The following is a 102,367-nucleotide window of genomic DNA, read 5'->3' as shown; positions in this document are numbered from 1 at the left end:
AAGTGACTCTGAGGAAGAATATTTAAGAACCGTTTATAAGAAGGTTTTGTTAATACGCAATAAAAAGTTTTATAAAAGAAGAAGAAGCATTTGTGTGGTGATCTGAAGAGGACAACGACCAGTCCTGACAGAATGCCTTCTGCTCTGCGCCTCTTCACTATAAGGAAAGAAGAAGCCAAAATGGAGGGAGCTGTGGCGCCAGTTGGGCAAGGAGAAACCCCAGCGCTCCAGCTAACATTACAGGACTTATGGCAACAGAACTTACAGTTGAAAAGTCAAGTCGACGTACTATCAGCAGCATTGGGAGAACATAGAGCCATGTTGCAAGCGACGCAGGGAGATAGAGCGAGTAAAACATTTACTGTACGTCTGCGTAGCTTCAAGGGAGAAAGCTCTGAATACATGGCTTTCAAGACAGAAATTTCTTACATAATAGGGATAAAGAATTTCAATCTGAGCAAGAGAAGGTTGCTTATGTGATTAATTTCTTGGAAGGGAGGGCTAAGGACTGTGTTATACCCCTAATATCTAGGAGGGATGCCGCCCTAGGAAATCTACAAATTTTTCTGCAGTATCTAGACACGATTTTCTTAGACCCTGCACATGAAACAACCACAGCTAGGCAGCTGTTGAGAATGAGACAAGGAAAGGACACTGGGGGAGTTTATTGGTCCAACTTTAGTTTGCTGGTGCAGAAATTAAAATGGGATCTGAATTCCCCAACAGTTGCAGCCCTTTTTAGGGAAGGACTGAATAATGAGATTTTAGACCAATTGGCCCAAATGCCAGAACCTAGTTCCTTGGACTCTCTGGTCCGAACGTGCCTGCAATTGAGGAGGAGGAAGAGGGGCTTAGGGAAGGGGTGATGTCAGGGAAGAGTTAGAGTTAGAAGATTCCAGTTTCCCAGAGGGAGAAAGCATTCCCCAAGGGGGAAAGGAGAGCAGTGAATTGAAGAGAAGAGAGCAAGAGGAACAACAGGGAGGGACCGGCTGTTCCCAGGAAAGGCAAGGGTTCAGTTCTAGCTCAGATTCAGAGGACGGGAGATACAAGCCAGCTCTAGCCAGGAGGTTAGAAAAAAGAGTGGGAAAGCGAAGGGAAGGGCGCCTTCGCCATTTTGAGAGTGGCTGGTCATGGAAAAGCAGAGCTCAGAAGGTATCTGAAAGAAGTGACTCTGAGGAAGAATAGTTAAGAACCGTTTATAAGAAGGTTTTGTTAATACGCAATAAAAAGTTTTATAAAAGAACAAGAAGCATTTGTGTGGTGATCTGAAGAGGACAACGACCAGTTCTGACATTGAGTTTAGGACATCTGACCATGAGGGTGAGATTTAGAAGGAGGCAGATGGGGCTCGTCAACCTGGGAAGGTAGCCCATCAATTAATAATAATAATAATAATAATAATAATAATAATAAATTTATTTATATTCTGCCTTCCCCAGCCGAAGCCAGGCTCAGAGCGGCCAACAACAAAAAAAGTAGCACAACATTCTAAAATCCATTCATTCTAAAATCAGTTCAAATCAAATTAATGGCAACCATTGGGCTAGAGTTCTGTGAGGATTGCCAAAGGAGGGGGTCAGACTGTGCCTTGGCCAAAGGCCTGGTGGAACAGCTCTGTCTTGCAGGCCTTGCGGAAAGATGTCAAGTCCCCCAGGGCCCTAGTCTCTTGTGACAGAGCGTTCCACCAGATCGGAGCCACAGCTGAAAAGGCTCTGGTTGAGGCCAGCCTAGCCTCCCTGTGACATAGCAGGAGAGCCGGTCCCGTAGGTACGAGGGTCCTAGGCAGCTCCACATAGAGTGAGTTACAATAATAAAATCTGGAGGTGACCGTCACAGTGGCTAGGTCAGGGCGAGAGAGGTAAGGAGCCAACTGCTTAGCTTGGTGGAGATGAAAAAATGCTGCCTTTGTTATAGCTAGAAGATATAGATATAGCTATATCTAGAAGGTGACAGCAGTCACGAAATTAAAAGACGCCTGCTTCTTGGGAGAAGGGCAATGACAGGCCTAGACAGCATCTTGAGAAGTAGAGACGTAACCTTGCCAACAAAGGTTTGTATAGTTCAAGCTATGGTTTTCCCAGTAGTGGTGTATGGAAGTGAGAGCTGGACCATAAAGAAGGCTGATCGCCGAAGAAGTGATGCTTTTGAATTATGGTGCTGGAGGAGACTCTTGAGAGTCCCATGGACTGCAAGAAGATCAAACCTCTCCATTCTGAAGGAAACCAGCCCTGAGTGCTCACTGGAAGGACAGATCCTGAAGCTGAGGCTCCAATACTTTGGCCACCTCATGAGAAGAGAAGACTCCCTGGAAAAGACCCTGATGTTGGGAAAGATGGAGGGCACAAGGAGAAGGGAGCGACAGAGGACGAGATGGTTGGACAGTGTTCTCGAAGCTACCAGCATGAGTTTGACCAAACTGCGGGAGGCAGTGGAAGACAGGAGTGCCTGGCGTTCTCTGGTCCATGGGGTCACGAAGAGTCGGAAACGACTAAACAACAACAAAATATCTAGAAGGAACACTGATCCTCAACCTCCCCTGCCTTGCGGGTTATCTTCGGGAGAAGAAAAGACTAAGGAGTAAACCCTACACAAATTGAGAGTGGAGTCCCTAAGACGGTTGGATGGCACCTTGTACGCCTCCTTCCATCAACTCCTGCAGCCAAGCTGGTGCCAAAGTATTGCTCTGCTTTCCTTTGGACCACATCAGCGAGACCAAGAGAGTGGTCTTATCATCTAGGCAACCCAGGACCTCCAGACGCGCTTGTGCCTTAGGGAGCTGCCTAACACAGCTATTTCATCATCATCATCATCATCATCAAACCTTTTATTGGCATCACATACAAACATCCAAAACAAATCAATACAGAATCACCACTTCCCCAGTGGCACAAAACATTTGCTAAAAGAAAGGAGGCAGAGCAGTTTATCGTCACATCTCTTGGTCTCCAGGGAGATCAGACGTCGGCAGTCTATTTCGACGACAAAAAAACCAAATAGAGATATTTAGCCACTAACTTGGTGAGCTCCTGATCATTCCCCAGTAAAATGTATGACCTCCGACTCTGGTTTCCATTTGGGGATACTGTACAGAGTTGATCTAGAAATTGCTGACGGAGATCAGCATATAGTTTACAATTGAGAACCATATGTGTAAGGCTTTCCACCAGGTGGTCTTCAGATGGGCAAGTTCTTTCTCCTTCCACCCTGCCTGAGAACCTTCCCCACAGGAGGTCTGATGGATTTGAATTAAACCTGGCCAGCGAAAATGCCCTTCTTTCTTGAGGGTTAAGCAGAAATTCAAGGTAATTGTGGTTAGTTTCATGCGCTTAAGAAAGTTGAAAATAAAGAGGGGAGCATGTTTTCTCTGCTGCTACTGTAAGTTCCTGCCGTTCAATATCCCACAACCTAGTTTTTATTATAGCCTTTGCAGATGGTAGGGACATCGATTGCAAAAGTTCCACTGACAGCCCAAGTTGCTGTACCTTCTTGTTAAACTGTTGTAGCCCTGGGGAAAGAAAGGGGTCTAACAAAACTTTGTTGAGGAGACGATCTTTATCTGATGTAAGGCAGATGTTTAACCAGCATAGGAAAAATCTCGTCCAGGCGACAGTCTCTACCTTGTGTTGACCTCCCTCTAGGCACAAGGCTGCATAGGGTACACAATGTGGGACAGTAAAAATCTTGAAGAGGAAAGCTGCCTGCCCTCGTTCTACCAAATGGGTAAACCCTGGCAGCCAGGCTGGAATACCATAGAGCAACTGAGCTATAATTTTGGCGTTGAAGACCTTAAGGGCAGAAGGGATATTCGAATTACCTCGTTATGAAAAAGCACATTATGGCCTGCATAGACATCTTACTGGCATTCACCGAACGCAGCTATTTGACTTCACTCCGTTGTCTCTTGAGACAGGCACATGCCAATAACAGTTGGTGCAGAAGTCCTCAAAAGTGACAAGGCCACAAAACAGTGCTTCTGGTTTCTCTGCTGAAAGGCCTGTGCACTTTTAGAGGTCCAGTGAAACACCAGTTACCCAATTTCCCCTAGGTGGATTAGTTATACCAAAATGAACAGAGCATTGAAAGGTTTATTGTGGCAATAGTATAATAATGCACTCGAGTGTCTTTCGCTTTTTTTTATTTAGGAAAGATTGAAATTGCAAAACATCACCGATTTGTCACCGTGAGAGGACTGACCAGCACAGGAAATCAAAGGGCCAATTAGGGATGAGATATCTGTGGCTTTTCAGATGGGCACCGTGCCACTTTTCAGACGGACTCTCAACTCCCTTTGGCTCCTGCCATGCTGTCAGGGATGATGGACACTGCCGTGTAACAACAACTAGACGGCCCATCCTTGCCTAATTAAATGCGTAGTTCCCCATTGGGATGTACTTAATAGGAATAAATAGATATTATGAATGGGTGGGAAATCTTGCTCTCAAATCAAACAGAGGACAGACAGGAGACAAGACTCATACATTTCCCCTGCTACTGTCATCTTCGCCTTGCACTTCCCTCTGTCAGGATTCCCATGTTTTTCAATGAAACAGCATAGTACCGAGGACAGAATTCCTTTTTCCGAGAACCTCAGCTCCCAGCAAATTTTTTTTTAAAAGATATTTATTAAGTTTCCAATTTTATACAAACAAAAAGAAAAAAGCAAAAAGAAAGAAAAACACATACAGTTCTCAATACTTAATTTTCAATGACATATTTCCCTGACCTCCTCATACCTCCCCTTCTTGTATTCCAATTCAAATTATTTACTCAGCAAATCCTTATCTCAAAACATTACAGCTGAAAACCCCTTAATTTCAATCCAACATCATTCAACGTTCTTTAATTTTACAATGTTTCTGTAAATAGTCCTTAAATTTCTTCCAATCTTCTTCCGCCGACTCTTCTCCCTGGTCACGGATTCTGCCAGTCATTTCTGCCAATCCCATACAGTCGATCATCTTCATCTGCCATTCTTCCAGAGTGGGTAAATCTTGCGTCTTCCAATACTTTGCAATAAGGATTCTTGCTGCTGTTGTAGCATACATAAAAAACGTTCTGTCCTTCTTTAACACCAATTGGCCGACCATGCCCAAGAGAAAGGCCTCTGGTTTCTTCAGGAAGGTATATTTAAATACCTTTTTCAATTCATTATATATCATTTCCCAGAAAGCTCCCAGCAAATTTCTAGTGGTTAAGCTGTGATCTTGCGCTCCAAACTCTGAGCAATGCCTGTTGAAATTTCAGAAGCCTGATGGGTGGCTGAGTAAGAAAGAATAGTGGTTAATAGCAGAGCTTCATGGCTTGCATAGTTCTATTACCGAGAGAATTGGAATAAACAATGCAAATTTTCTCAAGTTGCATGCGTAAGTTACAGAAGTGTCATTTGAACCTGATTAATGGGCTTGCTCCATTCCCTCCACATTTTCTCTGGAATCGGCTGCAAATCACACCAGAAATGCTCCTGGGTATTAGCTGTCTCTTCAGTACCAGGAGCTCACTTACATATGGGCTGTTTGTAGAACCAGGACGCCTGGATTTCTGGTTACGCATCCCCTCTGGGTTCTTTCGTGGTATGAGAGGTGGGAGGTGTTGTAGCTAGGCTGTCTAGAGGAGACTCGCTCGTCGTAATCGCTGGGTAGTCACTTCCTCGGGTCTCTGAATCGGGTCCCAAGGGCTTGGCGTGAGGGAATGCAGCAGGGATGCTACTAGGCCGGGGCAAGTAGCTTGGAGAGTGGATCTTCAGGAAAGTAAACGGTGATGTGGCTCCAAGGAGGTCTTCTCTTACACTCGGCTTCATCGTGCTGGATGCTGGAACGCTTGGAGCCTTCATTGCCAACATGTCTGTTTGCCTCCTGGGGATTTTTGCCATTGTGTGGAGCCATCGGCTGGGCTGTGAAGAAAATGCAGGAACTGTGAACACGCTGGACTGAAACATTTATGGTGAGAGTTGTCAACCAATAGAAGCCAACTTACTCAAACCAACTGGCTCATCAAATCAAGAGTTTGCATATTACCAGTTGGCAACAGCATGGTGCTGATAACATCCAAGGTTGTAGGCTCAAGCCTCATTGGGGAAAGTTACATATTCCTGCATTGCAGGGGTTGGACATAATAATAATAATAATAATAATAATAATAATAATAATAATAATAATAATTTTTATTTATACCCCGCCCTCCCCAGCCAAGGCTGGGCTCAGGGCGGCTAACAAGCAATAATAAAAACAAGTTGAGTGAATACAACTTAAAATACAACATTAAAATATTGAAACATTAAAATATTAAAATGTAGCCTCATCGCAGGAGGAGAAAGGAAAAGAAAAAAGAAAGAGAGGGAGGGAGGGAATCAAATTGGCTCCAAGCCAAAGGCCAGACGGAACAACTCTGTCTTACAGGCCCTGCGGAAAGAAATCAGATCCCTCAGGGCCCCGGTCTCATGAGGCAGAGCGTTCCACCAGGCCGGGGCCAATGTTGAAAAGGCCCTGGCTCTGGTTGAAGCTAATCTAGCTTCCTTAGGGCCTGGGAGCTCTAGGGGGTTGCTATTTATGGACCTTGAGGCTCTCCATGGGGCAGACCGGGAGAGGTGATGATGATCCTCAGGGTCCCCCCAAACTCTACAATTCTATGATTCCAACCTCAGTACAGATGCTTGTTGAAAGCAAACGAGCTGAGGAAATGGAGGTGTGAAATTGAAAAGTCTCCAGCACAAGTGTTGCCTCTGCCATGAACTCCCTTAGATGGACTTAGGCAAGCTACTCATCTCTCAGCCTTAGGCTCCATTTGCAACATGGGCGGTAATGTTGATCTGCCTTACAAATAGAATTGCCAAATATTGTAATACAGTGGTACCTCAGGTTAAGTACTTAATTCGTTCCGGAGGTCCGTTCTTAACCTGAAACTGTTCTTAACCTGAAGCACCACTTTAGCTAATGGGGCCTCCTGCTGCCACTGGAGCACAATTTCTGTTCTCATCCTGAAGCAAAGTTCTTAACCCGAGGTAATATTTCTGGGTTAGCGGAGTCTGTAACCTGAAGCGTATGTAACCCGAGGTACCACTGTATACGACTTAAAATTGTTACTCATTGAAGGAGGGAAAAGCCATCTTTAATATATATATTTAATTCTGCATGGCAGTAAACACACCAGAAGTAAAATGGCCTCTTAAGTAAGACATTTAATAGTCTCCCTGATTATTAAGTTTCCTTTAACCCTGCAGCCCTTTGTCCACCCTTCTCATACACTGGGATTTGGGGCTGTTGGGACGAAAATGCTCTCTGCCTGTTCTGCTAAGGTATTCTGGAATACAGATAGAATCTAGCTATCCCAGCTTGCATACCCCGAGTATATAACACATTTCTCAGGTGTACGGATCCAGGCCACTCTTGCAGCTAGGAGCAAAGGATAAGGATCTGCTCCAAAGCATCGCTGCGGTTTGAAAGAATTCGTTGCTGAGTATTGTCACCTCAAGAGCTTTTCAGCACATTTTTAGTGCGCTGTATTCAACCTAACTTCCCACAAGGTGGCACTGTGTTTCTGAGAATACGCTACAATTTTAAGACCTGGGAAAATGCAGTACAGTGGTACTTCGGGTTAAATACTTAATTCGTTCCAGAGGTCCGTACTTAACCTGAAACTGTTCTTAACCTGAAGCACCACTTTACTAATGGGCCTTCTGCGGCTGCTGCTGCGCCGGAGCCCGATTTCTGTTCTTATCCTGAAGCAAAGTTCTTAACCTGAAGCACTATTTCTGGGGTAGTGGAGTGTGTAACCTGAAGCATATGTAACCTGAGGTACCACTGTACAGCCATACCTCGCATTACGTTTGCTTCACGTTGCGGCTTGTCAGGTTATGAACATGGCAAACCTGGAAGTGTTTACTTCCAGGTTCGCCGCATGCGCAGAAGCGATCTGCGCACTTCGCGCATGCGCAGTAGTAACACTCTACTTACTGACTTTTCGAGGTCCAAACAGCACCCCAAAACAGATTGCGTTCGTAAGTAGAGGTACCACTGTACTTCTCGCTCCAGCACTGCCTTCAATACTGTTCTATTTTTTTCCCCAAATGCTTTTTATTAAATTTTCAAAAACAAATTTAAATAATACATAAACTCTTACATTCAACATTTTAGTATTTTCTTATTTACCCTGCACTATATCGCGCTCGGACTTCCTTCCTTCCTTGCTTCGGCTTTCATAAATTAACATCCACTCTTACGGATTCTTATTTACACTCCACCCACATCACAAGAATTATGTTAAACCTGCTAAAGTTTTTAAACTTCTACAATTATTCCATATATGCACTACAAATTTACTCCATTCTTCCCTTCAATACTGTTCTAAAACACACTGTGTGATTTGCGGCTAGGCAAATGTCATCAGCAATTGCTGGATGCAGCACAACACTGAGAAGCTGTAGGCATTACAGATGCAGGAAAACAGCCCTCATCATGCTTATCTGCCTTGTCTGAAATACTTTTTAAGTATCTCGTACCTACGGGACCAGGAACGCGGGTGGCACTGTGGGTTAAACCACAGAGCCTAGGGCTTGCCGATCACAAAGTCGGCGGTTTGAATCCCCGCGATGGGGTGAGCTCCCATTGCTCAGTCCCTGCTCCTGCCAACCTAGCAGTTCGAAAGCACGTCAAAGTGCAAGTAGATAAATAGGTACTGCTCCAGCGGGAAGGTAAACGGCGTTTCCGTGTGCTGCTCTGGTTCACCAGAAGCGGCTTAGTCATGCTGGCCACATGACCCGGAAACTGTACGCCGGCTCCCTCGGCCAGTAAAGCGAGATGAGCGCCGCAACCCCAGAGTCGGACACGACTGGACCTAATGGTCAGGGGTCCCTTTACTTACGGGACCACCTCTTACTTACGGGACCATGCCCCACGGAGGACCTTATGGTCCGCAAATAATAACGTCTTGGAGGTCCCAAGCCTCAAGGAGATTAGACTGGCCTCGACCAGGGCAGGGCCTTTTCGGCTGTGGCCCCGGCCTGGTGAAACGCTCTGTCACAAGAGACCAGGGCCCTGCAGGATTTGACATCTTTCCGCAGGGCCTGCAAGATAGAGCTGTTCCGCCAGGCCTTTGGTCAGGGTTCGGTCTGACTCCCCCTTCCCTTTCATAAGAACTTACATGAAAATGACCTCCCAGTTTCTCTCACAGGCCCATATAAATTCAGCAGAAACAGTTGGGCCTGGTGAGCATTGCAGGACCCCAACCCTAATTTGCGGGTTGCCATCTGATTGGATTTTATTCTGATCCAGATCTGATTTTAGGATGTATTTTAATTGCTTGCTCAATTTTATGCTAATGTGTTAATACATTTGATGTTAGCCGCTCTGAGCCCGGTTTTGGCCAGGGATGGCGGGGTATAAATAAAAATTATTATTATTATTATTATTATTATTATTATTATTATTATTGACCTCTCAGCAGGGCTTGCTCCCAAGGCTTGCATGTTCCCCACTGGGAAGATATTAAAAGTCTTACTTCGGATCTGCTAAAATACGCCTAGCCATGTGTAACATTTGAATTTGGAACACATGACACCCCCCCAAAAAAAAATCCTGGGAAATTTAGTTTTCCCCTCACAGAACCCTTGACAAACTACAGTTCCCAGATTCTTGGTGGGGGAGTCAATACTGTAGCTTCACAGTAGTACCTCGAGTTAAGTACTTAATTCGTTCTGGAGGTCTGTTCTTAACCTGAAACTGTTCTTAACCTGAAGCACCACTTTAGCTAATGGGGCCTCCTGCTGCTGCCGCGCCACCGGAGCACGATTTCTGTTCTCATCCTGAAGCAAAGTTCTTAACCCGAGGTACTATTTCTGGGTTAGCGGAGTCTGTAACCTGAAGCGTATGTAACCTGAAGCGTATGTAACCTGAGGTACCACTGTAAATGGATGGTGTGTATCCAGCCATTGTGTGCTCAAATTGCTTTTATCCCTCCACAGGGCAGCAGTGGCTACTTTTTTGTTTTTCAGGTTGAAAATTTTCCCAGGTTTGCCTTGTTTCCAGGTAGCTGTGAGGGCCCCAGCACCTGTCCTCAGTGCTTCATTATTATGTATGCCATCACAATTTTATATCCTGTGCATCACATTATAAATCACAACACAGTTCTAAGCCCCGTTATGTCCTATTGGTAATTTTCAGTGTAGGTGAAATAATATATCAGGAGCCTTGTATTAAAATAAAATAAAAAGTCACCTGTTTAGGAATCTTACAGGCGTAGTTACGAGAACTGACTTAAAAACAGGAAGCTGGACTCAAATCTCAAATTGCTTGATTTTTCCCAACCAGAAGCAAGGGCAGCTGAGCAAATATTAAAACAGTGAGGAAGGAATGGATGTTGCTGTGAAACACACAGGGAGTATTCAGCAAAGTTTTACTCGCAGAAGACCCACTGAAATCAGCAGAGCTTGCTTAGTGATGTTCATTCGCTTCAGTGGGTCTACTTTGAGTAAAACTTAGTTGAACGCTGCCTCCGCAGGGGGCTGTTCTGGTGGCAGGGACATTATTTTCTCACTTTCTTTTTTATTTTTTTCCTTACTATTAAAGATTTTCGTGATTTACAAATTTTCTCACTTTCTGACACCCCCTTCTCTCTAATTCCTTCTTCCTCCTCACCCAGGAGGCTAGCAAGGGAGGGACAGATCCTGCTCAACGCATGACCCCTTTTTAAAGTAGGCCAAACAGCAACGTGCCGCATTAAGCCCTCGGGTTGCCCATCCCTGGGCGAGACAAAAACAAGTTTACAGGTAAATTACCAGTCTCGGGAACGTGCAGCGACTTGCCCGGTAGCCTAGGCCACCGCTGCTGTCACTGCTGTCTGCAAAAGGCAGTCGAGCTCCACTCTGTAGGGGAGAAACAGAGGAACAGAAAAGTCAGGATTCATGCCGCCTTCTCCCGATGGATCTGGCATGACGTCTAAAATCTGCAAAACAAGGTATTAGTCCTCATTTTCCCTCCCGTGAGTTTTGGAAAGAAACATCAGTGCTCTCAGATTGCCATAGCTGTCAACTTTCAGATTTGGAAATAACGGATCAGCAGCCTCGAAAATAAGGGATCAGCAGCCTCACCTGTCCCGGGGACAGTCTACGGGATATCTAACAATCCAGGATAGCAGCGGGAAACGGCACTGGAATCAGGGAATTTCCCGCAAAAAAAGGAAAGGTTTACAGCTATGCAGATTGCTGCCCCAAGCAGGTGAACAGTATATACTGTATTTTTTGCTCTATAAGACTCACTTTTTCCCTCCTAAGAAGTAAGGGGAAATGTGTGTGCGTCTTATGGAGCGAATGCAGGCTGCGCAGCTATCTCAGAAGCCAGAACAGCAAGAGGGATCTCTGCTTTCACTGTGCAGCGATCCCTCTTGCTGTTCTGGCTTCTGAGATTCAGAATATTTTTTCCTCTTGTTTTCCTCCTCCAAAAACTAGGTGCGTCTTTTGGTCTGGTGCGTCTTATAGAGCGAAAAATGCGGGTATTTAATGAACATCGGCTTCAACTCTAAGATAGCAGCAGACTTTTAATTTTTAGGAAAGGGCTAGGCAGCTTTTCTGGGGGGAGTTTGGAGATTAGCAAACACTTACGCAAAGCTGTTGCGGCAGGATCACCTGTGGGAAAGTGGAAGAAAGGGAAACATAAAATACTGGTCAACCTTATTTCCCTTTTCTGTCCTGCTAATACTGCCTCCATTTTCGGTGTCTGCACCCCAAGGGGGTATTTGCACCTTCCACTTCCTAAACAGACCGAAATGCTGCTTTATTTCCCCACCGCCGCTTGTATTTTGTGCGTAATTTATTATTTCATGTATTTATGCATCGTTTCCACCTCTCTCAGAGTGAGGGAGGTACAAGATATAGCCAAAACAGTTAAAACCCAAACAGAAAACAGTAATTGGGGGGAAAGACAGACAGGTTTATCGGTAAAACTGTTCTGTATGTATGATCTGAGCAGTGTCTCGGAATACATTGCAAAATTCCAATTTGCTTTCATTCCAAACTAGCAGCGATTGGTGTAAGAGATTCATTATACCTGCTGCGGGAAAGGTTTGTAGCTGTTGACTCTTGAGACACGTTGAAGGACAAGGGAAGGAAAAGTTATTTTCATATGTCCATGTTTAAACGGAGGTCTTTTGAGGGCCCTAGGCTGCTGACATAAAAAAATCTATATATTTAGCTTTTATTTATTTCTTAAATTTGCATTCCCGCCCTTCATCCGAAGACCTCAAGGCAGTTTGCAGCAGAAAAATGCAAGTTAAAAACAAGAAATACATAATAAAAACAAGAACAAAACTAGCTAACAACTTCCCAAGGCAAGACTCTCTGGGGAGAGTATTCCACAAACTGAGAGCCACTGCAAAAAAGAGGTAGTTTTTGGCAAAACGTAAGGGGGCAATAAGGAAACAAGAGGGGGAGGAACTTTAGAAAAGACGGGGGGAAATTCGTGGGCTATTTGAAATGTTATTGTACACATATAGGTTCACTAGCAGGATTAACTTAAACCAAACAGTTAAAATTAATGTTAAAAGCTAACTAGGGAGTAATTATTAATCAGAGTAATGAAGGAGATGCAGTGTTATAAATTAAAAAAAATAAGAAACTGCAAAAGGAGTGGGGAGTCAAATAACAATAACAATAACAATAACAATAACAATAACAATAATAATAATTTATTATTTTTACCCCGCCACTCTGGGCGGCTTCCAACAAAGATTTAAAACACATTATTTATTATTATTATTATTATTATTATTATTATTAATAATAATAATAATAATAATAATAATATACCACTCTATATCCAGTATATAATCAAAACAACAACCCAATAATGCCCCCCCCAAAAAAACCCAATCCACGTTATATTTTTGTGGAAAATATTGGATTGTATCTATGTCAAAATATTGTGTGAAAATAGAATAATAAAATTCATTTAAAAAACAAAAGAGGTAGTTTTACCTCTTAATATGACAGTATCTATCAGCTAACAAAATATATGTCTTTTACCAAATCACATTCTTTTATTTGCTTACATTTGCAGGTGGGAGGGGAATATGTGTGTGTGTGTGTGTGAACATTTTGGCCCAATAAGCATGAAAACAAGTTGCAATACTTATCAAATGCCCCCAAATTAACAAGTGTCTACAACCTGAAGCCCCTTTTCAGCATGAGGTCCTGGCCAAATGGCGCCCCCCTCCGCCCTGTGTTTAAACATACAGATGTTTCTATGCACTAGGCGCACATGTAAAAATAATGCCTTTGTGATTATCTGCAGAGTTTTTTTTGCAACACACACACTCTATTTCTGCACTTGTTTTCAGAGTGGCAGTGGTTTTAATTCATATTTCCTTACACAGCAGGTCACAGTGGTGCTTTAAAGTCCCTTTAAAAGCAGCTAGAGGCTGCCTTCAGAAGGGAAGCAATATTTTACATAGTTTAAAGCTCTGGAGTTAATGGGCTATACATCATTTCGCTGCTTTATTGCTGAAGGGTGGCAGTCCTCCTGAATGACAATGCATAGCTGTCAACTCTCCCTTATTTGGCGGGAAACTCCCTTATCCCAGCGCTGTGTCCTGCTGCTGTCCCTTATTGATGATGTCCCTTAAATTTCCCGGGTTTCAAAGGAAGCAGCTCCTCTCCCTCCCTCCCTGACGGCCAGGGAGGAGGGAGGCTCCAACTGTGTTGCTTCGCTGCGTTGCTCACCCAGTAAGGAGTCTAAGAACGACTGGGGGGTGGAGCTTGCATGCCTTGTGCCGATCAAATCAGCCATGTTGCCTGGGGACTCGTCTTTGCTCAGCGCTTCCCAGCTGAGAGGTGACGGTGGTTTCCCTTGCTGCATCCCTTTTGCCGGGTTGCTGCGCTGTGGGAACCACCGCTTGAGGCTTTGTTTGGCTGCTGGCTGGGCTTTCTGCCTTTGGCTGGGAGGGGCTCAGAAGTCGAACCTACCTGTGCCCTGAAAATCCCTTATTTTGGCTGCTGATCCCTTATTTTTGAGGCTGTTGGTCCCTTATTTTCAAATCTGTAAGTTGACAGCTATGGACAATAGTCTGGCCAGTATGGGAGGCGGAAAAAGCTTGAATGGATCAAAGAAAGATAAAATTTTTGCTATCCAGTTTATCTTGTGTACAATTAGGATATTATAAGAGGCGCTATTTCCCTTGATGAAGTGTAATTATACTTGAAACATGTTTCACAACATCTCTTTTGATGTTGACCTCCATGTTTCGTTAAGGGAGTTAAAATGCATATGCATTAATGTTAATTAAAAGTTAATTTAATTGTGATTTAAAATTTAATTTTAATGTATTTAATTGCTCGATCGATTAATTTTAATTAAAATTTCAATTCTAATTAAAGTGTGTATTAATTTTAACACAACAGTAGCTGCTGCTGAACTTTGCACTTACCAGTTTTGCATAGTGAGCCCCGTGGTTTGAAACGGGATAGGTTGCCACAATCTGCCCAAGAAATAGAAACAGAATATATGCAAGATGTCAATATGTGGTGATCATTAGGGACAGTGCTATTTTTCTAGAAAAAAGAGGGGCCAGAATAGAGTTCCAGCTGGAAAAAAGCTCTGATTAGGGGCATCCATCCTGCCGAAGGGATTTTGGAATATCTTATGCACCTGGAAAGAGATGGCTGAGCCATTTTTTTTTTACCAATTAAATGTAAGGAGATAAGGCTCTTTGATGCGTCTTTTAATCCATTTAATCTGGATCTACCCTTTTTCAGAGAAGTTCAGTAAGCAAAAACAAAAAACCTGTAGCTAATTTTTCATTTCCAAAGGAAGACCCCTTTCTTTGCAAATACAGTCGTACTTTGAAAGTCAAACAGAATCCGTTCCAGAAGCCTGTTAAACTTCCAAAATGTTCGGAAACCCGAACACAGCTTCTGATTGGCTGCAGGAAGCTCCTGCAGCCAATCGGAAGCCGCAGAAGGCCCGTCAGACGTTCGGCTTCTGAAAATCGTTCGAAAACTGGAACACTGATATCCGGGTTTCGATCATTCGAGAGCCAATTTGTTCAGGAGCCAAGGCGTTTGAGATCCGAGGTGTGACTGTATACATTATCATCTTATTAATCATCTAATTAATCATCTAATTAATAACAGCATAGCCTGCTTTCCTGTTAAGGACTTTTAACGATTTCCTACCAACACCGGCCCTACCGTTAGACAGTGTGAAGCAGAACCCACAGTCAGTAAATGCTGGAGGAGGTGGACACATGTACCTTGCGGTCTGCCCTACACCCCCTAAGTGAGTCTGCTGCCCTCAGGAAGATGCTGTCCTGTTGTCAAGAGGACAATAAAATAATCAGTGAGGTTTATTGACAGGTCAATAAAAAAAATCAGTATGGCGTGAGCAAATTTTTATTCTGAAAGTGAGGCTCGGAGAAAAAAAGTTTCAGCACCACTGGCATAACGTCCAATCACCCATCTCAGAGTCCTACTTGCAAGTAAGCATACTACAGGCTTTGAATCGGTAAAGGTAAAAGTAAAGGACCCCTGGATGGTTAAGTCCTGTCAAAGGCGACTATGGGGTTGCGGCGCTCATCTTGCTTTCAGGCCGAGGAGGGAGCTGGCGTTTGTCCACAGACAGCTTTCCGGGTCATGTGGCCAGCAGGATTAAACTGCTTCTGGCGCAACGGAACACCGTGACGGAAACCAGAGCACATGGAAATGCCGTTTGCCTTCCCGCCGCAGCGGTACCTATTTATCTGCTTGTACTGGTGTGCTTTCGAACTGCTGGGTTGGCAGGAGCAGGGACAGAGCAACAGGAGCTCACCCCGTCGCGGGGATTCGAACAACCAACCTTCCGATCGACAAGCATAAGAGGCTCAATGGTTTACCAAGGATCAGCAAACTTTTTCAGCAGGGGGCCGGTCCATTGTCCCTCAGACCTTGTGGGGGGCCGGACTATATTTTGGAAAGGAAAAAAATGAATGCATTCCTATGCCCCACAAAAAAAAACCCTTTTAAATAAAAGGACACATTCTACTCATGTAAAAATACGCTGATTCCCGGACTGTCCGTGGGCCGGATTTAGAAGGCGATTGGTCCAGATCCGGCTCCCGGGCCTTAGTTTGCCTACCCAAAGTTTAGACCACAGTGCCACCCGCTTCCCCTTGCTTGATCATTAGGACATATAGGAATCGCAGAGGAAGCTGCCACGTAGCTCAGGTATTGTCTACACTGAATAATAGCAGCTCTCCCGGGTTCTGACTGGACAGGCGTCTCTCCAAGCCCTAATCAGAGATGCTGAGGACTGAAGCACTGGGGAATACTTACCGCAGGAGAAAGAATAATTCCAATTAGAAAATGCAGGTCCATGCGCTTCATCATTGCAAGGACCTGTCAACGAAAGAGCAAAGCGGTATTTTGCCACTTCATTGGCTCCCAGTACGTTTCCAAGCACAATTCAAAGTGTTGGTGCTGACCTTTAAAGCCCTAAATAGCCTTGGTCCTGTATACCTGAAGGAGCGTCTCCGCCCCCATCATTCAGCCCAGACACTGAGGTCCAGCGCCGAGGGCCTTCTGGCGGTTCCCTCGCTGCGAGAAGTGAGGTTACAGGGAACCAGGCGGAGGGCCTTCTCGGTAGTGGCCCCTGCCCTGTGGAACGCCCTCCCAGCAGATGTCAAGGCAGTAAACAACTACAGTCATACCTCGGGTTAAATGTGCTTCAGGTTGAGCGTTTCCAGGTTACGCTCTGCGGCGACCCGGAAGTAACGGAGCGCGTTACTTCTGTGTTTCACGGCTCGTGCATGCGCAGACGCTCAAAATGACGTCACGCGCATGTACGGAAGTGGCGAATCGCGACCCGCGGGTTGAGTTTGCTTCAGGATGCGAACAGGGCTCCGGAACGGATCCCGTTTGCATCCAGAGGTACCACTACTGTATTTTATTTTTAATAGACAACTGAAGGCGGCCCTGTTTAGGGAAGTTTTTAATGTGTGACGCTGTATTGTTTTTAATATTTGGTTGGAAACCGCCCATAGTGGCTGGGAAAACCCAGCCAGATGGGCGGGGTATAAATAATAAATTATTATTATAAATTTTTATACCAAAGAAGCTGTTCATTGGGCTCAGGATTCTGGGTCTACGGTTAAGGGGAGAGTTGAGCTCTTTCTGTTGCCCCCTGTTCAATATCACCAAGTGAAATATTTGTAGGAGGGGAGCGTATCTGGGTGGCACACTTTCTACCTGGGAGAGTGTTATGTACTGAAGTTCTCACCCTGGGCCAGCAGGGGGATACTGTAGATAGTTTTCACTCAGGTCCACATATGCAAATAAGGGATTGAAAGTGACGTTCACTGATTCGATAGTTACAGAAAGTGGTTACTGTTGCGTTCTAGTGGAGCTCTATATAAGCAGGCTGGCTGAACCCTTCAGTTCAGTTCTGTTCTGGCCTGTGAATAAACAAGAGCTGCTTGAAGAATCGCTGTGTCGTCTGATATGTCCACCCACAACTTAATAGAGAGCATTCGGCTATTTGCCCCTCCACAGACACACACGCAGACAGAACTGATGTAGCCTATTTGTTTATTTTGTGACACAAGGAAATCTTGAACAAAAACTGATTTTTTTTAAAAAAAGGAAGAAGTGGTGTAGCCTGGCAATAATGGCTGTTCACTGTTCCTGTTCCTAGAAGGAACTTGGCACTTGGGGTTTTAAACCTACCAAAAACATCTATTTAATATTTGCCAGTGCTTGTAAACTTGCTTGCTTGTTGGACGGTCGAACCAGTCAGGCAAAGCGGTGGTTTTAACGGAGGGTTGAATGCTTTATGGGTAGAATAGCAAGGTATCGATACATGACTTAACTTCGCTGTGGGCCGACGTTGGGTAAACAATAATGTCTACTATATAATCATAATCAGACTGTTTTGCCTGAGTTAGCCACAAAAGAAGAGCAATTGCCTGTGGAGGAACCAGGAAATAGGACCTGAGAACCCGGGGAAAGAGTCCTGGGTTCCCAGAAACTGGTATTCAAAAGTGTTGCTGCCTTTGGCCTTCCAGGAAGGAACTACCGTATTTTTCGCTCTATAAGACGCACCAGACCACAAGACGCACCTAGTTTTTGGAGGAGGAAAACAAGAAAAAAAATATTTTGAATCTCAGAAGCCAGAACACCAAGAGGGATTGCTGCACAGTGAAAGCAGCAATCCCTCTTGCTGTTCTGGCTTCTGGGATAGCTGTGTAGCCTGCATTCGCTCCATAAGACGCACACACATTTCCCCTTACTTTTTAGGAGGGAAAAAATGACTCTTATAGAGCAAAAAATACGGTAATTTGTGCAATTTCTATACTTCTAACATACAATGCACCACCAAGTTTCTCAACATCACTCCCCTTTGTGGCCCACCTTACTAAGAGACATTTCCAACCATGTTTTTAGATGGAGCAGAATATGGGGCAGTGCCCAAATCTTTAACCCTTTAATCTCCTGGGACAGATATTACCAATCTCTTGGTGACAGTTCTGTTCACCCAGCAGCATTCTGACAGACGAAACCGTGCAAAAGAATCCACTTTATTACAGTCGGGCTGCACAATAAATAAAGTTGGTGTCATTTTAGCAGTCAAGACCGCTCAGTAGCAGCCCCCCACCCCAGGAAAACCACTAAATATAAGTACTTAATTTTTAAATCCCCTGTTGTTTTGTGAATGTTACAGGAGGCAATAGGGACGCGGGTGGCGCTGTGGGTTAAACTATGGAGCCTAGGACTTGCCGATCAGAAGGTTGGTGGTTCGAATCACCGCAACGGGGTGAGCTCCCGTTGCTCGGTCCCTGCTCCTGCCAACCTAGCAGTTCGAAAGCACGTCAAAGTGTAAGTAGATAAATAGGTATCGCTCCGGCGGGAAGGTAAACTGTGTTTCTGTGTGCTGCTCTGGTTCGCCAGAAGCGGCTTAGTCATGCTGGCCACATGACCCGGAAGCTGTACGCCAGCTCCCTCGGCCAATAAAGTGAGATGAGCGCCGCAACCCCAGAGTCGGGCACGACTGGACTTAATGGTCAGGGGTCCCTTTACCTTTACAGGAGGCAATGGAATCTAGGAGAGTGACTCTCTCTCTGTATTATAACTTTGATTCCCCCAGCCCCTTTTACTACTGCAACTTTTGACAGATGCTTTGTCACATCTTGTTTAAAACATGATAGGTTCATGACCGAAGGCCGCATAAAATGGCTTTGGAGACTAAAACCAGATTATGGGTCACCTGCTGCCATTCCTAGGACCAAGCATCTTGATATGGTCAATAAAAGGTAAAGGATCCCTGACAGTTAAGTCCAGTCGCAGACAACTCTTGGGTTGTGGTGTTCATCTCGCTTTACAGGCCAAGGGAGCCTGCGTTTGTCTGCAGACAGTTTTTCCAGGTCATGTGGCCAGCATGACTAAGCCGCTTCTGGTGCAATGGAACATCGAAACTAGAGCAGCGCACGGAAACGCCGTTTGCCTTCCCGCCAGAGCGGTACCTATTTATCTACTTGCACTGGCGTGCTTTCGAACTGCTAGGTTGGCAGGAGCTGGGACTGAGCAATGGGAGCTCACTCTGTCGTGGGGATTCGAACCGCCGACCTTCTGATCGGCAAGCCCAAGAGGCTCAGAGAGCCAGTGTGGTGTAGTGGTTAAGAGTGGTGGATTTGTAATCTGGTGAACTGGGTTCGCTTCCCCGCTCCTCCACATGCAGCTGCTGGGTGACCTTCTTTGAAGTCTGTCAGCCCCACTCACTTCACAGAGTGTTTGTTGTGGGGGAGGAAGGGAAAGGAGATTGTGAGCCGCTTTGAGACTCCTTCGGGTAGTGATAAAGCGGGATATCAAATCCAAACTCTTCTTCTTCTTCAGTGGTTTAGAACACAGTGCCACCCTTGTCCCTAATATGGTCAACAGGTCTCCCCAATTGCCTGTGTTCACCATGCCTGACAATGATGTACCCTGAGGTGTCAAGGGACTTCTGGAAATGTGGAATTAATTTATTCAGGGCAGGGGTCTTTCCCAACATGGAGCTACCCGTTCCGCCTGCAGTGAAGGTGAGCAGAAGCAATGCTGGTTGGAGGCCTGCCAGCAGTAGTCCATGAAAAGCACCCAACTGGGGCATCCTAGTTTCCATGCCAGCTGCACTTCCGTGACTTGAAGCATTGGGACCAATTGCTACACCAGCTCCAAGTTGGCACAGCCCAGAGCAGTCTTTTGCCTGCTTCTCCACCTTACTCCCTGGGAGGAACCAGATGTGACTGCGACTTTGCCGCCCCGTCACCCTCCTGACCAGGGCTTGGATTGCGCAGTTGTTTTTCATTTTCTCACCCTGCCCATTTCACCAGAGAGACCCAAGGCAGTAGTCAAAACAGATTAAAACAAGCATAACCTGTACCTAATTGGTTTTAGAGGTTTGGGTATTAAGACCGTGTCTGGACTGATTCTTGGCTGGGAGGTTTTTTTAATGTAACCTGCGCAGGATGAAGGTTATAATATAAATGTTAAAAAGTAAAGGTAAAGGGAACCCTGACAGTTAAGTCCAGTCGCGAACGACTCTGGGGTTGTGGCGCTCATCTCACTTTACTGGCCGAGGGAGCCGTTTGTCCGCAGACGGTTTTTCCGGGTCATGTGGTCAGCATGACTAAGCCGCTTCTGGCAAAACCAGAGCAGCGCATGGAAACGCCATTTACCTTCCCACTGGAAGGTAAACCGCTGGAGCGGTACCTATTTATCTACTTGCACTTTGACGTGCTTTCGAACTGCTAGGTTGGCAGGAGGTGGGACTGAGCAATGGGAGCTCACCCCGTTGCAGGTATTCAAACCACTGACCTTCCGACCAGCAAGCCCTAGGCTCAGTGGTTTAGACCACAGTGCTACCCGCGTCCCGTAATATAAATGTTAGTGATAAGTAAATAAAAACCCAGTGAATATCCAGGGGAATACGTTAACATACATACATGCATCCATCCATGCATAATTTTATTTGTATGCTGCCTTTCCACACTTCAAACCATGCTCAAGGTGGCTTACATTAAAAATCCATAACTACTGCATAATAAAAGGGACGCGGGTGGTGCTGTGGGTTAAACCACAGAGCCTAGGACTTGCCGATCAGAAGGTCGGCGGTTCGAATCCCCGCGACGGGGTGAGCTCCCGTTGCTCGGTCCCAGCTCCTGCCCACCCAGCAGTTCAAAAGCACATCAAGTGCAAGTAGATAAATAGGTACTGCTCCGGTGGGAAGGTAAATGGCGTTTCCCTGCGCTGCTCTGGTTCGCCAGAAGCGGCTTTGTCATGCTGGCCACGTGACCCGGAAGCTGTACGCCGGCTCCCTCAGCCAATAAAGCGAGATGAGCGCCACAACCCCAGAGTCGGACACGACTGGACCTAATGGTCAGGGGTCCCTTTACCTTTACGGCATAATAAAAGTAGTCATAGATAATAAATGAAATGTTAAAAAATACAAAACTATACCGAACAATTTCCATATAAATCACAGCAAAATCTAAAATAAAGATACAAAAAAAGGAAAAAAAACCACCAACAGCAGCAACACCCCCCCCCAACAAAATTCGTGCAAACAATTGATATAACACTACTGACATACAGTGGTACCTCAGGTTACATACACTTCAGGTTACAGACTCCACTAACCCATAAATAGTGCTTCAGGTTAAGAACTTTGCTTCAGGATGAGAACAGAAATCGTGTTTCTGCGGCGCGGCAGCAGCAGGAGGCCCCATTAGCTAAATTGGTGCTTCAGGTTAAGAACAGTTTCAGGTTAAGTACGGACCTCCGGAACGAATTAAGTACTTAACCTGAGGTACCACTGTACACACATAGAACCACAGAGCTGAACGGGACTGTGAGGGTCATGTAGTCCAACCCCCTTCAATGTAGGAATATTTTGTCCAACCTGGGGCTCAAACCCACAACCCTGAGATTAAGAGTCTCATGCTCTACCAACTGAGCCACTCCAGTTTCACATCTTTGCCAGGAAACGACTCAGTATCAAATGTTCAAGATCCAGGTGTGTGTAGACAGAAATATAGAAGCTAAATCAGATCATCGGTCCAATTTAGCTCCTTCTGGTCTGCACTGACTGACATGTTAGAAACTTAGCTTTGAGTTCTGTAAGATGCAGTACTGGAGATAGAAAACACAAGGCTCTCTTTCTAGTGTGCAAGCAAAATCTAGTGCAATAACCGAATCTGTGCTTACCAAGTGCGTCTCTTCCACGGACCCTCAGTAAGGCAGAGCTCTCTTCCCAAAAACTGTCCTCAAAGAGATCCACAACATGTTTTCGCCAAAACTCTTGAATTATATTGTTGTTGCACAGTTGCAGCTATTACTGTTGGGCGGGGGCAACGGGGTGGGGGAACGGGACCCAGCCAATGCGAAGGGCACCTTTAAGCGCTTAAAAATAGCCAAACAACTACCCTAAGTCTAACCACAGTATTCCTCATGTAAGGTAGTGTATAATTATCTCCCTGTTTGTTAGAGGTGCACTTTCTTATGTCTGCAGATCAGGATCAAACTGAAGCCCTTCTGTGCTGTAGGGAAATCAGCAAGGACTCAAAACATATGAAATCCTAGGCTGCTGTCCTAATGCAGACTCACCTGCTCGTAGCTAGACTCCATGGCATAGCCGTCAACTTACAGATTTGAAAATAAGGGACCAGCAGCCCTGAAAATAAGGGACCAGCAGCCAAAATAAGGGACCTGCAGCCTCACCTGTTCCAGGCACTCCAGTCTTCCTGTCCTCCTGCAGTCTGGTCAGACTCATGCTGGGTAGCTTCGAGAACACTGTCCAACCAACTTTGTAACCAGAGGTTCAACTGAATAGAATCTGAATCACGTGCACCACAAGGCCTATGCTGCCTCAGCTTAAGATGGCTCCCCGGCCTGGCTTTGCACTGCAAAGTTTGCAGCAGCACGTGCAACAAAATGCCGTCCAGCATTTAAAAACCCCCTCAGCTTGCATTAACTAGCCACACACAAGGCATGCAAGCTCCACCCCCCAGTTGTTCTTAGATTTCTTTTTGGGTGAGCAACACAGCCAAGCAACACAGTTGGAGCCTCCCTCCTCCCTGGCCGGCAGGGAGGGAGGGAGAGGAGCTGCTTCCTTTGAAATTTAAGGGACATCATTTAAGGGACATTTAAGGGACATCTATCAATAAGGGACAGCAGCAGGACATGGCGCTGGAATAAGGGACTGTACCTTCAAATAAGGGACACTTGACAGCTATGACTCCATGGTTTGCTGCATAAAAAGATGAATACTAATCTGAGTCCTCCTATTCAGCGTTCCAGTCTTCCTCTCATTCTGTCCTTAGGATATTCTAACGTTTTAGGAGCCATTATTATTTCCCAACTAGCACTTATTGTCTATGACTCCTGCGGGCTCACTCTCCATTGGCCTGGTCATGTTGTTTTTATTCCTGCTTTGCCTTTATGCCTCCTTTGGTTTTAAAATACATATTGCTTGTCTGCGTGCATCCGGATTCTCCTAAGCAAGAGGATACCACCCTCTCTCTATATTTTTGGTCAGTGCCCCATTTTGGCTCCAGTCCTGTCAGCACTGAGATCACTGTTGGAGAAAGTGACAAAAACTCACCTGCGACAAAATGCTGCAGTGCAGTTGTCGCCCCGAAGCTCTGGGGAGCAGCAGGATGACAAAGGCAGCTGTGATGCATAGATCACTTCTGCTTATTCTCCAAGCCTATCAGCAATGCTTTATTTCCATGTTCTCTCCCCGTTTTCCATTCCCCCACCCTCCTCAATCAATCAATCAATCAATCAGCATTCCATGCTCTTTGCCTATGCTCAGTCCACTTCTTGTTGGGCTGTTGCAGAAGCTGCCCCTTTGGTTCTTTTACCCAAAATATTTTTTTGTACTTCTGCAAACCTTCAAGTTGTCCCCAAGCCTGCTGGGACTTGAGACCATCCTCTTGCTTATGGAGCAGCACTTGGAGAATGCTATGAGATATATATACCGTATTTTTTGCACCATAACACTCACTTTTTTCCTCCTAAAAAGTAAGGGGAAATGTCTGTGCGTGTTATGGAGGGAATGCCTACGGGTGGTATGCCTACGGATTTTCCTCCTCTAAAAACTACGTGCGTGTTATGGTCGGGTGCGTGTTATAGAGCGAAAAATACGGTATATATATATATATATATATTGTGTGTGTGTGACGTGTCTCAGCCTATGATTATTTATTTGCAAAGTATTTGATAATTATACTTCTTCCTGGGTGTGCTTTTCTGTCATGGGTAAAGTTTTAATTGTCTAAAATTACCTTCTTCTTTCTATGCCCAGGTAGGGTGGACAATTTTCTAGAAATGGGTGGATTTCATATTTGAATCATTGGATTGGGAAAAAAAGAGGTGTGCCCCCATCGCTACCCCATGATTAAATTTGAAACTCTCTTTTTCAGACGTATTAAAATCTTTGTGTCCTACGAGTGGTTTTGATAACGTTTCAACACCTCCCTCTTTGAGCTTGTCTTCACTGGAGTTAGTTTACCTTGGGCCAAGTTTACATTGGGCCAAACTCGCTGGGGTATTGTGTTGATGCAATTAAAATGTGCATTGTTTAAAAATGTAAACAGCAGCCACTGGAGCAGGACAGCAAATGGACCACTGGGAGGGGAAGCTACACGCACACACTCCCCACTGCAATCCAAAAACTCCCCCCTCCAGCTACTATTTACATTGGGAGGGAAGGCCCTGTTGGCACAAGAGAAATTCCACCAGTCATAAATGCTGGGAACTGACGTGATTGCACCCATGTGCATGCCTGCTTACCATGAAGAATAATACCTCTCTTCTTTCCGTTGGTGTTTACTCATTGCCACTATCACTTTTACCTGTGGCCATGCCCTCTTCTGCCATTGGCCAGAGATCCCTTTCTTAAGATTTGAAGTGAGGAGAAAGGTTACGGTTCGCCTCTCCCGAGGTTGATACATTAACTTCCTGGTCTCCTAACAGCAGGGTTTGCTGAGTCAGAGAGGTAAGCCACACCTGTGACTTTAGCTATGAAGGGAGTGCTTTGACAGAGGCGTCCTTGTCGGCTCAAAGCATCCTCCGAACCTAGTTGTTGTTTTGTTCACATGTACGGATAGAGAGATGGGTAAAAGGGCTGCTTAGCTCCGGATGCTGAGTTTCCATCCGAGGGCAGCCAAGTCCTTGATTTATTTGTTTCCTCCGTGAGCTCTCTGTTTACTTTTGAAGTCCTTGCAGGAAGTCGGAGCTAAAATAGGTGCAGCTATTTGGGAGTGTGTAATTGCCATGTGGACAGCCTACATTCCTGCTGTGTCTCTTGGGTGGAGAAAAGGTTCTGCTTCTCCTTGGGCCACCGAGGTGTTTGTCCTGGCCAGGCGAGGAGAGTGACTTTTCCTGTCTCCCGGGGGGTCAGTCTTGGCACCACAGGTCTCCTCTGTTCATGCTCAGGAGCATTCTGCAGCCATGCTGAAGCAGATCCTGGCAGACATGTACGTGGACCCGGAGCTCCTGGCAGAACTGAGCGAGGAGCAGAAGCAGATCTTGTTCTTCAAGATGAGGCAGGAGCAGATCAGAAGATGGAAGGAAAGAGAAGTCGCGGTCACTTCGCCGCAGCCAGCAGTGAAGAAAGGTCAGTGAACAAGCAGCTCTGGTGGTGCCTGGGCATTTGGGATCTAGTGGAAAGAAAATGAGCTGTTGCTGTTGTTATTTGCATTTATTATTGAGATTTCTGTTGTGCCCTTCAAGCATGTTTTCAGGGCAAATGAGAATACAACACAATAAACGGTGAAGCTTTGGGGTAGGGTATAAGAAAGTACTTCCCTACAGATGGAAGTTAATACCAAGTATTATACAGTGGTACCTCAGGTTAAGTACTTAATTCGTTCCGGGGGTCCGTTCTTAACCTGAAACTGTTCTTAACCTGAAGCACCACTTTAGCTAATGGGGCCTCCTGCTGCCACCATGTCGCCGCAGCATGATTTCTGTTCTTATCCTGAAGCAAAGTTCTTAACCCAAGGTACTATTTCTGGGTTAACAGAGTCTGTAACCTGAAGCGTATGTAACCTGAAGCGTATGTAACCCGAGGTACCACTGTATGTAAGTCTTTAGATCACTAATAATAATAAGAAGCCTATTATGCAGGTCAGTAGTACTATTACAGTGGTACCTCGGTTTACATATGCTTCAGGTTACAGATGCTTCAGGTTACATACGCTTCAGGTTACAGACTCCGCTAACCCAGAAATAGTACCTCGGGTTAAGAACTTTGCTTCAGGATGAGAACAGAAATCGTGCTCTGGCAGCACAGCGGCAGCGGGAGGCCCCATTAGCTAAAGTGGTGCTTCAGGTTAAGAGCAGTTTCAGGTTAAGAACGGACCTCCGGAACGAATTAAGTTCTTAACCCGAGGTACCACTGTATTCCTAAATTGGAGGGGGGAGAAGTCTGTGTGGATGGAGGGGGGAAGGAAGGCAGAGAGAGAGAGAGAGAGAGAGAGAGAGAGAGAGAGAGCGCTACAGTTACCTGAGGCCACCTGGTGACATCATTGCAGAGGTGAGATTTGAGGTGAGGACTTTGTTTCAAACAGCAGCTGTCTCTCCCTCTCACCTCAGTCACTATGCTTCACAAGCTACATTAAATACTAGAGCATCAGGCTGTTCAGTAAATTTACTTTGAAGTGGTTCAGGTAGGTCATATTAGTGTATTTTTCATCTTTGTTGGAAGCCGCCCAGAGTGGCTGGGGAAACCCAGCCAGATGGGTGGGGTACAAATAATAAATTATTATTATTATTATTATTGGTCCAATTCCTAGTAGATCACCCATAGGGAGAAAATCCTCAGCTGTCGCACACAGCTCTCCTCTCTCATGGAAATGAAGTAACTCTACCTTTCCCCCTTTGTAATAATAAAAATATATTATTTATACCCCGTTCATCTGGCTGGGTTTCCCCAGCCACTCAGGCAGGCTTCCAACAGAATATTAAAATACAATAGTCTATTAAACATTAAAAGCTTCCCTAAAGAGGGCTGCCTTCAGATGTCTTCTAAAAGTCTGGTAGTTATTTTTCTCTTTGACATCTGGTGGGAGGGTGTTCCACAGGGCGGGTGCCACCACCGAGAAGGCCCTCTGCCTGGTTCCCTGTAACCTCACTTCTCGCAGGGAGGGAACCGCCAGAAGGCCCTCGGAGCTGGACCTCAGTGTCTGGGCTGAACGATGGGGATGGAGACACACCTTCAGGCATACTGGACTGAGGCCATTTAGGGCTTTAAAGGTCAGCACCAACACTTTGAATTGCGCTCAGAAACGTACTGGGAGCCAATGTAGGTCTTTCAAGACTGGTGTTATGTGGTCTCGGCAGCCTCTCCCAGTCACCAGTCTAGCTGTCTCTATATTATTTGTTAAATTTCTATACCTCTCTTCTCCGAAGATCACAGGGTGGTTGACAAAATAAAAACACAAAAAACGCATAACATAATAACAAACAAAAGCAATACCCACACACACAGTTTAAAAGGCCAGACTGTTTAATTAGCCAAAGGCCTGTTTGAAGAAGAATGTTTTCACCAGGTGCCTAAAGGTATGCTACAAAGGCATCAGACCAGCCTCCCTAGAGAGAGCGTTCCACAAATGGGGAACCACCACGAAAAAGGCCCCGCTCTCATGTTGCCACTCTCCAAGCCTCTCATGGAGGAGGCACACAAAGAAGGACTTCAGATGTCCAGGTTGGTTCATATAGAGATAGGCACTCCTTGAGGTATTGCAGTCCTGACCCATTTATGGCTTTATAGGTCGGCACCAGCACTTTGAACTGGGCCTGGAAACAAATGGAAGCCCTTGCAGTCGTACCACCACCACCTGGCAATTAATATCTACTCTGAGTAAAACTACCACCCTTGGTTTCTCAGTGGAGCTATCTTGCCCTTCAGTTCTGAAGAACTACCAGGGTGGCTTACAGTGAATGGAATCCAAGTAACAGGAGTACAATTGTGTTCATGTCAAAGCGTCAGATCAATAACAGTAATCAGGGTGTGTTTCATTTCCCAGTGATGAAATCAACCATACCATAGGCTCTCGTGCAACGGGCGAGACGGCACTTTTTCTTCTCACACCGTTGGATCCGCTCTCACTTAGATAAATTGCCCCCACCTCACTGCACAACCCTTTACCCGAAATATTATTTTCCTTTCCTCTTAAAATTCTAACCCAGAGTATCCTGCAGGGGACCTTTGTGAGGGGATATTTAGTACAGTGGCACCTCGGGTTACATATGCTTCAGGTTACAGACTCTGCTAACCCAGAAATAGTACCTCGGGTTAAGAACTTTGCTTCAGGATGAGAACAGAAATCGCGCGGCAGTGGCAGCGGGAGGCCCCATTAGCTAAAGTGGTGCTTCAGGTTAAGAACAGTTTCAGGTTAAGAACGGACCTCCAGAACGAATTAAGTACTTAACCCGAGGTACCACTGTAAGTTGGAGTCTCAGACAGGTTTTCTTTAAATAAACAATAAAGATTTACTTAAGGCAATATAGTATATAACACAAATGGATTAAACTTAGGTTACTTCAGGAATGGAATGCGATTTCACTTTAATTCGCTCTCAGTTGTTTTTGGCATTATAGGTTTGGTTCCTTTGTACAGGGGTACTTTCAGTTATCCACCCCCTTTAACAATCCTGCTCCTGAGGTACTTTAAGTAATAGACCTAAGGGCTCTCCACACCCCCCTCCCTTCACTGGGTTTTGGGAGTTTCTTCTTTTGCTTGGAAGAATCTTTCCCCTCCAGACTAGATTTGAGTCCCAAGTAGGCTGTTCCTTTCCAGCTCCTACTTCTCCTGGCTCAACCTCTGCCTCCCAGTAAAATTCCGGTCTATTCCTCCTACAGGACACCACACACTGTCCTTCACAATACAGTGGTACCTCTGGATGCAAACGGGATCCGTTCCGGAGCCCCGTTCATATCCTGAAGCAAACGCTACCTGTGTCTGCGCGTCTACAGGTCATGATTCGCCGCTTCCGCGCATGCGTGTGACATCATTTTGAGCATCTGCGCATGCGTGAGCGGCGAAACCCAGAAGTAACCCATTCCGTTACTTCCGGGTCGCCGTGGAGCACAACCCGAAAATGCTCAACCCGAAGCTACTTCAACCCGTGGTATGACTGTACACTCAGAGTGGAAGCTGTTTTTTTTCTTTCCAGAACCAACTTTTTCTCACGTTCACTCTTTCTCCCTCAACCTGTCTCCTGACCTGTCTCCCTACCTATCTCCCCAACATCTATTCCAACCCACTTCAACCAACTCTCCTCTCACTCTCTCTCTCCTGGAACCACGGCCAATCAGAGACTGCCATTCACTAACCATTTCCTGGCAGGGAAAGAAAGAAAAAAACGAAACACTTTTTGATCCAACCGGTCCAGCAAAACCAACTTTTTCGTCACATCTCGTTCTCCACTTGGCTAGCTTCCTTGTGGTAACTGCAAACCTGCAAACTACCACATTCAAACAAACGTGGGCCATTTTGTGTACATTGCTGGGCTGCTTCCAGATGGGAGATTACTGTGGAAACTGTTTGCATGAAACACACAACGTCATAATCAGCCACTCCGAAGTAAACCTGGTGTGTTCTGGTCAAAGGAACTGAGATAACTAAGGAGCTGGAGAGTCGCATACCCGCAATTTATAGAATAAGATCACTGGTGCATCTAACCTAGGGTTGTCTGTTCTGCCAGCCCATCTCAGAAGACAGGTCTTTCCCAGGCCTGTTAAATGAAATTTTTAACTGGCTGCTAGGGGCCAGTTAGGATGCGGGTGGCGCTGTGGGTTAAACCACAGAGCCTAGGACTTAGAATCATAGAGTTGGAAGAGACCACAAGGGCCATCGAGTCCAACCCCCTGCCAAGCAGGAAACACCATCAGAGCACTCCTGACATATGGTTGTCAAGCCTCTGCTTAAAGACCTCCAAAGAAGGAGACTCCACCACACTCCTTGGCAGCAAATTCCACTGTCGAACAGCTCTTACTGTCAGGAAGTTCTTCCTAATGTTTAGGTGGAATCTTCTTTCTTGTAGTTTGGATCCATTGCTCTGTGTCCGCTTCTCTGGAGCAGCAGAAAACAACCTTTCTCCCTCCTCTATGTGACATCCTTTTATATATTTGAACATGGCTATCATATCACCCCTTAGCCTCCTCTTCTCCTCTTCTGACTTGCTGATCAGAAGGTTGGCAGTTCGAATCCCCACGACGGGGTGAGCTCCCGTTGCTCAGTTCCTGCTCCTGCCCACCTAGCAGTTCGAAAGAACGTCTAAGTGCAAGTAGATAAATAGGTACCGCTCCGGCGGGAAGGTAAACGGTGTTTCCATGCGCTGCTCTGGTTCGCCAGAAGCGGCTTAGTCATGCTGGCCACATGACCCGGAAGCTGTATACCAGCTCCCTTGGCCAATAAAGCGAGATGAGTGCCGCAACCCCAGAGTCGGTCACGACTGGACCTAATGGTCAGGGGTCCCTTTACCTTTAGGTACTGAAAATGGGCTCTCATTATGCCAGCCATGCATTCTGCCAATGAGCTTTGAAAACACACACTCCAACATGGGTTGTGCTGGGATGAGGTCTGTGCAGTAAGGACTGGACTGGGCAGTGTGTTGGCCTAGTCAACATACTGTGTATCATTGCCCTGGCTGGGAGGTCCTTGGATCATGTGCCCCTTCTCATCCTACTGAACCTTGTTTTTTGTTTTGCAGTCCATGGGAAATCCGTTCAGTGGAAGCTGGGAGCAGACGGTGACGTCTGGGTGTGGGTGATGGGCGAGCATTCTATGGACAAACCATATGACCAGCTTTGCAGTGACCTTCTTGCTGAAAAAGTGAAGCACCAGTCACTTCAAGAAGCAGGGGCAATGAGGTTGGTATGGCTTTCCAAACATGCAGAACAATACTCAAAAATCTGGCCCAACCTGTCGGGCCAGCTGGTTTTTCCTGACAGACGAAGGGATCAGGCACTGACTAGTACAAACTGGGAACCTCTCCGTTCAGATGAAAGATTCTCCAAACCATGTTCGCCTTTTAAAGACGTGCCTTTGTCAGTTTATACTGTGTGAGTGTGAAATCCAGTTCCAAATGCACTTTCCTTGACTACCCAAAATATTAATAGCGTTAAAAGGTTTTTTTGGGGGGGGGAGGAGCAAGGATCCCCTCAACTCCTGGGTGCTAGATGCTCCCCATAATTCCTGGATTTTGTAAAAGTTAGAATTAATGGAGGTTTGATTAAACTGTGCCAAACTCTGCTGGATCCAGTTTATGCTGGCATAGCTAGTTGCGTGTGGGTCATTGGAGGAACAAAGCTAATAATGGTCTCACCATTAACCCATCAAGAAAGTCATTAGGAAGGGGAAGACTATATTGGACAAGGAGGGTAGGTCCTGTCCTGTAGCTATGTATTAGTAGGTGGTGACAAAAGGGTTTTAAACAGGGGTCAGCAAACTTTTTCAGCAGGGGGCCGGTCCACTGTCCCTCAGACCTTGTGGGGGGCCGGACTATATTTTGAAAAAAATAATAATGAACAAATTCCTATGCCCTACAAATAACCCAGAGATGCGTTTTAAATGAGAGGACACATTCTACTCATGTAAAAACACGCTGATTCCCAACCGTCCGCAGGCCAGATTGAGAAGTCGATTGGGCCGGATCTGGCCCCCGGGCCTTAGTTTGCCTACCATGGTTTTAAGAGTGTAGGATTTCCTTTTGGATTATGTAACTGAACAGAAAAAAATGTCAGTTTTGCAAGCAGGAGTGGGGAGCCAGAGTATGAGGCAAGGGTGTCTGTTTTATGCAGCAGAGAGGGTCAGACATGATGTCTGGGGTCTCTTGAAATCTGAGGTTGGAAGGAACAAGACCCTCTTGGGATGTGGACGCTCTGCACACACTCCATCAAGGCACAGGTATATATATATATAGATGTGCCAAGAAACCATATGTCATAAAGACACCACAGTTTCCGCTGTGCCTCATTGTCCCCAAAGGGAACACAGACCCTGGCAACCTTGCCTGGTACCCCTGATACCTCTGCACCGCTTGGAGACTGGGGTAGAGTTTAACAAAAGAAATAACAGGGAAATGGTGTAGTTCTGAGTATGGCTGTCAGTTTCAAGACCTTTATTTCCACTAGCGAAACCCAGAATGGCCATCCTGCATGTCATAGGAACATAGGAACCTGGCAAACCAGACCAGCTTAATGCTGTCTGCATCGACTGGTAACAGCGCACTAGGGTTTCAGGCAGGGATCACTCCCAACTCTACCTGGAGATGCCAGGGTTTGAAACAGGCACCTTCTACATGCAGAGTGAATGCTTGTCCCCTGAGCTACAGCCTCCCTGCCACTGACGCTGGCTGGAAGGCAGTAACTTGCCTCTGGCCCTTTCCTGAGATGCGCTGCAACTTTGTAAGTTGGCGAACACATCCATCCAATGGTCCCCATTTACTAAGGCCAGTTCTGATTTTCTGGTACTTGACCCTTTATTTATTTGTTTGCTGAAGACTTCCTGGCTGGTTTTTTAGAGAGCCCTACACTCTTAAAAGGGACACGGGTGACCCTGTGTTGTAAACCACTGAGCCTTGAGCTTGCCGATCGGAAGGTTGGCGGTTCGAATCCCCGCGATGGGGTGAGCTCCTGTTCCTCGGTCCCAGCTCCTGCCAACCTAGCAGTTCGAAAGCACATCAAAGTGCAAGTAGATAATAGGTACCGCTCCGGCGGGAAGGTAAATGGCGTTTCTGTGTGCTGCTCTGGTTCACCAGAAGTGGCTTAGTCCTGCTGGCCACATGACCCAGAAGCTGCACGCCGGCTCCCTCAGCCAGTAAAGCAAGATGAGCGCTGCAACTCCAGAGTCGTCCGCGACTGGACCTAACGGTCAGGGGTGCCTTTACCTTTACCTTACACTCATAAAAGGGATGCGGGTGGTGCTGTGGTGTAAACCACTGAGCCTTGGGCTTGCCGACTGGAAGGTCGGAAGTTCAAATCCCCGCAACGGGGTGAGCTCCCGTTGCTCTGTCCCAACTCCTGCCAACCTAGCAGTTCGAAAGCACATCAAAGTGCAAGTAGATAAATAGGTACCATTCCAGCAGGAAGGAAAATAGTGTTTCCGTGCGCTGCTCTGGTTTCACCAGAAGCAGCTTAGTCATGCTGGCCACATGACCCGGAAAAACTCTCTGCGGACAAACGTCGGTTCCCTCAGCCAGTAAAGCGAGATGAGCACCGCAACCCCAGAGTCGTTCGCGACTGAACTTAACTGTCAGGGGTCCTTTACTTTACTTTACACTCAAAATGAAATGTTTAAAACCCTGGTGCACTGCTGTGCCTTCAGGGCAATTTCTTGAAAGCAGGGAGGGAGCCTTTTAAAAATGTTGCTAACATGACTTGGTAAGTTGTCCATCTTCAGGTTACTGCTTTCTCCCTACGCCTCTAGGGTTTGAATGTTAGGAATGCGCATGATGGGGGTGTTGAGGGTGGGAGTGCATGTGTTTCACCTCGTCCACATGTACACACTGCATGCTAATGTGTGTTCAGTGTGAGACAATGTGCCTTTTTGGGGGGGTACTGTACACATGGCATCGTCTCCCTGTCATCCCTGCCCATCCAATTTGTTAATCTAAAGCTCATTCTATTTTTTCGTTTCATTTCCCAAAATCCTCTTTTGGTCCATTTACAGAAGAAACCTAGTGGAAGGCTTCACAGAACATTCTGCCTCGTCACCTCTGCATTTTCCATCAGACACCCAGTTTGGGTCAGAATCGCAAGGAGGCAGTAAAAACCTCGCAAACTGGGATGTGTACAAAGCGGTGAAAAAAGAACCAGTTCCTGAAAATGCCAGAAATCAAGAATATGCCCAGGTAATTTTCTGGTCTTATGTTACTACTCAAATGTTAAGATGAAGGTTCAGCTGAAATTGAGAGATACACTGTCAGTTGGATGGTGCCTTCATGAAACCAAAGCTTAAGAGGCCAAACTACACATGAATAGAAATATATGAGCTCAGATCTTGTCATATTTTTGGAAGACTTTAAAGCTGCCATGAGGAGCATCAAACTGGATCAGAGCTTATAACCCTGGGGTAGAGGGGAGGGTTAACCCTTTCCCAGTTTCAGCTATTCTGCTTCAAATCCTCTCATTAAAGTCTTTTTTTAAAAAAATAGAAGGCGAGTGGGCCGGATCCGGCCCCCGGGCTTTAGTTTGCCTACCCATGAGTTAGACACTAAGAAAAACTGATGGTGAATTTTTGGGGCCTGCCTTGCCATGGTTTCTGTTTGCTCGTTTTTATGCCCAATGAGTACTGTTACCAAGAAATTGGAATGGGGGCGAGATACCTCATCCCCAAGCCTTGCCTCTCCACACTACGAGGCAAAGACAAAGACCTGCTGTACATTGCCAAATGTAGCAATTCACTAATTGTACTGGCTCAATGGGAAAACTTTAGAATATAAAATCACTCCAGTGACGGATTTACAGTGGTACCTCGGGTTACAGACACTTCAGGTTACAGACTCCGCTAACTCAGAAATAGCACCTCGCGTTAAGAACTTTGCTTCAGGATGAGAACGGAAATCACGTGTTGAATAGTGGGTAGACATGGCAGATGACACAGCGATTTCTCCAAAGCAGCTCTTTATTTTGTAAGCTGGAACAGAAACTGAACAGCAAACAGCTCAGCCGGCCTGCTTTTATAGGCAGCCAGCTATCAACATTGTAGCAACAACAACCCAGGGTTTCCCGCCTAAAATAACTGACGTGGACCTGAGTGGAAACTATCTACAGTATCCCCCTGCTGGCCCAGGGTGAGAACTTCAGTACATAACACCACGCAACAGCGGCAGTGGGAGGCCCCATTAGCTAAAGTGGTACCTCAGGTTAAGAACAGCTTCAGGTTAAGAATGGACCTCCAGAATAAATTAAGCTCTTAACCCAAGGTACCACTGTACACCATTCCAACATTGTTCTACTCAGAAGGAAAATGGCTAGCAGGGGAGGAGCTTGGGACATGGGTAAAAGGTAAAGCGTTCATTAGGTCCAGTCGTGGCCGACTCTAGGGTTGCGGCACTTATCTCGCTTTACTGGCTGAGGGAGCCGGTGTACAGCTTCCGGGTCATGTGGCCAGCATGACTAAGCCAGAGCAGGTGAACCAGAGCAGCGCACGGAAACACTGTTTACCTTCCCACTGGAGCGGTACCTATTTATCTACTTGCACTTTGATGTGCTTTCGAACTGCTAGGTTGGCAGGAGCAGGGACTGAGCAACGGGAGCTCACCCTGTTGTGGGGATTCGGACCACTGACCTTCTGATCAGCAAGTCCTGGGCTCTGTGGTTTACCCCACAGCGCCACCCGCGTCCCAGGACATGGGTAGGGGCATTCATAATCGCGAAGTGTTGTTGTTTTTTAGTGCAATCCCTGAAGTGAGTGGGTGATAATCACTGGCATCCTGGCACCTGAGTGCCAGACAGGTTGTCATTCCAAGAACAATCCAAACCCAACCTCAGTGGATTGGGGTCTCAGTCAAGACAAAGGGTGTGTTTAACTTGGCTGGGGAAACAGGAAAATGTAAATACTTTCCTTTGTTTCACCTGAAGATTAGAATCTGGAGGTCATGTGAGGGAAAGGGCAAGCCTGGCTGGTGCTCAGGTATCTGTCAGAAGACCCCTCCCAGTTTATGACATAGTTATGACAATTTCCGCCCTCCCTTCCCCACAGGTGGGCGGGGTTTGCGGCACCGAGTAGGGGCTCACCTGGGCAGGTGCCTCCCACCTATTTGGGCCAACCTTTGACCCACCCTCGGCCAGGGAGGACAATGGACGGCTGGCCGGGATTGGGGCAAAGGCCAAAGAAAAGAGGCTGACCCCTTTGTCCAAGCCTCTTTTGGTTTCCCTGGCCAAGGGCGGGTCAAAGGCCGGCCCAAACAGGTGGGAGGCACCTGCCCAGGTGAGCCCCTGCTCAGTGCCACAAACCCCACCTACCTGTGGGGAAGGGAGGGCAGAAATTGGGGAAATTGTAAGAAAGGGGGGCATCCTTTGTTCGGGGCTTCTCTTGTGCTTCTTCCATGTGGTAGTTGGAAGTCTTGTTGCAACAATAAAGATCAGGCCTACTGGCCTCTGTCTTGCTTTGATCTCTTGGCCTAAGTCTCTTGCTTGTGATCCCTGGCCTGTGCTGTAAATAAAAATTGCCCTTTTCCCTTATGGGGTATCCAAGAGCCCATATAGAGTCCTTACAAAGGTTCCCTATTGGTAGGAGAAAATAACAGAGGCCAACCAGAGAATACAGTGGTGCCTCGCAAGATGAAATTAATTTGTTCTGCGAGTTTTTTCGTCTTGCGAATTTTTCGTTTTGCGTAGCAGGGTTTCCCTGGGTATTAACGGTTTTAAGAAAAAGGAAACAAACTTGCAAGACGTTTTCATCTTGCGAAGCAAGCCCATAGGGAAATTCGTCTTGCAAAGCAACTAAAAAAACGCAAAACTCTTTCGTCTTGCGAGTTTTTCGTCTTGCGAGGCATTCGTCTTGCGAGGTACCACTGTATTGAGAAGCAAAGCAGCTAGTAAGCTTGATCTTACTGATCTGTTGCAACAGGGTGCTCCCCTCACACGCAGGAGAGGAGGAGGAACCCAGAAAAATAGCACGCAAGGCCTTATAAAGACTTTTGAAATTCCCAACCTGTAGATCAAGACCACCCCCAGAAACATCATACATATATCACAGAAGGGGTGTAACCTAAGACCACCCCTCAGATACATCACACCTACATCACAGAAAAGGCGGTCTAAAACAGAAATTTGAATGTTGTTTTTTCTGCTGTTGTTGTTTATCTCCTGTCTAGCAGGTTACTTGATTGGATTTCCTGGGGAGCCTGGCCAATCTTTTGTAATGATAAATACTTAGTTCCTGGGCCAGGTCACAGCAAAGGCAAAGGCAAAGGTACCCCTGCCCGTACGGGCCAGTCTTGACAGACTCTAGGGTTGTGCGCCCATCTCACTCAAGAGGCCGGGGGCCAGCGCCGTCCGCAGACACTTCCGGGTCACGTGGCCAGCGTGACATCGCTGCTCTGGCGAGGCAGAGCCACACACGGAAACGCCATTTACCTTCCCGCTAGTAAGCGGTCCCTATTTATCTACTTGCACCCGGGGGTGCTTTCGAACTGCTAGGTTGGCAGGCGCTGGGACCGAACAACGGGAGCGCACCCCGCCGCGGGGATTCGAACCGCCAACCTTTCGATCGGCAAGCCCTAGGCGCTGAGGCTTTTACCCACAGCGCCACCCGTGTCCCCACAGGCTCACACCCTATTCATATCTTAAATGTGCCCTTAAGACAGGATTTGTGAAGGAAAAGACAATGGGGAGGTTTCCCACTTTGACCTTGCAGAGAAAACATTTGCTCAGTTTAGGAATCAAAATGGTTCCAGGTCGGTCTTCCTGTGCTGATCTATGTACGTGCTTGGTTGGTACGCTCATGAACGTCACCATATATCAAAGACTTCAAAATTCCTATTCCCAAGGACTCCCAGTACGAACGCAACTGTGAATGAAGTTGGATTCACTGTAATATTTCTTGCTTGAGAACAAGTAATTTACTCCCTGCCGAGTTTTCTCTTAAAAGTTTTGAGAGCTGAACGAGTCTGTCTCTGTGTTAATATGTAATGGGAAGGAATGTTTGTTAAGCAGGTTGGTCACCAGGCAGGAGGATGGGAGCTCTCCTTACTGCATTGACAGAGGTGCTTAAATCAGAATTTGGAGGTCAAATGTGGTAACGAGTCACTGGCCCTTCTTCTGCGCATTGGGTTAAAAAAGGCAGTTGGCGTCATTAAACACACTTCCAGATCTTCACTTACACAATTAGCTCTGGGAAATGGGACTCGCTCACCACATTAGTACTTTGGTCTACAACCTAGCCGTGACTATGGAGCTGCTATGTTCTTTGCAACATTAAATATTCCTAGATGCAGGAGAGCATTTTTCTATGACTAAGTTCTGCGCTTTGCTGTCTTTGTGGAAGGGTGATTTTGTGGGATAACCAGTCTTGTATCACCAACGTGCTTAAGTCCAAGGAATGCATGAAGGGGTTAATGCCATAGAGTAAGCTGTCCTGCCAGGCTTAGCTATGTCATTTCCCCTTACCTTGGAAGGAAATGGGTAATCAAGCCTTTGATCACCCCTAGTCTACAGAAATGTGAGACACCCCATCAGTCTTGGCATTTTGCCTGCTCTTGTTTAGACAAGAATTCCCCTGAATTTGAACTTCCTTGTCCTAGTTGAACTGTTTTAATGGTTATACCTTTTAACTGGGGTGGGTTATTTTGGTATATTTTCATTATGTGTGGTTTTTAAGATTGATTTTATACTTGTAAACTGCTTAAAAGCCATTTTGCTAAAAGCCATTTTGGTACATTAATTCATAATACAGTGATACCTCAGGCTACAGACGCTTCAGGTTACACGTTTTCTGGTTGCGCACCACGCCAAACCCGGAAGTACCGGAACAGGTTACTTCCGGGTTTCGGCGCTCGCGCATGCGCAGACACGCTAAATCGTGCTTTGCGCATGCGCAGAAGCACCAAATCGCTACCTGCATGTATGCAGACGTGGCGCTGCGGGTTGCGAACGTTGCAGGTTGCGAACGTGCCTCCCGCATGGATCACATTCGCAACCCAAGGTTCCACTGTAACTTGGGTGAGGTATTCTAGACTGAGCAATAGTGACTGGCTGAAAATCTCCCTGTGAGCTTCACAAGCGAGTGAGGATTTGAACCCAGATCTCCCTCATTTTACACTCTCTCCATTCTGTTACACCGCTGTGAAGCAAAATATGTATCTCCTCTCTGGGCCTGAAAATTCAAGAATTCTGATCTTGACTGTGGGTGATTCTTCAACCTGCATGTTTTGGAACACAATTAGATTCGAGGTTTGGAGTCAGGGTGTGAAAAGCTTACAATCCTGTTTTTCTGTTTGGCTGGGTTTTAGGCTCCCACCAGTAAGCCAAGAGGTATAGAACAGATGCTGGCAGACTCTATCAATCATTCAAGGAAGTACGGCTTGCGGCAGGTAAGGAAACAGTGTGGGTTTATGGAAGCAACTGCATTTTGCCTGTATTCTCTGTTGTCTCCTGGTCTCAGAATCATGGAATTGTAGAGTTGTAGGAATCACCTATAGATATAAGCCATGCTTCTGAATGCTAATCAAATCATGAGACAAGTGTGATCTTAAATACCCCCCACCCCAAGGCCCTTAAATTGGGATGCGGCACATTTAGCAAACCAGACAACTAGCCTGCTACACGATGTAGGTAAATCGTGTCAATGCTCAGTGCTCAGCCATTGCAGGACTTTGGGGCGTGGCCACTTCTCAGAGATTTCCGCTTTCATTTAAAGAAGAAGCAGAAGCCCTGGAACAGACTAGCTTCTCACACTTAGTAGACCATGGGTAGGCAAACAAAGGCCCGGGGGCCGGATCCGGCCCATTCGCCTTCTAAATCTGGCCCACGGGCGGTCCAGGAATCAGCGTGTTTTTACATGAGTAAAATGGGTTATTTGTGGGTCATAGTAATAATAATAATAAATAATAATAATAATAATAATTATTATTATTATTTATTATTTGTACCCCGCCCATCTGGCTGGGTTTCCCCAGCCACTCTGGGCGGCCTCCAACAAAGATTAAAAATACATTAAAATGTCACGCATTAAAAACTTCCCTGAACAGGGCTGCCTTCAGATGTCTTCTAAATGTCAGGTAGTTGTTTATCTCTTTGACATCTGATGGGAGAGCATTCCACAGGGCAGGTGCCACTACTGAGAAGGCCCTTTGCCTGGTTCCCTGTAACTTCACCTCTCACAGTGAGAGAACTGCCAGAAGGCCCTCGGCGCTGGACCTCAGCGTCCGGGCAGAATGATGGAGGTGGAGATGCTCCTTCAGGTATACTGGGCCAAGGCCGTTTAGGGCTTTAAAGGTCAACACCAACACTTTGAATTGTGCTGGGAAACCTACTGGGAGCCAATGTAGGTCTTTCAAGACCGGTGTTATGTGGTCTTAGTGGCATAGGAATTCATTCATCCCCCCCCAAAATATAGTCCAGCCCCCCACAAGGTCTGAGGGACAGTGGACCGGCCCCCTGCTGAAAAAGTTTGCTGACATCTGTAGTAGACCTTAGTAACTAATAGACATGGACAGGCACCTCCCAACATCTTCAGCAGTTGGTGCCAAGCTATACCTTTTGCAAAATCGCCGTTAAAAGTGGTGTATGAAAGGCATGGGGACGTGGGTGGCGCTGTGGGTAAAACCTCAGTGCCTAGGACTTGCCGATCGTATGGTCGGCTGTTCGAATCCCCGCGGCGGGGTGAGCTCCCGTTGTTCGGTCCCAGCTCCTGCCCACCTAGCAGTTCGAAAGCACTCTTAAGTGCAAGTAGATAAATAGGTACCGCTTTCTAGCGGGAAGGTAAACGGCGTTTCCGTGTGCGCCGCTGGTGCTGGTTCACCAGCTGCAGCTTCGTCATGCTGGCCACGTGACCCGGAAGTGTCTTCGGACGGCACCGGCTCACAGCCTCTAGAGCGAGATGAGCACGCAACCCTAGAGTCGGTCACGACTGGCCCGTACGGGCAGGGGTACCTTTACCTTTACCTTTTTATGAAAGGCATAATGCCCCATGCTGTGTTCATTTCATTATCCAGTTTAATAAAGTAGTTTTGTAGTGCGCCCAATAACCCACAAAATCTGTTTGACCAGACAGAGTGTGTGTGTTTGTGTGTGTGTGTGTGTGTGTGTGTGTGTGTGTGTGCATGTTTATATGTGCACCCTGAGAGCAAAGCTGCCACTTAATGAATAGTTTTTAAGAAATCTTACAATGTCATCTGTCACCAAATCCTTTGTATCTGGAGTGGTTTCATTTGTTTTCAACCCACCTCGCACCAAGGGCCATCAGCAGGCGAAAATCCTTTTAAAGCCATTACAATAACAAGCCTTACAGAATAGAATACTAGAATCCTACAACTATAGAGTTGGAAGGGTTTTCCAACCCCCTGCAATGTAGCTGCTGAATAGATATTATATATTTATCTTCCCCGACAGGGACTCAAGGCAGCTGACAGATAAAAATAAGAACAGCTAAAAAGATTAAGAGAAAAAACACAATCCTAAAAAAAGAATTAAAAACGGATAGAATTAAAACTCGTGTGTGTGTTTGTAACAGACAGACAAACACAACCAAAACAGCACAGCACCAGCCCCCTCATTAAAAGCATTCGGTTCCCAAGAGTCTATTGGAACAGGAAAGTCTTCAGCTTCCAGAGGAAGGAAGGACAGCAAGGAGGGAGCCAGTCCAGCTTCTCTCGGGAGAGAATTCCAAAGTTTGGGAGCAGCCACCGAGAAGGCCCTATCCCATGTCCCCGCCAAGCATGCCTGGATAAACCTGTCCATCTAAAACTGGAAATTATCCCTTATTTCAGGGATAGCCAACTGTGGCGATCACACAGGGCCCCCGGACATTTGACGGTCTATTGACCCTGTGCCACCACTGTGATTGCTTTCTTCGCTGCCGCCACCCCGCTTCTCACGGGGGGACACGGAGTCCAGACAGTTGTTAACATAACAAATAATCAAGTTTATTTTTAAATGCAGGAACAAGCGTATGGTTTCAGTTTATTTTTCCCTTGTCAGTTTCTTAATCTTAGTTCCTAACAACTCCAAACTGGTTATTCCAACTATCTATCTGACTCTGCCTAACAATTCCTCTCACTCTCTCACAATACAACTCTACCAACCCACTCCTAAACCTCCCTCTTCTTTCTCCAGCTCCCAAACCTCAACAACCAACTGACTTTCAAAACTTCCCACTCTAACTTTTACTCCCCCCCCCCTTGCAATTCTCATTGGCCAATCACATCACACCCATTTTAACCCTTTCCTTATGACCCATCCTAGGAGGCAAACGCCACACCAACATGTTGCTGGCCAGAGGTTAGTAGAATAACTCCCATCAGCCCCTGCTTGCATGGTCAGTGGGGCAGAGATGCTGGTCGTTTGCAGCCACAGCATGTTGGAGGGACCATGTTGGCAGGCCCTGTTTTATTTGCCAGACGCCTGCCATTAAAAGCACAGCTCAAGGGAAAAGATATTCCATCATCCTGTTGCATTTCTGAATCATCGAGTTGGGCAAAGGCTCATTTACACGGTTGCTCAACGGTGTCCCTTGGCCCTAAAGATTAGCCAGGCGACAAATTTTGATCGGTGACTAAAGCTTTTGTCGACTCATCTGCCAATCACCTTATTAGAAGAAGTTTATGACCCTTATCAGAGGGATTGCTGAACTGCCCATTACCTGTAAATATGATTGCCATGTAGGAAGTAGATAGGTTCACACTAAACAAAATACTTTGTGTGTGTGTATGACAGAGGAAAGAAGAGGAAATGAATACAATCGTGAATGACACCAGAGCACAAGAAGTGACCCTAAATCGCACCTACGAGTCAATGGAGAAGTTGGACAAGGAAGATCCTGTTTGGTTGGAAACTCGTAAGCCCCTGTTAGATCTCTTATGTGATGATGCCTATCAGATTAAACTTAGGACCCACTTGCACGATCCATTCAAAGCAGTATCGTTCCGCTTTGCACACGGCTGGCTTTCCCTAAAGAATCCTAGGATCTGTCATTTGCTAAGAGCTACAATTCTCAGAGTGGCTGAACAGCCAGCCCCTCTTTCCAGGAGCTTTAAGCAGGTAATGTGTACACAGCCTAAGGCTCCTGTTTGTTCTTTTTGCTTATTTGCGAACTAGCAGTGCAGAGATCAAGGGACGCGGGTGGCACTGTGGGTAAAAGCCTCAGCGCCTAGGGCTTGCCGATCGAAAGGTCGGCGGTTCGAATCCCCGCGGCGGGGTGCGCTCCCGTTGCTCAGTCCCAGCGCCTGCCAACCTAGCAGTTCGAAAGCACCCCCGGGTGCAAGTAGATAAATAGGGACCGCTTACTGGCGGGAAGGTAAACGGCGTTTCCGTGTGCTGCGCTGGCTCGCCAGATGCAGCTTGTCACGCTGGCCACGTGACCCGGAAGTGTCTCCGGACAGCGCTGGCCCCCGGCCTCTTAAGTGAGATGGGCGCACAACCCTAGAGTCTGTCAAGACTGGCCCGTACGGGCAGGGGTACCTTTAGTGCAGAGATCAGAAACGGAGACATAAAAATATGAGCAAGCCACCTCCTTTGCTGAATAACTTGTACAGTGGTACCTCGGGTTAAGTACTTAATTCGTTCCAGAGGTCCGGTCTTAACCTGAAACTGTTCTTAACTTGAAGCACCACTTTAGCTAATGGGGCCTCCTGCTGCTGCTGCACCGCCGGACCATGATTTCTGTTCTCATCCTGAAGCAAAGTTCTTAACCTGAAGCATTATTTCTGGGTTAGCGGAGTCTGTAACCTGAAACAGTATGTAACCCGAGGTGCCACTGTACAGTGGATGCTCGGGTTGCGAACGTGATCTGTGCAGGAGGCACATTCGCAACCCGCAGCATTCGCAACCCGCAATGCTGTGTCTGCGCACATGTGGGCTGTGATTTGGAGCTTCTGCGCATGCACAAAGCACGGTTTAGCACTTCTGCGCATGTGTGAGTGTTGAAACCCGGAAGTAACCCGTTCCGGTACTTCCAGGTTTCGACGTGTCCGTAACCCGAAAACGCGCAACCTGAAGCGTCTGTAACCCGAGGCATGACTGTACTAAAATACTCCACTCCTGTCACCAACCTTTATATTACAAAAGGAACAAAAGCCTATCCTGAATATAGGAGTATAGCATCTAGATCAAGGGAAGTAATAGTGCCACTGTATTCTGCTCTGGTCAGACCTCACCTGGAGTACTGTGTCCAGTTCTGGGCGCCACAGTTCAAGAAGGACACTGACAAACTGGAACGTGTCCAGAGGAGGGCAACCAAAATGGTCAAAGGCCTGGAAACGATGCCTTATGAGGAACGGCTAAGGAGCTGGGCATGTTTAGCCTGGAGAAGATGAGGTTAAGGGGTGATATGATAGCCATGTTCAAATATATAAAAGGGATGTCACATAGAGGAGGGAGAAAGGTTATTTTCTGCTGCTCCAGAGAAGCGGACACGGAGCAATGGATCCAAACTACAAGAAAGAAGATTCCAGCTAAACATTAGGAAGAACTTCCTGACAGTAAGAGCTGTTCGACAGTGGAATTTGCTGCCAAGGAGTGTGGTGGAGTCTCCTTCTTTGGAGGTCTTTAAGCAGAGGCTTGACAACCATATGTCAGGAGTGCTCTGATGGTGCTTCCTGCTTGGCAGGGGGTTGGACTCGATGGCCCTTGTGGTCTCTTCCAACTCTATGATTCTATGATTCTAATCTGGCAAGAAGCTGCTGGTGTTTGTCAGCCTCAGGCTTGCTCTGCTTTGGTTCAGCGGCTTGCTTTCCGTTGCAGCTGTTCCATCACACACACTGCTGCCACATGCTGTTGTTTTTTCCTGTATGCATTTCCTGAATCCTGGGGAAATTCCATTGCGAGGTTACCTTGGTCTGACTGGAGACAAGGAGAGGGACTTGAAGGTCTCAGAGAAGTTTGCTTGCAGCCTGCATCTGTTGCACCTTCGTGCTTACCAAGTCACCTAAGAGATACAGTTGGAAATAAAAGCACAATATTTGAAATATTATTAAAAATGCAGAGTAACAGACCTGCAGCGACAACAGCCATTGCAAATTCTTTTGTCCCAATGTTACCTCTGGTTAAACAGAGGTCTTGAAACAACTACAAAAACCTGCCAAACCAGAGTTAAAAGTCAGTGCTTGCACCATCCGTTTTTTCAAAACACCTTTGACTCTTTCAGGCAGGCAAAGGTCTTTCTCTGGCTTTTCCTTCCTCCTTGAATAATTTTGCCAGCTTCTTCTGCATTGCCCAGGAGGTGAGCCCCAGCATTGCAGGCAGCAATGCAGACAGACGAGGAATGAAGAGACTAGACTTAGCATATCGGAATGTGAAAAAGGCCGCAGCTTTATTGACTGGCACGAGGATCTAGGAATTTAATCACATTAAAATCCTGTTTGAATAGTGTTTCAGCTTATTGTTGCCAGACTGGAATTGGCTCGATACTGGAGAGATTCGAGTCAATTAACAGGAGAGAGCTGGTTACAGCAGGCTCTGGAGAATCTCTATAGCTGGAAAAATTAATGCATAACTAAAAGGTGGCCAGGGGGAGGGTTGTGTGCTAGATTCCTCCTCTGAATAGTTGAGCCTTATTCAATAAACTAGGAAACATGGATTGGTCTTGACACCTACTGCCATCATTTCATAGGCTCTGGGGGAGAGAGTGATGGATGTGCAGAGCTCTGCATTGGCAGGAGCAGTTAAAGATACGAGTTGGTGATCAAGAGGGGAAATCTGTTTTATGCTGGACTGGGCATTCAAATTCTGTGATGTTTCCTCTCTGGGCTTGTAATAATTTCACTGAATTGTGGGAGGAAGTGAGTGTAGACTGGAATTCATCCCTGGACATAGTTTATTTCCCTTTCTTCTCTTTTCTTCATTGTTATACAGTGGTACCTCGGGTTACGAACTTACTGTATTTTTCGCTCTATAAGACGCACTTTTCCCCTCCTAAAAAGTAAGGGGAAATGTGTGTGCGTCTTATGGAGCGAATGCAGGAGGCTCTGCTCAGCGCTCCCTTTAAAGAACCGCATGGAGCGTGTGTGCGGCTCTTGGGGGCTTTTCCCCAAGGAGGGAGAAGGGCTTATGTCCTGGCTTATGGGATAGCCACGCGCAGCCTCTCCCGGACAGGGGATGAAGTCTCCACTTGCCCAGTAGAGGCTGTGCGCGGCTATCCCATAAGCCAGGACAGCAAGCGGGATCACTGCGCAGCGATCCCACTTGCTGTCCTGGCTTCTGGGATTCAGAATTTTTTTTCTTGTTTTCCTCTTCCAAAAACTAGATGCGTCTTATGGTCTGGTGCATCTTATAGAGCGAAAAATATGGTAATTAGTTCTGGAGGTCCATTCTTAACCTGAAATTGTTCTTAACCTGAGGTACCACTTTAGCTAATGGGGCCTCCCGCTGCCGCCACGCTGCCACCACACAATTTCTGTTCTCATCCTGAAGCAAAGTTCTTAACCTGAGGAACTGTTTCTGGGTTAGCAGAGTCTGTAACCTGAAGCGTCTGTAACCTGAAGCATCTGTAACCCAAGGTAACACTGTATACGCTGAATATGTATATATATGGGGTGTTAGTACCTCTGCTGAGGGACACCTTGTGCTCCTTCTGGGGTCATTTGTCCACCTTGGTCCCCACGCTGCACTCAGCTCTCACCTGTGACTCAAACCCTTGGTGCGTGGGGTGAAGGGAGTAGCTGTCCAGTGTTGGCCTCTCTATTGACTAAGTCCCATCCCATGAGCTACCCTCACCTGGTTTAGCCAGCCAATCGAAGCCTGCATGCTTCTTGGAGGCTGAATCTGTCACTTCCTCATCAGCCCCCCATCCCATGCTATCTCTAAATCTCTTGGCAAACAGGACATGCTGCTGGACTCCTCCCAGCCTTGTTCCCAATGCAGATCTTTATTCCCCCCTTGTTCCTGGTGTAGATCTTTATTCCTTCTTCCCTGGTAGCGAGGAGGCACCATTTTGTGGTTTAATAATAATAATAATAATAATAATAATAATAATAATAATAATAATTTATTATTTATACCCCGCCCATCTGGCTGGGTTTCCCCAGCCACTCTGGGCGGCTTCCAACCGAATATTAAAAACAATACAGCATCAGACATTAAAAACTTCCCTGAACAGGGCTGCCTTCAGATGTCTTCTAAAAGTCAGATAGTTGTTTATTTCCTTGGCATCTGGTGGGAGGGTGTTCCACAGGGCGGGTGCCACTACCGAAAAGGCCCTCTGCCTGGTTCCCTGTAACTTGGCTTCTCGCAGTGAGGGAACCACCAGAAGGTCCTCAGCGCTGGACCTCAATGTCCGGACACCTCAATGTCCAGGGGTGGAGACGCTCCTTCAGATATACTAGACCGAGGCCGTTTAGGGCTTTAAAGGTCAGCACCAACACTTTGAATTGTGCTTAGAAACGTACTGGGAGCCAATGTAGGTCTTTCAAGGCCGGTGTTAATATGGTCTCGGCGGCCGCTCCCAGTCACCAGTCTAGCTGCCGCATTCTGGATTAGTTGTAGTTTCCGGGTCACCTTCAAAGGTAGCCCCATGTAGAGCGCATTGCAGTAGTCCAAGTGAGACATAACCAGAGCATGCACCACTCTGGCGAGACAGTCTGCGGGCAGGTAGGGTCTCAGCCTGCGTACCAGATTGAGCTGATAAACAGCTGCCCTGGACACAGAATTGACTTGTGCCTCCATGGACAGCTGTGAGTCCAGAATGACTCCCAGGCTGCGCACCTGGTCCTTCAGGGGCACAGTTACCCCATTCAGGACCAGGGAGTCCTCCACACCTGCCCGCCTCCTGTCCCCCCAAAACAGTACTTCTATCTTGTCAGGATTCAACCTCAATCTGTTAGCCGCCATCCATTCTCCAACCGCCTCCAGACACTAACACAGGTTCTTCCCTGGTAGCGGGAAGGCACCATTCTGTGGTTTAATAATAATAATAATAATAATAATAATAATAATAATAATAATAATTCATTATTTATAGCCTGCCCATCTGGCTGGGTTTCCCCAGCCACTCTGAGTGGCTTCCAACTGAATATTAAAAACAATACAGCATGAGACATTAAAAACTTCCCTAAACAGGGCTGCCTTCAGATGTCTTCTAAAAGTCAGATAGTTGTTTATTTCCTTGGCATCTGGTGGGAGGGCATTCCACAGGGCGGGTGCCACAGAAGGCCCTCTGCCTGGTTCCCTGTAACCTCACTTCTCGCAGTGAGGGAACCACCAGAAGGCCCTCGGCGCTGGACCTCAGTGTCCGGGCTGAACGATGGGGGTGGAGACGCTCCTTCAGATACACTGGACCGAGGCAGTTTAGGGCTTTAAAGGTCAGGACCAACACTTTGAATTGTGCTCGGAAACGTACTGGGAGCCAATGTAGCTCTTTCAGGACCAGTATTATATGGTCTTGGTGGCCCCTCCCAGTCACCAGTCTAGCTGCCGCATGCTGGATTAATTGCAGTTTCCGAGTCACCTTCAAAGGTAGCCGCACGTAGAGCGCATTGCAGTAGTTCCCCACAGGTGCCAAAATGTCTTCGACCAGATCTAGGCAATAATAATAATAATAATAATAATAATAATAATAATAATAATAATAATTATTATTTATACCCCGCCCATCTGGCTGGGTTTCCCCAACCACTCTGGGTGGCTTCCAACAGAACGCTAAAATACAATAACCTATTAAACATTAAAAGGTTCCCTAAACAGGGCTGCCTTCAGATGTCTTCTAAAAGTCTGGTAGTTATTTTTCTCTTAGGCTAGACTGTTGCCAGCATGTGGCTGTCCGGCCTTTGCTTGTAGACTTCCAGAGAGGCAGAGCCCACCACTCCTCTAGGCAATTATAGAACTATACAATAATAGAGTTGGAAGGGAGCCCGAGGGTCATCCAGTCCAACCCCCTGCGATGCAGGAATCTCAGCTAAAGCATCCATGACAAATGACCATCCAACCTCTGCTTAAAAATCTCCAGAGAAGCAGAGCCCACCACTGCTCGCGGGACTCTGATCCACTGTCAGACAGCTCGCACTGTCAGAAAGCTCCTCCTGATGTTCAGTCACAATCTCCTTTCTCATCACTTGAAGCCATGGGTTCGAATGCTACCCGCCGGAGCAGGAGAAAACAAGCTTGCTCCACCTTCCATGCGATGGCCCTTTATATATTTGAAGATGGTTATAATATCTCCAGGGGACGTGGGTGGCGCTGTGGGTTAAATCACAGAGCCTAGGACTTGTCGATCAGAAGGTCGGCGGTTCGAATCCCCGTGACGGGGTGAGCTCCCGTTGCTCGGTCCCTGCTCCTGTCAATCTAACAGTTCGAAAGCATGCAGTGCAAGTAGATAAATAGGTACCAGTGGGAAGGTAAATGGCGTTTCCGTGCGCTGATCTGGTTCGCCAGAAGCGGCTTAGTCATGCTTGCCACATGACCAGGAAGCTGTACGCCGGCTCCCTCAGCCAATAAAGCGAGATGAGCGCCGCAACCCCAGAGTCGGCCACGACTGGACCTAATGGTCAGGAGTCCCTTTACCTTCACCTTATAATATCTCCAGTGATTCGATCCAGTGGCAGATTGGCACTTTTTTTGTCTGTGCTGCTTTCCCCTCCCTTTCCTGCAGGTTCGCGCAAAGACTTCCTTCTCTTGGCACAGGCAGCCCTGGTGTGAGGAGGGGACATGAAGGGGAGAAAGTCTTTCCTAAATGTGCTGTAAATGTTTGATGTGTACACAGCCTGATTATGCCCCAGAATGTCTGTGTGTATATGTAAGCCTCCCACTTCCCCAAGAAAAGGGAGACCCCTAAGGCTGTACAACTTCATGTTGTTTAGTGTACCGCCTCCCTTCCCCTGGTGTGTGAATCTGAGGCTCAGAGTCTTGGCACCAAGAAACGCCCATAATAAAAAGCCTTGAGCAAACAGCTGTGCAAACAGAGGCAAAGCCAACTTTCCTTTCTGAAGCTGAAGGAGGCTCAGAAACACACCTCCGTGGGCTCAAACACAGCAACAAACTCTCTGGCTGTTGAGTTGCGCTCCAACCTGCTCCTCAAAATGATGCCAAATCTCTCTTTCTCTCTCTCTTGCATTAAAATTTCTGTTTTACAATTTAAAATACTCATTTTACATCAATGACTCCCCTTCTTCTCTTTCCATGGTTCATTTTACATATCATAAATCCCCGCATATTTTACAGAAATTATACCAATCAGTATTCCATTACTATTACTGCATCCATCAACACTTATTTACACTGTTGAATTTATCTTAACGCTGCCAGCGTTTTCACCTGTACACAATTATTTCCCATAAATTCAATACACAATTCCCAGTCTTCTTTAAACGTATGTTCTTCTTGCTCTCTTATTCTATATGTTAAATCTGCAAATTGTGCCTATTCTGTCAGCTTAAGCTGCCATTCTTCTTTCGCTGGGACCTCACTTGTTTTCCATTTTGGGGCTTACAAAATGTGGGCTGCAGTTGTGTTGTTGTTGTTTAGTCGTTTAGTCATGTCCGACTCTTCGTGACCCCCTGGACCAGAGCACGCCAGGCACTCCTGTCTTCCACTGCCTCCCGCAGTTTGGTCAAACTCATGCTGGTAGCTTTGAGAACACTATCCAACCATCTCGTTCTCTGTCGTCCCCTTCTCCTTGTGCCCTCCATCTTTCCCAACATCAGGGTCTTTTCCAGGGAGTCTTCTCTTCTCATGAGGTGGCCAAAGTCTTGGAGCCTCAGCTTCAGGATCTGTCCTTCCAGTGAGCAATCAGGGCTGATTTCCTTCAGAATGGAGAGGTTTGATCTTCTTGCAGTCCATGGGACTCTCAAGAGTCTCCTCCAGCACCATAATTCAAAAGCATCAATTCTTCGGCGATCAGCCTTCTTTATGGTCCAGCTCTCACTTCCATACATCACTACTGGGAAAACCATAGCTTTAACTATACGGACCTTTGTTGGCAAGGTGATGTCTCTGCTTTTTAAGATGCTGTCTAGGTTTCTCATCGCCTTTCTCCCAAGAAGCAGGCGTCTTTTAATCTGCAGTGATCATGGAGCCCAAGAAAGTAAAATCTCTCACTGCCTCCATTTCTTCCCCTTCTATTTGCCAGATACGGTAACCTTCCTGACACCTGGGAATTTCAGTCTGAATTATCCCCTACAGAAAGGATTTTTTAGGAAAGTACTTTTAAACATTCCCCCCCAATTCATTATAGATCTTTCCCTATTACTCTTTTACATGTCCACCACATTTTAAAGAACATTGCCTCCACCTCTTTTCATCTCCAGCACTTATCTGATTCTGTCCTGTACATCTTAGCAAGCCTAAGGTAAAGGTAAAGGGACCCCTGACCATTAGGTCCAGTCGTGACCGACGGGGGTTGCAGCGCTCATCTCGCTTTATTGGCCGAGGGAGCTGGAGTGCAGCTTCCGGGTCATGTGGCCAGCATGACTAAGCTACTTCTGGCGAACCAGAGCAGCGCACGGAAACGCCATTTACCTTCCCACCGGAGCGGTAACTATTTATCTACTTGCACTTTGACGTGCTTTCGAACTGCTAGGTTGGCAGGAGCAGGGACCGAGCAACGGGAGCTCACCCCGTCGTGGGGATTCGAACCGCCGACCTTCTGATCGGCAAGTCCTAGGCTCTGTGGTTTAACCCACAGCGCCACCCACGTCCCCTTAGCAAGCCTACTTGGAGTTAAATACCATCTGTGAATCATTTTCAGGTAGTTCTCCTTCAAAGAATAACATGCTGTAAATTTCAAGTCACTTTTCCAGAGTTTCCCCCCAGAGGTCAAAATCTATATTTTGTCCTATATCTAGTGCCCAGTGTGTCACTGAGGCTTTAACAAGCTCATCTTTTGTTTCCCATTCTAATAACAGATTATACATTTTAGACAAAAGTTTCTCTTTGTTTTGTAGAAGTTCTTTTTCCAGTTGTGAGCTTTGGTCCGAAAAACCATTATTTCTAGCTTAATTTAAACATTTCATGTAACTGATGGTATTTTAATCAATCCGTAACATGGCTCCTTATAAATGGTGCCAAAAAATCTATGCCCAAGACCTGCACCCACCTTCACCACCAGGGACCCACTGGTTTTGCTGAGACTGAAGAGTTTGATGTGCAAGCTTAAATAGCCTTGTAGTGGGGTGGGAGAGCAAAAAACAATATATTTCATCCAAAAGCAGATTCTCACACATTGCATTTCAAGCCCGTTTGTGCGCCTGCAGTCAAGAAGTACCTGATTCAATGGACCACATTCTCTTAGGTTGCCCTTTACACAGCAGACCTTGCCAACTGATGCTGAGCAAAATGTTGGACCTCTGGCTCACAACTCCAAGAAGAAGCCGAAGAAGGTTTCTCCTGGCAGATCGGGACAAAGATATTACTGCTTTAGTAGCTTCCTTTTTAGCCACAGTCTTACCTGAAAGGGTTCCCAACGAACTATCCTTTCGGGAAATAGACAGGGCGTGGCACAGGCATCGGCAAACTTGGCCCTCCAGATGTTTTGAGACTACAATTCCCATCATCCCTGACCACTGGTCCTGTTAGCTAGGGATGATAGTTGTAGTCCCAAAACATCTGGAGGGCTGAGTTTGTCTATGCCTGGATATCCAAATGCACACAACCATAGTGTGACCTTATAACTCTTGATAGCTTCACCCTTGTCTTTTTAATTATCCCAGTTACTTGAAACGTTTGATACTGTGATGCCAATAAAGACATTTAATTGGTTGGTTGGTTGGTTGGTTGGTTGGTTGGTTGGTTGGTTGGTTGGTTGAATATATTTCACATCTGGCAACCAATATGCCCCTTTGGTTTCAGACAGTACATGAGTAGATGAGTCTAGAAAACCTCGGACACAAATTTTCACGGCCTTCTAAGAGCCTTCTATGGTGGTTCATTTACCAGAAATAATGTATTCAGCATTAACTTGGGGTGTGCATACTTGATTCTGACTAAACTAAGCCTCCATGGGCTTAGTTCATTCCTTGGCGTCCCCAACCAAAAGTATAGCAGATAGCAGAGCTGGGAAAGACCTCTGGAGAACTACCACGAAACCACAGCAGTCAGCACCAAAGCAGCAATACAGTGGTACCTCAGGTTACAGACGCTTCAGGTTACAGACTCCGCTAACCCAGAAATAGTACCTCGAGTTAAGAACTTTGCTTCAGGTTGAGAACAGAAATCGTGCGGCGGCAGTGGGAGGCCCCATTAGCTAAAGTGGTGCTTCAGGTTAAGAACAGTGTCAGGTTAAGAACGGACCTCCAGAATGAATTAAGTTCTTAACCCGAGGTATCACTACAGCATTGACTGGATTCAGTACGAATCCCCATTCTTGTTGCCAAATCATGTTCCACCTGTTATTTTGCTGTGTCTGGCTTTCTTCATCCCCTTTGTGCACATTGAGATTTCAGAAGCACCAGAAATGCCTCTGGACCATAGCTGTCAACTTTCAGATTTGAAAACAAGGGATCAGCAGCCTCACCTGTCCCAGGGACAGTCTACGGGATATCTAACAATCCGGCATAGCAGCGGGAAGCAGCGGGACATGGCGCTGGAATAAGGGAATTTCCCACACAAAGAAAGGGAAGGTTGACAGCTATGCTCTGGACCCAGCAGCGGAGGAAGCCGCTTGGGCGCCTGGGGCGGGGCGAGCTGCCCATAGGGGCAGGGCGCACTGCGGGGCCTCCGGAGTCTGCCTGCCTCCTCCCACTCAGCCGCCCTACATCTGGGGGGGGGGAGGCAGCAGGCGGACCATTTGGACAGCGCGGAGCGTGCGCGCACCCAAGCCACCATGTCTCTCCCAGGAGAGATGCGTGGCTCAGGCGTGCTGCAGGCCCTGCAGTGAGTGCCGCCCGCCATTTTGTCACCCCCCTCAGTGGTGACACCCAGGGTGGTCCACACCCACCTTCCTCCGCCCCTGTCTGGAACTCTACCCAAGAGCAAATAACAACCTTCTTTTTCCTGTTTCAGTGGAACGGGCAAAAGCAGCCGATGAAAGGCGGCGCTCCCTCGCCAGACAGGCCCGGGACGACTACAAGAGGCTGTCGTTGCAAGGAACCCGCAAAGGAAAAGTAGCGGGGGTCTCCACAGTTTTTAAGACAGGGGAGCAGAAACGGCCGCTTCCTCCTCCTCCTCTGCCACCGAAACCTAAGCATCTCAGTGCTGGAATGACCAATGGCAAACCAGACAGGTTAGTAACCCTGAAGGCTTTGACTAAGTCGGTAGGGTGAGGAGGGGAAGGCCAAGGGAGAACTCAGAAAGGAAACCTGAATTGTTCTTCCACCTGTTGAGTCCTTTCCTCCTGACCACAATACACTCTGCATATATCTATATGGATACTGAAGCTGTTGAAATTGTGCAATTGGCCTTTAAAATGCAATTCTGGGACATAAAAGGTAAAGGGACCCCTGACCATTAGGTCCAGTCGTGACTGACTCTGGGGTTGCGGCACTCATCTCGCTTTATTGGCCGAAGAAGCCGGCGTACAGCTTCCAGGTCATGTGGCCAGCATGACTAAGCCGCTTCTGGCGAACCAGAGCAGCGCACGGAAATGCTGTTTACCTTCCCGCTGGAGCGGTACCTATTTACCTACTTGCACTTTGACGTGCTTTCGAACTGCTAGGTTGGCAGGAGCAGGGACCGAGCAACGGGAGCTCACTCCGTCACGGGGATTCGAACCGCCGACCTTCTGATCGGCAAGTCCTAGGCTCTGTGGTTTAACCCACAGCGCCACCCGCGTCCTGGGACATAGTTCAGCTATATCAGGCTTGAACGCACCTGAATGTGACTAGCTGAGGTGACTGGCACCTCTAGCCATCCAGCAGGAGTGTTTCTGTGCGGAAAAGGCCAATGGGAGTTATTTTGACGCGGCCTGGCACACTTCCTAGAGTTATACAAAAAGCCACAGTAGGCCATATGAAGGAAGAAACAGCTATGTTGGCAGAGGGCTGGTGATGAGTGGGCAGGCTGGGTTTTTCCTGGAGCACGTCTAAAGCACACAATGTTTACGTGTCAATGACACACAATTAAATGCCCATGAGACCTAACTGAATCCAATATATATAAGGAAAATCAAAGCCAATAAAAAACCTTAAAAGGGAATGAGAATGTTTCTTACCTAAAGTAAATTGGGGGACGTGTTGAACAGTCTTTACTAACCTGCTGCCCTCCAAATGTTTTGGGGTACAGCTCCTGTCAATCCCAGCCAGAATGAGCACTTACTAATCTTTGGCCTTACTAGTGGTGGCCCCATGCCTGCTGCCAACTCCTGCAGCTCCTTGGAAATGCTGCCCTGACCCTTCTGGGCCTTATCTTTATCAGACTTCTCTAAGTGATCAACGCATGGAAGGGAGCAAGGAGAAGGGTCAACTCCCTTTGCTTGCCTCATCTTCTTATTGCTTGGCTGGACAAATAGATGGGTCCCAAATTAAAGAAAGGAAGTGGTCATTGCTGGTGGTGAGAAGTCAGAAGAGAGTTTGGTTCAGCCCTTGTGACAAGACTCCTAGAAGGGCATCTGGCCCAAGTATCCTCCGAAACATCTATAATGGGCACACTTTATTCTAAATCGTGATTTGCATTTTTGTAAAGGAGTGCAATGGCACTGAACTTAAATCCAGTGCAAAGATCGTAATCTGCTCCCCGCTTCTTTCTCTCTTTTTTATTGCGACAACAGGAAGCAGGCAGTACAAAGGACTGTCTCCACTGCTACTCAGGAGGCCATCATTCGGTGGTTCAAGGAAGAGCAGCAACATCTCCGAGCTGGTTTTGAGAAATCCACGGGCCAGGTAGCACCTTGGTTCCATGGTGAGTACTTGGTCTTCCTGCCTTTCATAGGGCAAGGGAGCCCAAGCTAAGGACCATTGTGTCAGGAATGAGCCAGCTCCCAGCAAAGATTTACAGCCAACTGCAGCAAGCAGCCAGGAACAGAGAGGCTCAGATGTTAGTCAGGCAGCGGAGAGCTGACAACTCCAGACTTCGGCTCTGCCTGACCTTGACGAGCAGACTGATAAGACAGTAGGGGAGAGCAGGCTAGAACACAGTCAAAGCTCACAGGAAGCACAAACAGGAGTGAACAGATCCAGAGATAGCCTCTCAGAACAAGAAAATGGTGGGGCTGATCCCCTAAGTCCGAGGAGTTGGTGAATGGGAGGGCTGCTAGATTGGAAACAAAACAAGAGACGTAAGAGTCGTAAGTTCAATGTCTTCTGTCGCAGCTGGAAGGAGTCTTCAGAAGGGTCATCTTGAGTAATGATGCCAGAGGCTTTGTCAGAGCTGTCCGGAGCTCTCTGTTTGTTTTTGCAATAAATCCTTCTTTTTAATTACCTATGCTTACTGTGTTATCAAGCTGGGAACCTGGACTCCTGACACACTGCAAGATGGGGCATTTGTAGGTTTCTTGATACTATCATATGCTCAGCCTTCCTTAACCCTGTGGCCCAAATATAGGCTGTGAGCTCCTTGGGGCAGGCACATCTTTTTCGCTTATATTGCACCATAAATTAAGTGCGTTGGACACTGCATTAATGAACAATCCCAGATAGCCTCTGTGAACCATTCACTCAGCTGACACGCCTCTCGTGGGCATCATTCCCATTTATTCATTGGTTCATCAGGAAGTTAGGGTGCTCGCTTTCTGCATAAGAATTTTGGGATGGGAACAAATCTCATTAACAGTGTAGCCGTGTAACACATGGTGAACTAACAAAAAAAAGGGGGATTTCATTAAATATTCCTTGCTTTCATGTTTGGGTTCCAGAGATGACCAACCAGACTCAGCAGGGATCTTGGAAGTGGTCAAAATTATGAGCCAAGGGTTCGTCCAGGTTTATCGTAGTGGGAGATGGGAACAAGGTGTTCTCTCTTTTGTTTTGGAAACAGCAAGAGAAGCAACAAGGCACAAGCCCTATGGCACCCCATTTTGTTTTTCTGTCCAGCAGGTGTATTGACACACATGGCTTTCACTTAATCCAGCAGTGTTTAGGGAGGCCACGAAAGAGGTTTTTCAACAGTAAGTAGGTGCAGAGTTAGGGACGCGGGTGGCGCTGTGGGTTAAACCACAGAGCCTAGGACTTGCCGATCAGAAGGTTGGCGGTTCGAATCCCCGCGATGGGGTGAGCTCCTGTTGCTCAGTCCCTGCTCCTGCCAACCTAGAAGTTCGAAAGCACGTCAAAGTGCAAGTAGATAAATAGGTACCGCTCCGGCGGGAAGGTAAACGGCGTTTCCGTGCGCTGCTCTGGTTCGCCAGAAGTGGCTTAATCACATGACCCGGGAGCTTTTCACCGGCTCCCTTGGCCAATAAAGCAAGATGAGCGCCGCAACCCCAGAGTCGGTCACGACTGGACCTAATGGTCAGGGGTCCCTTTACCTTTACCTAGGTGCAGAGTTAAACTGGGAAAAGTGGTCTGATGACTAATGGGATCTTAAACCAGCCAGGTCACTGAATAGGCTGGGAGCTGGTCCATTATATTAGAGAAGATTTGACAGCATCTTTCCAATGTGCAGCAAGCCGGCAAATAGTTTTCTCTTGTTTAGCTCTCGCCTTTCATTTTTGGCACAGGCATTTTAACCACCAAGAAAGCAGAAGAACTTCTAAGCGGTTTGGCACCTGGGAGCTTCCTGATCCGGGTCAGTGAAAAGATCAAAGGCTACGTCCTCTCGTATTTGTCGGCCAAAGGCTGCAAGCACTTCCTGATAGACGCTTCCGGGGATTTGTACAGCTTCCTGGGTGTGGATCAGCAGCAGCATTCAACATTGGCTGACCTGGTCGATTACCACAAGGTGCGCCTCTCGTAATGCTCAACTTCCCCACCACCACCTCATTCTATGACTGTGTTGAAGCTTCTTGGTGCACGAAATTTTATTTTGCAGGACTTAATGCAAAGTTAGGTGTCCTGTAAGTGTTATTGGTTGAGACCATAGTTGTCAATGATTCCCTATTTTAAAAGGGAAATTCCCTTATTCCAAATAGGTTTCCTCGCAAGCCAAGGGAAAAGTTGACAACTATGGTTGAGATGCAAGTGGCGCTGTGGTGTAATCCACTGAGCCTTGGGCTTGCCAATCGGAAGGTCAGTGGTTCGCATCCCCACGGCGGGGTGAGCTCCCGTTGCTCGGTCCCTGCTCCTGCCAACCTAGCAGTTCGAAAGCACGTCAAAGTGAAAGTAGATAAATAGGTACCTCTCCGGCCGGAAGGTAAATGGCTTTTGCGTGTGCTGCTCTGGTTCACCAGAAGCGGCTTAGTCATGCTGGCCACATGACCCAGAAAAACTGTCTGCGGACAAATATCGGCTCCCTCGGCCAGTAAAGCGAGATGAGCACTGCAACCCCAGAGTCGTTTGCGACTGGACTTAACTGCCAGGGGTCCTTTACCTTTTTAAGTGTTATCGGAACGTAAGGACAAAGAACGATGCAACATTTTAAGGAGCTGGGCCCAGTCTGGGATTATCCTCACTGTTGTGAATACAAATACAGTGGTACCTCGGGTTACATACGCTTCAGGTTACAGACTCTGCTAACTCAGAAATAGTACCTCGGGTTAAGAACTTTGCTTTAGGAAGAGAACAGAAATCGTGCTCCGGCGGCGCGGTGGCAGCAGGAGGCCCCATTAGCTAAAGTGGTGTTTTAGGTTAAGAACAGTTTCAGGTTAAGAACGGACCTTCGGAACAAATTAAGTACGTAACCAGAGGTACCACTGTATTTTTTTTTTATAAAATATTTATTAAAGTTTTACAAAATGAAAAAAGAAAAAGAAAAATACAAATAAAAAAAACAGTTCCATCTTTCCATTACATTCTTTCATTTACTTAATTTTCTGGACCTCCTCTAACCTCCCTTTTTGTATTCCAGTTTAATTTATCAGTTCAGCAAATCCTTCCCCTCTTTGCTTATCCTAATCTTATTCTTAAAATAATGTAACATTAGATTTTTGCTTATTAATAGTCCATTTTTTCATACTCCTTATAGTATTATAACTAAAAACCACATAACTTTCAATCCAACATCATTCTAACATTCATTAATTTTGCAATATTTCTGTAAATAGTCTTTAAATTTCTTCCAATCTTCTTCCACCGACTCTTCTCCCTGGTCTCGGATTCTGACGGTCATTTCTGCCCAGAGGTACCACTGTATGCCCTTTTCTGCTCCAAGGCTACTGAACCAGTTCTAGTTGAGAAAGGCCAAGTGTCCCTGCCCTGGAGGGTGGGCCTGCTTGTTGGCTTGCTCCCCCAGTACCTGTTGGTTGGCACTTGTGATGATATGGACCTACTATATTATATTACTCCCCCACTCCTTTCACTATAGCGGTTCTGCAACTGCTTTTTAAAATGTTTCCGAATTTATTATCTTTGGTGCCAAGTGAATGATGAAAACTGAAAGAGAAGAATGTCTGTGCACCACTTTTATATGAAACAATACCCACCCACCCACCCCACAAAAAGGAGATGTAGATCTCCAGACACACAAAGCAAAAAAGCATGGCATTCCAGGATTTCACTTGCGGGAATGTAGATGTCTCCGGGGGCTTTTAAAATGCTGGCGGGCGGCAGCGCAGCCTTCGCTGCCGCCCGCCAGCATTTTCAGATCGCCCGGGACAGCGGAGAAGTCTCCGCTGTCCCGGGAAGGCAGGCGGGGGGAGCAAAGACTTTTGCCCCCCGCCGGCCTTCAGAAGAGGTCCAGGACCTCTTCTGAAGGCCGGCGGTGGGCCAAAGTCTTTGCTCCCCCCCGCCTGCCTTCAAAAGCCATCGGGATAGCGGAGAAACGCGCTGCGCTTCTCCGCTATCCCGGGAAGGCAGGCGGGGGGGAGCAAAGACTTTTGCCCCCCGCCGGCCTTCAGAAGAGGTCCAGGACCTCTTCTGAAGGCCGGCGGAGATTTCCCTATGGGCTTTATTCTTGCGAAGCAAGCCCATAGGGAAATTCGTTTTGCGAAGCACCTCCAAAACGGAAAACTCTTTCGTCTTGCGAGTTTTTCGTTTTGCGAGGCGTTCGTCTTGCGGGGCACCACTGTATTGTGTAATGTTTTATTTCTGACTATCAGTCGAATAAAGGAAATTGATTGATTGATTGAATTCCAATGCCCCACAAATAACCCAGAGATGCATTTTAAATAAAAACACACATTCTACTCGTAAAAACACGCTGATTCCCGGACTGTCTGCGGGCCAGATTAAGAAGACGATTCGGCCAGATCCGGCCACCGGGCCTTAGTTTGCCTACCCATGGACTAGATCAGTGGTGTCCAAACTTTTTTCAAAGAGGGCCAGATTTGATGAAGTGAAGGGCTGTGAGGGCTGACCAAAGTTGTTGACCTTTTTTTAGGATTGAAGTTGTTTTATCGGATTTTACCCCAGGAAATAAACTGCCACAGGGGCCGGATTAGGCCCCTGAAACAGACTTTGGACATGCCTGGACAAGGTGATGTTCAGGGTCCCTTCTTCCAGCTCTAGAATTCTATGGTTCTAAACTGATTGACCAGTTTCTAGTAGGAAATGAATGGCTGATTTTAGACCTCTGGAACCTAAATTTGTACTGGCTTTCTTCCTCTTAGGAGGAGCCTATCACATCTTTTGGAAAGGAGATTCTGCGTTATCCCTGTGGCCAGCAAGGGAAGGAGCCAGACTACCTTGATCTTTTCGAGTGACGCCTGACATTTCCGTCCTGTACCATGTGAAGAACTTCTCTTGAATGGATAGATGTGGAGCAGGCAGACGTTGACCCAGCTCCCTTCAGCTTTTATAATACCCTCGGAAACGGCGAAGTGATGGTGCGAGTACGTTTGGCTAATTGAGAAGTGAAATCTGGACAGCTGCCAGCAAGCGACAAGAAGATACAAAGGAACAGGAAGCAGAACCATAAAGAAAATAGCAAAAGAATAAATCTATTTTGAAAGATAATTACAGCAATTAAAACTTTCCATAGACACCTTTGTTCAGGCTGAATCCTGCCCTTGTGTGTTCCTGTTCAATCAGGAGACATAGAACATTTCCAAAGTGTAATTCACATTTCCTGTAAACACTTGAAAGGGTTGTATTATTATTAGCGAAAGCCGCAAATGCAGAAATAGGGTTGTCTTCAGAATGGTGGGCCCTCTCTGCTCCCATTAGCCAGTTGCAAGTGAATGTGGTCAAGAGCAGTAAGGCCACTGTTCATATCTTCAAACTGCCTCCATTTCCTGCGATCAAACCCTGGTGAAATCATGTCCCTGGCTTATCGCCATTTTGTCTTTGGAGTTGTTGGGGGGGTGCCTTTAAAACCTGCCAGTGTGTCACATCCATGCAGGATGGTTCTCCCAGTTTCAGCCCTCTCCAGAACTCGCTAGAAGCTACATCTCTGCAGGTGGCAGGTGCTAAGTGAAGCCAAGTGACTCCAGCGTACGTGACGGAAAATTTGTCCCCACGCTACACTGCTACCGCTTTCCTTTCGTTACTCCACAGCCGCCCAGACAGACATACTACCTGTTTCAGCACCCAGTGCATTACAGACGGTTGCAGAGTAAATGACCAGCAGATAAAGAACAGTCCTTCGCAATGGATGCTCATGTATTGCGGATGCAACGATGGGGACTTTGAATGCCGACTCTTGTATGAAAATAGGGCTGCTAAAAAGGGGCGTTGCTATTTTTTGCTAGGGAATGTTAGGAGAAATGTTGCAGGGGGGGGGTTAACCAAGCCCTCTCTCTGTAAAGGAATGGACTCATCCATTGCCTGAATCCCATTTTAATTGTGTTATTCAGTTCACTGCAGAGGGCCACCCTTTTTAGACTCACACTTCCCCTGGGTCTAGAAAGCTGGGTCTGAGTGGTTTTGCATTTGCCCACTGCTTTCCCCCAGAAAACCCGTGGTTTAGCACTGAATCGGGGGGTGGGTGGAAAAGTGTGGTTGGGCCCCCATTTTGCCTTCATGATTTGTGCTCATGATGGGATTGGAGAGGTTGTACTTGATTCCACTTCCAATACTGTTTGTGCCTCCAGATGTTTCAGGGTGAACACACTGCTTCCTTTCCAATCAGTGCACGTCCTGTAACTTTCTCCCAATGTCCTGTCACTTTTTGTACCAGAAATGTTCCAGTTTATTCTGTCCTGCTTTGGTAGAGCTATAGTACAAAGAGTGCCCCTCTAGACAGCAGCACTGCAGTACCACTGAGGAAGCATCCCAGAACGAATAATAAAGTGGAATCGTGTGTGGACTGTCCAGTATAAATCCATCACTAAATGCACTATTATTGAGTCAACAACATGTCGCAGAACAAAAATACCGCTTGTCTGCAGGGGCCTGGAGAAACTCTGGATCATGATTTGCCAAAATGAAAGGCAAAGTGGCTGAAATTTTAAAAGAGACTATTTGCCTTCTATGTGCAGAATCTGGACAAGGCTCCACTATATAGCCTTGCTTTTCAATTATCAGTATTATCTAATTGTTTGTACGGCTAGGTATGTCAGGAAATATATACCTTATATTTTCATCTGTGTCTGTATTTAAATGATGCTCTGTTTTAAAGGCTGGAACCTCAAACATGTAAGGGTAAGAAGAAAGCAGAATCTAAGTCAGCAAATATTAATGTCAAGTCCTAGACAAAATCATTGTCTGCTAAATCCATCTCTCTTTAATGTCTCCAAACTGTATGAGGTTCAGTGCAAGTCAGGACTGGTGCTTCTAGCTAAAAGCCCCTCTTGGCTTTACTTACCAATCCACCTGACCTTAGATCTAGTCACAAAAACATTTCACCATTCCATTAAATTGTGCTACATCTCAGCAGCTCTTTGCATGTTAAGTGTGCGCAAAGGGACACAAAACCCAAAGTGCGCTGTTGAGGACAAGCAAAGAATGATAATTGAGAGCACTCAAGGACAAGTGACCATATTATCTTTACTGACTCCACAGAAGTTCAGAAGATATGGCTTTGTGAGGCGTGTGGGTGGGTGTATATGAGAGAGAGAGAGAGAGAGAATGAATTGTGATAATGGTGTTGGCTTCCATACAGAGCTAATACATTCAACTTTCATTGTTCGCTTTCTAGCTGCTAGGAGTCATTAGATAAACATCTAAATGCTCATCTGACAAGAGAGCCCTGACCCACGCAACTGATCTGGATCCCAGTCATTCTGTTATGGTGCTTATCTAATAACCTCCCTTGAATTGGATTGGCGGCACACATGGCCCAGATATGCGTGTGCATCCCCTATCTAGGGCCACTGGTTACTCACAACAACAGAGTCTAGGAAAAAACTGGATCGGGGCTATCGTCAGTAACCTCATTTCAACATTACAGGCTCCACTCTGTAAAGATCTCCCTGGGATTTCATTCAATCCAAGTTTATGAGCACCACACTACCCATTTGATAAAATGTAAAGCTTTGTGTAATCCTATTGTAGCGTCAGTCAAAGTTGGAAAACCACCTTGTTTGTCCTTCAAATATCAAACCGTTGAGGGGTTGGAGGGGAAGCTATTCTCCATGCCGTAATGGCATCACCCAGTGCTGCCGTGTGAGCACAGAGAAAAGGCTACGGTGGTATCAAAAGCCCCGCAAGCAAATAACCAAGAGAAGCATTTCCTCTCCTGCGAGTGTGGTTTTGGGAACAGCCTTCTGAGTCAGATTTTTAGGTTCTTGGTTTTTATCTCCGAGTAAGACCTCCTTTGGCTTCAAGACTTCTTATTGCTTGCTTTCTGCTTGCGCCGATGAGCCTCGATCTCCCTCCTGAAAAACAGCATCCCCAGCTGGCCGTGAGAGGCTTCATTCATGGCCTTGGACTGAATGCACATTTTGTACTGCTCTGGGGTCAACTCATCCAAGCAGTGCTTTTCATGCCAGAGATGGAAGAGGCCCCGGACAGGCGTCCTGACCACAATGAGGTTGCTGTGAAGGTATTTGCGGTACAGATGTACATCTTCTCCTCCCCAGCCTTTTATGTCGAGATCAAATCCTCCTAAGAAAAAAAAGAGACAGGTTTCATGTGATTGTGGCACACGGAGAGAGACCTGTGGGCCCAGGAGCTGAGGGGAAAGCCTTTCAAGATGTTTGCCACTGCGAGAAATCAACTGCGCTGACAGTCAATGTGTTTCTTTACTTGCAGAGTCTTTTGGATCAGATCAGGATATGACTCAATATTTTAAAATATACAGTGGTACCTCTACTTGCGTTCACCTCCAGTTATGTATCCTTCGGGATACATACGCGGATGTATTTTTCCAGGTTTCGCCATGCGCAGAAGTGCTCTACGCACCGCGCACATGCGCAGAAGCGGCACCTCCAGTTGCGGAAACCTCAGGATCTGACTGGAGCTTCAGAACGGATCCTGTCCACAACCAGAGGGACCACTGTATTCCCAAAATGGCTTGGGAGCCTTAAGGGTCCAGAGAAGAGGCTTGATTGTGCCCCACATAAGTGTAACACTAATTTGGCATGGTGAGAACCAGCCTTGATCGGATTTAATATCTAAATATTCATTTGATTTCATTTCTTACCAATGTTGATATAATCAGAGCGGTATTGGCAAGTCATTCCAAAACCAAAGTCTCTCCAAAACCCTGTCTCCTTTTTGATAACCTGGAAGAAAGAAAGGTGCATTTATCTGTGTATGTGTGCGTGCATATTTCACATAAAGATCATTTATCCCTGTGCGGTGGCTGCTTCCAGCTGCAGCCAGTTAACACTCCCTTATCTCTCACCTTTGCCGTTTCTTACATCACACGTTAGAATCAGATACACAATAAGGACTTAGCATGTCTTCAGATGCTCCACCTAGTGTGTGAGGTCCCCACACATTCTTTGTTTTTAGCCATATCCATACCAAATAAATCTGCCACTGGATCCCTCCTTGAAACTGTCATGCTGCTATAGACATACCGTATTTTTTGCTCTATAAGACGCACTTTTTCCCTCCTAAAAAGTAAGGGGAAATGTGTGTGCGTCTTATGGAGCGAATGCAGGCTGCGCAGCTATCCCAGAAGCCAGAACAGCAAGAGGGATCGCTGTTTTCGCTGCGAAGCGATCCCTCTTGCTGTTCTGGCTTCTGGGATTCAGAATATTTTTTTTTCTTGTTTTCCTCTTGCAAAAACTAGGTGCGTCTTATGGTCTGGTGCGTCTTATAGAGCGAAAAATACGGTATATATAAAAAAGTAGACTGACACTTCCATCATCTGGAGACAAGGCTTATTAGTGATGTTTGAAATCATGGAGAAATCCAGGATTGGGCAGCAGTCACCAGCCCCACCAAACAAAGTAGAAGCAAAGACTCGTGGACTCTTGACTTTTATTTTGTATGAAAAAATGTGGACTTGAGGAGTTTTAAAACATTTTTAAATTTTCCCCGCTAATACAAATGCAGCCCATTCTTATTATCCTCACCCTGCAGCCTGGGGAGGCTCCAGAGAAAGAATGTCTCATGATAGACGTGGAATGTAATAGTCCATTACAGTGGTACCTCGGGTTACATACGCTTCAGGTTACAGACTCCGCTAACCCAGAAATATTACCTCAGGTTAAGAACTTTGCTTCAGGATGAGAACAGAAATCGTGCTCTGGCGGCATGGCGGCAGGAAGAGGCCCCGTGAGCTAAAGTGGTGCTTCAGGTTAAGAACAGTTTCAGGTTAAGAACGGACCGCCGGAACAAATTAAGTACTTAACCCAAGGTACCACTGTAATCGGGTCCTCCCTTAAAGAGGACGCAGGTGGCGCTGTGGGTTAAACCACAGAGCCTAGGACTTGCCCGTTGCTCGGTCCCTGCTCCTGCCAATCTTAGTAGTTCGAAAGCATGTCAAAGTGCAAGTAGATAAATAGGTACCGCTCCGGCGGGAAAGTAAACGGCGTTTCCGTGCGCTGCTCTGGTTTGCCAGAAGCGGCTTTGTCATGCTGGCCACATAACCCGGAAGCTGTACGCCGGCTTCCTCGGCCAATAAAGCCAGATGAGCGCCACAACCCCATAGTCAGCCACGACTGGACCTAATGGTCAGGGGTCCCTTTAGCTTTTTATCTTTTACCCTTAAGGAGGGCACGTATTGCAGTGAGACCTGGAAAACCGACACCCTGTGTTGTGGGTGGGTACTATTGGTCAGCCACAACCCCCGATTGGTAGGTCCTTCAAAGCTGGGTGCAATCTGGCCAATGGGACACAGTCCAAACGGTTCGAGGGACCTATATATACCTATGCACGTGACCCAGAGTTTCGGCGTGTGCATTCAGAACACCCGCCCACCTCTCCCTACTTTTAGGGCTTTGCGCTTGACCTTGCTATGCTGTTGTGTGTCGTGTGTCGTTGGGACAGGGACACGGCAGGAATTTTCCTCACTTTTGCCATTTGGGTTTCGCCTGCCGCGTAGCAAATCATCACAACTTGTAAGGTTGTGGATAGGCTCTGGTTCAGGTGATAGGGATGGAGAACGCTCTCGCCATCCCTATGTGAAGTGTATTCCATTAAAGGAATCCAGGGACTTGATGGTTTGGTCAACCCCTGAGAGGGGGTTGTGCCCGTGCCAGAGTCCAGGGGGACATTTGGGTGGCGGAGATAGCCTGTTCCCAGCTTTCCGCTAATCCAGATGTTCACCCTTGGCTGACCTATGCTGGAACCCTGGGTCAGTGCTACCTGCATGGCAGGGAGCTAGTCAAACCAGAGCCTACGCAACCAGTCACATTTTGCAATCAATAAAGCTGTGGCCTAAATTCTGCCAAAAACCAAACCTAAAATTTGAGTCATGTGTGAATTTATTTAGGGGGGAGGTTTCTGGGTCTGAACACACAATTCATATTTTTGCTGATTTCAGATAAGCTGAGGTTTGGGATTTGAATACTAAGGCCGCTTTCAGATGACATCATTACTGCGTGTTCATCCTGATTTGTTTGCAGGGAGATTAGACGATATTGCCTCTTTAATGAGCATTTATTCTGATTTATCTGGGGGTGTTAGCCGATGCTGCATCGAAGCGAGCCTCATCCCAAACTTCCCAATGCATTTCTGCATCATACCCCCTTATTGCAAAAAGTCCAGTTTGGGGGGGGGGGAAGCAGGTTTGTTGCACAAGAGCTCTCAATGAACTATCATTGCACAACATGAATTTGCTGGTGATCAAATCTCACCTGAAAATAGAGACCGGTCTGAAAGTTCCTTTGCTGCCCTTTCTCAACATATTCATAAACCACAGTCCTAAGCTTCTTTGCCTTCTAATTGGTGTGTCACAATTTGTAATAATAATAATAATAATAATAATAATAATAATAATAATAATAATAATAAAAAAAATAAATAATTTATACCCCGCCCTCCCCACCCAAGACCGGGCTCAGGGCGGCTAACAACCAATAATAAAAACAAGCTATAGTATATATGGATTTAGAACATCATTTAAAGCCATTTAACCGATTTACTTACCAACTGCTGTTCTACAGGTGGAATGGAATCGTGGTGTCCATAAATTAGGCCTGGGTTATACTGGCTGAAAAGAACTGGGTAGAACACCTTCTTCCCTAAAAACGAGAGTGTGTTGAAAAAACTGGGTTATTTGTGCTAAGTTTGCATATATGTTTTTTTATTCTGGAATGTGTTGACTTTTATGTTCATAGCCTTAGATTTATGTGCCCTTGGGGGGTTTGTAGCCTTTTGTAGAAAAAGAATACAACTTTTTGGAGTTGCTTTGTTCTGTTGATTAAAGTGGTATCATTTTGATAGCGACTTTGCTGTCGAGTTCATGGGATCCCAGCTATCCTGCACCCAGCTATCACAGGGGCTCTAACCTAGGGCTCATCCAAACTTCCATTTGCCCCACCACTTTCCCCTGGGGAAGCCCGTATTTTAGCGCTGAATTGGCGGCGGGGGGGAGCAGTCGGGTTTCCTGCTGATTGCCGTTTGTTCCAATTTAGCACTAAAGAGTAGGTTTTCCAGGGGAAAGCAGCGGGGCAAAGGCATAGCTGTCAACGGTCCCTTATTTGGCGGGAAAGCCCCTTATCCCAGCGCTGTGTCCCGCTGCTGTCCCTTATTGATGATGTCCCTTAAATTTCCCGGGTTTCAAAGGAAGCAGCTCCTCTCCCTCCCTCCCCGCCGGCCAGGGAGGAGGGAGGCTCCAATTGTGTTGCTTAGCTGCATTGCTCACCCAATAAGGAGTCTAAGAACGACTGGGGGGTGGAGCTTGCATGCCTTGTGCTGATCAAATCAGCCGCGTTGCCTGGGGACTCGCCTTTGCTCAGCGCTTCCCAGCGGAGAGGTGACGGTGGTTTTCCTTGCTGCATCCCTTTGCCGGGTTGCTGCGCTGTGGGAACCACCGCTTGAGGCTTCGTTTGGCTGCTGGCTGGGCTTTCTGCCTTTGGCTCGGAGGGGCTCAGAAGTTGAACCTACCTGTGCCCTGAAAATCCCTTATTTTGGCTGCTGATCCCTTATTTTCGAGGTTGCTGGTCCCTTATTTTCAAATCTGTAAGTTGACAGCTATGGGCAAAGGCAAAGGCAAAACACTTCGACCCATGCTTTCTCGGCACGGGACAAGCATGGATGAGCGCTCTATGTTGGCGAAACAGACCAAGGTCTAAATCTAAGGATAGCTATACCTGGTTGTGTGTTCAGTCTACACGTGTTGAGGAATTCTGCTGTGAAGTATATATCTACGTCACAGAAGAAGAGGACAACATTGCTTCCTTTCCAAAACCGTGCACCCACGTCCAGGCCTTTCCCTCTTGAGAACTCTTCGTTCAGCTGGATGAAGGTATAATTCTTGAAGTTGGCTGATCTATATATGGAGAAATGGCAACATAAGCATTATTGGGCCTCTTTTGTCTTTAGGAAGACAAATAAAGAGTTAAAATAAGCAGCAGCAGCAGCAACAACAAAATTCCCCCCCAAATAGGGGAAAGATCTAGGAATTAATATACAGGAGAATAACTAGAACTGAATAGGAAATAAAATATGTAAAACTCTGATATCAGTAAATTGGATACATAATTTTTAAAGACGGGGTATTTATTGTATTTAAACACCCACAAATTGAAGCACTTATAAAGGATGCCTGATGATTATTACTGGAGAATATGGGGCAATTAAGTGCAGAGCTTTTGGTAATGTCACCATGTTTTTAAAATGGTGCATAATTCTGGGCAATATTCAGGAATGATCCATTAATCATTGCTACATAAGCATATCTTACAACTATAATCATGCAAGAGAAAACGTAACAAGATATTTAAATAGAGTTACTGAAATATGGGTGGTTTTGTTTTTGTTTTAAAGAATATTTATTAAAGTTTTCACAAACAAAACAAGGAACAGTCATAACGAAAAAGAGTACATACAAGAACAAATAAAAAATACAAAAAATACATCAAAAAAGAAAAAAAGAAAAAAAAAGAAAAAAGAAAAATTTAAAAACCAACTCAATTTTCTCACTTTTCCAAAATTCTCCTTAGCTTGTTTCTTTGACCTCCTCGCGCCTCCCTTTTTTGTATTCCCAATCATAGCATTAGTTCAGCATATCCTTACCCCTTTTTCATTATCACGTTTAAGTTAATTTTCATCAAATTTACAAGTTTATACCTTGGCCAATTGTCCTACCATTTTTACATACTCTTACTGATCTTATTACTAAGTCCACTTAAGTTTAATCCAACATCATTTTAACATTCATTAATGCCAGTCCTCTAGTTATCCAAATTTGGTCAATTCTTGTCCATGTCATTTTGGCTTCAGAGAAGAAGGTTCCCTCTCTACCCAAGGGGTTCTTCACTCTCCAGATGTCAATGAAGTCCATATTGTCAGTCATTTCAAATAAAGTTTTCGGTAGTCTGCCATCATTTGTGACTACCTGTCTGTATGATTTGTCCATATTCGTGGATACCACCCCATTCATATCTCCCATCATAATAATGTTATAGTCCATATAGTCCAACAATGTCTCATGCAGCTTCTTAAAAAAATTCAGATTTCCCCTCATTTGGTGCGTAAACTCCTATAATTAAATATTTTTCTCCTTGTGTTTGAATTTCAATTGCCAAAATTCTTCCTTGTTCATCTTTAAAAACAAATTTCGGTGATAGGCTCTCTTTTGCATAGATTACCACTCCTCTCTTTTTAACTTTATCAGATGAGATAAATTCTTGGCCCAGTCTTTTGTTTATCAAAAGTTTCCTGTGTAGCCTTATCACGTGCGTTTCCTGTAAACAAATCAAGTCCAATTGTTCCTTTTTCAATAAATGAAATATCCTTCTCCTTTTTTCCGGAGAGTTCAAACCATGAATGTTCCAACTTAAAAGTTGCAGAGACATGATGTGTTTGTTTTACTTTCCTCCAACTGCTCCCAGCAGTTGTTCTTCGTCAGACGTGGTTTCTCAGAAGGTAAACGGCATTTCCGTGCGCTGCTCTGGTTCGCCAGAAGCGGCTTAGTCATGCTGGCCACATGACCCGGAAGCTGTATGCCGGCTAGTAGTGCTGGTGCTCCTGGCTCTTTTCCTGTCCCTTTCTGCAAATCCTCTTCGTGGTCATTCAAGAATTTCTCCTTATCTTCCACAGTTCTAATTTTAACCTTTTTCCCTTTGAAGGTAAAAGATAGGCCTTGGGGAAATTCCCACCTGAATAAAATTCGGTTACCTCTCAACAAGGCTACCAAGTCTCCGTAGTTAGCTCTCAACTCCAATAAATGTTTTGGGTGGTTTTTATTGCCATTTGGAATCAAAGATTTAGGGCTTATTGGGCAGCCCAATAAGCGTTTGATTTCTGATGAAAGAACAGCATCCACAGTTGTACTCACCTGGATGTGTTTTCAAGGATTCCTTTGACCTCGCTCATTTGTTCTTTCCCAAAGTAAACGATAGTGAGGTGAATTCTCCTGTCCTGCTGTATACCCATCTCCCTGGAAGAGAAGTAAATGTGTAAGCTTCCTTCCATTATGCATGATCTGGCCACAGTGACGCACACCTTAGCTCTGCTACTGGTTTTATAATAACAATAATAATAATTTATTATTTATACCCTGCCCATCTGGCTGGGCTTCCCCAGCCACTCTGGGTGGCTTCCAACAGAATATTAAAATATTAAACATGAAAAGCTTCCCTAAACAGGGCTGCCTTCAGATGTCTTCTAAAAGTCTGGTAGTTGTTGTTCTCTTGGACATCTGGTGGGAGGGCATTCCACAGGGAGGGTGCCACTACCGAGAAGGCCCTCTGCCTGGTTCCCTTAACTTGCCTGGTTCCCTGTAACTTGTGTGGTTTTCACAGTTTCAGCTTGAGTATGTTATATCATGTGTTATATGATAGGGGGGATGGAAGGGCAGGGACGCTCTGTGTGCATTATATGCATGCACCTCCCTGGATACGAATGGTAAAAACTGGATTTTAGGACTCGGACTTTTTCCGCAGTAGCTGGAGAGAGCCTAGAGACCCCACCTAGATTGCTCTGTTTTCATCCTGTAGAAAGTTCCGGCCATGAGATGCCAAGGAATGAAACCGGGACATGAAAAGCATGTACAGTCAAACCTCGGTTGTCGAACGTAAACCGAGGCGCAGCTTCCGATTGGCTGCAGCAGCTTCCTGCACTCAAGCGGAAGCCGCGTCAAACGTTCGGCTTCCGAAAAACGTTTGAAAACTGGAACACTTACTTCTGGGTTTTCAGTGTTCGGGAGCCAAAAACAGGGGCATAGGAAGAGGTGGGGGACGTGTGGCGTCACCCCTGAGGAGGTGACAAAATGGCACACTGCAGGGGCGGCACTTACTGCGGGGCCTGGCCTGCAGCGCACCTGAGCCACATGTCTCTCCTGGGAGTGACGTAGCTCAGGGCAGCGCATTGCCCGAAATGGCAGAGTGTGGCTTGTGTCCGCCAGGCGGACGCCATGGGCAGCTCGCTGCACTGCCCCCCTAGGCGGATCGCCCCGCCCCCGCCTGTAGGAATGAAAAACACGGCAGACGAGAGGTAGGTGTCACATGAGGCGTCTGACTGGGCAAGCCCCCGGCGTCTCACTTTTATTGAGTATTAACAAGCATTGCCACAGGTGTGCTTGTGGCTGATTGGTTGATACAAACACAAAGAAACTTGTTGCTGATTGGTTAACATAAGTACAAGGCGGGAATTACATGTGAGAGGTGGGAAATACATGTGAACATTAATCATCGATAGATTAAAGGCTGGGAAACGAGGTTGGGACTAGACAACCATGAAACCTCCTAATTAATTATAACTAAAGATTGATATAGCATAAAACAATACTAATGATTGATCATAACATGAAAGAATATAATAATCAAGTTCTGTAGATGTGGTCAGCTATGCATTGAGAACAGGTCATCATGAACTTAAGATGAACTGAGCAAGGAAAGAATGTCTTGGTATTTGGAACAGGTTGGTACAGTGTGTGCAGAAACAGAGAGAAGATTATAAGCGAGACTTCCCAGAATGCCAGAGAAAAGAAGCAATACTTCCCATTCCCATAAGGCCACAGTTATGTGCAGTAAAAGAACTTATGTGCAGAAAGAGAACTTCCCTTCATCCGCCACTCCGGGTGCCAGAGCAGCTAGCCACGCCCCTGGCCAAAAAATCCTAAAATGGAGGCATTCAGAGACCGAGGTTTGACTGTACTCTTCCACTGAGCTAGGGGATAAGGGTAAGGTAAAACCTAAAAGAAACTTAATAAAATTGTAAATAATTAAAGCGAAACTAAATATACAGCCTTGCCTGCGCTGGTGCTCTGTGTTATGTATTGAAGTTCTCACCCTAGCCACCAGGGGTATTGTGTACAGTGGTACCTTGGGTTACATACGCTTCAGGTTACAGACTCCGCTAACCCAGAAATAGTGCTTCAGGTTAAGAACTTTGCTTCAGGATGAGAACAGAAATCGTGCTCCGGCAGCGCAGCAACAGTAGGAGGCCCCATTAGCTAAAGTGGTGCTTCAGGTTAAGAACAGTTTCAGGTTAAGAACGGACCTCCGGAACGAATTAAGTATTTAACCCAAGGTACCATTGTATATAGTTTTCACTCAGGTCCACGTCAGTTAATTTAGGCGAGAAATCCTGGGGGGGGTGTCGTTACAATGTTGACAGCCGGCTGCCTATAAAAGCAGACCGGCTGAGCTGTGATCAGTTCAGTTCAGTTCCAGCTTACTTATAAAAAACTACTTGGAGAAATCTCTGTGTCGTCTGCTTTGTCAACCCACAACTTAATACTCTGCTTGCATACAGTGGTACCTTGGGATGCTAACGGGATCCGCTCCAGAGTCCCGTTCGCATCTTGAACAGAACGTAAGACGCGACTGCGCATGCGCGGATCACGTTTCACCACTTCTGCACATGCGCGTGACGTCATTTTGACCGTCTGCACATGCGCAAGTGGCAAAACCCGGAAGCAACATGCTCCATTACTTCCGGGTCGCCGCGGAGCGCAACTCGAAAATACTTATCCTGAAGCGTATTTATCCCGAGGTATGACTGTATTGGGACGCGGGTGGTGCTGTGGGTTAAACCACAGAGCCTAGGACTTGCCGGTCAGAAGGTCGGTGGTTTGAATCCCCGCAACGGGGTGAGCTCCCATTGCTCGGTCCCAGCTGCTGCCAACCTAGCACTTCGAAATCACATCAAAGTGCAAGTAGATAAATAGTTAGCACTCTGGCAGGAAGGTAAACGGCGTTTCCATGTGCTGCTCTGGTTTGCCAGAAGTGGCTTAGTCATGCTGGGCACATGACCCAGAAGCTGGGCACATGACCCCTTCGGCCAGTAAAGCGAGATGAGCACTGCAACCCCAGAGTTGGCCACGACTGGACCTAATGGTCAGGGGTCCCTTTACCTTTACCTATGACTGTATTTGTAATAAAAGCTATTATTCCCAAAGCAGAAGTATTGGGGTACGGCTGTGGGGAGGCAGTAAGAGCATGCAGCTTTACTAACCTGAAATTCTGCATGAATTGCCGGAACTTGCTGGCTCTTTTAGCCAGCGGGACTATGACATTGATAAGGGTGTCGGCCATATTGAGGTTTTCATTCTTAACTTTCATGATGGGGCCGAACGGTCTGAATAGGACAATTCGCTCGAATTCATATGCTTTGCCTCCCTTGAATATCAACTCGTACAGGGTGCCTTTATCTCTTTCTATCCGACGAAGGCCTGTCAGGGAAACAAAGGGGAAAACAGCAGTTAGCAAGGAATTTCAGAAGTGAGTGCAGATTTATACTTTGGTTTTTTTTCTGCTCATGTGGCACTCAGGGCTTGCTGCAAGACTCATTTTGCATTCCCTTGATTTTGTGATTGTGTAGGCAAGGTTTTCATCTCCTCCTCAACTTGAAGTTATTTCCTTTTAAAATTTGTTTTTTTGTGAATCTCCTAGGAAGATGAGCTGAAGTTCAAGCTACTGAGAATGTGGGAAAATATGATGTTTAAAGGAAGAGTTAAGCAAAGTCCTGTTTTGGTTTTTCAGATACTCTTCTCTTCAGCCCCAACAGCCGTTCTTATTTCATTTGATTCACATAAAGTAGGCAGTTTCCCTCCCTGAAGCAATAAAAATCAATAAAAGTCATAGCAAACTGAAGTTCTGCCCTCTCTAACAAAAGGCTTGCACTCCCCCCCAACAAAAATCCTGAAGGGAAGTAATAGTACCACTCTATTCTGCCTTGGTCAGACCACACCTGGAATACTGTGTCTGATCCTGGATGTCACAATTTAAGAAGGATATTGAGAAGCTGGGATGTGTGCAGAGGAGGGCAACCAAGACGATCAAGGGTCTGGAAACCAAGTCTTATGAGGAGCTTGGTTGAAGGAGCTGGGTATGTTTAGCCTGGAAAAGAAGAGACTTGAGAGGAGATATGATAGCCATCTTCAAATATCTCAAGGGCTGTCACATAGGGGATGTTTTTTCCTGCTCCAGAGGGTATAACCGAAGCCAATGACTTCATGTTACTAGAAAGCAGATTCCGAGTAAACACCAGGAAGAGCTTTCTGATGGTAAGAGCTGTTTGGCAGTGGAACAGTTCCCCTCAGGAGGTAAAGGACTCTCCTTCCTTGGAGGTTTTTAAGCAGAAGTTGGACGGCCATCTGTCATGGATGCTTTAGCTGCGATTCTTGTATTGCCGGGGGTTGGACTAGATGAGCCCCAGAATCCCATTCAATACTACAATTCTACGTTTCCATGATTCTGTGAAATATAAAAGAAGCTTGATGAACTAGCAGGTCTCTCGATGCCACCCAGAAAGCAGGGGTCATTATCACAGTCGCTGTGAAAGAATTCCATGAAACTGCTTTATACGCCACCCTTTGGAAAGCTGCATAGGACGCGGGTGGCGCTGTGGTCTAAACCACAGAGCCTAGGGCTTGCCGATCAGAAGGTTGGTGGTTTGAATCCCCGCGACGGGGTGAGCTCCCGTTGCTCAGTCCCTGCTCCTGCCCACCTAGCAGTTCGAAAGCACGTCAAAGTGCAAGTAGATAAATAGGTACCACTCTGGCGGGAAGGTAAACGGCATTTCCGTGCACTGCTTTGGTTTGCCAGAAGCAGCTTAGTCATGCTGGCCACATGACCCGGAAGCTGTCTGCGGACAAACGCCGGGTCCCTCGACCAATAAAGCGAGATGAGCGCCGCAACCCCAGAGTCGTCTGCGACTGGACCTAATGGTCAGGGGTCCCTTTACCCTTTACCTTCACTTGGAAAGCTGCACACTTTTAAAAACATGTTTCAACAAAGCCATTGCAGCAACTGGTGTGTTTCCTTAATGAGTCCCGTTCTCATGAGTGAAAGTACTAATCCTGAAGCAAGGAACTGCCACTGAAAGAGTTAAGAAGTGGACTAACTTTGAAGCTGTGTTGTTATTCTGTTCTGGAGGAATGAAGATGACTCTGCAGCTGGAGGAGTTGCATCACATGAGATGAATGTGCTCTGCTAGACTTTCAGGAGACGATTAAGCAGTTTTGCTATTGATATGGAAGCCAGAAGAGTCTACCCTTTGCTTTGCTTTTTCTAAAGAAGGCTGCCTCTGAGTGCTGAGTGGAAAGAAAATCAGTCAAAATCGCTTGTTAAGCAACTGTGTGCAGCAGAGAAGGTTGAAGTTGTGCTGGACATCTCCCAAACAGCAGTATATTGATCAAATTTGGGATGCAGTGATTATATACAAACTTACTCAGCAAGTGCAGAAATAAAGGCCTTCCACTGTTTTATTTTATAAAGCTGTTAAAGATGCCATGATTTCCCTTTTTCTTGTATATAGAAGTCTTCCCAGTTTCTGATCACATTCCAAGCAAATATAGATGCTCATTTCCCCTTATGATTCAGCTAAATAACTTACACACCCAAACTTTGCTCCTCAGTTTCCCATTCCCTTTCATTTTTCTCCAAAATATTGACCTTGCTATTATTTTTATATTCTTCCTTTTCGTTACCTGTATTTTTTAATTTTATTGCAAGTATAAAAAACGAAACGCAAAAACTGGTTGCTGCACTTAGCAGAAATTAGATATACCTAACAAGGCTCAGTGGGACGCGGGTGGCGCTGTGGGTTAAACCACAGAGCCTACGGCTTGCCAATCAGAAGGTTGGCGGTTCGAATCCCCGCAACGGGTTGAGCTCCCGTTGCTCAGTCCCTGCTCCTGCCAACCTAGCAGTTCAAAAGCACAAAGTGCAAGTAAATAAATAGGTACCGCTCCAGCGGGAAGGTAAGCGATGTTTCCGTGCACTGCTCTGGTTCACCAGAAACGGCTTAGTCATGCTGGCCACATGACCCGGAAGCTGTACACCGGCTCCCTCGGCCAATAAAGCGAGATGAGCGCCGCAACCCCAGAGTCGCCCACGACTGGACCTAATGGTCAGGGGTCCCTTTTCCTTCAACAAGGCTCAAATGATGACAGTAGGCCCTTTGGTTTAAACCTGTGTCTGTGACTTTCTCCCCCAAAGCTTTATTTTCGTTGTCATCCTGCCCTGCCCTTGCGCTAAGCTGGGTTCCAATATCTGAAAGAATACTACCCGGGGAAAAACATCTGGGTTGGCTGGGGGGGTTGCTAAGTAGTGGGCGGGGGTAGCGGGTGGGAATTTTGCTAAAGAAAAAACAGATCCTGCACTCCCATTTTATGTGTTATTGTTATATGTGGTGTGGTGGTTAGAAGGCTGGACTAGGATTGGGGAGTCCAGCGTTGAACTTGCTGCTCGGCCCCAAATCTCACTAGGTGTCCTTGGGCCAATCGCAGTCTCTCAGCCTAACCTACCTCACAGGGTCGTTGTCAGGTTAAAAAGTGGGGAGGAAGAGAACCAGATATGCCACCTTGAGTTCCTTGGAACAGCCTTTCTCAACCTGTGGGTCCCCAGATGTTGTTGAACTACAACTCCCATTACCCCTAGCTAGCAAGGCCAGAGCTCAGGGATGATGGGAGTTGTAGTCCAACAACATCTGGGGACCCACAAGTTGAGAACCACTGCCTTGGAGGAAAGATAGGACACAAATGTAATAAATTTATTTAAAAAGCAAAATTTGCCTCAAACAGGCCTTCTTCTGTCATCAGAGTGTTCTGGTTTCATTTTCACTAAAACCCATTCCACACATTAAGTCTTTTAGGTATTTACCTAAGATGTTTGGGAAGTATACACCCCCAAAATGTGATTTGTGAATTAAATACAGATACAGATTATCTGGAGAAAGTAATCGGAGAGATTGGCGCCAGGTAGAATAGGCCCTTTGTTACCGTTCAATTTCTGGAGTCTTTCTGTATTTTGCTACTGAGCTTTACCAAAGGGACATTGGAACACTAGCACTTTTAATCCCATCCAAGCCTAGCTCGGCTTCTACCTGAGGACAGAAAAGGAGTCTCCCACCTTGTCTAAGGAATCCCCTCCAAGAAACGCCCTCACCAATCCCTGGGTGACTCCCAAGAATACACACCTTCTATGAAGTCAGAGGGGGAATACGCCCGGCGGTTTGTGTTGCTGTTCCTCTCTGGGCTGTTCAAAGTCTCCAAGCCCAGCTCAACAGCCTCCGCCAACTCATCTCGCTTGTCCTTCCGCACCGGCTTCTCCTCTGGGTGACGGGTCAAACCCATCTCTAGCTGGTACACTCTGTGAAGGGTGAAGCTCTCAAAGGGCACCGCGGCATACTCATTGGGCAGCTTCATTCCCGTGTGCACCTCTGCTTTGTCCACCTGGGAATGCAGGAACTGCAAGAGGGCCTTCTGGGGCTTCTCAGGGTCCCGCCGGTCCATCCCCACTCCCAAAGAGTCCGTGCTGTGGCCTTGCATGTTCTTCAGCTGCTGGCTCCTTTCCTGGAGCTCATCCTTCAGCTCTGCAATCTGCCTCTTCAGGCTGCTGATGTAGTCCCAGTGGTGTTCTTCCCTTTCCTGCAAGATCGCCTGGTACTCCTCTTTCCCCGTAGGGTTGTTGGCTCTGGGGAAGGCAAGCTGCTGGTTGTCACCTCGCGGGGTGCAGGCCAGCATGTAGAGCACGGACACCGCACAACAGAGGACCACCAGCAGAACGGCCACCCGAGGGAGCCATGCCACGATCCCTCGACGAACCATGTTCTGCTAAGCATCTGGCGGCAGCGCCCACATATTCCTCCAGTGCCAGGTCTAAGGTTTGCAGCAGCTTTCCCCAGGACCCAGTTTGCAAGCTGCGTGCATGGGCACACCTGCATTCGTTGACGAATGTTCTCTTAGTGGCATGCAGGCAACGTAGAGGGAACAGGGCGGCATTGCACGCATCAAAAGGCAAGCGCAAAAGCCAACAGTGTGAGGCAACTCAATGGCATCAGCTGATGGTGTTTCAGTCTTGTTGGCTGGAAGCAGTGGAGAGCGATCTGAAAGGCAAATTAGATGAATACACTGTGTGAGGAAATTCATCTTCAAAAGAGGCCATTTTACTACTAAAATTGCAAGATATGATCTGTGGAAATGAAACCTGATCAACAGTTTGCTAGGGCCTGGTGTTTAATAGCTTCCTCGGGTTAAGAACTTAATTGGTTCTGGATGTCCGTTCTTAACCTGAAACTGTTCTTAACCTGAGGTACCACTTTAGCTAACGGGGCCTCCTGCTGCCGCCACGCCACCACCACACGATTTCTGTGCTCATCCTGAAGCAAAGTTCTTAACCCGAGGTACTATTTCTGGGTTAGTGGAGTCTGTAACCTGAAGCGTCTGTAACCTGAAGCAATAATAATAATAATAATAATGATGATAATTATTATTATTATTATTATTATTATTATTATTATTAATACCCCACGCATCTGGCTGGGCTTCCCCAGCCACTCTGGGCGGCTTCCAACAGAATATTAAAATACAATAATCTATTAAACATTAAGAAGAAGAAGAAGAAGAGTTTGGATTTGATATCCCGCCTTTCACTCCCCTTCAGGAGTCTCAAAGCGGCTAACAATCTCCTTTCCCTTCCTCCCCCACAACAAACACTCTGTGAGGTAAGTGGGGCTGAGAGACTTCAAAGAAGTGTGACTGGCCCAAGGTCACCCAGCAGCTGCATGTGGAGGAGCGGGGACGCGAACCCGGTTCCCCAGATTATGTGACTACCGCTCTTAACCACTACACCACACTGGCTCTCATGCTTCCCTAAACAGGGCTGCTTTCCGATGTCTTCTAAAAGTCTGGTAGTTGTTGTTCTCTTTGACATCTGGTGGAAGGGGGTTCCACAGGGCGGGTGCCACTACTGAGAAGGCCCTCTGCCTGGTTCCCTGTAACTTGGCTTCTAGCAGCGAGGGGACCACCAGAAGGCCCTCGGCGCTGGACCTCAGTGTCCGGGTAGAACGATTGGGGTGGAGACGCTCCTTCAGATATACTGGGCAAAGGCTGAGGTACCACTGTATTTTATTTTATTTTATTTTAAATGTAGGTTGATTGTCTGGGCTCTCTGTACGTACTTAATGAGCCAATGTAGCCTTGGGTTTTGCACTGGGGCCTTCCCTGGATGGTACTCTTTGGTTCATGTTATGTGACGTTTGAATTAAATGACTGGCCTTCGCTTGGAGAGGAAGTCTAAGCTAGCCACAATGTACTTCTCGCACCTCAGTCCATGTCAGCTGCTGCCCACATGCGAGCAGAACCAATGGCAGGCAGAGCTTCCAGTTTTGCCCTCGCCCTATTGCTGCTGAGTTCTACATGGGAAACGCTGAGGTGAAGATATAAATTTATATGCTGCGCTTCCTCCTCCCAAAGGAGCCCAGGGCAGCAGCCACAAGAGTGACAAAACAATTAAAAGCAATTCCAGTACAGCGGTACCTTGGGTTACAGACACTTCAGATTATGTACGATTCAGGTTACAGACTCCGCTAACCCAGAAATAGTACCTCGGGTTAAGAACTTTGCTTCAGGATGAGAACAGAAATCGTGCTCCGGCAGCGCGGCAGCAGCAGGAGATCCCATTAGCTAAAGTGGTGCTTCAGGTTAAGAACAGTTTCAGGTTAAGTATGGACCTCCAGAACGAATTAAGTTCTTAACCCGAAGTACCACTGTACAGGTACAGGATCAGGGAAGGTCCTTACTTGTCGAAAGAGGATGGTCTTCAGCAAGCACTGAAAACACCACAGTAACAGCGCTTGCCCAATATTCCAGGGGAACGAATTCCAAAGGGCAGGTGCCGCAACACTTAAAGGTTCGATTCCTATACTGTGTGCAAGAGGCTTCCTGATAAGATGATATCTACAGGATGCCCTTGTCAAATCAGTTGTGTTAAGTTGTGGGTGAACATATCAGACGACACAGCGATTCTTCAAACAGCTCTTGTTTATTCACAGGCCAGAAGAGAACTGAACTGAAGGGTTCAGCCAACCTGCTTATATAGAGCTCCAGTATAACGTAACTGTCAGGGGCTCAGGAGCAGAAGCACAGGGGAGAGAGGAAATGGAGAGCGAAGAATCTGAGGGCAGCGTAGAGGAGTATGACAGTGACCCGAGAGATTCCATGAGCTTCTCCAGCGAATCAGAAGATTCCCAGAAGGGGGCGCCGATGGTCAGGGCAAGGGGAGTCCCAGAGGGGACGCACCAGAAACAAGGGGCCAGCGGGGACTCCCAAAGCAGCAGCGGGGGATCAGGACCAGCTTCCCCACCAGAGCGTAGTGGGGGGGAAGAGTCTCATGTGTCAGGACCAGCGTCTCCTCCAGCGGGGAGAGAAGATGAGTCAGGGCTGACCATGCCTCTATCGGAGAGTGGGGGAACGGAGGGGAGGTCAGTTCCAGCTAGCCTCCCCGAAGGGGGAAGCAGTGACAGGAGCAGTGTAACGGTCAGGAGGAAGGTTGCCGGCTGGGCGCGCGCGCCAAGTTCGAATGTACAGGCGCACGGGACAGCAGGAAACCCGGATTGGGAACCAGGTCCTAAAGCCCGCCGGAGGAAGGGGGAAGACTCAGGGGACTCAGCGTCAGAAGAGTCTAGGAAGGGCGAGACCCCGACGGACAGGCGGAACCAGAGGAGGAAAGAGCAAAGGAAGAGGTGGAGCAAGGCTAGAGTCTTAAACTGGTGTCTGGGGGGAGGAGATTCAGACAGAGCTTCAGCGGTCTAGAGTTCGAGACGTAGAGCTGCACGCTGCGGCTGTGAAAGCGAAACTGAACTTCAATAAAGACTTTCGTACATAACAATGAACCGGCGTTGGTCCTTTGTGAGCTGGGACCTCGGGCAGCTCTGACAGTAACTGTAACAACTTTCTGTAACTATCCAATCACTGAATGTCACTTTCGATCCCTTATTTGCATATGTGGACCTGAACTATCTACAGTATCCCCCTGCTGGCCCAGGGTGAGGACTTCAGTACATAACAAGTTGCATACATCAAAGGTGAGGCGATCTTTTAGTCAGGGGTCAGCAAACTTTTCCAGCAGGGGGCCGGTCCACTGTGGGGAGCCGGACTATATTTTGAAGGCAAAAAATGAATGAATTTCTGTGCCCCACAAATAACCCAGAGATGCATTTTAAATGAAAGGACACATTCTACTCATGTAAAAACGCGCTGATTCACAGACCGTCTGCAGGCCGGATTGAGAAGGCGATTGGGCCGGATCCGGCCCCCGGGCCTTAGTTTGCCTACCCATGTTTTAAGGAATGAGAGGCTGAGAGGCAATGGCTAGTCTGGTTGTGGGATGGGGCTGGGGGCTGGCTGACAGTAGGCTGAGGGTGATGGAGCAGTGCTTCCTCTGCCCCAACGAATCAGCCTCCAGTGACCACAGTGACGTAAGGAAAGCTCAGCCTTGACGTGTTAAAAAAGGGAAAGGCAACGTGCTGTGCAAGTGTTTCCCCCAACCTCCATGCCCTGTCCAAGCTTAGCACCTAATTTTTGAATGTTTCACCCAAGTCAAATTAGGTTTTCACAATAAGGATGCTTGAAAGACTTTTTTAATTCCAATGTTCATTTCACAAGGTGGCAAATAACTGATATCATGGACATGGTCCTTACCTTGTAAAATTCTTATTCTTCATCCCTGGAGCTGCAGGGGGAGAGCATGGCTCGACAACCTCTGAAAGGCCCAAGTTCCTTGGCACATCCAGTTAAAAAATGAGGTGGTGCCCTAAAAGACCAATATCACAGATTACATACCCAGCCTTTGCAACTTCTTACCAGGAGGTCCATTCTATGTGATGCAGGAATCAGCCCACGCTTTGGAATTCGTTCCCATTACATATCAGATAAGTGCGGTCTCTATTCTCTCTTTGGTGCCTGCTGAAGACCTCCTTTTTTCAGCAAGCCTTTCAAGTGGAGATTCTTATCTCAGCCTGCATCTCTTTGGATTTGCAATTGTTTTATTGTTGAGTGTTTTGGGATGTTTCTGCTGATGGAAAGCCAAGACATTTCCTTATATTGATGATAATTTTATTATTTACACCCCATCCATCTGGCTGGGTTTCCCCAGGCACTCTGGGCAGCTTACAGAATATATAAAACATAATAAAGCATCCAACATTAAAAACTTTCCAATACTGCCTTCAGGTGTCTTCTAAAAGTCAAGATAGTTGTTTATTTCCTTGACATCTGAAGGGAGGGTGTTCCGCAGGGAGGGCACCACTACCGAGAAGGCCATAGTTCACAGTTAATGCGTATGTTACTTTGACCCACCAGTGGGCACTGTTCATCTAGCAACCCTGCCAGCCCTGGTTTGGAAGCCTCTATGTCTAAGTAAACTTCACCCTAAAGAGCTGAGCCTTGTTGCTGCTGTCTCCAGACAAGATGTCTGCTATTGCCCTCCCTTCTGTCTCCGCTCACCACTCATCCTATAAATAGTTCCTGCATGCATAAAGCCTTTGAACTCCAGAAACTGTAAGCGCTTGTTCCAATCTAGTTCACCCAAGCTGCAAGGTCTGCTAACAGTTTCATGGGATGCCATTCATATAGCAGATGACCTTCTTCCTGAGCCTAAAGAACCACTGCTAGCCAGTGTAAGCTCAGCATACAGCGCCTTCATATGTTCACCCCTCCGGGTTTGTTAGCACTTATAAATGCACTGTGTGGATGTTGACTGGAAAATCTGAGTCGTTCTTGCAGTATTACATCATCTTTACTTCATATTCCTTATGGCTATTTATATTCGTTTGAACATCAGTTTTTAAGCATATGTCATTTGCTTGGCCCTCAGGACTGCCTATGGTTGGAATGCATTGGGCATTCTTAATAAAAAGACAAGCTACTGAGTTTTAGCGAGGCCCTGCCTCTCCCTCCATTCTTCCCGTATCAGTGTCAACAGCTTAACACCTTTCCCCTCCTTTAGGCATTTCCCAAATGCCTATACCCTCCAGTCTCGAAGTGCAAAGTAGCTTCTGACAGATAGCTATTCATCGAAGGAGGTCCACAAGGCGTATGAAATGCAGCTGTGTCCCTACACTTCATTTTGCACAATTACGCCTTTGACAGCAGTGATAGAAGCCGTGAAAGGATTAGTTGTGTGCTAACAGTATAAACTAAAATTACACCTTACCAATTTAGATGAATACTCCTGTTTATTTCTTAAAGCAGCAGCAACATTCAAGACTTTGGTCAGAGAGCTCTTCAAACAGCAACTGTCAAAAAGTTCTCAAGAGCAATACTTTCTTAAATATACAGGCCCTTATTCAGAGATCCTTCTCTACTGCACCAGTCCCAGTCCCCCCCCGTTACTTATTTTTTTGGGGGGGATATTCAAGGAAAGGTCAGGGAACATTCAATGGCAGGGGTGTTGTTAGATTCTTAAAAGGCCCATGGCATAAATTTGCATACAATTTCCATATGCTAATTTGTTTTCTTGTAACTACACATTTAGGCCTTTGAGCGATTTAAGGTGGGAACACAACAAAGTAAAAGCACTGCAAATAAAGAATCCATCCCTAATAACTACACAGGCCCCAGGATACTGTGTCTAGCTTTTCTCAGCTGAGTTGCATCTTTTTCCATAATAAACCCCGTTATCTCATGTGTTATTTATTGTCTAAATTTCCAGAGGGGTAGCCAGAGTTGGTCGGTTGGAACAAAAACAGCAAAGAGTCTTATGACCCCTAAAAGGCAAAACTTTGATGTTATCATCCAAAGGCATTTCACAAAATTCAGTATTGTGAGCTACTCATTCTCATATAAGACAATCCTGTTTCTCCTGTTTGTTTAGGAGGTGGGAATATAAGCCAAAGGACACTAAAGAGGCAAATAATTGAAATTCTACCTGCTTTGTAAATCTTTGGTAGTTAGGTAGTACAGGTACTTAAATTTGCATGGATCTGTTTGGTTCTCTTTGGTTAGGAGGTGGTAGCGTGGCTGAGGTTGTACCTCGTGGGGGAACCACTGCCTGACAACTGTTGATCCCCACTTCAACCATTGGCTAAGGTAGATTTGATTTCCCGGCCCCCCCTTGCCCCCAATGTACATCTTCACTCCTCCCCTTGTTCCTGATTCTTCACTGGTGGGGGCCTGCCATTTTATGGTTTCCTCGGGTGCCAAAACGTCTTGGGCTAGCCCTGCCTGGGAGGGTGAGAAAAGTGGCTGCCATCTCTTGTGTCTGCAATCCCGCAGGTTTTTGCAGTCCTGCTAAGCCATAGTTTGGCTTACTGGCATCTCATCTGCAAACCAGATCGTTATATTGCAGCCTTATCTTAAACCAGATCGTTATATTGCAGCCTTATCTTATTCAAACAGCTATTAACAAGGATAACATTGTGGGGTTGCGAGCAGGAGCCCTGAGGCACTTGGAGAAAGTGTAGTATCAGAAAGTACTGGAAAAATAACACCTACTATAACATCTGAGCAGAAAGTTCCCAGTACGTCAGTAATTTTGCATTGTGGAAATTTAAACAGTGTCGTTAAACTCCTAGATAATTAGGAAGCTCAACTGTCAGGGTATATATTAGAAGCTCTGTTGCACAATGTCTGTCTCCATGTGCATATACAGTAGTACCTCGGGTTACAGATGCTTCAGGTTACAGAACAGGCAGAAATAGTACCTCGGGTTAAGAACTTTGCTTCAGGATGAGAACAGAAATCGTGCTCCGGCGGCGCGGCAGCAGCAGGAAGCCCCATTAGCTAAAGTGGTGCTTCAGGTTAAGAACAGTTTCAGGTTAAGAATGGACCTCCAGAACGAATTAAGTTCTTAACCCGAGGTACCACTGTATAGGGCATAAATTTGTGTCCCACTACTATATCCCTCTACTTGAAAGTAAGGTACCTGGAAATCAATACGGCTTACTTCCAGGTAAATAGGTACAGTGGCATAAAGGTAAAGGTAAAGGTACCCCTGCCCGTACGGGCCAGTCGTGACCGACTCTGGGGTTGCGCGCCCATCTCGCTTAAGAGGCCGGGGGCCAGCGCTGTCAGCAGACACTTCCGGGTCACGTGGCCAGCGTGACGAAGCTGCAGCTGGCGAGCCAGCACCAGCGCAGCACACGGAAACGCCGTTTACCTTCCCGCTATAAAGCGGTACCTATTTATCTACTTGCACTCAGGGGTGCTTTCGAACTGCTAGGTGGGCAGGAGCTGGGACCGAAAGACGGGAGCTCACCCCGCCGCGGGGATTCAAACCGCCAACCATACGATCGGCAAGTCCTAGGCACTGAGGTTTTAAAGGGAAATTCCCTTATTCCGAGTGGGTATCGTCACAAGAAAAGGGAAAAGTTGACAGCTACATACAGTACAGTGTGAATTGTTCATTTTACACTGCCCAGTAACATGCTCTTGATTTAAACCCCAGGAAGCTTTGCTAAACAGCTTAACACTGCATATTATTATTTTGCGTAGATAGCGTCATCTGTATACATGAATGGAATGGCAAAAAAAAGAAACGAGTCTCTGTCCCAAAGACCTTACAATCACAATGTCAACAGTGGGGGCGACAGGAAAAGGAGAGCAGGAAAAGGAGAGGCCCGAGCAAAGCCGTTTGTTGCTTTTAAAGGTAAAGGGACCCCTGACCATTAGGTCCAGTCGGGACCGACTCTGGGGTTGCGGCGTCATCTCGCTTTACTGGCCGAGGGAGCCGGCGTCCAGCTTCCGGGTCATGTGGCCAGCATGACTAAGCCACTTCTGGCGAACCAGAGCAGCGCACGGAAACACCGTTTACCTTCCCGCCGGAGCGGTACCTATTTATCTACTTTATTTATTGTTGCTTTTAGTTTAGTCCAAATAACACATGCTACCAGTCAGAGAGAGAAGAGAAAAACTTACAGGAAAGGTGATTCTGTCCGCCTTAATCTTTCTTTGCAGGGTCCTTCAGCAAAAGGAATTCTCAGCAGGCAGTTTTGCACTTTCTTCTAATGTCCAAGGTAAAGGTAAAGGTACCCCTGCCCGTACGGGCCAGTCGTGTCCGACTCTAGGGTTGTGCGCTCATCTCACTTAAGAGGCCGGGAGCCAGCGCTGTCTGGAGACACTTCCGGGTCACGTGGCCAGCGTGATGAAGCTGTTCTGGCGAGCCGGCACCAGCACAGCACACGGAAACGCCGTTTACCCTCCCGCTATAAAGCGGTGCCTATTTATCTACTTGCACTTAGGGGTGCTTTCGAACTGCTAGGTGGGCAGGAGCTGGGACCGAAAGACTGGAGCTCACCCCGCCGCGGGGATTCAAACCGCCAACCATACGATCGGCAAGTCCTAGGCACTGAGGTTTTACCCACAGTGCCACCCGCGTCCCTCTAATGTCCAAAGGCAGGGGGAATTCTGAGTGCTGAGAGACTCTGCCTCCTCCCTCTGGCCATTGCATCATTTTACTCCTTTAGGTAACTTACAGGACTACCACCACCATCCCACCTCCTCCCCCTGTTTTTATTACAGCATTTCACATTATGCTTTCTGAATGAAATGACTTTTTCATTGAGGTTGCATGAACGCAGCATGCTAGATTTGCATTCAGCAGAATGGATCGGGTTTCCTTTCCCAGACATGAGATCACAACTGAAGACTTTCCCAGTCACTCCTTAGTATTTTCTGCTGCTAACTTAATTCCACTTCCATTAAGGCGATTGGGCTGTAACTTTATCAAGGCTTCATTGTCTGTCGCAGAAGATAAGACCGTTCCGAGACAGGAAGCATTTGGTGATGAAAATCTGCTACAGTGTTTATTACAGATGTTTAAAGGAAACCCACAGCTTCTGGGTTCTGCTTTATTGGGAAAGCAACAAATGAGGAAGCAAAGGTTGATATAATTTCAATCAATCAGACTTAAAGGGCCCAGTATGTATAGTTAATTAACAAGTTTTAAGGCAAGGCTGTTTTGTTCTTATCTGAATACAAACTGGAGAGTGTGCAAGCCTGGACAAAATTAGTTTCCATCAAAAGGTATAACAGAGCTTCAGTTGCATGCAGAATAAACCTCTGCGCATTTTCCAGCAGACTTTGTAGAGTACTACTACAGCAGACACTGGGACGCTGTGGTTAAACCACAGAGCCTAGGACTTGCCGATCAGAAAGTTGGTGTTTCGAATCCCCGCGACAGGGTGAGCTCCCGTTGCTCAGTCCCTGCTCCTGCCAACCTAGCAGTTTGAAAGCACGTCAAAGTGCAAGTAGATAAATAGGTACCACTCCAGCAGGAAGGTAAGTGGCGTTTCCGTGCGCTGCTCTGGTTCGCCAGGGGTAATGGTCAGAGGTCCCTTTACCTTTACTACAGCAGACATTACTACTAATAAATAACCATTGATAGAGTTATCGCCTTCAATGGTCTTCCTAATTGCTTTAAAAAAGTATGCCAGTACACACCACCACATCTTGAGAACATCTCAAAGCTCATCACCACCATCCCTAAAACCATCTGCTTTGCTTTCAGGCACGATTGTATCTGTTGCTGACCATCCCAGACAAAACTCTTCAGTTCTGTGAGCCTGGGCCATATCAGATGTGAAAGTAGAGGCAATACCAGTTCTCTATTTCACTGTGGTAAGTTTGTACAAACAAGACACTTACTTACACTGGCCTGTTGGAATGAGAAGCCAGTCAAGTGTTCCTGGAGTACCTTGGTGACATTCCAGATCTTCCGTAATAAGCGTTTTTAATTACTTGAGTTGGCACTTAGCTTGGTGCAAAAGTAATTTCTATGCTGAAGTAAATATACATAATTCAGTGTTAGAAGTTTGTTGTGTCGGTCGTAGATATGATGGCAACCACCTGTGTGGAGCACTGAGAGGAAACATAAGCAGAGCTTTGGGGATCAGGTCAAAGCCCAGCTGACTGAGCGTTTCTCTCCCTGCCACTGTTGAAACGAAACCGCCTCCTCTGAAGCTGCTATTTGCATTTAAAGGGAAGCGACTTGGTTTTGCATGTGTGTAATGATGTTTGGGCAATGATATAGGGTCCTCAGGGGATGCAGGTGGCGCTGTGGGTTAAACCACAGAGCCTAGGACTTGCTAATCAGAAGGTCAGCGGTTCGAATCCCCGTGACGTTGCTCGGTCCCTGCTCCTGCCCACCTAGCAGTTCAAAAGCACCTCAAAGTGCAAGTAGATAAATAGGTACCGCTCCAGCGGGAAGGTAAACGACGTTTCTGTGTGCTGCTCTGGTTCGCCAGAAGTGGCTTAGTCATGCTGGCCACATGACCCGGAAGCTGTACACCGTCTCCCTCGGCCAATAAAGCGAGATGAGTGCCGCAACCCCAGAGTCGGTCACAACTGGACCTAATGGTCAGAGGTCCCTTTACCTTTATAGGGTCCTCAGTAATCCAGAAAAGCCAGTGCTTGTGAGCCCAGGCAGGGCCGGCCCATCCGTGAGGCAAGATGAGGCAACCGTCTCAGGCGGCAGGATCCACTGGTGCAGCAGATCCCGATGCCAATATTTATTAGCCCTTGTTCCTGATGTAGATCTTCCTTCACCCCTCCTACCCTGGCATAGAGGGGGCTGCCATTTTGGGGCCTGCCTCAGGTGTCAGAATGTCTCGGGTTGGCCCTGAGCCCAAGAGAGTAAACACACCTTGCATTCCAAATGCATTATTTGTTTGGTGCCTGTGTGCCCCTTCACTCAGACCCCGGTCCTGCACTTTAATACATGATTGTACATACAGTCATACAACCTCGGGTTACAGACGCTTCAGGTTGCGTTTTTTCGGGTTACGTACGCGCCGAAACCCGGAAGTACCAGAAAGGGTTACTTCCGGGTTTCAGAGGTCGCGCATGCGCAGAAGCGCTAAATCGCGCTTTGCACATGCGCAGAAGTGCCGAATCGCAACCCGCACGTGCGCAGACTTGCTGCTGCAGGTTGCGAATGTTGCAGGTTGCAAACGTGCATCCCGCACGGATCACGTTCGCAACCTGAGCATCCACTGTGCTGGATTTGAAAGACACAGGTCTGTTGCCATCATCTGAACTTGTGTCACCAGTCTGGCAGGTTTTGCATGTGGACTGTATACATATGCACAACTCAAGACGTGCATTTGGCAACATTTTCTGATTTAGTTTAGTTAGCCCTGCTGCAAAGCAAACATTCGTGTTGAGGCATCTGATCAAGATTTGTATTTTAAAATGAGCTTAAAAAAATATATTTGCAAATGTTTGTATCTTTCATGCCAGGCATAAAGCAGCTGGCAGCTGTTCATTATCCTCTTAAACAGGGCCCCTCTGATTTGTATTAGCATTAGCAGGAGACGAGTGCCTCAGGGTTGTAAAAGGAAATTACAGGCTAGGAGCAAAAGGTCACACTGACCATACAAATTAGAGAATACAATCAAGCTGCAATTAAGTTGGTAAATAGTAAGAATTATTGTGCCTCCCATTAGAGACTTGAGCCACATTTTCATAAGGGCAAATAGCAGCTGGACTAGGCAAAGCAGCTTTCTGAAACTGCTTTGAAGCTTTAGAGAACTTAGAATTTAGCTTAGCTTTTACTAAGTTCCCTTTCTTCTAAAAAAATTATATATGTTGTGTATGAAATATATTGGCTTAAATGTAATTATGCAAAGGATTTAGAAAGTAAGAAATGTTAGATTCTTATGTTAGATTCTTATTTCATAGAATCATAGAATCATAAAGTTGGAGGAGACCACAAGGGCCATCGAGTCCAAACCCCTGCCGAGCAGGAAACACCATCAGAGCACTCCTGACATATGGTTGTCGAGCCTCTGCTTAAAGACCTCCAAAGAAGGAGATCTTTCATAGATGGTGTGTGAGAAGGTGAACCCAAGATCTCTGTTTAAGATAAAATTAGAACCATTAGCCATCTGTTTTGCAGGGAATAGGGCAAGAGGGGCCAAAGGTTATTTGGTAATTAAGGTGCCTGGTCGAGGTAAATGTAAGATATATGACTACTTGTCTGCCATTTATAGATAGAAGGAAATATAGCTCTTTGTCTCCCATAAAAGGTAATAGGAAATGGGTGTATCTTTTATGATTGGTTCTAGCAAACAGCCAATAGGAATTTCAACCAGGCTGATTGGACAGAGGCAGCCAAAGGAGGAGCAAGGGGGCTGGGCTGAGGGAATATAAGTGCTGGCCATCAGGGCTGGAAGGGCAGAGCTTTGGTAACCATATACCACTGTGTCTCTCATTTATTTGTCTGACAAATAAATTATTATTTTAATTTCTCTATTGCTGCGTTGAATATTTCATTCCAGCTAAGCGTTAACCACAAGCAGGGTGCTACAGTGTTATCCTTCACTTCAGTATCCCCAGGCTTCGTACAACACACATGTCAATCAGCACACCAGTCTCTTAAAGTAATACAGTGGTACCTCGGGTTAAGTACTTAATTCGTTCTGGAGGTCTGTTCTTAACCTGAAACTGTTCTTAACCTGAAGCACCACTTTAGCTAATGGGGCCTCCCGCTGCCGTTGTGCCGCCGTTGTGCGATTTATGTTCTCATCCTGAAGCAAAGTTCTTAACCCGAGGTACTATTTCTGGGTTAGCGGAGTCTGTAACCTGAAGCATCTGTAACCTAAAGCGTCTGTAACCTGAGGTACCACTGTAATAGAAATTACAAAAAAACCAAAACCCAGACTCTTGCAGTATCTTAAAGACTAAATAAATGTATATGCTGCAGCAGACTGACAGAGCTACTCCCCCTTATCTCTCTATCTCTCTTTTCAGGGATTCCTAAACTTGGGAATAGCTGGTTTTGGACTACAATTCCCATCTTCCCTGACCACTGGTTCTGCTAGCTAGGGATGATGGGAGTTGTAGTCCAACAACAGCTGATGACTCAAGTTTGGGAAAGCCTGATCTATCACTTCCTTCAAGTTTGAATCATGAGTTTTGAGGTACCTTAAAGACAAACAAATTTAGGATAGAAGATGCTTTTGTGGGCTAGAGAGATCACTAAATCAGATGCACGAAATGCAAAATAAATAAAATTAAAACTGCCTACTTGGTTGCCGATATCTCTCCTGATTAAAAAATGCTGTATTTTTATGTTACTTTCAAACTTCTACACTGCACTTTCTTTTGAGAAATTAAGTCACCTTCAAAACATACCACTCTCTTTGTCCTTATAAATACTGCTATGCGCTCCAGGCTTTGGGGATATGGCAGACTGCCCAGGTGAAAGTAAATATATTTGGTATGGGAACTTGGCAGCCAAGAGCCCATTTCTAAAATATTCCTTCCCTAGCACAGGGTCTAGTACTGTCTTTTTATGCTTCAGAGTTTCTAGGTCTCTGAGATTTTGGTGGTCATATACCGGTACTCAGGGACTCTGAGTGCAGAAGTTAAAATCTTAGGGTGGAGAGTCAGAGGGTGTGCTTTTTGCTCTGCTCCTATCCCTGGCTTGTCCATCAGAATCCACTATACCTCAAGGTCTGAATCTCAGGAGTCCTGGCAACTCGGTGGCATACAATATTTTACTATTTCATAATGTTTCACGGTGTTAACCGGCAAAAATACAGCACATCAGATGCCTCCAGTAATCTGGATGCTGGAAGATTGATGGAAAGGTGACCAACGTGAATTCCTGTCCAGGAATAGCTGTCATAACACTTTAAATAGACATGGCTTCCCCAAAAGTACCCTGGGAACTGTAGTTTGTTAATGGTGCTGAGAGTTGCGGAGACCCTTTTTACCCTCATCAAGCTACAGTTCCCAGACTTCCCTGGGAAGATGGGTTGGTGGTTAAACCACTCTTGAGAATTGTAGCTTTCTGAAGGGAATAGGGGTCTCTCAGCACATTTAACAAACTACAGTGCTCAAGATTCTTTGAGGGGAAGTGACACCTGTTTAAAATGGCGTATAAAGGTAAAAGGTAAAGGGACTCCTGACCATTTAGGTCCAGTCGTGGCCAACTCTGGGATTGCGGCGCTCATCTCGCTTTATTGCCCGAGGAAGCCGGCGTACAGCTTCCGGGTCATGTGGCCAGCATGACTAAGCCGCTTCTGGCGAACCAGAGCAGCGCACGGAAACGCCGTTTACCTTCCCGCCGGAGCAGTACCTATTTATCTACTTGCACTTTGAGGTGCTTTTGAACTGCTAGGTTGACAGGAGCAGGGACCGAGCAATGGGAGCTCACCCCGTCGTGGGGATTTGAACCGCCAACCTTCTGATTGGCAAGTCCTAGGCTCTGTGGTTTAACCCACAGCGCCACCTGCGTCCCATAAAGGTAAAAGGTAAAGGGACCCCTGACGATTAGGTCCAGTCGTGACCGACTCTGGGATATCCTGTACTGCTTTAAATGTAAAGTGCCGATGGGCCCTTAGGGTACTGGTGGCTGGTCCTACAAACTAACCTACAAGCTTTAGCAAGCCCCAGATTGCCTGAAGGCAATTGGATCAAGTGTTTTCTCTGGGGTCATGCTCTGGTAAATGTTTGCAGTTGTCCTAGGGAACTGAAGCAATCTTTAAAACACAGGTAATTACGCTGCAAAGACAGCAGCAAGTTGGAGGGGGGGATTGCCCCCCCATCTGCCTATAACAGACCTCTTTACCTCTTCTGGGAACAATTTGTGCAACCAGGTATGAGAACAACCTGATAAGATACAGGTAAGACTGCCTCTTTTCTACTTAAATGGGAAAACAACCACGAGTAATAAAAATGGGATTTTCAGACTGGGATTTTTGACAAGCGATAATACTTTAGAGGCGCATCTTGTGGTAGTTTAAGGATTGCAGCATCATGCCATGGTGGATAAATATATGGATGGGTTTTTTGTTTTGTTTAATTCAGAACACTTAACATTGAAACTGTATTTGTTTTCTTGTTTGGATAGTGTAGTTTCTCTTAAAAAAACTAGTTACAATTTAATAATGATGATGATAATAATTAATAATAATAATAAATTTATTACTTATACCCAGCCCAGCCCCTGCCAGTCTGGGAGGCTCCCTAAAGGTAAAGGGACCCCTGACCATTAGGTCCAGTCGTGGCCAACTCTGGGGTTGCGGCGCTCATCTTGCTTTATTGGCCGAGGGAGCCGGTGCACAGCTTCCGGGTCATGTGGCCAGCATGACTAAGCCGCTTCTGGCGAACCAGAGCAGCTCACGGAAACGCTGTTTACCTTCCCACCGGAGCGGTACCTATTTATCTACTTGCACTTTGACATGCTTTCGAACTGCTAGGTTGGCAGGAGCAGGGACCAAGCAACGGGAGCTCACCCAGTCGCGGGGATTCGAACTGCCGACCTTCTGATCGGCAAGTCCTAGGCTCTGTGGTATAACCCACAGTGCCACCCGCGTCCCAACATCCTACCTAGCAACCTAAAATTTACTTCCAGGACAAAGATTGCTTCAATGATTAACACTACTAGAAAAGCCAGATACTCCTGCTCCATCTAATTTTCTTTATATATTGTACTGTCATTTTTCTCTGACAGCATGTAACAAAATATGATCCATTTACAGCAATAAGTGCAGTCAACTGATTGAAGATAGGTGGGTTGGCGGCAGAATACAGCTGCTCATTTAAGTGACTTTGTCCTGTGCTTCTAATCTGGCACTAATGTCTGCTATCTACTCACCATACATTTAAAACACATTCTCTGCCCCCCAATAATTGTGGAAACTATTGTTTGTAAAGGATGCTGGGAACTGTAGTTCTGCGAAAAGTGAACTATAGCTCCCATAATTATTACTTTTGAGGGGCATGTGCTTCAAATGTATGTTGTGTGTGCATTAATATCCAGTTAATAATATGGGAAGCTGCCATGTTTCCACACTAATTTTTGAGGTAAAAACAACATAGAGTACTCTTGCTCTTTTGGGGTGAGATTCAATCACATTCTGGGAAATTCAGGTTACAGGATTAAGTTGATTTGGTTCTCTTGCACAATAAACCCACTTCTCCCCCCCTAACTGGACTTTTTGCTATAAGGAAGGTAGCAGCAAAATGCACTGGAAAGTATGGGGAAACAATTGCTTGTTACAGAAATCAAAATGAATGTTTAATAAATGGCAGTTGTTGTCTAACCTCCCTGAAAACTTTGTGCAAATAAATCAGGATAATTGATCAATAAGCAGAAGTCCGTTCCAAACCAAAGCGTTCCAAAACCGAGGCGCGCTTTCCCATAGAAAGTAATGCAAAATGGATTAACCCGTTCCAGACTTTTCAAAACAACCCCTAAAACAGCAATTTAACATGAATTTTACTATCCAATGAGACCATTGATCCATAAAATGAAAGCAATAAACAATATACTGCAGCCGCACAATGAATCAATCAGTAGCTGAACTGGGTTCCACACAGTCACAAAAACAAAACAAAAAAGCCGTAAAAACCAAAATGCAAAATAGATAGCAAAAACAGACAGACCTCAGTGTAACACTGAAATCAGAAGCGTAACGCTCAAAATGGAGCACGTTCGGCTTCCGAAAAAAGTTCGCAAACCGGAAAACTTACTTCTGGGTTTGCAGTGTTTGGGTTCCAAGTTGCTTAAGTACCAAGGCGTTTGAGAACCAAGGTACCACTGTATTGCTTTTTTGAGTGGCACAGCTTTGGGTTTTGGGTTTCATATAGATTGCACTAGAGCACTGCAAGATCACACAGAAGCCTCACTTACCAGAGTCTTGGGAAGATCACATAAGATGCCTCTTGGATTCAGCCGTCTGAGGCAGCTTCCTCAGTCTGCCTCTTGAATGGGCCAGCCCTTGTTTAACTGATAAGGAACTTCAATATGTAATTTGGTCTACATTAGTCTTCAAAAGCCATGGTTTAGCTTAGCTTTACATCCCAAACCAGACCCGAAGTTAATTCCCCCAGGCAAACTCTGAGTGGCAATCTCACAGAGCGCGTTAAACAGGGGCAACCAGTTTCAGACCTAATGTTAAACGAAATCATGGCTTGGTTTACTTCACAGCAGTGGGATTGAAGGAGAAGATTGGAGGAACTTCTCTCCTCTAGCCCTGAGTCATTATATTTGCAAATCTCTATTGTGTAAGTAATGACCAGGGCTGGCCCAAGACATTTTGGCTCCTGAGGTGAACCGCAAAATGGCACCTCCCTCCTCGCCAGGAGAGAAGGACTGAGGGAAGATTTACATTGGGAACAAGTGGGGATTGGGATCTAGTGCCTCTGTGGATCCTGTCACCTGAGGCAGTTGCCTCATCACCCATGAGGCTAGCCCTGGTAATAACTATTAAATAAGAAATGCACAGGCGCGGGTGGCGCTGTGGGTTAAACCACAGAGCCTAGGGCTTGCCGATCAGAAGGTCGGCGGTTCGAATCCCCGTGATAGGGTGAGCTCCCATTGCTCGGTCCCTGCTGCTGCCAACCTAGCAGTTTGATAGGACGTCAAAGTGCAAGTAGATAAATAGGTACCGCTCCGGCGGGAAGGTAAATGGCGTTTCCGTGTGCTGCTCTGGTTTGCCAGAAGTGGCTTAGTCATGCTGGCTACATGACACGGAAGCTGTACGCTGGCTCCCTCGGCCAATAAAGCGAGATGAGTGCCGCAACCCCAGAGTTGGTCACAACTGGACCTAATGGTCAGGGGTCCCTTTACCTTTACCTTTACCTTTACCTTAAGAAATGCACAAGGTCTGCTTTGAAACAAAATAAGTTCATACACTACTGGAAAATCCCCACAAGGTGCAATACTTTACATTTTGCTTGTCTATCTTCTTTGACATCCTAAATTTGCTAACTCATACACAAAATCCATTTGCCACTGCCATGCTGAAGGAGATTTGACTTCTCAACAGATATTTTTTTTTAATCAATTTCATATAATTTCATTATTATAATTGATAAATATCTGGGGGTTTTGAAGCAACCATCCTAAACGCACAAACTAGTTAGGGACTAAGCCTTATTGAACACTCAAGTTTGCTGCAAGTAAGATGTTGAAATCCATAGTGTTGGGTTTTCCCCCCCATGCATTTAATTTTAATCGGCTGGCAGAAATGGCAACTAACAACATTGTAAATGCAGCCCAGTTGTGAACAGTCATGTCTTTTCAAGATATGCTTTCTAATATGAGAGAAGAGAACAAGGAACTTACCTCTGTCAGAGATTAGAGAAAGGAGTATTTTCTTAGTCTGCTTTTCCTTTAAAAAGTGCACTGCTGTTTTGATCAATTAAAAAAAAATTTAAAAAGCCAAAGCATTTCAGATGTCTACCGTACCATGCAAATACAGGTTAAAAGGAAATTCCTAGACAGGTAAGGAATTCAAAAGTATACATCTTCCAAAACTGACTGTCCTAAAATTCTTTGTTACTTATAAAATTGTAAGCAAGTATCCTACATGTACTCTTCCATACTGCTGGGCGTTGCTGTCTTCCGTGAGGTGCAAGATGTAACTCTGTTCCAACTTTCAAAATGAGGATAATTTATTATCTTGCATAAGACACACTGGAGATCACGGAAGACTTCTTTAAAATGCAAAGATATTTTTTTTAAACCCACACTTAAGGCTCACCAGCTTTTTAATTCCTGAGCATTGCTAACTTGCCACCGAGTTGAAAATCCTGCTTGCTAGGGCAGCGCTTGACTGTCAAATGGTCAGGAGTTCAGCTGCAGATCTGCAATGAGAGCCTTGTGTTCATTTCTACTTTCCTGACAGAAAACAGGAAGGTGAGTGTGTGCTGAGAGGCGAGGAAGAGAACCCAGCCTCATGGAATGAACTGGTCAAGAAGATATCCTCACATAAACTTGCATCTGAAGAGAAAAAAAATTCACAAACCCAAATTGTCCAGGCAGGTTTAAGAGGAAATGGGGGCAGGGGGTGGACACACACACACACACAGAGGGGAGAAGAGTTTTCTGTTGCGTCAAAGAGCCTAGTGTGCAAATCGGAACAGGGAATGGAGTTGTTAAACTGGCCAGCCCTGGCTGAAGACAGCTTTTCAATATGCTCTTGGCATAGTCTATTTTCCGCTGGCTGGAGGCTGGCTTTGCTCTTTCGCCTGCTCCCTCCCCCCTTATCCTTTAAAAAAACTACAAAAACAGATGATCTCTGTAGAATTCCAACATGGACACTACTTGCTAGATGAACAATTGTCTGAGATATAGGGAGGGAGTTTCCCCCACTCAGGAAACTGAAGAGGGGAAATGCAGCTCATACTTCCTGGCAGATTAAGAATTCCACAGACACTCAATAATATCAGGCTGAGATTGAATCCTGATAAGACGGGGGGAGTTTCTGGCCTCTGTCTCCGCAATGATCCTGTAAAAACCTCGTACATCATCACCATGCTACAGATGTAGAGGGCTGTTGAGAAATTGCCTAGGGCCACCTGAATTATCATTTTTGAGATTGCATCCCAGTACAGCTTTTGCCACTCTTTTGTTGACTATGAGGGCCACTCCATTTCTTTTACGGGTTTCTTGCCCACAGTAGTAGATGTGATGGTCATCCGAACTGAATTCGCCCATTCCCGTCCATTTTAGTTCACTGATGCCCAGGATGTCAATATTTATTCTTGCCATCTCATTTTTGACCACCTCCAACTTACCTAGGTTCATGGTTCTTACATTCCAGGTTCCTATGCAATATTTTTCTTTACAGCATTGGACTTTCCTTTCGCTTCCAGGCATATCCGCAACTGAGCGTCCTTTCGGCTTTGGCCCAGCCGCTTCATCAGCTCTGGATCTACTTGTACTTGCCCTCTGCTCTTCCCCAGTAGCATGTTGGACGCCTTCCGACCTGAGGGGCTCATCTTCCAGCGTCATAACTTTTATATGCAAAGCCATGGTTTTCCCAGTAGTGATGTATGGAAGTGAGAGCTGGACCATAAAGAAGGCTGATCGCTGAAGAATTGATGCTTTTGAATTATGGTGCTGGAGAAGACTCTTGAGAGTCCCATGGACTGCAAGAAGATCAAACACATCCATTCTTAATGAAATCAGCCCTGAGTGCTCACTGGAAGGACAGATCGTGAAGCTGAGGCTCCAGTACTTTGGCCACATCACGAGAAGAGAAGACTCCCTGGAAAAGACCCTGATGTTGGGAAAGATGAAGGGCACAAGGAGAAGGGGACGACAGAGGACGAGATGGTTGGATAGTGTTCTCGAAGCTACCAGCATGAGTTTGACCAAACTGCGGGAGGCAGTGGAAGACAGGAGTGCCTGGTGTGCTCTGGTCCATGGGGTCACAAAGAGTCGGACACGACTAAACGACTAAACAACAACAACAACCTGAATTATCTTGCACTAACATTTCATGAAAATAGGGACTTATTTAATGTGCTGGCTGAGGCCAGTGAGAGTTACAAATCCAAAATATCTGGGAAGCGCTGGAATGGAGGAGGGCAGCACGACACTCAATTAGCACTCAGGGCCAGCTCAAGACATTTTGCTGCCTGAGGTGAAGGACAAGGCGGTGCCCTCTCCTAAGGCACATACAGAAACCAACCAGACCGGTACTTGCTTACTCCAATACTCAGGAAAGGATAGGGTCTTCTACTGGAGGGCAGGCAGCTAGCATAGAGGAACACGACAGACCGCATAGCACTGTCCACAATCTGCCCTTCAGCATCTGCTGCCTGAGGCAGGTGTCTAATCATAGGGCTGGCCCTGTTAGTACTGACAGTACGAACTGTTCCCCATTGGAACAGCCTCCCTCAGGGGGTTATCTACTCTCCTTCCTTGGAGCTTTTGAAGCTGAGGCTCCAGTACTTTGGCCACCTCACGAGAAGAGAAGACTCCCTGGAAAAGACCCTGATGTTGGGAAAGATGAAGGGCACAAGGAGAAGGGGACGACAGAGGACCAGATGGTTGGATAGTGTTCTCGAAGCTACCAGCATGAGTTTGACCAAACTGCGGGAGGCAGTGGAAGACAGGAGTGCCTGGCGTGCTCTGGTCCAGGGGGTCACAAAGAGTCGGACACGACTAAATGACTAAACAAGAACAATGGATGGCTATCTGTCATGGATGCTTTAGCTGAGATTCCTGCATTTCAGGGAGTTGGACAAGATGTCCCTTGGGGTTCGTTCCAGCTCTAAGATTCTCTGATTCTTTGTTGCAGTTGAGGGTCCTGCCACTTAAACCTCTGAGCTTTAGATTACTTGTATTATTTAATAATCACCTTAAGATAAATGTAAAGGTACCCCCTGACAGTTGTCCAGTCGTGGATGACTCTGGGGTTGCTCATCTCGCTTTACTGGCCGAGGGAGCCAACGTTTGTCCACACACAGCTTCCAGTTCATGTGGCCAGCATGACTAAGCCGCTTCTGGCAAACCAGAGCAGCAGATGGAAGCGCTGTTTACCTTCCCGCTGGAGCGGTACCTATTTATCTACTTGCACTTTGACGTGCTTTCAAACTGCTAGGCTGGCAGAAGCTGGAACCAAGCAACGGGAACTCACCCTGTTGCAGGGATTCGAACTGCCGACCTTCCAATCGGCAAGCCCTAGGCTCAGTGGTTTAGACCACAGTGCCACCCGCCTTAGGAATCTCTAAAAGAGAGATTGCCTTTGAGAAACTTTTTAAAAAAGTACTATGCTTGATAAATCTGGCTTTATGCAGAGATAAATGTTATCCTGAGTCATTAGGGCGAAACTGGCTAAACACATGCATGCACATGTTTACAGACCTGAGACAGATAGAAAGATCCACAATATCATTCTTACAGAGCACCAGAAGGAGAAGAAACAAATAGGTGGAAGCATTTTCCCCAACAGGTGACACAAACAAGTTTCCACTGTGATGACTGGGCTAAGGTTATGGCTGGGTGCACAGTACAAAGAGGGAGTCTAAAGAGGGAGCCATCTTTTATATTATGGTGATACTTAACATCTGCAGACACAGAATAGGCAAAGGCTCATACAACAGATCCCTCCATTAGCATGAAACCGCCCCCCGCCCAAATCTCTTGTTTTAAAAGACAAAGAAAGGCAAGTATGAAATGCCACCTGTTTGGATCTTCCATAGAGAGACCAAAAGTATTTCTTGCTGAAAAACAGCTCAAGGCTGCAAATCTGATGGTTGAGCTGGAAATCTCATGCATCTTCATTAACAGCCCTCGCCAGAACCAAATGCATAAGGATAAAGACAGCAAGTCTCAATAAACGATGCTGCTGTAACCACAAATAGCTTGACCAGCCATAATACGCTCAAGTTCTTTTAGAGTGCTGAATTGAATTAACTAACTTCAGTAGATAAGATTTTGAAGTACACCCTCCTTCCATCTTTATAGAAGGTTGTTTTGAACTGTTTTTAGATGTTTTAATTGTATTCCTATTGAAATGTTTTCCTGTGCTCCTTTTGGGGAAGGTGCAGGGTTATAAATTAAGAAATTAATTGTTCTTATTACTAATTAAAAACTGCAGCTGCATAGAACTTTGTCAACATGCATGGGTAGTGGTTATGGAATGAATGAGGGTAAATATTCAGAAGCTTCAGCCAGACAAGATGGGAGTGCTATTAGCTGGGAGTTTTACTCATCTAGATGGAGCTGTGTTCTGTGTTCTGGATGGAGTTGCACCAGAGGCAGTTTGCCTACGCTGGGCACAAAGCTGCCTCATAGACAGGCTGGCCCTGTTTCTTGCTATCCACAGCAATTGCAGCCTGAAGGTCTTTTGATCATTGATATGGAGAGACTGTTGGGACGCGGGTGGCGCTGTGGGTTAAACCACAGAGCCTAGGACTTGCCGATCAGAAGGTTGCGGTTCAAATCACCGTGACGGTGTGAACTCCCGTTGCTCGGTCCCTGCTCCTGCCAACCTAGCAGTTCAAAAGCACATCGAAGTGCAAGTAAATAAATAGGTACCGCTCCGGCGGGAAGGTAAACGGCGTTTCCATGCACTGCTCTGGTTCGCCAGAAGCGGCTTAGTCATGCTGGCCACATGACCCGGAAGCTGTATGCAGGCTCCCTCGACCAGTAAAGCAAGATGAGCGCCGCAACCCCAGAGTCGGTCATGACTGGACCTAATGGTCAGGGGTCCCTTTACCTTTACTATGGAGAGACTGAGTACGTGAACACATTTACTCCAACTCCAGGGTGCTCTCACTGCTAATATTTGAAGTAGATTACATTCTTTCCCAGAAGAAAAGCAGAGTGAATGCTCAGTGGACAAGTTGCCTGGAAGTGACCATAGTAAAACTCATGCAACTGAATCCTATACTTGAGAAGAAAGTTCCTTTGAGGTCAAGGAAGTGTAGATTGCACCCTCTATTTTTAACATAGGGCCTATCCACACTTGCTGGTAAACGCCTGACCTAAACAAACAAAACACACACACACTTACTTTAAAGAGAAGCCATTTGGTTCCCCTCCCTCAGTTGAATGTGTGGATTCTACATCTTACTGAAATGTGGGCGAGTCATGATTTTGGAGAGGCAATGTGAATGTGGGGTGTGTTATTTTGTTATTATGTTTTTCATTTTTGTACTTTTATACTGTGAACGGCCCCGTGATCCTCGGATGAAGGGTGGTATGACAACAACAACTAGTGCTTTATTGCAGAAGTTTATTGCACTGCAAATTTGGATTTGCACCGCTCTCCCAAAAAACCCTCCACCACAAAATCCATCTCAGGTCTCAGTGCAGGTTAAACTTCTTAAATTGTGCCCCCCACTGGACAAGACATAACACTCCAACTGAGTTGCATGCAGCTGCTTTTACATTCCCCAAAGCATCTCTTAATTAATAATAATAATAATAATAATAATAATAATAATAATAATAATTTATTTATACCCCGCCCTCCCCAGCCAAGGCCGGGCTCAGAGCGGCTTACAAGCAATAATAAAAACAAGATGAATGATTACAACTTAAAAACAAAATTAAAATACAACATTAAAATAATGGAACATTAAAATATTAAAATGTAGCCTCATCGCAGGAGGAGAAGGAAAAGAAAAAAGAAAGAGAGGGAGGGAGGGAATCAAATTGGCTCCAAGCCAAAGGCCAGGCGGAACAACTCTGTCTTACAGGCCCTGCAGAAAGAAATCAGATCCTGCAGGGCCCTGGTCTCATGAGGCAGAGCGTTCCACCAGACCGGAGCCAGTGTTGAAAAGGCCCTGGCTCTGGTTGAAGCCAATCTAACTTCCTTAGGGCCCGGGACCACTAGGGTGTTGTTATTTATGAACCTTGAGGCTCTCCGTGGGGCATACCGGGAGAGGCGGTCC

General features: G+C 46.3%; 2 protein-coding genes across 6 annotated transcripts; one reads left to right on the top strand and one right to left on the bottom strand.

Moving 5' to 3' along the window:
* The first annotated feature begins 10,704 nt into the window (after nucleotides 1-10,704).
* Nucleotides 10,705-62,072, top strand: SH2D4A (SH2 domain containing 4A). 3 transcript variants are annotated; one of them, XM_053363068.1, is made up of 10 exons: nucleotides 10,705-10,947; nucleotides 25,392-25,607; nucleotides 30,709-30,868; nucleotides 33,669-33,849; nucleotides 38,956-39,036; nucleotides 42,380-42,500; nucleotides 53,591-53,810; nucleotides 55,293-55,423; nucleotides 57,177-57,397; nucleotides 60,162-62,072. In XM_053363068.1, the coding sequence occupies exons 2-10, from the start codon at nucleotides 25,442-25,444 to the stop codon at nucleotides 60,252-60,254; spliced, it is 1,374 nt and encodes a 457-aa protein (XP_053219043.1). In that variant the 5' UTR covers nucleotides 10,705-10,947; nucleotides 25,392-25,441; the 3' UTR covers nucleotides 60,255-62,072. The 3 variants fall into 3 exon arrangements, with proteins under 3 accessions (XP_053219043.1, XP_053219042.1, XP_053219041.1); XM_053363067.1 differs by lacking the exon at nucleotides 10,705-10,947 and adding an exon at nucleotides 24,510-24,986; XM_053363066.1 differs by lacking the exon at nucleotides 10,705-10,947 and having other exon boundaries at nucleotides 24,993-25,607.
* On the bottom strand, nucleotides 61,274-97,182 carry CSGALNACT1 (chondroitin sulfate N-acetylgalactosaminyltransferase 1). Of its 3 annotated transcripts, XM_053363049.1 has the most exons (9): nucleotides 96,300-97,182; nucleotides 81,923-82,034; nucleotides 77,419-78,327; nucleotides 73,453-73,669; nucleotides 70,331-70,432; nucleotides 68,142-68,320; nucleotides 66,976-67,070; nucleotides 64,076-64,157; nucleotides 61,274-63,537 (listed from the first exon to the last, which is right to left on the bottom strand). In XM_053363049.1, exons 3-9 carry the CDS (start codon nucleotides 78,047-78,049, stop codon nucleotides 63,254-63,256), a joined length of 1,590 nt encoding a protein of 529 aa, XP_053219024.1. In that variant the 5' UTR covers nucleotides 78,050-78,327; nucleotides 81,923-82,034; nucleotides 96,300-97,182; the 3' UTR covers nucleotides 61,274-63,253. The 3 variants fall into 3 exon arrangements, with proteins under 3 accessions (XP_053219024.1, XP_053219025.1, XP_053219026.1); XM_053363050.1 differs by lacking the exon at nucleotides 81,923-82,034; XM_053363051.1 differs by lacking the exons at nucleotides 81,923-82,034; nucleotides 96,300-97,182 and adding an exon at nucleotides 86,138-86,225.
* Nucleotides 97,183-102,367: the final 5,185 nt, after the last annotated feature.

The sequence above is a fragment of the Podarcis raffonei genome, chromosome 13 (genome assembly GCF_027172205.1).
Source record: "Podarcis raffonei isolate rPodRaf1 chromosome 13, rPodRaf1.pri, whole genome shotgun sequence".
Lineage (NCBI taxonomy): Eukaryota > Metazoa > Chordata > Lepidosauria > Squamata > Lacertidae > Podarcis > Podarcis raffonei.
Note: the sequence above shows the minus strand (reverse complement) of the source record. Positions and strands in the feature narration are given on the sequence as shown.

Bases quoted from the DNA above. Each gene is read 5' to 3' on its own strand.
- SH2D4A (XM_053363068.1), top strand. From the start codon at position 25,442: ATGCTGAAGCAGATCCTGGCAGACATGTACGTGGACCCGGAGCTCCTG. The intron at 25,608-30,708 runs GTCAGTGAACAA...TTTGTTTTGCAG, and splicing joins GCAGCCAGCAGTGAAGAAAG to TCCATGGGAAATCCGTTCAG. The intron at 33,850-38,955 runs GTAATTTTCTGG...GCTGGGTTTTAG, and splicing joins GAAATCAAGAATATGCCCAG to GCTCCCACCAGTAAGCCAAG.
- CSGALNACT1 (XM_053363049.1), bottom strand. From the start codon at position 78,049: ATGGTTCGTCGAGGGATCGTGGCATGGCTCCCTCGGGTGGCCGTTCTG. The intron at 73,670-77,418 runs GTGTGTATTCTT...TTTCCCTGACAG, and splicing joins CCCCTCTGACTTCATAGAAG to GCCTTCGTCGGATAGAAAGA. The intron at 64,158-66,975 runs GTAAGTAAATCG...TCTTTCTTCCAG, and splicing joins CACCTGTAGAACAGCAGTTG to GTTATCAAAAAGGAGACAGG.